We start from the raw sequence: 144,179 nt of genomic DNA on the forward strand, positions 1-144,179 counted from the left end.
CCTTCGGCAGCCGACGTGGCGGAGTGTCTGGTGCCAGGCCTATACTCTGTTGTATCCTTGAGAACCGGGTTTAGGCTGGGCACCATGTGTGTGACCCTACAGGGATCCCATATGTCTAGTTCCACGGTTGCTCCTAAACGAAGCCCTTGTCTTTCCCTCTGGGAGAACCCACCTCTCATCGGGTTGGAGTCACCCCAATTCTTTAATATGTAGTACAGCCCTACAGGGTTAGTCCATATGTACTTCTCCACCTAACTCCTGCGGGGAAGGAGGTGGCTCCGCAGCCTTCCTTTCCAGTGAAAGGGTACACTTTCCCAGTGTTATCCAATAGTCTCACTGAATGGGTTTTTTGGAGTACAGCAGTGATCGACACTCTCTGTGTTAGCCCTGTCCCACCATCCATAGGCAAGGGGGTATAGGAGGCTTGCACAGAGCACTGGAAGAGGGCAGCCCCTGTGGCGCTTTGGTAGGGATTCCTATTCGTCGGTCTGTCCGACGTACGTCGAACATGACCAACTGAATGGGAACGTCTCGGTTACAAAGGTAACCCTCATTCCCTGAAGGAGGGAACGGAGACATACGTCCCGTCGCCACAGTCGCTGGACCCTGATGATGCTGCCGCCTAATCTGCTCGGCTCCTTTGTGAAAACCTGAAGATGCAACGCACCTGCTGCTCATTATATACCCGCGCTGTGAGGCGAGCAGCTGCTGCATATGATTGCATGCCAATGTGCATTGGCTCGTTTTAGTTACACTCAAAGCAGATTGGCACCTCTAGCGAGATTCTTATTCGTCGGTCTGTCGGACATACGTCTCCGTTGCCTCCTTCAGGGAGGGACGTTCCGTCCCTCCTTTGTAACCGAGACGTTTCTGGTTTTGGAAATGTTCTGGTTCCCAGAACATCCTAACTTTCTCTGTTGGTTAGCCAGGAAAGTTTTCTGTACGTAAATAGAACGCTCCCCTAATCTTCCCAGAACATTCTCAGAACATTCCTGGAACATTTCCCTAACCTCTTTTTTACTCTGATGTCATTTACCCTGCTGTACGTCAGTTATCATCCAGCACTCCCGTGTCCCATGTGGTATAGGCGGCATGAAAGACAGATGAATGGACATCAATACTAATTATGAACTGTTGTTTAATCAATAGAAATAATCCGAGCACATAAACCTTAGTATGGAGGATTAAATAAGATCGAATTTATGCATTTCTATGATTTCCTAACTATCACTGACACTGTACCACAACCAGATTTTACATTTCTAAAGCGACAAATAATGACTTCAACACACATGGGTTTTTTTAAAATCTCCAGTTGTCACTGATGATTGGCATTTGGACCTTTCTGGATTACAATTCGCCATCAAAATGATAAGTTTAATTATTTCAGCTGCTGTGAGAAAAGGCTATAAATGATCCGCTACCAGCAGCATCCTCACATGCCATATAATCTAGCTGCTAATGATTATATGCTAACTAGCATATAATCATCCTTCCTTTCTGTTTACAGACGTGATGTAATGACGCAAAGACGAACTGCTGCATGCTCGAATTTCCCGCAGAAATCCACCAGTATACATTTATTATAACATTATTACAAGCTTACCGTTGTGAATCGAGCTAAGGTAAGGAGATAGTTTTGAACACTGGCTGGTTATGCACTTGCTCCATTAACTGACCATTGTTTAATTGATTTAAATTTAAAACCAAAGGAAGACACTCACTGATCGAAAGGGTATTTGAAATTTAATTCTGACCTATTGAATCACGAAGACTATGGAATATATATATAAAGAAGATTATAAATGATATTGGTAAGAAATGTATGTCTAGTGGCAGTAAATGAGAATTTTTAAAATACAAACTCAGAATGCTCAATAACTTACGTGATTAATCTTAAGAAAAAGAGACAAGAAGGAAGTTCAGGAGATCAATAAATGCTGTTGTAAATCTATCTTAACAGATGAAGATAAGGATAAACTTATTAATTTACATTCTTTATTGGATGAACTTTATTTAAGAAAGGCAAAGGGTGCATATGTGAGGTCAAGGGCAAAATGGATGGAAGAGGGGGAGAAAAATAGTTCATAATTTTGTAATCTTGAAAAAAGACATCGAGAGAAATGTTGTAGGCAGTTTATTAATAAATCAGAAAGAATGTTATGATAATAATACTAATGAGGTGTTTCAGTTTTATTCAAATTTATATGCATCATCTCATTCCAGTGATAATGCTAATAATTTCTTTAAAAAAGTGAAGTCCTATTCCTACAATTGAGAACTCATTCAAAGAATTATGTGATTCGGACTTGATAATCCAAGAATTAGATCTAGCTTTAAAAAGAATGAAAACGGGTAAATTTCCTGGACCAAATGGTCTGACAACAGACTTCTATAAGTTCTTTTGGGAAGATTTAAAACATTTACTTTTAGAAGCACTACAGGATTGTATTATAAATAAAGATTTATTGCCTACAATGAAGCAGGGTCTTATTATGTTGATCCCAAAGCCTGGAAAGGATAAAAGAATTTTAGAAAATCTATGGCCTATTACACTTCTCAATATTGATTATAAAATATTTACTGGGGCGATAGCTGCTAGACTAAAGGTAGGATTCCACAAATAATTAGTGAGACTCAATCTGGGTTCCTTAAGGGCAGATCAGTACATAACAATATTCGTTTGGTGCTTGACATCTTAGAATATAATAATTTAATTAAAGACGATGGATTTATTTTATTTCTGGACTTTTTTAAAGTCCAGAAATATGGTCGAACACCCTTTTCTTTTCCAGGCTCTTTATCATTTTGGTTTTGGACCTAAATTTATTATATTATCAAAATGCTGTATAATGACAAATAGTTCGGTAGCTCTTCCTAAAGGAACTTGCCTAAGATTTCAAGTGAACATAAGACAGGGTTGTGGTAGTTCACCTCTGTTGTTTATTATGGTTGCAGAATTGTTAGCCATTCTTTTAAAGAATGAAAATATTTCTGGTATTAACTTTATGGATCACCAAATTATTATTAGTCAATTTGCTGATGATACAACTCTTTTTCTAAAAAAACCAAATGCAGATCCCCCTAGCACTTAACTTGGTAAAATGTTTTGCCAATGCATCAGGATTACAGTTAATTACATCAAAATGTGAACTGATGGCTATTCATGACTTCCCCTTGCTCTCATTGTATAATATTCCAATTAAAAAGGTGGTGAAGTATTTAGGAATTATAATTTCAAGAGATGAAGATAGATTAGAATTGTTAAATATTGATAGAAATATTGAAAAATGTAGATCCATTCTGAACTTTTGGTTACAGAGAGACATCACAATATTCGGGAGAATATTATTAACAAAAATAGAGAGTCTTTCAAAATTAATTTACCCAGGGTCTTCATTGCCGATTTCTACGAGGAAAATAAAAGCAATTAATAAATTGAATTTTGATTTCATCTGGAGAAAGAAATATCACTATATTCGGAAAAATTATATAATAAAGGAATACGAAGATGGTCGGTTAAAGACTATTGATTTTGATATCATGAATGGGGTTCTTAAACTTAAATGGCTCCAATGTTTTATAAACAATTGGTTTGCAATTCCATCCAGTCTCTTTAAAGGGTCATGAAACCCCCCTGTTTTAGCCTGGTCGTTCACACCTCTGAGCTGCAAAAACTTTGTTAAAATCGGTGTGTAAAGCTCTGGAAAAGTGGGAGTGTAGAGGGGGGGAAGAGGGGAGAGAACAACCAATGAAGCACAGACCTACAACACACTCATTATACAGAATAATGAATATTAATATATGAGCACGGAGAAAAGGACAACAAACTCCCAAGCACAAGGGAGAAATGCGAAAGAATATTTAATAGGGCTAATAATAGGCTACTTTGATTACGTTTACGAGCACTACAGTCTCAAAATCAGTCTTTTGTCTATTAGAATAATCGTGTCATCACATTCAGATAGGCTACACCACTGTATCAGTGTCCAGTTTGCACATATAATTTATTTGAAGAAGACTTGATGAAATGTGTGCATACACCGTGCTGGTTCATGTTTGGTGCAGGAGAATATGTGTAATATGTCTATAAAAACTTTAAACACATATACTTTATACTGTATATGAGCTAGGATCCACATGGTTAGTGTTGTTAAACAACGCGAAGCTCCGCGCTGAAACCGATCGTATGCGCGCTCCGCCTGCATATCATAACAATTGTATTTTTCATGTGTTCGTATTCAAACTCTAGTTCTGACCGCATCGCGGGCAAAATACAAACACTCATGTGTTTGTTGTGCTGGGGGAAACGTACACAACCTCGCGTGGCCGAACGCAGAGGTGAATGAACAGCACTTTTGTGACATTTGAATTCTCCGCTGTAATGCGATCTCATGCGAACGTATTTTCCATTTGTGCTGGTAGATTACAGCAAAACAAACCACATGCACCCAAACTTCTGCTCTGGTCGCAGGAAAATGCATTTTTGTGTTGTAGCACTGAGGAAACAAACACCAATGATATGTCTCTGAATGACAAGAGACCGAGGCGAGAGAAGTGATACTTCCTCATGCATAACACCGCAATTATAATCTTATGCATACTACAGCACAGTGATTGGATTGAATGAGCTTTAAGTCATGAATAAACACAGAATGGAGCCAACTGGAGCCAACCAACACTCCGGATCTTGCCGGTATTACACGATGACGTCAGATTTTGTGATGTTGTTTCGACTTTGCTTTTCAAACCGGAAGATAGAAATCGCTCTGAAAAATGCAAAAGTAACTAATTTTAACTTTTAAATAAAATTGAGTAATTTAGTGTTTTCAATGATGTGCAGCCTATACATATCTGTTCACAGCTCAAAAATGTGTTCTGGGGTTTCATGACCCTTTAAAAAATGTGGAGGTATAAAAAATTTTTTACAGTGCGACTTTGAGCTTTCTAAAATTCCACTGAAACTATCTGTTTTTCATAAACAAGTCCTCTTGTATTGGAAGATGTTGTCCAAACACAATTTCAGTCCACACAATGTATCCTTATGGAATAACGGTTGTATATTGTCCCAGTAAAAATCTTTGTTTATGGAGGAGTGGTGGCAAAAAGGTATTTGGTCAGTGCTGCACATGATGGACACAAATGGCTGTTTTTGGAATTATAATGATTTCTGTATCAAATTTAATTTTATTGTGAAAAAAAAAAAGATTATACAAAAGTCATCAAAAGTATTCCTTTACCAATGGTTATTATGTTAAAAGGGTTTTTAACATATTCTACGCTTATTCCCAGAATAGTTGATCTTAATTTAGACCATATAAAATTTGTTGATAAGATGTGTACTAATAAGATTATAAGAAACTGTCTTTTGCAGAAAAGCTATCTTGGTCGTATAAGAAGAGATTACACTTTTCAACATCTAATTAAGAAATTGGTAAAGGAATACAGAAGTAAATATCTTGCTTTTCCCCTTTTACCCAAATATAAAGAAATACACTTTAAAATTATGTATGATATTTATCCAGCCAAAGAATTTCTAAGATTAAGGTTTAATGTGGAATAAAATACTTGTCAAATTTGTATTAACGATATTGAAACTGTGGAACATTTATTTTTTCAATGTAATTTGGTTAACCCATTTTGGAATGAGGTCCTTAATTGGATAAAGCATAACATATCCTCTCTTCCATCTACTAATTGGGACATGATAAAATTTGGTATACATTTGAAGGACAAAAATGCAGACTTTGTTATTAACTGTCTTTCTTATAGTGTAATTTTTTTTATTCACAAATGCAAAATTTTGAAAACTGCACCCCAGTTTAATATATTTATAAAAGAGCTAACCCTATATACTGATGCCTTAAAAATTATGAGAACATTTAAAGCCAGAAAATTACTTGATTTGTTTAATCAATATGACCTTATTACCAATTTGAATTAATCCCCTACAGTGTTTTTGTAGTCAATTTAATTTTCTTTTATGTTTGTTTTGTTGTGACATTATGTATTACAATTTGTTATTTCTCAGTCTGTGAAGCTATATAATTTCAATTATGTTGGCCTGTTATGTTATTGTTCATATGCAAAATAAAAAATAAATAAATAAATTAACCCAAACTGACTGGGTTTCTAGAGAACAAAGGTTTTGTGGGGGGAAAAAAAAAAAAAAAAAAAAAAAAGCGGAAGACTTAAACACAAAGTGTGTAAAATAAATAATAAAATAAATAATAAAAGTACATTAAAGCTGAAATTCATTTTTTTTTTTTTTTTTTTTTTTTTTAAACAAAGCAGCTGATATTGCCATAGAAAATAGTGGACTGCCGACTCGCTTTCATTACAAAATGGCGGAAACGCAGGACCGCTGCTGAGTGCGGGTGTTACAATGGAACATTCTATTAAGTGTCACTTCTTGTTAGTGTATATTCTTTGACCGTGTTGAATCGTGCTGGTAGAATCCGTGAAGTGACGTTACCCCTCAGGATTGGTCACTTTGTAACACCTAACTTTTTGATGCTACATGAAGTTGAGGGACCACACAGACTGCTACATTTCAATGACCCATGTGTATTCAATGCATATTGTGAGCCACACATCAGCATCAACAAGTCTATTCCAGAACCACAATCTAGGAAACACCATCAGTTCATAGATACAGCAATAAGTGGTATCCGGCCACAGATAGATCAGTCTTCAAAGTAGAATGTATGAGTCAAAAGTCCTTAAGTGAAGTGATAAAGAATCCATATCAGCAAACAATTCATCAGTCGTTGGCCATAGCCAATGAGATGGTTAGCAGATGGTTGTTGGATGAACGAAGACAATTAGTCCTTTTGGTCTAGGTCCTGTTTGAAATTGTGCTGATCCTCCCACACAAGAAACCCTCTGCATATAAAACAAACAATAAACAAACGTGTCTGATGCTAAGCCCCAACAAAATCATATTTACAAACCCTACATACATACATACATACATACATACATAGTCAAGATGCTTACTTACATTTGAGAATAGGAACAAGTTGTTCCTCATCAGAGCACCAACAAAGGACAGCAAACAGAGGTGAAGAAGACATCCCATGTGCTTAGCACACTACTTCCTGCCCAATACTTCTTCTCTTTCCCCTTTTAGGCAGTTAGCCAACTCAGACTACAGATCGCCCCCTACTGATCGGGTTAGCTATAACATAGGAAAGCTACTGGGAACTAATGTGACAGAAAAACTGTTACAACTTGTCTCTTGCCTGGCTACCAGTTTCTCTGTAGCTGGCTAAGCGCTCTATTTGCAGAGCGATGTAAACAAATAATAATAAAATTAAAATATCTGATCATCCTCCATAACGTGCTCGTTATTTACATCTCATGTCATCAGTAAACCATTGTGTTACCAAGACAATGACTGGCACTTTTGTATTATATTCCAAAGAGTGGCTGTTATCAGCCCCACAGTGGAAAATGAGACTGTAGATGGCCCAGATCTGCACGGAATGGAACGTTTACGCAATAAAAACCGTTCGGCCCAATGGTTGGAAAAGTGGCTAATGCTGCGGGGATAGTTTGTAGTGTGTGTGTACTCCTGTCGCATGTAATGAGAGGACATGACAACAGTGCAGCGCACTTATGCTGATCTCACCCGCTGCTCACTGCCTACGTACTGTGTATCATATAGTTATTTTAATTTTGTTTCTTTGTCTTTCAAGTACAGTAGGTTTATTTAACATGTATACATTTATTTAACATCTTTTGTTGACTAACATTAATGACACAGACTGGTATTTTAGGCTACTGTCACTTTAAGAATGAACGCCTGGATCTAATATACTGACTCATAATAAAGTCCCTTTCAATGATCTATGTGAGGAACCGGGAAGCCAAAGACAAGGAACACCAGCCATTTACTAGAAAAATTTTTTTTTTTTTTTTTATTTGAACCCAAAAAAAGAAAATCAACTTTATAAACTCATAATCTTTTACAACACAACAAAATAAAAAAATAAATAAAAACAAAACAAAAAAAATAAACTCAAACTATTCAGACAACAAAAGCAACAAACTAAAGCTGACTTGACCTAATGAACAAAGGAAATAAAGGAAAGGATGGGCCCATTACAAATTAAGAGGGAAACAAACGAAACTTTACACTTAACATAAAACATCAAATAAATCAAATAGAATCATACAAAGAAATATATCAAATCAAAATAAAGAAAAACAAAATGCAAATCAAATACAGCAAATGTACAACTACATAAATCAATTAATAAAAGACAACAGCGTTTCCTTCTCCCCCGGGCAACTTCAGCGAATGGGAAATCCGGGCGGAACCAATAGCGCTTAAATGCCCTGTTCTGGCCGGACTCCAATTTTCGTGACACCAGGATGCGGCCGCAGCAGACCATGTTGAAAGATCGCCACACGTCAACGGTAAACTTAAACTCAAAATATAGAAACAAATATAAATAACAGATACAATGCAACTAAATTGTGTGCACTCCAAATCAGCAACAATGTATATAAAAATATGTTATAAATGTAATTATATGCAAACCAAATAAAGAATGAATGAATATTGTTTGTTTTGTGTAGTTATTAAAAGCAATTATACTGAAACCAAAATGTGAATAACAAATAAGATAAACAAAAATTAACCTTAAATGTACAAACAGGTCTTCCATGTAAACGTGTACAAGAATGCTTCCCTGTAACTGTGTGTGCGCGTGTGTGCGACAATACATTCACATTACTGCTCTCGTGCGGCCACGCCTCGGGCTGTCACAATCTATATCTATAGTCTTTGTACATATCTGGTTTTTACCATGCTGTTTACGTTCACTTAAGCCATAACCAACTGTATTTATGTGAGATACTTCACATGATGGGAATTTTGACAACCGCGTCTGTATTTGACCATTCAGGCGCAAAGAGATCTGAATTCGGGATTGCATGCTGTCTGAGAGAGCGCTTTTTGCACAACTTACTGTATAATACCTTGATAAAGTCCTTTGACAGATCCTAGTTAAATGTACACGCAGGCTTCTTTGACATCTTTGTGTCTGACTTGATCTCCTCCGTGCTTTCTAATATTCTGCCATTACTAACTGCAAGCTAAAGGGATAGTTCACCCAAAAGTGAAAATTCTATCATCATTTACTCACCCTCAAGTTGTTCAAAATCTGTATAATTTTCTTTGTTCTGTTAAACACAAAGGAAGATATTTTGAAGAATGTGTTAAACTGAACAGTTTTGGGGCACCATTGACTTTCATAGTAGTTTTTTTTTTCTACCATTGAAGTAAATGGTGACCCAAAGTGGCCTGGATACAAACTTTCTTCAAAATATCTTCCTTTGTGTTCAACAGAACAAAGAAATTTATACAGGTTTTCAAAAACTTGAGGGTGAGTAATTGATGATAGAATTTTCATTTTTGGGTGAACTATCCCTTTAACGATAACGAATTGTTATTGGATAGTAATTGTTCTCCAAAATATACTATGACGAGATTGGCTACCATTGTTTAGGCTATTCTCGCGTGACAGAAGACTGATACTCGCTTTTATGATCACCTAGCAATAAAGACAGTTTAGAACAGAAGAAATACGGGGCAAAACATGTTTTTTGTTTTCATAATAAGTCTAAAAATAGAGCTGAAATACGGGACTGTCCCAGGAAAAACGCGATGTCTGGACACCCTACGTTTAACAGATGATTTTGGATGAGTCGACTCTGATAGTCCTGATCCAATCACAGCTTCATTTCATAATCCAAATAATATTTGAGCATTTAGGTCCACATGGTAAGAGTGAAACTACTTCAGATCTTTTTCTCTTTGTCCTGCAGCTGTGAATCAGTGAAGAACAATGGCATCTGTTAAAGACCTGCTCAAGAACTCACTGAAAGATCTGGGAGACGCTGAACTAAAGGAGTTTCAGTGGCAATTAGAAAAAGATCATGAGTGTATAACAAAGTCTGAAATGGAGAATGCAGATAGGTTAGACACAGTGGATAAGATGGTAGCACGTTTTGGACCAGAAGAAGCTGTGAAGATCACAGTGGAGATCCTGAGGAAGATGAACCAGAATAATCTGGCTGAGCAGCTAGAGAACAAACACAAGCAAGGTAAAATTAAAATGAAATTGTTAAATGTGGTGTTTTTTTGTTGTTTTTTTTTTAAAAGTGAAACTAATGAATTTATTTTTTAATAAATATATTTTAATTATAAAAAAGGCCCAGTTGTACTATTTTTCTCTAACTGATGTCTCACAGAGTGAATGTTTACAGAATAAGTGAATAACTGCTGGCTTTCAGCCTAATCTTTCCTCTCTGTTTTACTGATGTGTTTGTGTGGTTTAATGCCACAGTATTTTCATTCTGATCTCTCTCACACAGCTCAGGCTGAGGGCAGTATTGAGGATCCTGCACTTGCTGGACCCAGTTCAAAACGGATGAAGGGTAGATAATTATCACTCTACAGAGAAACCCCAAACTCAGCCACTTTATCCTGGGTTATAGAATAACTCATAAATGAACAACTGCTGGCTTTCAGCTCAATCGTTCCTCTCTGTTTTACTGATGTGTTTGTGTGGTTTAATGCCACAGTATTTTCATTCTGATCTCTTTCTCTCTCACACAGCTCAGGCTGAGGGCAGTATTGAGGATCCTGCACTTGTTGGAGTCAGTTCAGTACCGACGGAGGGTAAATAATGATCACTGTCTGTACAGAGAAACCCCAGATTTGAGTTTATTCTCACAGATGTGGCTGTTAAGAATGCATGTTTCACCTGTTATCACACAATTCATCACGGGTGATTGCAGTGATTCTTGTAGGCACGGCTCTTAGATTTTAAGTAAGTGTGTTGTGCTTCACACAAGATCCACCAGGTGGTGCATTGCACAGGGTTTTCAGCCTTTTTGGACACTGTCCCTACGTTTATCTAATTCCTTATACACCTTATAAGCAGCCCACTATGAACACAATTAATAAAAGCATTTTCCTAGAAAATAAAACAGTTATGAAGAAAACGCTTAATGCATTAAGACACTGATATAAATGACCAATAAAGATATGACCAAGCAGGTCAGGCTGAATATGAAGGCAATGCGCTTTCACCGTTCAGCATTTTCCACTTATAGAAAACCGTTATAAACGCTTAACATAAAAATACTGTCCTTCCACTTTGTTTACGTTGCCGTTGTCTTAGCAGATGCTGTTGATGATAAGAAAATGTGCGAGAAAATAGTTTCTCCCTGGTTGTTGTTTTAGTAGGATTAAGCCACGTAAAGCGTTAATGTCCAGCGACGCGGCTGTAACGCATTGCTTCAAATGAGAATTGAGAAATATTTCATGTCAAACCTCCACTGAGGCAAAGGGCATGGGAATTTTGTCTTCATGAAAATCACATATTGGGGTATAATTTTGTCATCATAACATAAGTTGATATATTTTCAATTTGAACAGCAATTTCTCAATATAAAACTAGCCTATATAAAACACCTAACAGAGCCAGACGAAAAAGTCACAGTAATTTAGATGTTGTTTTGGCCTTTATTCATATAAAACAGAGCAAAAAGCAAAATGACGGGATTGAGACCACAAGCGGGAACTCGATAATAATAGAGCGCTAAACAAGAGGCTATAAGGTTTAGAAATGTAATGTTTAGGTTAAAATATAAATGTAAAAATAATAATAATAGTAATGTAACGAATGAAAATGAATCGATGTCATTTAGACAGGCTCTTGAAGCGAGTCATTTATTGACGCCAGAGGAAAAGGCACTAGAGGGCGTTTTAGCGTCTGTGTGTATGACGCAAAACACTGGAAATTAAATTTAGCATTTTTACATATTAAAAAACAAGTTGTATATCATTTATATTATTTTTAACAAAATAATAATCTTGCATAAGGAAAATTAGCTTGTATCTGCTAATTCTATTCATCAGTGTTAAAATAAAAAACAAAGAAACCGCATTTTCCATATTTCATTTCTGGTTTAAAAAAGGAAAAACGAATGGATGCAAAAGTACACAGACCCATTTATCACATATTCGACCCTCATCATGAGCATAAATAAACAAATCTCGAGTCGTTTTTTCATATTTATGTTTTTGATTCAATCACACTTTGTTCTAATCTGCCAAATGGAAAAACGATAAAACCAAAATGGATAAACAGCTTGAATATTCGATCTCTACATGGGCAGGAATAAAACGCCCCTTTCCGCTGATTGGTCAACCAAAGATCAAGCCGCCCCATCAGTTCTTACCTCCAGAATCAGCTCCGCGCAACAGAATATATAGTAGCTTATATCTATTCGATACATTTGTGCGAAACTACAAATTATTACAGAGTTTATTGCAACTACATTTAATCTCGTTCTCATCAAACAGCCAGACTAATAAATGGCTCGACACAACCCGTGCCAGAGCAGAGCCTAGACAGAGCTTTCTTCTGTGTACACATTCATTTGCGTGCCGTGAAATACTAATTTATCGTATTAAATATGAATTTACGTGGCATCTGCTCTCACAACTACTCCTAGCCTATGTATTTGGCACACCGCTGTTTTATTTAGCTGACCAACTCTAAAAATCTCTGCTGGAGCTGCGCGACGCACTGGACAGCACAGAGAGAATTTATTTACAGTGAAGATCAAGCAATTGTTCATCAGTTACAGTTGTATGGATTCTTAACTCGGACATTTCATCTAGGTCTATATCTCATCAAACAACCAGATTAATGAATGGCTCGACACAAACTCTACAGGGCATAGCTTTCTTCTGCCTATATTTGTGTGTGGTGGAATTAGTTTATCATATTAAATATTAATTTATTTACATTGCATCTGTAAATTTTATTTTATTTCATTAACACCGAGTATGTCCCTCAAAACAATGTATTATTTTTTCTGCCAGCTAAATTTCTAAAGCAAACTCACAGATCATTGTGCGACTCACAACATAAGGCGCACAGAGTAGCCTATAGTAGTTCATATGTGAATGAATCCGAGTCTTTGAACAAATTGGCTGGTGAATCACTCAACCGTACAGCCTTTTTATTACTGAATGAATCAGCGTTTTGAGTGAATCGATTGAATAAAATGACTCATTCATTAACACAGTGACTTACTGCCACCTAGTGGCGATATTTCATATTCATTTCATCTTGTAATTTATTTCATATTTCTGTATTTAAAGCATTTTGTATAAAACTAATGTCATAAAATTAATGTCATTGCATTATGTATTTGCTCTGCTGTGTGAATGTATTTACGGACCTCTCTGAGCAGCATTAAATTGTGTAAAAACATCTAAAAGCAACTTCAGATGCTGCTGTGCACCTCTGCAGCGCAAGATGCCTTTGGTTGAAACAAAATAGTGTCAAACTCTAATTGTATTGACTAAATTTAAGATTTTAAATTAAAAGATGGCATAGACCTATATTTAATAAGATATGGTTATTTTAAAAGGTAGCCTTATTTGACTAATTAATTTATGACAGTAATAGATATATAAAAATATAAGTATATAAATATATAAATATAAATATAAAAATATATTAATCTCTGACTTTATTGTTCAAAGTGTTATTTCATAGTCTACCCTTAAACACGTAAATGAACGGCAAGAACGCATTAAAAGTTTGTTTCTGTTCTGTTTTTAGTTAAAAGGTGTCATTTAAGCGTCCCCTATGTTAATTAATGATTTTTACAACGAAAGCGATTCAATCAAAAACTTTAGCTCGATAAACTTTATCTTAGAGCTGCTTTAAAGCCAAAACAAGCTCTATTAATTTTCCTATTATCACTGTGAAGCTGCTTTGAAACAATCTGTATTGTAAAAAGTGGTATATGAATGAAGATGACTTGACTTGACCCTTGAATCGATTCTGCTTTAGTACAATAGCTTATGCATTCTCTCTGCGCTGTCCAGTGCGGCACACAGATTGAGAGTTGGTCAGCTGAATAAGTAGGCTAATAAGTGTGCCAAATAGTTTGGCAAGTTGTGAGAGCAGATGCCACGTAAATTATTATAATTTAATACGATAAATTAGTATTTCACGGCACGCAAATGTATGTGTATAGAAGAAAGCTCTGTCTAGGCTCTGCTCTGGCACGGGTTGTGTCAAGCCATTTATTAGTCTGGCTGTTTGAGAACGAGTTTAAATGTAGTTGCAATAAACTCTGTAATAATCCGTACAAATGTATCGGATAGATTTAGGCTACCATATTCTGTTGCGCGGAGCTGAGTTCTGGAGCTAAGAACTGATGGCGTGGCTTGATCTTTGGTTGACCAATCAGCGGAAAGGGGCGTTTTATTCCCGCCCATGTAGAGATCGAATATTCAAGCTGTTTATCCATTTTGGTTTTATTGTTTTTCCATTTGGCGGATTAGAACAAAGTGTGATTAAAACAAAAATAAAAATATGAAAAAACGACTCGATTTGTTTATTTATGCTCATGAGGAGGGTCGAATATGTGATAAATGAATGCTTTCTTCGTTTTTCCGTTTAGAAGACAAAAAGGAGAAAACAAATTATCCGAAGGTACACAGACCCTGCTGTAAGTATAGCCACTGTAACTATAACTATATACCGATTAGCTGGGAGAATAGTCAAATTGCCCCCTCTAGTGGATGACTAAAGATTTGCTAGTAAAATCTAATTTTTACAGCTGTTTCACTTGAGAATTTCACTTTTGAACTAACAGGTGCTCGCGCCCCCCTTAACAGGTGAAAACCCCTGCTGTAGCTCAACAGACAGTAAATACTGTAGGCCAGATCAGATGCTCTTGGCTACTTCATCTTTCAATGGGCCTAGATTGGTTCCCAATCTTTTAGTGTCGTACTCCCATAGGCATTTATCTTTGTGTACTCCCTCTCTAACACTCGGACTGCAGTCACACCTTTTCCATCAAGGGACAATATTTGCTCCCTTAAATTGATTCACAGGTGCATTTTTTTACCTTCATAAAGGTGAAGTATTTCTAACCATATTAAATGTATGTCATGTTTTATGTCATATTCTTAAAATTCCATTAATATTATTATTAATATAATAAATGAAGCAAATTATGGTAAAAACAAAGTGATACTTTGAAATATTAAACTAAAACTGCCAGTAGATGGCAGCAAGTCACTGTCTTAATGAGTGAGTCATTGAGTCACTCATTCTTTCAGTAATGAAGCAAGTGTATTTATGGATGGGTCAGTGAATCATTGACTCATTGAAACATTGATATTAATGATTCAAAACACCACGTTAGTGATCTTTCAGGTTCATTATAAAACTGTGGCGGGACAGATTAAACTATTCTGATCAGATCATGCTGACGTGAAAGCTTTGTCATGTTTATTTATTCTTTTAATGCAATATGTTTTATTTACTTACGCTAATATTTTATAACAGAGGATTTGAATCTGAAAAAATTCTTGGAAACTCACAAAACCAACATGAAGGAGGAAGCAGAGCGTGTTTTTGAGGGCAAGAAAGAAAATGAAGCATATCTTAAGGATGTTTACACAGAACTGTTCATCACAGAGGGAGATATGAAAGATGTCAATCAGGAACATGAGATTATGAAGATTGATGATGCTCTAAAGACCCAGAAATCACAAGACAGACCAAAAAACAAGAACAAAAAAACACAGGACAAACCAATCAAATGCAATGATATATTTACATTATTAGGGGAAAATAATGAGAAAAAGATAGTGCTGACTAAGGGAGTCGCTGGCATCGGAAAAACTGTCTCTGTGCACAAGTTCATCCTGGACTGGGCAGAAGGAAAAGCCAATGATTTTATTAACTGTGTGTTCCTGCTTCCATTCCGAGAGATTAACTTTATGGCAAATGAAGATTTCAGTCTCCATGAGCTTCTGCTGGAATTTTATCCTGAACTGAAAGACCTGGAGAAATCAAAGTTATATAAGGAATGCAAGCTAGCCTTTATATTTGATGGACTTGATGAGAGTCGCCTGCCTTTGAATTTTAAAAGTAGACCATTGAACTCGGCTGAGAAAAAATCTTCTGTAGACGTGCTGTTCACAAGTCTGGTCAAAGGGAAGCTGCTTCCATCAGCTCTCATTTGGGTGACCTCACGACCAGCAGCAGCCAATCAGATCCCTCCTCAGTATGTGGGTTTGTACACAGAGGTGCAAGGATTCACTGACCAACAGAAGGAAGAGTACTTCAGAAAGAGAATCACAGATGAGACTCAGGCCTCCAGAATCATCTCACACATTAAGACGTCTCGTAGTCTCTACATCATGTGTCACATTCCTGTGTTCTGCTGGATTACCGCCACAGTACTTCAAGATATTCTCAAGAACAACACTGAGAACATCAGCACAACACTCACTGAGATGTACAGTCACTTCCTGCTGATACAGATGAACATGAAGAACCAGAAATATGATGAACAAGAAGAAAGAGAATACTCAAAGAACTTGCAGTCAAATAGAGAAATGATTTTGAAGTTAGCCAAGCTAGCGTTTGAACAGTTGAAGGAGGAAAACATTGTGTTCTATGAGGAAGATCTGGAAGCATGTGGTATTGATGTGAGTAAAGACACTGAGTTCACAGGAATGATCGCTGAGATCTTTAAGAAGGAATATGGACTTCATGAAAAAAAGGTCTTCTGCTTTGTGCATCTGAGTGTTCAAGAGTTTCTCGCTGCAGTGCATGTGTTCCTCTGTTACCTGAACAAGAACATGCAGGAGCTTCAGTTTTTCTTTGAGAAGCCTAAAGAAAACATCACATTGCAGGAGCTACTAGAGAAGGCTGTTGATAAAGCCATGAAGAGTGAGAGAGGACATCTGGACCTGTTCCTGCGGTTTCTGATGGGAATTTCACTGGAATCCAGTCAACCTGCTCAAAGGCCTGATCAAACACACTGAAGACACCACAGAGAGCATCACACAAACAACTGAATACATTAAACGAAAACTATCCTGGAACACCTCAGATGAAGCTTCAGTCAACCTATTCTACTGCTTACTTGAGCTCAAGGATCATTCATTATATGAGGAAATCCAGAGATACCTCAGTTCAGATGAACATCCAGGAAGAGAACTCTCATCTTCAATGTGCACAGTGCTGACCTACATACTGCTGATGTCAGAGAAGGTGCTGGATGAGTTCAACCCAAAGAGGTTCACGTCATCTTCAAACTACAGGAGACTCGTTCCAGCTGTGAGATGCTGCAGAAAAGCCCTGTGAGTAATTTCACTGATCGCTTCTTGTTCAAATATGTGGATGAATAGCTGTTTCATAACTAAGACTAGAATGTGGGTCAATATCACTGTAGGGTGCCTTTTGGTGTCATGTACATAAGTAACTCATTTGCCATGATAACTTAACATAAAAATGACTATCAAAGGGTGTGTTATATAAGGCACATTTTTATATTCATAACAAATGCATGATTTGACTCTTTAGATACATTTTCTAGATTTTTTTAAAGTTTTGTATTTAGTTTTGTGTTTAGAGGATGCGTGTTATTTTGCTATGTCCCATCCACTGCTCATTAAAATTTGAAAGAGTAAAATATAGTCAAATTATAAAATTTAAAAATTTTGTTTTCCTATTAATATTTTTTTTAAATAAGAGATTACTCAATTTGAGTGTATTGATCATTGGTAATAAAAACAATATTTATCTAGTTCTGGCTTGAAACTCTGACGATACAGGCTGATGAGTCTTTAATTGGTAGCGTCTCATTTGGTAGCGATCACATCATAATCTACACAGCACAGTTGATTGGTTGCTGTTGCATCAGCGGCCAGCAGCCATATCACCTTGTAGCCCAAGACTGGTTGCCCACTGAAGCTAAGCAGGGCTGAGCCTGGTTAGTACCTGGATGGGAGACCACCTGGAAAAACTAGGTTGCTGCTGGAAGAGGTGTTAATGAGGCCAGCAGCCGGCATCAGCCGGCACCCAAGCGCCTGCGTTGGTGGTATAGTGGTGAGCATAGCTGCCTTCCAAGCAGTTCGTTTCCCGGCCAACGCACCCAGCAGGGGGTGCTCAACCTGTGGTCTGTGTGGGTCCTATGCTGATGGGGACACTATACTGTAAAAAAAGCACCGTCCTTTGGATGAGACGTTAAACCGAGGTCCTGACTCTCTGTGGTCATTAAAGATCCCAGGGTGTACTTCGAAAAGAGTAGGGGTTTACCCCGGCATCCTGAACAAATTTGCTCATTGGCCTCTGTCCATCATGGCCTCCTAATCATCCCCATATATTGACTGGCTTCATCACTCTGTCTCCTCTCCACCAATAAGCTGGTGTGTGGTGGGCGTTCTGGCACAATATGGCTGCCGTCGCATCATCTAGGTGGATGCTGCACATTGGTGGTGGTTGAGGAGATTCCCCCTTCCATGTAAAGCGCTTTGAGTGCCCAGAAAAGCACTATATAAATGTAACAAATAATTATTATAATTATGAGTTTGCTGCTCAAACCTTCAAATATTTGGCATTGTTTGCTGTTAGCAGTTTGCAGCGCACTTTCAGAACCTTCCTCCTTCCCCAGCTCCACCTGTATAGATCTGTTACAGGGGTTAAATCATGTATGTTACATGTGCAACAGCAGCATTAGCAACATCTCTTAACTGCTCACAGCAATGTCTGTGAATGTATTGGAAGTAGCACATATCATACTTGCTCTTGTCTTTTTACACTGTGATTAACTATTCATAGAGATTAAACCAGATAAACACCATATGTTGTCAGTCTAATTTTAAGGCCTTAGCTATGATAAATTGCGAAGATCTTGAGTGTTCGCTGAAGGGCGTGCCCGTGCAGCCTGAGAAACTCTGATGTTTGCCATGAAAGAGAAAGCTAGAGTAACTCGGCCATACAATATCCGATCTGCCCCAAACTTCACATGTGATAAGAGTGCTGGCCTAAAGACATCTGTACGCCAATATTCAGTTAGTCATAGCGCCACCTGCTGGCAACAGGAAATGTCATGCTTTACACTGTAATTCACTCCCAGAAACAAATTTCAATATGCTACGAAGTACCAAACATACTAGAAACACATATCATGCAACACATATCATGAAAAAAGCATGCTCTGGAATTTGATATACTCCTCTGTAGCGCCACTTTTTGACAAAAGTGGGGGGGTTAGTTTTAACTGCGGTAACCAAACTCAGTACACATATTGTTCTCATTAAGCCGGACAACTTTCTTATTTACAGTCATTAGCTCAGACCAACAGAAAGTTAGATATTTTGGTTTGAATGGGGATTTTTCACACACTCTGTCTCTCTCTCTCTCTCTCTCTCTCTCTCTCTCTTTCTCTCTTTCCAACACTTAGCTAAGTGCTAAAGCATGCTATTAATTCAATGGAAGAGGAAGTTGCTGTAACTCAGGCCAATGTCCAATTTACCCCAAATTTCACACATTTGATAAGAGTCCTGCCCTGAACACATCTACAGTTGCTGGTCATATAATTAGAATATCATGAAAAAGTTGATTTATTTCTTAATTCCATTCAAAAAGTGAAACTTGTATATTATATTCATTCATTACACACAGATATATTTCAAATGTTTATTTCTTTTAATTTTGATGATTATAACTGACAACTAAGGAAAATCCCAAATATCTCAGAAAATTAGAATATTGTGAAAAGGTTCAATATTGAAGACACCTGGTGCTACACTCTAATCAGCTAATTAACTCAAAACACCTGCAGAGGCCCTTAAATGGTCTCTCAGTCTAGTTCTGTAGGCTACACAATCATGGGGAAGACTGCTGACTTGACAGTTGTCCAAAAGACGACCATTGACACCTTGCACACGGAGGGCAAGACACAAAAGGTCATTGCAAAAGAGGCTGGCTGTTCACAGAGCTCTGTGTCCAAGCACATTAATAGAGAGGCGAAGGGAAGGAAAAGATGTGGTAGAAAAAAAAGTGTACAAGCAATAGGGATAACCGCACTCTGGAGAGGATTGTGAAACAAAACCCATTCAAAAATGTGGGGGAGATTCACAAAGAGTGGACTGCAGCTAGAGTCAGTGCTTCAAGAACCACTACGCACAGACGTATGCAAGACATGGGTTTCAGCTGTCGCATTCCTTGTGTCAAGCCACTCTTGAACAACAGACTGCGTCAGAAGCGTCTCGCCTGGGCTAAAGACAAAAAGGACTGGACTGCTGCTGAGTGGTCCAAAGTTATGTTCTCTGATGAAAGTAAATTTTGCATTTCCTTTGGAAATCAGGGTCCCAGAGTCTGGAGGAAGAAAGGAGAGGCACACAATCCACGTTGCTTGAGGTCCAGTGTAAAGTTTCCACAGTCAGTGATGGTTTGGGGTGCCATGTCATCTGCTGGTGTTGGTCCACTGTGTTTTCTGAGGTCCAAGGTCAACGCAGCCATATACCAGGAAGTTTTAGAGCACTTCATGCTTCCTGCTGCTGACCAACTTTATGGAGATGCAGATTTCATTTTCCAACCGGACTTGGCACCTGCACACAGTGCCAAAGCTACCAGTACCTGGTTTAAGGACCATGGTATCCCTGTTCTTAATTGGCCAGCAAACTCGCCTGACCTTAACCCCATAGAAAATCTATGGGGTATTGTGAAGAGGAAGATGCGATATACCAGACCCAACAATGCAGAAGAGCTGAAGGCCACTATCAGAGCAACCTGGGCTCTTATGCAGCTGAGCAGTGCCACAGACTGATCGACTCCATGCCACGCCGCATTGCTGCAGTTATTCAGGCAAAAGGAGCCCCAACTAAGTATTGAGTGCTGTACATGCTCATACTTTTCATGTTCATACTTTTCAGTTGGCCAAGATTTCTAAAAATCCTTTCTTTGTATTGGTCTTAAGTAATATTCTAATTTTCTGAGATACTGAATTTGGGATTTTCCTTAGTTGTCAGTTATAATCATCAAAATTAAAAGAAATAAACATTTGAAATATATCAGTCTGTGTGTAATGAATGAATATAATATACAAGTTTCACTTTTTGAATGGAATTAGTGAAATAAATCAACTTTTTGATGATATTCTAATTATATGACCAGCACCTGTACATGACGATATTCAGTTATAGTTATAGCGCCACCTACTGGCAACAAGAAGTGACGTTTTTAAAGGGATCCCCTGGTGTTAAGACTTGTATGGCTTAATGTAACATAAATGATGTCTCTTACTGAAATATGTAGTAGAAAACCCATGAAAGATTTACGTTATTTAAAAAATCCATAACATATTTGGACAATGGGCGGCGCCATTTTGTTTGCGTTCTATGTCGATGACGTCAAATGGTTGCACTCTGTCAGCTTCTTATTACTTGGCTATTTTTACCGCAACACTACTCGGAATATAATATATGATGCCACATTGTGCAGCTTTTGGTTGTAATTTTCAGTCGATGAGCCACAAGAGAAGCGATGTAAGTCTTTACTGCTTACTGACGAGGGCAGCCTATAACACATCTGGATTGAGACAGACTGCCTCAAAGCTCGCGTGTGCTGTGATGCACGAGATATCTGTGATCGCATAAACAGTAGTATCTTCGCAGCATGTTTTAACTGCGTTATACATTCAGGTGACATATCAGACAATCAGCACTGGTAAGATCATTCATTCTCATTACCTTTAATGAAGATGATTGTGTTTTGAGCGCCTGCGACTTAGTTTCAGTTTGATTTGCGGCAGTTTGCACGTTGTACTGCTGAATAGAAAATCAGCTGCTTATCTGCGGCAATACGTGCTGCAGTAGCGCTGTCATATCTGGCTATACATTATTTAATCTATAACATGCTCTCACACGTTTATTTTGTAGTATTTTTTATTTTTGGGAGGAGTTAAATTTACATATGTGGTTTCAACAACCAGATGCATTTAGACCTGTTCAGTTTTGACTGGAATGCGTCCCAGACCACCTCCTGAAGTGGTTTGAGTGATCGGATTTATATCCGTCTCGAGTGCCACATTCTTCACAACTTCCCAGTCTTTTCTCTTCTTATCGCTAGTAAAGCAGTTAAGACTTAGGCCTACATCGCTTCTCTTGTGGCTCATCGACTGAAAATTACAACCAAAAGCTGCACAATGTGGCATCATATATTATATTCCGAGTTGTGTTGCGGTAAAAATAGCCATAGAATAATGTAAGTAGCTGACAGAGTGCAACCATTTGACGTCATCGACTTAGAATGCAAACAAAATGGCGCCGCCCATTGATGCTGCACATTGGTGGTGGATGAGGAGATTCCCCCTTCCATGTAAAGCGCTTTGAGTGCCCAGAAAAGCGCTATATAAATGTAACAAATAATTATTATAATTATGAGTTTGCTGCTCAAACCTTCAAATATTTGGCATTGTTTGCTGTTAGCAGTTTGCAGCGCACTTTCAGAACCTTCCTCCTTCCCCAGCTCCACCTGTATAGATCTGTTACAGGGGTTAAATCATGTATGTTACATGTGCAACAGCACATGTAACATTTTTGCGGTAAAAATAGCCATAGAATAATGTAAGTAGCTGACAGAGTGCAACCATTTGACGTCATCGACTTAGAATGCAAACAAAATGGCGCCGCCCATTGTCCAAATATGTTATGGAATTTTTTTAAATATTGTAGCGTCTGTACAAGAATCAGTCTTAGCCAACGAACTTTGGAATTTTCAGAATGCTTTTAGCCTGCTGAACTGTTTGTAAATCTCACATCAGCCCCGGCCGGTCTGAGAAAGACGAGCACTTTGGCACTTTCATGGACCCTCTGAGGTTAAACAGAGAAGCCTATTTCCTAGCTCTTGGGACATCAAAGGGCCCCTCATGTGGACTAAGTGCCAGATCACATTCCAACACACACCACACACATACAGACACACAAACATGCATTGAAGACTGTATGTGTAAGATATAATATATAAATGTAACCTCCGTTGTATTGTCAAATTGCATATAGTTATTCCCACTGTATAAGCTTAGCTAGGATTGTAGTGGTACTAGTGTCATTTCTAACAATTACATTTGACTGTAAACTGTAACTTCTTTTATATGCTTTTCTTATGGCAAGTTTGGTCTCATTTTAAAGCTCTTTCCATGTCTCATTCACTGAGGTATGTCACATAACTGCAAAATGCACTGTTCTATTTTTAATGGTACTGTGAAGAAAATACACTCCTATCTGATACCTCATAAATTATGCAAATCCAGCCAGGAGACAAGACAAAGAAAACTTTGCCCCCCAAACATTGCACCCTGACTATTGGTTGTTTTCAAAGAAGGAGGTGTGTCAGCTTGGTTTTCCATAAAAGCACCAACACACAACTTTTCCTTTGTCTCCCGATTGTCTCACGATTGCCCCTGAACTGCCTCAGGCGACAGCGCTCTCATCACGCGCTCAGCTTCTTCTGGGACGACCATTTCCTTGGACTCTCTCTCTCTTCTCTCTTCTTGGTTATTTTACTCGTCAGTTAAACCTCGTTTGAAAACCCCGCCGGAGGAAACCCTCTCGGAAAGGACCAATCGATCCAAGCCACGCGCACTGAAACTCTACTGCACACTGACTTGAACCTATATGCAAGTACCAATTTCTTTGAAATTCGTTTAAACTGATTTCTGTGCTGGCTCTCAAAGGGTTAACTGTTGTAATTTGCCAATCTTTGATTACCTCTCTTCTCTCTTTGCCTGTCTTTACTTCCGCTCTTGTATATATGTGTATATTCTGTATATATATATTTAGATGCATAACCTCTGTATTAGTAGTTTTCATATATTAAACACATTATTCATGCTCGATTGTGGTTTTTTTTTTTTTTTTTTTTTTTTTTTTGCTCATTCAACAAAACCCAGGTCACTTTAACGTTTCGATCCAGTATCCTTGCTTTACGCATTGATGCTAGAATAGGAAATCTTTCTCGTGGCCAGAGAAAAACCTTCCTTTTTATAATAGTCTATGAGGAGCTAACGGTTTGCTGGACAAACGAATAGTTTCTCTAAATAATTATTAAACCAGAACTAATCCTATATGTAATTGATTATAATTCATTGTAATTAATTCACAATATATGTATAATTCCCTCTTGGGTCGGTATATGTATTATAATTAATCATAAAGCTTTATGATTTATTATATTCATATATTTCACCCATAAATTAATTAAATACCTGTACAATTTCGCTACAATATAGTAAATCTTTCATGGGTTTTCTACTACATATTTCAGTAAGAGACATCATTTACGTTATATTAAGCCATACAAGTCTTGACACCAGGGGATCCCTTTAACAATGTGATGCACTACTAGCAACATACTAAAATATGCAATTGAGTACTATACATGCTAGAAACATTCTAAATCATGCTAGCAACCCCTAGCTGACTGTTAAAGCATGCTATTATCATCATTAAACAGGAAGTTGTTGTAACTCAAGCATACAGTGTCTGATCTGCCCCAAGCTTCACATGTGTGATAAGAGTCCTGGCCTAAAGACATCTATATGCCAATATCCAGCCACCTGCTGGCAACAGGAAATGGCATGCTTTACATTGTAATTCACTCCCTGAAACACATTTTAATATGCCAAGAAGTACTAAACATACTAGAAACACATTAAATCATGCAACACTTGGCTGAGTGCTAATGTATGCGATTAATGCCACGAAACAGGAAGTTGTTGTAACTCAGGCATATGATGTCTGATCTGCATCCCAGTTCTTGCATGGCCAGCATACTCACCGGATATGTCACCCATTGAGCATGTTTTTTGATTTCTCAGTAAAGAAATTCATAAAGTCATCGCTACTAAATTGTAATGAAATGTTTTGTTCTGGTGATGTCTGTTTATGTTAATCTAGCCACTGTACTAAACAAGAACCTTAGATTGTTTTGGTTATTTTCTATGAGTTTGCAGAGATTTCATCAGTCAAATCCTCTGCACACCATGCTCCGAGGATCATATTATTCCCAGTTCTTGTTAGAGATTCACCGCTTGCAATTTTCTTGGCCGATTCCGATTTTTTTTTGTTAGTGTGATCTGCCGATACCGATTTTTGCAGATTCCAATTTTCTTTCTAAGAACTATAATTGACAACATATACAAACAAAAATCTGCTTTTCTTCAACACAAAGTTTTATTTTCATAAAAAAAAAACAAGTAAAAAGTCAGTAATAAAATATAAAAAGCTCAAATAAATGCAATAGAATAAAGAGAGCTATGAAACTAAGTTTTTCAGGTTAACTGGGTTTTTATTCAGGTAAAAAATACTACAGAAATTAAAGTAGGCCTAATCAAATATAAAATAACATTGGTTACCTTAACTTCTGTAGTCTTTATTGTAAATATTAATACAGATCAATTCTTACCATTAAAGTTCTAAAATGTATTCAGTCAAGAGCAGAAAGTGATTTTCTTTGTCTTTTGTTCTTTGATTAACATGACAGACAGCAGCAGGAATATTGGACTGCTGTCCCTTTAAGAGTTTATGAACGGTGTTTAACGGACCCAATACTGTTACGCACACAACATGGGTTCACTTTCTTAGCTATTTAACTGCGTTTATCTGAGTACCCACCAAGATTGCCTGTGCCGCTGGTTTTGACATACTTTTGTATGTATTTGACAGTTTAAGCGCAGTAAGCCACTAATTTTGGTACTTGTGACTCTGACTTCTGTCTCTGTTCGTGGCTTGTCCGCTCCACCTATATAGATCAGCGGTGCGCGCGCTTTTGGTGTGAGCGCGAAACCTGCGGGAATGACTAAAATTATGCGCAATACGTAAGCACTATTTAACAGGAGCGAATGAGATGAGTGAGAGGAGGCGCCCGCGCTTGTGTGTGTCACTTCACCGTGACAGAGAAGAGAGCGAGAACGCGCAGCTGACGTTATTGCCTGTGCCGCTGGTAACAAAACGGATCGGCTCAGAATCGGTAAGAAGGGAGACTGATCATGAGGAAAATCGGCCAATTCCGATCCCTGGCCAATCGATCGGTGCATCTCTAGTTCTTGTCTCATTCAGTGTGTTGATAACTTAAGAAACACTGTGATTGGACCTTTGAGTCAAGTGAGTTCATGTACAATCTGCTCCAGAGTTCAGCACAAATGCAAAGACTCACACCCATGTCATCCAAGATGTCCATGTCTTTCTTTTTTTCAGTCGAAAAGAAAAGGTTTTTGATGAAAACATTCCAGGATTATTCTCCTTATATACCCCTTTTCCACCAAGGCAGTTTGAGTGCTGGTTTTGAGTCAGAGCCTAGTTTTAAATCAGTTCTTTGTCTTTCGACAACCAAAGCACCAGCTCCGAACCAGGAAAAGTGGTTCGTAAGTAGCACCAAAACATTGCTGGGCTAGAAGTAAGAACCGCTTGCGTCAGGGGCTAGGTTACGATGACCAACAAGAAACTTGTGACCACCATTTTTTAAATAGCAGCTACAAGCAGCTTGATTGTAATCTCCGTCTATATACAAATTACGGCGAGCCCTGTTTGAATGCCAATGTAGGTTCGCAAAGCCATGAGCATCAATAGTAACAAAGCGTCTGCCATTGTTGATGGATTGCTTGTTTGAGATGCATCAGATCAGCGCGGACCATTTCGGCGAGTGACATCGGAGTGCTGCGGGTCCGCGGGAGCATTTGTAGAGCATGACTCCTTGTGCTTTTGGATCGTTCTCGCAGTGCTTTGATGTCATGTGCCAATCGCTCTGCGAGAAGCCGATGCATCTCAAACAAGCTTGGTATGTTTGTGTTTGGCGCTGCAGCGCTAGCTTTACTGTGAAATATGAGACATATACAGTAACGAAAACCTGGCTCTGTGCTGGCTCTCTAGCCCATGGAAAGACAAACCCGTTCTTAGAAGGCTCGTCAGTTGAACCAACTCCGAACTGGCACTAGCACTAGCTCTGAACTAACACCCGATTCGTGCTAGTGGAAAGGGGGTAATAGTGGACTTCAATGGCCTCCAGACGGTTTCTTCAGGCGAAAAGAAATTAAGGTTTTTGAAGAAAATGACCAATTGTTTAGCTAGATAAGACCCTTATTACTCGTCTGGTATTGTTTAAAGCCCTTTAAAGCTGCACTGAAACTAATTTTGACCTTCAACTGTTTGGAAGCCATTGAAGTCCACTATAAGGAGAATAATCCTGGAATGTTTTCATCAAAAACCTTAATTTCTTTTTGCCTGAAGAAAGAAGGACATAGACATCTTGGATGACATGGGGGTGAGTAAAGTATCAGGAAATTTTTATTTGAAAGTGGACTAATCCTTTAACCCTCAAGAGAAACATTACATTTTAACCCTTTCAAGCGTAAGTTTAAAATATTCTAACTGACCCCACAGAGTTAGTTTTTTTTTAATGCGACCATTATTTTAAAACGTTTGCATTTATTGTTTCCATGGCGACGCGTCATGCACGTCACGTACGCTGAACACAGCCACAATAACACTGTATGACAGATAGATCACTATTATTTTGTTTTTAATTTTTTATTTGAAATATTCACAAACTTGTTTACCATGTCATCAACTATCAGATATTCCTATTCTCAAATATGTGAAAGTGAGTGTGTTTTGTCATTTTAAAACCTTTATAAATGATCTTTATCTTGATCTATAACGCGAGATGGGCGCTGCCATCTTAGTTTGCCCCACAGTTCGCGGAGTCCTGTTAGTCGGATTTACAGCAGGTGAATTCATCAGTTTCTCCCAAAATACATGCAAGTATGTCTGAAACCTTAAAAAAAAAACATTGTGGCTGAAAACACTGCATAGTTGTGATATATGACAAGAGCTGAATGCATCCATCTTGCAGCCAAAGCGTGAAAGCACAGTTTGAATCTGGCAGTTATGTGATGTCGCTGAACGTTCTAAATCCCATATGTGGGACCGTACGCCCAGGGGGACAGAAATAAAAATCCCATATGTGGGACCATACCGCTCAAAGGGTTAATGGCTAAAGTGTCATTACACTGAAATTAGCACAAACTTGCAGTTCAGATTATAAACCCTCCCTGATAAACACATTGATATCACTGTTATGCTCTCTACACAGGCTATGTGGGTGTAATCTCACTGGTCAGTCCTGTGAAAGTTTGTCTTCGGCTCTACAGTCATCAAACTCTGTCCTGAGAGAGCTGGACCTGAGTAACAATGACCTGCAGGATTCTGGAGTGAAGCTTCTTTCTGATGGACTGAAGAGTCCAAACTGCCAGCTGCAGATACTGAGGTATTTAAAAACATATGAGATCATTTACAGTCACCCACTCATAGTGTTTGTAGATGATCTGACTGTTGATGTGTGTATTCTGCTCTCTTTCAGCCTCACTCTATGTAATCTCACTGTTTTGTCTTGTGAGAGTTTGTCATCAGTTTTACAATCCTCAAACTCTGTCCTGAGAGAACTGGACCTGAGTAACAATGACCTGCAGGATTCTGGAGTGAAGCTTCTTTCTGATGGACTGAAAAGAAACTGTAAGCTGAAGATTCTAAGGTAAATGGTTTTCCTTAAAGGGGTGGTTAATTGGGATTTAACTTTAGTTAGTGTGTAATGTTGTTGCTTGAAAATAAACAGTATCTGCAAAGTTACAGCTCTGAAAGTTCAATACAAACGAAGATATTGAACGTATATATATAAACGTATATATAAGTACGTTTTATTGTTTTTACGTGTCTTTTAAATGTATTTTGTTGCTATTTTTTGGTTGCATCAAGGACGTAAACAAAGACCAACGTGTTTTTGCTTCGCTAGCCAGATAGCTAAATTCTATTGCATACTTCTCCTACAAGCGCCAACAAACAGCTGTTCATGCTATATTAAACGATACCTTTACAAAAACGCTACTACTCAGTCATGTATTCAGATACAGTAAAGCTTTAATCAGGATAAAACTGTATATTGAAAGCTAACATAAACAGCAGTAACATTTACAAGTGACAGCATATCTAAACACTTTGACACAAATACAAACGAAATACTTATTATTCATAAACGTCCTTTAAAAACTGTGCTTGCAGAGGTTCTGCTTGACCCATCATATCATTACTGCTATCTGGTTCTGATTCAGGCTCAATTTGATACGGCCATATAGACGCCATTATTTACATTTCCACCTAAGCACATGTAACAACTAATGGTTAGAGGCATGGCTTTTCCGGATGCTTCAGCGAATCACAATACACTGAGCCAGCTAACCAATCTGAGCGTATTTCGAAGAGAGTGGTATGATAGAAGCAGGAAGTCAATCCGACTGTTCAAATGACAATGGAAACAGCAGTGTAGAATAAAGGGAAAATATATGAAAAATGCAGTGTTTTTTAAAAACAAAGCATTAAGACATGTTAAACTGTGCCCTATAAACACAATCAAGCCTAGAAAAAAAACAGTGAACCACTCCTTTAAAATAATTAACAAAATGCTACCACAATACAGTTATTCTCAATTGATTTGACACATTTGTCTAAACTCAGGTCACTGTTCTCCAAACAGTTAACACAGTGATCTGAACACTTTGTAATGACTGAAATGTGAAGGCCACATATGGATTCCCTATACTCTGAATTTGTCCTCTGCATTTTAACCCATCTAAGTTAGTGCACATACATTTACATTTACTCATTTGGCAGACGCTTTTATCCAAAGCGACTTACAAGTGAGGAATACAACAAGCGAGTCGTCATGACAAGTCAGACAGGCACAAAAAGTGCTCACAATACAAGTCTTAGGTAATGCTCAGAGTATCATAAGCTACAGTAGAGAGGGATTAGAGGAAGTGAAAGGATAGGTATACATTTTTTAATTTTTTTTTTTTTTAGTATGAGGTTAAGTGCTCACGAAAGAGATGAGTTTTCAGCTGTCTTTTGAATATTGCCAGGGATTCTGCATTCCGGATAAAGGCAGGAAGATCGTTCCACCAGCAAGGAACAGTGAACGAGAATGTCCTGGAGAGCGATTTCGTGCCTCTCTGTGATGGTACCACAAGCCTTCGCTCCTTTAATGAGCGTAGGCTTCTGGTAGGAGTGTAGACTCGTAAGAGTGAGTGGAAGTAGGAGGGTGCAGAGCCTGTGGCAGATCTGTAAGCAAGCGTCAACATTTGATGCGAGCAGCAATTGGTAGCCAGTGAAGAGAGATGAAGAGAGGTGTGACATGGGCTCTTTTGGACTCGTTGAAGACGAGACGTGCTGCAGCATTCTGAATCATTTGTAGAGGCCTGATTGTGCATGATGGCAGTCCAGCCAGAAGAGCATTGCAGTAATCAAGCCTAGAAATGACCAGGGCCTGGACCAGAAGTTGTGTTGCATGTTCTGTTAGAAAGGGCCTGATTTTCCTGATGTTGTATAGTGCAAATCTGCATGACCGAGTGGTCTTTGCAATGTGGTCTTTGAAGGTCAGTTGGTAATCAAGGCTTACTCCAAGATTTCTGGCCGAATTTGATGGGGTAATAGAAGATGTGCCTAGCTGGATGCTGAAATCATGATTTAGAGTCGGATTGGCAGGGAAGACGAGAAGCTCAGTCTTTGCCAGGTTGAGCTGTAGATGATGTTCCTTCATCCATGCCGAGATGTCCGCCAGACAGCTTGAGATTTGTGCAGCTACTGTGGGATCATCTGATTGGAATGGAAGGAAGAGTTGTGTGTCATCAGCATAGCAATGGTACGAGAAACCGTGTGCCTGAATGATGGGACCAAGTGATGTAGTGTAAATGGAGAAGAGGAGGGGTCCAAGCACTGAACCCTGAGGAACCCCTGTGGTCAGTTGATGAGCTTTGGATACCTCCCCTTTCCAGGCAACCCTGAAAGACCTTCCTGTGAGATAGGATTCAAACCAGAGAAGTGGAGTACCTGTGATGCCAAGTGATGAGAGGGTGGACAGAAGGATCTGATGATTCACCGTGTCAAAGGCAGCAGATAGATCGAGCAGAATGAGAACTGATGATTTGGAATTAGCCTTTGCAATCCGCAAGGATTCAGTAACCGACAGTAGTGCAGTCTCAGTCGAGTGGCCACTCTTGAAACCAGATTGATTGACGTCCAATTGGTTGCTCTGTGAGAGGAAAGATGACAGCTGGTTGAAAACAACTCGTTCAATTGTTTTTGCTATGAATGGTAGGAGAGAAACAGGTCTGTAGCTGTCTATGTGCTTAATGTGTTTTTTTTTAAGCAGTGGGGTTACCCAAGCCTGCTTGAATGTGTTAGGGAAAGTGCCAGTGTGGAGAGATGTGTTGATAATGTGTGTAAGTGCTGGTAAAAGTGTAGGAGCGATGGCTTGTAGAAGGTGTGAGGGGATGGGATCTAGAGGGCAGGTGGTGGGATGGCTGGAGAGGAGAAGTTTGGATACTTCTGTCTCAGTGAGAGGAGAGAATGAAGAAAGGTGGTGTGCGGCTGTGTGTGTGATTGGTCTGAGTTCCTGTCTGTGTGGAGCGGAGAACTGACTGCTGATGGTAGATGTTTTGTCAGTGAAAAAATTAGCAAAATTATCAGCAGTTAGTGATGAGGTGGGTGGTGGTGGAGGGAGACAGAGGAGAGAGTTGAATGTTTTGAAAAGTGTGCGTGTGTTTGAAGCGCTGTTGATTTTGTTGTGGAAATAGGTAGATTTAGCAGCATGAATTCCAGCAGAAAAGGATGAGAGCAGAGATTGATAGCAGCCTAGGTCATATTGGTCTTTTTGTATTTTGACTGTCTGTCAGCAGCTAGAGTTCTTACTAGAACCAGGAAGTATGACCATATTAGCCCAGTTCTGTCAACACTGCATTGGCTCCCTATTAAACAATGTATAGATTTTAAAATCTTGCTACTTACTTACAAAGAACTAAACGGTTTAGCTCCCCAGTACCTGAGCGAACTCTTAATGCATTATAGTCCTTCATGTCTATTGCGATCTCAGAATTCTGAAAGTTGATAATACCTAGAATATCAAAATCAGCTGCAGGCAGCAGATCCTTTTCCTATTTAACACCTAAACTTTGGAACAGTCTTCCTATCACTGTTCGGGAAGCAGACACACTCTGTCAGTTTAAGTCTAGACTATAAACACAGATGTTTAAACTTGCATACACATAAACCATTATCTACTTCTATAATTCAAATCATGTAAATTGTTAGGCTGCATAGATTAGGTCAGCCAGAACCAGGAACACTTCCCATAACACCTGATGTACTTGCTACATCATTAGAAGAATGGCGTCTACGCTAATATTAGTCTCTCTCTGTTTATCCTGAGGTTTTCTGTAGGCTGCCAGATCCAGGCCGTATCCAGATGAGATGAAGGACCTGCATTTAGACATGATGATAACGCAGTCCTGACGTTTCAACTAAACTATCCCCTGCAAAGGCCCCTTTCCCTTCCTTTCCCTATGTATAGATAAAACGCTAGCAAAATTATTCCAGTTCGCATAGATCCGCGGACACAACTAATTTTTCTGTATTATGCGGACCAGTAAATTAATTTGGCAAATAACACTTTAAAAAAAAAAAAAAAAAAAAAGCTTCTGCTCACATACACATTTAAACACGCAAACCTATAGACTAAACATGTAAATGAACAGCAAGAATGCATTAAAGGTATTCGGATCTCAGTAGGAAAGGTGTCGTTTAAGCGGCCTCTAAAGTAATAATTAACAATATTTTCTACACAAGTGATTCAATCAAAAACCAACTTTAACTCGATAAGAATTTCCCTATTGTCACTGTGAAGCTGCTTTGAAACAATATGTATTGTGAAAAACACTATAAAAATGAAGATAACTTGACAAGCCATTGACTTTCGCTATGTCAAAGGTTTCAGAGCCATGGTCTGCCCGCCAGCAGCGGCACCTTGCTTACATTTCCAAATTTACTACTGATATTCAACATGTTGCAGGTAAATCCAATGCAGTAGCAGATTGCCTTTCGCGAGCAAGCACCAATGTGGTACATTTGGGGGTGAATTACTCCAGTATGGCCACGGACCAGTGTCCAGTCCTTGAAGACAGGAGTCACGGGCCTTAAATTGGTTGATGTCATGTTTGATGAGGCCAGCATTTCGCTTCTTTGTGATGTTTCGTTAGGTTGTCCTCGTCCCATTGTACCCAGGAACTGGAGACGACACGTTTTTGATGTCATCCACGGTTTGTCACATCCGGGTACAAAAGCTTCCCAAAAGTTGATGGCTTTTAAATGTATCTGGCGTGGCCTCAAGAAAGATGTGGGAGCGTGTTCCGTTTTTTTATGCATCCCCTGTCAAAGAGTGAAAGTGCAGCGTCATATTAAGGCACCGTTAATGCGTTTTGAGGCACCGGAACGTCGCTTCGATCATGTGAACATTGACCTTGTTGGTCCTCTTCTTTTGTCGCGGGGGTACGCTCACCTGCTCACAATGGTGGATCGGACTACTAGATGGCCAGAGGTTGTGCCCTTGGTGTCAACATCTAGTGGGGACATTGCGTGTGCTTTTATTGGCACCTGGATCGCCAGATTTAGCACCCCTTTGGACATCTCCTCAGACCGTGGTTCCCAGTTCATGTCTGAGCTTTGGGCTGCAGTTGCACATAATCTGGGCATTAAGCTTCAGCACACTACAGTTTATCACCCACAAGCGAACGGTCTGTGTGAACATTTTCATCGATCCATGAAGTCTGCACTGAGGGCTTCCCTGAAGGATGACAACTGGTATGACCGGCTCCCATGGGCGTTGCTGGGACTTCGAACGGCACCTAAGGAGGATTTACTAGCTTGTTCCGTAACTTGTTTATGGGCAAACACTTAGGGTGCCTGGTGACTTTGTTCCTGATATCGACAACCCGTGGTCTAGCCCATGAAACAGTCTTACCCTGTAAAGCTGTGTCTCCACTTTCATCCCGGTGCCCACCTCTCAGCACGGACTTCACAAGGCTTGGGTTCCCAGTGATCTGTCTTCTGCAAAATTTGTGTTCGTTCAACATGATGCACACAGAGGGCCATTGAAACCTCCATATGATGGACCGTTCCGGGTTCTGAAGTCCATGGATAAGACATTTGTTATTGATGTAGGTGGGAGGTCGGAATGTGTCTCAATTGATCATCGTAATCCAGCTCACAAAGACCAGAATCGGCCAACTGAGGTGGCTGTGGCACCCCGACGTGGACGACCTGCTTCTGTCAACCTGTCTGGCAAGTTTGTTGCTCAAGGTTTTCCTGGCAATAGCCCGCTGCAGGTGACCCATACAAGAGCGGGACGCAGCATTTGCATTAGTTGCAGGCTGTGTGTTTTCCCCTTTAAGGGATTGACGTTTCCCTCGGAGGGTGTTCGGATTAATAAAGCATTAGCCAGTTCACAACTTTTCATGCAACATTGATATCGTCTCTGTTCATTTAATCAGACGAACACCCACAACCTTGAGTTGACAGTTTGAACATTGTTGTTTGCTTTAATTTATTTTCAAGATCTGAGGTGAATTAGGCTATCCATAGGGTATATGTCGAACGTCACATGACCAAACCGGAAAACTGGTCTCATTGCATCCTCATCCTTGCAACCTGTCAGAGAAAGTGTTAACAGCAGTATGAACTGACGGCATATCTATGGACTTTTAAGGTAAACAGCAAAACTACCTAGTTCACATTGTTTTAGGTGTTTTATTCTATTAAATATCTATAAAAAAATGTTAGTGCAAAGAAGAAAAATTAAAGAAACTTTTAAATATCAATCTGCATATGCAGGAGACATTAGTTATGCTCATCTTTGCTTGCTCCTTTTAACCCTTTGATGTGTACGGTCACACCAGTGTGATCAGTCTTGGCTGGTCCCTGGAGCGTACGATCACACCGTTGTGATTAGAACCTTCAGCACATCACGTGATCAACTGCCAAATTCAAATGTGCTTGTGCGATTTGGCTGGCGCCAAGCCCGAGTTTTCATATCATTCCTGTTCAGTGCTTTTCATATCACAAATATGCAGAGTTTTCGACCACATACGATTGTATATTTAAGCTTTATCTTAAATAAAGGCCTGTTTGTGTAAAAAAAAAAAAAAAAAAAAAAATCCATATTTAAACAAGTTATGAAGTGAAATGTCGAGCTTCCGCCAGACCACCTTCCGTATTCAACATACACAGAAAGTGTAAAGCTTGATATGGATATTTTTTTACACAAACGCATTGCTTCGCTTCAGAAGGCCTTTATTAACCCTCCGGAGCCATGTGGAGCACATATTTATGATGGATGGATGAGGATGGAAGCATTTTGCCATTATAAAGCCCAGATGCGTCAGGATATTTATTAATATTTCTTCAATTATGTTCATCAGGAACAAGAAAGTCATATACACCTAGGATGGCTTGAGGGCGAGTAAAGCTTGGGGTAATTTTCATTTGAAAGTGAACTAATCCTTTAAATTAAAAGTTATTATGCCTAATAAATTGATAGCTTTCAGCTATACTGTAATGTTGAATGTCTATAATTAATTTAAAAAAATAAATTTTTACAGAGACATTATTAGTATTAGTATCAGTGATACTGGCCTTCATTCATAAAAAGATGCCATTAAACAAATATTTAAAATATACTGTCTTTAAGTTTATTCTACATTAATTTGGAGAGTAACTGTGAGATAATTACAATATAAAAATATTAAAAACTTCAGTGTTTTTAATCATGATTAATTACTGAAAAATGGTAGATTAAAGGATTAGTCCACTTTTAAATAAACTTTTCCTGATAATTTACTCACCCCCATGTCATCCAAGATGTTCATGTCTTTCTTTCGTCAGTCGAAAAGAAATTAAGGTTTTTGAGGAAAACATTCCAGGATTCTTCTGCATATAGTGGATTTCAACGGCTACCAACAGGTTGAAGGTCCAAATTGCAGTTTCAGTGCAGCTTCAAAGGGCTTTAAACGATACCAGACGAGGAATAAGAGTCTTATCTACAAAATATCGCCTTGAACGTACTTAAGTGTTTTGAAGAATGCGGAAACGTTAAGTACGTTCAAAAATGATATTTTGTGTTTATAAAGCATAAACGGTTGTATGTTTTTTTTTTTTTTTTTTTTTTTTAAATGACCGATCATTTTGCTAGATAAGACTCGCCTGCGTGCGCCACATAGCTATAAAAAAATAACCATATTTTTTAAAACTCCTGCTTAGGCTACGTCCACACGAAGCTTACACTATCTGATTTTTTTTTTTTTTTTTTTTCTTCGTCTCAAGAAATATCTGCGTACACACGAAACCACTGAAATGACTCAAAACGATGTAGTATACATGCCAGATCAGTATGTGACGCTGTAATTCTGCAATAGAGATACACTAAAAACAAAGAATAAGACTTGGAGCATGCACAAAAACCTTGCGCGTTGTATACAAACTTTAGTAAAGCTTCGAAATAAAGCTTTATTTTAATAAAGCTTTAGGCTCGGTAGCTTCTGCAGCACGAACACAAGCATGTAGTATGCTATTATTGTTGTTGTTGCTGTTTTGTGCTGTTAGCGGTGTCTGACTAGGGTCGACACGTGGGGTGATAACATCACCGTTTCACAAAATATACGGATTGGCTGTACACATGAAAATGCAAAGGGCGTCATTTTCAGATTTATCCACTCTGGGACCCGGTTTCAAAAAATAGCGGTTTCACCTTCTGAAAACGCCGGATACGTCTGGACGAAACGCCTATACGATTCAAAAATTTTGTTATTTGTTATTAACTAACATCAGCTATATTACATCTAATGGGAATTAGGAAATTATATACTGATAATATACAACAATGCCAAGGTCTCTGGAAAGAGGTTTGGTTAAGTGATATTTATGTTACACTTGGTTGAGTCCGATGACGGTGACGTTTTCCACTGGTTGTGCTGGGTGACAATGCAGTGGGGAGAGGAGCCAGAATATGTTTCAACAGTCTTGAACATGAAGCTCTGTGGGATGCTGATCTCCTGGAGCACCAAAGGGTCCTAAAATCTGGAACACGCAGATGAGGCCCTGGCGTAGGTGCAGAAGGTCCTTAACAATCTGGAACACGCAGACGAAGGTACCTTGGAAGCAAGGTTTGCCCTCCTGAGCTTAACCTTGTTGCAAATATCGTTATTGTCTCACTGGATGGAAACTCTGAACGTAGTGGTTGTTAATGTCTCTTTCCTCACAGGCTGGAGGCTCAGAATGTGTTTGTCTCTGTTGCTGCCTCACAAGCTGTAGACTCAGATCGTGGGACCTGTTGTTGTCTCTCTGGATGGACCAGAGGCTCAGAACGGTGTTGTATCTGTTAGTGTCTCAGCTTCGCAAGCCGGGACTCAGAACGGCATATCTGTTAATGTCTCACTCCTTACAGAGTTGAGACCCAGAACGGTATATCTGTTATGTCTTTCTCTTTTGAAGGGCAGACTCAGAACGGTGTATCTGTTAATGTCTATCCCTGTGCAGAACAGACTCAGAACAAGGAATGTCTGTTGAAAGGGTACCTTTATCCCTTAAGGGCAAGGGCAGAAACTGCATGTGGACCAATGAGAAGTCCTGTCCTTCACAGGCTTGGTACAAGAGGTTTTCTTCTTGCCCTCTAAGAGGTGTCTGGATGTTGTCCTTACATCTTTATCTGATGGCGTTGGACAGTTTGTTTGTGTTAGTCCACCAAGATCCAATAAAAATGTAGCAAACCTTTGCCCGCTGTTATGGACAGAGAGGGGCCTGGCCATAAACTGGGCCCTGGAATGTGCTGTTCACTACATTTGTCCTCGGGGTTCCCCCCACACATCAGGATTTCTGATAGTAAATATTCAGTGAATATTTGTTGAATATTTAGGATTTGCGATCGGGGTGCCTCCGACGTTCTTCCAAGCAGACTCAGCCACTCTTAACACACCTCACACCACAGGAAAATCTGATAAGATACTATGTAGAACCATCAAGATAATCAGGACATTACCTAGGATTATCAGAAGGGGAGAAATCGGCCCAAAATCAGCCCGATTATCTTGTGGTGTGTACCCAGCATAAGCCGATCACGAGTTACTCCACGTGAAAGAACCATTTTAAAAATGGCCATCAGGGGGCGCCAATGGATAAACAAAAAGGCTGCCTCAGTTTCAAATGCTGTAACTTTTGATTTCTTTGTGGGATCACAGATTTAATCCAGATACAGCTCACATATAGAGGAACATCACCAAAAAAAAGAGCTGTCCTCCTACCTTAGTTCCTCTCTGAGTTATTGCATGTCAAATATGAAATGTATGTAAAATTTCCCTTGAGCAAACTTTTATTTTTTTGTCTTTATCAGCAGTTTCTCAGCATGAGAGTGTCCAAATGTAATTTATTTATTTTTTTATGTAAAGGTTTTTTTTCTTTTTTTTTTTTTTTTTTTTTCCCAAACGATACCAACCTTTTGACTCTCTTTGTTAGAGATTTGAAGTTGTAGCGTCTGCACAGGATCAAGATCATCAAAACAATTTTGAATTCGAACTTCTCCTGTATATCTCACGTTAGGCTCCGGCCTGGCTGAAGTTTATGGCTCATCCGACAGCTTGGCTGTGAGGTGTGAGACATCTCAGATATCCATAAAACTCTCCCTCCTTGCCTTCACAAAGATCTTTGTCAACTTGGGTCGAATTACCCTAAAACAGGCCTGAATTCCAAAACCCTAATACACATCACACACACACATACAGACACACACACGCGCATGGAGACTGTATTTACATTTAGCCTCAAAATATGACTATGCCAAAGTGTACCCTTTTGTTATATCCAGTGTGTATGCATGTATCCATATTATAGAAGCTTAGTTACGACTGTAGTTGTGTTAGTTTTACTCTAAAAGCTATATTCAAGTATAAAACTGTATCTCTCTCTTAATGTCTTTTCCACCTATCATGTTTAGTTTTGTTTGAAAACTTTCTGAATGTTCTAATTAACAAGGTATGTTACGTTACTGTAAAATGCATTTTTTATTTACTATTATATATACTATCTATCTATCTATTTTCTATTTACTATTCATATATACTATGCAAATTAGGTCGTAAATGGAGACGAAGAAAAAGTTTGCCCACCAAAATTGCACCCTCACCATTGGCTGGTGCATCCAAGGAGGCGTTTTGGCTTGTTTGTCTTTAAAAGACAATGACACACATCTCTCAATGTTGAGTCTTCTTCATCCATCGCCGTCACCTGAAGTCTTCACTAGGGTTGGGAATCGTAAGAAATTTTCAGGTTCCGGTTCCATTAAAATAATTAAACTACTAATAAAAAATAGTAGTAAGGGAAAAATGCACAATACTTGACTCAAAAAGTCCTTTTTGTGTTTATTATTCTTGTAAAATGATTTCAACAGACTGCTAATCTCATATTCGCTAACACTTTACAATAAGTTTCATTAGTTAACATTAGTTAACTACATTAGTTAACATGAACTAATAATGAACTGCACTTATACAGCATTTATTAATATTTGTTAATCAGGGTTCCCACGTGCCTTGAAAGTACTTGGATTTCAGACACATGAATTCAAGGTCTGGAAAGTACTTGAAAACAAATATTGGTCCTTGAAAGTGCTTGAACTAAATTTGAAATAAATTTTGTGAAAATTATAACATGCCCCTATTAGTCCTAGTATATTTGTTTTGGAATATTATTTTACAATCAGTTTCCGAGTGTTTTCCATTGCGGTACTTCCCATTGTTTGTTATTAGGCAGGGTTTCGACATTTGAGCTGTGACACTTGCTGTGTCCGAAATGAACATTCTTATTGGTGTGTGCGATTTTGATCGTGGACGATTAAAAGGTCTCCACGATCTGCTTTTTAAGAAATATTGCTGTGTCGTGCTATAGTGCTTTCTGTCAGTTACAGTCCTGGTGCCTCTGTCTCAACATACTGTGTAGTAAAAAGCGACATACATTCACATCACATGTTAAAACAGCGGTAGAGTTATACTCACGGAACACTGCAGTTATTCACAATCACAAAAGTTTATTATTTGCATGAGTTTTAAAGCCCTGCTGGTTAAACATTTTATCTGCGTGCTGGTCTGACACGTGCTTTTCTGAGCAATACGCCCGAAGCGCGCACACTCAAAAAGCCTGTCTCAAACTGCATTTGCTGGACAAAGATATCATTTGCATCTTATTCTGCTAATACTGTCAATACACACAAGGTTTACACCATCGGTTAAGTGTAAAGTTAAAGTAAACGGTTGAGAGAAAATCGAATGTGTATCGTCTAGGTTACTATTGTAACCCCCGTTCCCTGAAGGAGGGAACGGAGACGTTACGTCGATACTGACGTAATAGGGTCTCGCTTGGGAGCCCAATCACCTCCAAGGGATACAAAACAAGCCAATGGAAATTGGCCAGTGAGATTTACATGCCGGACCACGCCCCCGGCATCCGGGTATAAACAGACCCGGCATACTCACCTGCATTCATATTTTTGCTGAGGAGCCGAGATAGACATCTGGCCGCTCAGCGGTGACTCAGAGCTATGGCAGGGGGACGTAACATCTCCGTTCCCTCCTTCAGGGAACGGGGGTTACAATAGTAACCTAGACGTTCCCATTCAGTCAGTCACGTTTGACGTTACGTCGATACTGACGTAATGGGGTCCAGTGGAAAGCGCCATAGCGACTGAACCACGTTACGAGTGTTAGGGAGGCAGATGCTGGCAAGCCGTAGCGTGCCCAATGCAAGTGCGGCCCCTACTCGTAACCCTCCAGCGCCCAGAGTAAGCCCAGGAATGTCTTCCATACCAGTGGGATGGAGAGGACAGGGCGATACCATGGAGAAGGTCGAAGCTGCTGTTCCTTACCCCCGGGGAAGAGTGCTTCGGAACTCAATTCCCACATTTTCTCAGCCATGACCAAAACGCCAGGAAAGCGTTCCCCGAGGAGGGGAGAGCTACGGAGACCACACCCTGCCCAAAGGGAGGTAATGTGTGGAAAACACATATGGACTGGCCTGAGGACAGTAACGCATATGGAAGATCTCTGACGTAGGTCCTACCTTCCGGGAGGAACACACTAGCAGTCAGAGACAGGGCAGAGCGAAGCCGCCCAGGGAAAGACACGGGTTTACCGTCAGGGAAACCGTACCGTGGACAAACACATATGGGATTACCTGCGGGGAATCACAGCATATGGGCATCGAAATGTATTCGGTGTCGCCCAGCCTGCAGCTCTACCAATGTCTGCAACAGAGGCGCCGTGCGCCAACGCCCAGGAAGAAGCAACACCCCGAGTGGAGTGAGCTCGCAACCCGAGGGGGCACGGCTCGCCTTGGGACTGGTACGCCAAGGCAATGGCATCCACTATCCAGTGGGCCAACCTCTGTTTGGAGACAGCCTTTCCCTTCTGCTGACCTCCAAAACAGACTCAGAGCCCCTGAAGCTCTTTGTGCGGTGCACGTAAACGCGCAAGGCACGAACGGGACACAGCAGCGCAAGGGCTGGGTCTGCCTCCTCCAAGGGCTGGGTAAGGGCTGGGTCTGCAGCGCTTGTAAGTTCACCACCTGGTCCCGGAAGGGAGTGGTGGGAACTTTGGGCACATATCCAGGCCGGGGTCTCAGGACAATGTGAGAGAAGTCCGGCCCGAATTCCAGGCACGAATCGCTGACTGAAAATGCCTGCAGGTCCCCAACCCTCTTGAAGGAGGCGAGCGCGGTCAGGAGCACTGTCTTCAAAGACAGATGTTTTAGCTCAGCTGACTCAAGGGGCTCGAAGAGAGCCCTCCGCAGGCCCGTGAGGGCGACAGAGAGATCCCAAGAGGGGACGATGCGAGGCCTAGGGGGATTTAACCTCCTGGCGCCTCTGAGGAACCTGATGACCAGGTCGTGCTTTCCTAGTGACTTGCCATCGAGCACATCGTGATGTGCTGCGACGGCGGCCACATAGACCTTCACGGTGGAGGGGGACAGCCTCCGCTCCAAACCCTCTTGAAGGAAGGAAAGCACGGCACTGATCGGGCATTTCCGGGGGTCTTCCCGGTGGGAAGAACACCACTCAACGAACAGACTCCACTTCATGGCGTAAGCGCGCCTCGTAGAGGGGGCTCTAGCCGAAGTGATGGTGTCAACTACCGCGGACGGTAGGCCACTTAAGTCTGCCGCGTCCCATTCAGGAACCACACGTGGAGGTTCCACAGGTCGGGACGTGGGTGCCATATGGTGCCCTGCCCCTGAGAAAGGAGGTCCTTCCTCAAGGGGATGCGCCAGGGATGGGCTGTTGCGAGGAGCATGAGTTCTGGGAACCAGGTCCGGTTGGGCCAGTACGGCGCAACTAGCAAGACCTGCTCCTCGTCCTCCCTGATCTTGCACAGTGTCTGTGCGAGAAGGCTCACTGGGGGGAAACACATACTTGCGTAGACCCCGGGGCCAGCTGTGTGCCAGTGCATCCGTGCCGAGGGTCCCCTCGGTCAGGGAATAAAACAACTGGCAGTGGGCGGATTCCTGAGAGGCAAACAGGTCCACCTGTGCCTCCCCGAATCGGCTCCAGACCAGCTGGACCACCTGGGGGTGGAGTCTCCATTCCCCCGGGAGCGTGAGCTGTCGTGAGAGCGCGTCGGCCACACGATTGAGCTCGCCCGGGATGTAGGAGGTGCGCAGCGACCTGAGTCGGCGCTGACTCCACAGGAGGAGATGGCGGGCGAGTTGCGACATGCGAGGGGAGCGTAGACCACCCTGGTAGTTGATGTACGCTACTGTCGATGTATTGTCCGTCCGGACCAGCACATACTTGCCCTGCAGCAGCGGTCGAAACCGGCGCAGAGCAAGGAGTACTGCTAGCAACTCGAGGCAGTTGATGTGCCAGTGGCGTTGGGGTCCTGTTCAGGAACCCGAAGCCGACTGACCATTGCATATGGCACCCCAGCCGGTGGTGGAGGCATCTGTTGTAACAACCAGATGCCTGGACACTTGTACTAGGGGCACCCTGGCCCGTAGAAAAGCAAGGTCTGACCACGGGCTGAATGTGCGGTGACAACTCGGTGTGATGACCACAGAGAGTGAGCCACGGTGCCACGCCCACCTCGGGACTCAGTCATGAAGCCAGTGCTGAAGCGGTCTCATATGAAGCAATCCGAGCGGCGTGACCGCGGCTGCGGATGCCATATGCCCCAGGAGCCTCTGAAATTGTTTCAGTGGGACCGCTGTTTTCCGCGAGAACGAATTGAGGCAGTTCAGCACCGACTGTGCATGCTCGTTGGTGAGACGTGCTGTCATGTTGACCGAGTCCAGCTCCACACCGAGAAAAGAGATGCTCTGCACGGGGCAAAGCTTGCTCTTTTCCCGGTTGACCCGAAGCCCCAACTGGCTGAGGTGACTGAGCACCAGGTCCCTGTGTTCGCACAACTGCTCTCGCGACTGGGCCAGAATGAGCCAGTCCTCGAGGTAGTTGAGAATGCGAACGCCCACTTCCCTGAGCGGGGCAAGGGCCCCCTCTGCGACTTTGGTAAAGACTTTCTTCGAAGACTTGGCGGCCTGGGCGGGTGGCGTGGCCTTCCTGCGGGAGGCTCGGGGAGGATGGGATGGCTCCGATCTCCTGGAAGCCTGAGCCGCAGGAGGACGCCCTCGGCGAGGAGCAGGCGGAGGCACGGCCCGTGGCGGATTGGTGGCAACATCACGCCGGGGCAGGATGTGTTTTATGGCCTCCGTCTGCTTTTGCACTGCCGAGAACTGCTGTGCAAAGTCCTCGACAGTGTCGCCGAAGAGGCCGGCCTGGGAGATGGGGGCGTCGAGAAAGCGGACTTTGTCGGCGTCCTTCATCTCGGCCAGGTCCAGCCAAAGATGCCGTTCCTGGACCACCAGGGTGGACATCGTCTGACCCAGGGCCCGCGCCGTGACCTTTGTCGCCCTGAGGGCGAGGTCGGTCACCGTACGCAGTTCTTGCAAGAGCCCTGGCTCAGAACTACCCTCGTGCAGCTCCTTGAGAGCTTTCGCCTGATGGACCTGCAAGATGGCCATGGCGTTCAGGGCAGAGGCCGCCTGTCCAGCGGCAGAGTAAGCCTTGGCAGCAAGAGCGGCCGTGGTCTTACTCGCCTTGGACGGGAGACGCGGACGGTTCCGCCAGGTGGCCGCGGACTGCGGGCACAAGTGCACCGCAATCGCACGTTCCACCTGCGGAATATCCACGTACCCCTTGGCGGCCCCACCGTCGAGGGTAGTGAGAGTGGAGGAGGCAGAAGTACGGTTTCTGGCAGTGTGAGGTGCCATCCACGTCTTCTGGAGCTCCTCATGCACCTCCGGGAAGAAGGGCGCTGGGGCGGGCCGTGGCTGGGAGCCACGGCCCGAACCCAGAAACCAATCATCCAGCCGCGAGCGCTCGGGACACGGTGGAGGGTTCCACATGAGACCGATGCCCGCGGCGGCCCGGGCAAGCATGGCAGTCAACTCAGAGTCCGCTTCCGACTGAGCAGCCGTCCCTGAGAGCGGAAGCTCGGAGTCGTTGTCATTCTCTGAGTCATCTAGCCCACTCCCCGATGCAGCAATCGACATCTGGTCCTCCTCCGGAGCACCGAAAGTGACGCGGGGGACCCCCGTGGAGGGCCCTGTGGCAGCAGCTGACAACTCGACGGCACATGGCGTTGCAGAGGAGGGGGAGGTTCGTGGGGGCGGACCCAACGAATAGGCTCTCACTGTAACCCTCAGATATCCCAAAGTACTAACCAGACCGGCGGCCTTACCAGCCGCGGGTGCTTGGGTAGTAACAGAGTGGACTCATGCCTCCGTGTTAAAGGAGAGTCGCGATCTCAATGCCAACATGGACATGCCCTTGCAATGAGGGCACGTGCCATCCACGAGCGCTGACTTAGCGTGCTGTTTACCCAGACACGTGAGACAGTGATCGTGGCCGTCAGAGGAGGTCAGGAAACGACCGCATCCAGAAACACACGGACAAAAAGACATCTTGAAAAAGACGCTGATTGCCCGTGCTTGCTCTTTTAGTATACTCACCCGCCAAAGCACACAGGGATGAGTGCAGCACCGTCCTGTGGGCAGCGCGCCGTCACACCCACCGCTGAGCGTGCCTTCCCACCAGCTGGAGAGACTCGAGCAGCCACCGGAACCAAAAACAACAAAAGCAATTAAAATTGCTGTTGAAGGAACTGGTCCTAAGCAATTAAAATTGCTGTTTTTGTACTCTTTTTCAAGAATATTCATTCAGAGGAGAAAGGAAGATCCAAACCGATCGGCTCCGAAGCAAAAGTATGAATGCAAGTGAGTATGCCGGGGGCGTGGTCCGGCATGTAAATCTCACTGGCCAATTTCCATTGGCTTGTTTTGTATCCCTTGGAGATGATTGGGCTCCCAAGCGAGACCCCATTACGTCAGTATCGACGTAACGTCAAACGTGACTGACTGAATGGGAACAATATATTATATGTGCGCACGAGCCTTAAAGGGACATACAACAAATGCTGCGACTTGTCCTTATAGGGATAGTTCAACCAAAAATGAAAATTCTGTCTTTATTTACTCACTCTAAAGTTGTTCCAAACCTGTATTAATTTCTGTCTTGTGCTGAATACAAAATAACATATTTTGAAGAACGTGGGTAACCAAACATTTGCTAGTACCCACTGACATCCGTAGTATTTTCTTTCCTACTATGGAACTCACTGGGGACCAGCAACTGTTTGGTTACCCACATTCTTCAAAAAAAATGTGTATGTTCAACAGAAGAAATTTATTCGGGTTTTAAACAACTTCTACGGTGAGTAAATAATGACAGAATTTCCTTTTTTTTTTTTTTTCCTTCTTTTTTTCCCCCCTTAATTTCTTTAATACAGTGGCTTTAACAAGAAACTCATAAATTAGTATTTGTATCTTCATCCACTTTATCTGAAAGTCTGTCATTCTTTTTTCTTTTACAGTGGGTACGGAAAGTATTCAGACCCCCTTAAATTTTTCACTCTTTGTTATATTGCAGCCATTTGCTAAAATCATTTAAGTTCTTTTTTTTTTTCTCATTAATGTACACACAGCACCCCATATTGACAGAAAAACACAGAATTGTTGACATTTTTGCAGATTTATTAAAAAAAGAAAAACTGAAATATCACATGGTCCTATGTATTCAGACCCTTTGCTGTGACACTCATATATTTAACTCAGGTGCTGTCCATTTCTTCTGATCATCCTTGAGATGGTTCTACACCTTCATTTGAGTCCAGCTGTGTTTGATTATACTGATTGGACTTGATTAGGAAAGCCACACACCTGTCTATATAAGACCTTACAGCTCACAGTGCATGTCAGAGCAAATGAGAATCATGAGGTCAAAGGAACTGCCTGAAGAGCTCAGAGACAGAATTGTGGCAAGGCACAGATCTGGCCAAGGTTACAAAAAAAATTCTGCTGCACTTAAGGTTCCTAAGAGCACAGTGGCCTCCATAATCCTTAAATGGAAGACGTTTGGGACGACCAGAACCCTTCCTAGAGCTGGCCGTCCGGCCAAACGGAGCTATCGGGGGAGAAGAGCCTTGGTGAGAGAGGTAAAGAAGAACACAAAGATCACTGTGGCTGAGCTCCAGAGATGCAGTCGGGAGATGGGAGAAAGTTGTAAAAAGTCAACCATCACTGCAGCCTTCCACCAGTCGGGGCTTTATGGCAAAGTGGCCCGACGGAAGCCTCTCCTCAGTGCAAGACACATGAAAGCCCGCATGGAGGACTCCAAGATGGTGAGAAATAAGATTCTCTGGTCTGATGAGACCAAGATAGAACTTTTTGGCCTTAATTCTGAGCGGTATGTGTGGAGAAAACCAGGCACTGCTCATCACCTGTCCAATACAGTCCCAACAGTGAAGCATGGTGGTGGCAGCATCATGCTGTGGGGGTGTTTTTCAGCTGCAGGGACAGGACGACTGATTGCAATCAAGGGAAAGATGAATGCGGCCAAGTACAGGGATATCCTGGACGAAAACCTTCTCCAGAGTGCTCAGGACCTCAGACTGGGCCGAAGGTTTACCTTCCAACAAGACAATGACCTTAAGCACACAGCTAAAATAATGAAGGGAGTGGCTTCACAACAACTCCGTGACTGTTCTTGAATGGCCCAGCCAGAGCCCTGACTTAAACCCAATTGAGCATCTCTGGAGAGACCTAAAAATGGCTGTCCACCAACATTTACCATCCAACCTGACAGAACTGGAGAGGATCTGCAAGGAGGAATGGCAGAGGATCCCCAAATTCAGGTGTGAAAAACTTGTTGCATCTTTCCCAAAAAGACTCATGGCTGTATTAGATCAAAAGGGTGCTTCTACTAAATACTGAGCAAAGGGTCTGAATACTTAGGACCATGTGATATTTCAGTTTTTCTTTTTTAATAAATCTGCAAAAATGTCAACAATTCTGTGTTTTTCTGTCAATATGGGGTGCTGTGTGTACATTAATGAGGAAAAAAAATGAACAAATGATTTTAGCAAATGGCTGCAATATAACAAAGAGTGAAAAATTTAAGGGGGTCTGAATACTTTCCGTACCCACTGTATATTTTGTTACCTTGTAAGGCTACTTTTTTAATATATAGGGAAATTAGTTTGACAGTACTGCTCAGTCGCTGGCAAAATAGTAAAACCAACATGAAAAAGATTTGTGATCAAATCATGAATCCTGATATTTTTGCCATATCACCCACCCATACTTATTAATAAGAATATCATGCATACTATGTAGAGTTAGTTTTCCCCCCAAAATAATTACTATGGTAGTCAATGGGGGGCGAGATCTGTTTGGTTTCTGACATTCTTCCAAATATCTTATTTTGTGTTCAGCAGAACAATGAAATTCAAACAGGTTTGGAACAACTTGAGGGTGAATAAGTGATGACAGAAGTAGTAAATATACTGCTACATGTGTCAAAAAAAAATGATTGATTGTGACCTTTGACCTTTGACATATGACCTTTGCCCCTCCCCCACGGGACCACCCAAATATTACCCCATCCCCCCATAGTTGACCGCTATATGAACTCCATGACCTTGGGGTTATGGAATTTAAATGGTGGTTGACCTTTGACATGGGTTATGAATATGTCCATTGATTCTCTGCATTTTGAAATATCTGTGGTATTGACCTGTGGGTCATTTGTAGGGTGGAACAAATGGATGATTTTTGAACTTTGACACCATATTTGAAGTCCTGATGGTGATTTATGAACTCTCGGGGTCACGCATGAGCAGATGTGTGACGGCATCCGCATTCCGGCACATGCTCTAATCTTCCTGTGTAAGCAACAAAAATAAGATTTTTGGATCAAAATGACAAAATAAACATGGTATATTTTATAAAATAGAATACACAAACGCGCGCGCGCACTCACACTCACACTCACACACACACACACACACACACACACACACACACACACACACACGTTTCAAAAAGTGAAAAACATTCACATCTCCAAAAGATTGTAACATGCTGAATAATAAAAAACGGTTACTAAATTTAATGACTGATTATTATAGTTAAATAAAAATATAAAAACATGGAAAAAGTTTTCCTCCAGCAATGATATCTGAATGGGTTAACAATTACTTTTAGTTTGAAATATAAATTTTAAAAATGTGTTCATATAAGTAAAAGAATATTTATTTTAACAATGTCAATGCAAAAAGGGAATTTGGACATGTTCAGACATGTTCCATGTAAAACATGCATAAGACATGGTTGTTTTTATACTGGATATTCTCTCCCCTAAACACATGTATCGTAGTAAACGTTTTCATTTTTATATTTTCAAAAATATCATTTAGTATAATTTAAAAAGGTGTTTTGCAAATGGGGGATACGTTTTGGTAGTTACATAAAAAAAAATATATATATATATATAAAAACATTTTGCTTTTAGTTTATACTGAAATCTAAAAATCTCTCACTGACTCTCTCTCTCTCTCTCTCTCTCTCTCTCTCTCTCTCTCTCTCTCTCTCACACACACACACACACACACACACACACACACACACACACACACACACACACACACACACTCATTTCAAAAAAGAAAAACATTCTGTTCTTTGAATGAAGATGGTAATAAATAAAAGTATAACAATGTTAATAATAACAAACAGTTACTAAGCCAAAATTATTCACCAGTTATCACTGTAAAGCTGCTTTGACACAATCTGCATTGTAAAAAGCGCTATATAAATAAAGGTGACTTGACTTGACTAAATTTACTGAAACCAATTATTATAGTTTTAGTTAAATGAAAATATAAAATTTCTTACTTGTTGATGTCCTTAACATGAAATGGCTTACAAACTATCTCATTGTCTCTCCAAGTGACTTGCAACAATGCATGATAGTCACAGAGACAGAAGGGGAGAACGCAGGTCAGCTAGGGTGGAAGAAACAATATTTTGTTCAAGCTAACCTTTATTTTCAAAGCATAAATGTAAAAGTTTAAATTACATCTTTTAAAATTAAACATTCGTTCAAAATAAATCAAATCTTTGACATTTTATTTATCAGTGTATGTGTAAAAATGTATGGGTCTCACAAGCCATCTCTCACATTGTGTAACATTTTCAATAATTCAATATGAAAATCACCAAGCATTTTCAGAGAGAAACAATGATTTCATTCAGAACCTGTGATGCCTCAGGTTAGTTCTATAAAAGGAACTTATCTCTATTTTAAATTGAAATGATTCTATATATAAATAATATAAAATGTTACTAAAAAATTATTTAAACAATTTAAATATAGGCTAAATTAATATATAAATTAAAAATAAAGATATTAAAAAAAAACCCTTACATTTTCAGAGAGCCAAAGTAGGTCCTTTTGCAAATGATAATAAATAAGTAAAAATGAAACAAAGTATTAATAAAATAAAATCATTCAGAAAAAGTCGCACATCCCCGTTAAAACGAGAACACTTAACTTTGCTATTATTTAGCTTAAGTTGCATCTTTAACAAAATCACTATGCATTTTCAGAGAGGGATCCTAAACAATCATTAATGATGGCCTCAGGATATAGGCTGATGAGGTGATTTACAGATCAGTCACTTCTCTGTGCTGAGGCTGTCTGTTGCCACTTACTGACCCCCAACAATTTTGCATGGGTGTTAAACACCCTACAAGTAGTCATTTATTTCAACTGTGTTAATTTCAAAACAGCATTTTTCAATAGAGTGAATCTACACATCCGAGGTCTTTCAGAGACATGACTTCAGGATCAGTGGGTCTCTTGAGAATATTTAATTGTGCTTAAAAAGATCAGGCCAAATCCCCTACATGATAATGTCCACATCAGACTCTGTATTTGAAAATATCTTTGCTGTTAAATATGTTTAAAAAAAACCTCACATGTAAACTTACATTTTTTTTAAGGTGACGCATGTCTCATAGATCTATACGATTTACTTTTCTTATTTCTATAGTTTCAATTCCTAATAAATGTAAAGTAAACCAAAAGAATAATGCTGACAAATTTTTAACAAATAGATTACCTTATTCCAAACAGTTCCTCACACAATGAAACCATTAAGGATAGCCAAAGGCTCATGACAATGGGTGAAAACACATTACTATGTAAGATAGTTTTACCAAAAATCAAATACTGTATTACATTTAAAAAAAAAAAAAAAGATAATAATGTTTTAAAGTTTAAATAAAAAGTTAAAAGCCAGCGTATCTTCATACCATGTCTTCTAACACAATTTTTGCTTTATAAAATTCGCGGTTGTTATTTCTAGGCTCATGCTACCATTATCAGCCTGTTAAATATGAAGTTAATACATGATGAAACAAGAGAATCATGTTACCAAATTCTTTTGACACAATGTTTTTAAGAAATATGTTTTTGTTTGCTTGTTTTTAAATACAACTAAACCAGATAACACAATGTTTTTCTTTTGTGAGAGTATTAGACAAAAGTTATTTTCCCCAGTGGTGTTGGAACAGGACTTATTTAAAAGTTTTGGTCATTTTCAACATGTATTATACAATATTTGTACGTTAGTATCAAGGGTCCACACCATGAGTGAAGGTTTTAGTAATGCTTTAGATCAGAATCCAGATTTTATCAACCAACATGACATTAAATAGTTGTACCAGTGTACAAGTGTGTCTCAACTGTTTATAACAATTTTTTAGATTATTATTTTTTACTCAAATAAACAGATACTGAATATAGCTTACTGACATTGCTTTTTCCCCTACAGATAAAAGCCAAACATTTTCTATGTAGAAATTATGTGAACACACAACTCAATGAGAATATTTGATACAGTTTTTTATACAATTTATTTTCAGAAATTCAAAGGGCGCAGTTACAAAGAAAATAAATTGATAGTTCTTGTAGTGTAATTATCCATCTCTTCGATGTGGGATTGCGTGAAGCATCGACACGAATAGTAAGTCTGGTTGTTTGTGCTTGAAACGATTACAAATGAGACACATCTAACCATTGCGCTGAAAGCTATGATTTCATTCAGTTTGAGGTGGGTAAACAAAGTTACACACTGTAGTAAAGCTATAGATACATCTCAAACATGATCTTTGTACAAATTTGTACAAATTAAGTGAACACGATAAATTCGCACATCTAAATTCAAGAGGCCTAGTAACTAAGAAAGCAGCGACATTATGTAAGAAAAGTGTTATACTGCATGCAGAAGTCCACTCTTGATCTATTGTGATGGGCATTTGTACCCCCTTCACTGGTCTTAGTCATATTATAAAGACTATCAAGATCACTGGTAGCATTTTATTTGTCGGTCTGTATATGTTTTTAGCCGAATTCTCCTCTCAGGTTGCTGTCAGTGTAAGTTTTTGCAAATCATCACATGTGTGATGAACACATGAATATGACTGAACTTTTGACAAAACCAATTCTTTTTAACAATTCATTTCTTTCAACATCCCAGCATGACGTTAAAGAATATGTGTACATATTATAGTACGCAGTTTTGTTAGAGTCTATGCCACACTGTTGTAATGCAAGCTCATTTGAGAACTATAACATTGCATATTGCATACCCTTGTAAAGAAGAAATTCAAACAAACATTATACAGGTATTATACGTACACAATTTACCATGTGTGTACGACATATAAGATACATTTAGCTACAATGTAAACATAATACAGAAAACCTCTCTTCTGATCTATTGCAAAAGATTGTAAATGCCATTTTTTTCCACTATCAGTCTATCACCCTGTTTACAATTTTTGTTAATTTATCATTTGTTAATTTTGTTAAAATACAGTTTTAGATGAAGACTGCTCTCTGAGTTTGGTCAAACATACAGCTACTCACAGGAATTAATGAAAACATGATACTCCTACTACATGAGAGATGTAGTACTGATGTTCTTTTTGATGTTCTAAAACTGATGTCGTCTTTCTGGTCTGTCTGCGGTCACAAGACACATAATGCGCTTTAAACAAGTCGTGCCGTTTTTCTGGTACATTCTGTTACCTACTATTACACTTAGTTACAGCGTGTTACAGTTGTGAAAAAATATTGTCTCTGTACTCTAAACAAGACTTCAATAAAAAGTGAAAGTGAAAGGTTAAGTGAAAGGTTAGTTGATTCAGGCCATTTTATTTTGTCCGCTCCAAAACTATGTATTTAAGGCGGGTGCCTTTTAGGTTTGATCCGGGAAACAGGCACAGCTACTGTACGTTAATGTGTTGTCACGTTTGTCTCAATAATTGATTCTTCTTTTAGGAAACCATTATGGTAAGTAGTTTTTATCCCTGATCCGCATACGATCAAAATTGTTTAACATCTCTTAATTTTTAATATATGTTCCTGCTTAAATATTAATTGTTTTCATTTACAAAGAGGGCAGACAAAATATCTTATATATATATATATATATATATATATATTTATAAATAACTATGATAGTGTTACAGGTCCTAGGTACAGTCGGGTGTCTGTAAGAGAGAGCAAGAGATGATTAGGTTGTCACTCAAGACGTCCTCTGTCGTTAATAAAAAGTTTCAGCGTCATTAAGGCAAGCTCTGTAACTGTATTCGTAAATACATTGAAATAACTGTAACCATACAAATATCGGCTATGAATAACTAAAACAAAGCCTAACAACATACACACATGACTCTAACTCTTTCACAAACCAGACTGACCCCAGGTAAGGATACCTCAAATACCCAACTCGCAATAGTTAGATATCTTGACTTTATCCGCATGTTTAGGGGCGCTACCGTTCTTGTCCTCATACATTTTATGTTTCTTTGATTATATTCACATTTTTTTTTTAAACAGTGTTTTAACATCTCCATTCTTCTTTCGTCTGTAATTGTAATTTTGAGCGTATTTGTTTCCATTACCGATTTACCCATTCCATCTTGTCCGAAAATCAATGTCTTCTACACATTTAGGTGTATTGTGACGTTGAAATTGCACTCTCGCTGTTCTCTGCATCTCTTTGTTCGTAGCATTTAATTAATTTAATAAATGGGAGGTTTAACCATACTCTTACTCATTTTATGTACTGTATTATATTTTACGGTATAGAATGCGGAGCAAAGATCTTTGAAACATTGTAGCTTGTAAAACATTTAAATGACTTCAAACGCCATATATAGACGTTTTACCCTGCAGGGGTTAGAGGCTTTGTATTACTGTTTTTAATGAGCTCAGACATGGTCGTAAATAACAACAAGTGATTCAAACTTTTATTTCAAAGTTGTTGAATATACATTGAAGAAATGCATACATAAGTAAAACAGCAATCATGAAATTACAGGTGGTCTAACCATAAAATAAAATCTCTGCAGGCTATCATGTTTCGGTCTAGGACGTGACTGACCAGCGTTTCGACAATTTCACCGATGGTATTATCATCAGCATTGTTTGAACGCAGTGAGACACAAACATCCGTTACAAATGTACACATACATATGATGTCAGTAATTTCTAACTGTTTGGTACATTCAGACATCACATCCAGAACTTTTCTTATCATTACACAGATTGGTTCTTTGGTGTAAACACACATGCTCGTTACATCAGAATACCATGAATTTGTCAGGCCTCTTACGACATCCATTTCCTTTTTGAGATTTGTTACACGTTTGGTTTCCCCCATACAATCATCATCATCATCATCATCATCATCGTCATCCTGATTGCACGTGTCTTCGATGATCCTGTACATCAGGTCAAGCATCTGTCCTCTGAAATAATCTTTAAACATACAGTCTAATGTGGCTTTTAGACGACACTCATTGCCCGTGGCGTACTCGCACACCAGCGGCTTTTGTACGGCATCGTCAGAACTCAAAGGGGGGTCGCTCTCCATCAGTTTTTGTGTAGCCATAACCCTTAGAACTCAACTTTGTGCACGGTATAAACTTTGTCTTTGATATAAACTTTCTTGAATCTCCTGTGAGTGAGTCCTTAGATCTGATCCTTTGTCCGCAAAGTGTGAGTCGAAGAAGTGTCAGGCTCAGACAATCAGGAAAGTTGATTTTGGCGGGCCATATAACAACCGGACAATGTTCCTTCGAGTTTTAATCAATGAGATGTTGTAGTAGCACTGCGGTCCACACTGATGCTGATGTCGTATTGTAGAGATAGATGCCTTGGTTAGGAAACCCAGGATGCTTGCGATAACTGAGCTCTCTTGCAGAGTTTTTATCTGGACAGCCGATTGGGGTCCGCCCTCACCCTTCCTGCAGGCGGTAGCCATCAGGAAGTCATAAATAACGATATAAAATTAACGACACAATGTGCAACAGAAATAGCAAAATGTAAAAGTCCTGCATATATCACCAGAGAGAAGTTTACTCATTCATTTCACTCAATCCAGATATTTTGATTAAAAAACAAACAAAAAAACAAAAACAAGCACTTATGAATTGTTCACAATAAGATCCATAACATGTAGATAGGATGGAATTTCTTTTTGTGCAGACATTTCACTTTTACTAAAGAGTTAAGATTAAGATATTAAAATATTAAAATACTTTAATTTAATTTGTAATGAAAGAGTTTAATGACAATATCTGATTGTGGTTACACTTAAAATAGTTACAAAATAGATGGATGAGATGATAAAATCATATACCATTGATCACACCCAGCATGTATGTAAAAAGTTACCTGAGAGATAGAGAGAAAGTGAAAGAGAAAGAGAGGGCCAGAGAGTGCCCAAGAAAAGAGGCAGAGAATAAAAGAGAGCAACAGTTACAATCTTCTTTTATCCCTTCCTTGACCATGTTGTAACAAATTAAACTTTTCTTTTTTCTAAGTCTCATTGTTACCATGGGGTTCTATTAGGTTAGTATTGGTCTGTATACCTTAATGTTCTCCATTTAATAAAGCAAGACTCTCATTGATCAAAGCATGTATTAACAAACATCATTCAGAACACATACAACCCTCATAACTCAAAGAATGAAATGAATTAAGTCCATGAGTCAAAAGGTGCCTTGAATGAGACCTATAAAGTCCCATAGAACCAAATACCAGAGTTCAGAACAAAAAAACGTCCAAAAAAGCAGTCCAAAAAAACAAGATAATCCCAGCAAAATGTGTAGGAGAGGAAAAGCCAAAAAAACCCCAACAGTCTCACCCACATTAACTTCTCAGGGATTCCTGGATTCCTAAGGCAAACCACTGAAGAGGAAAAAATAATCCTCCAATAATCCCAGAAGGAGAATAGTTGATAGTCCACTGATAAAAGGCCTCAAAAATCACCAGGCAATCCTTCAGTCAGTGTGCCAGATCAAACTTAGTCCATTGCCCTCGCACAGGTGAGAGCCTGCCATTTTCCAGCACCTTTGTTGGCCTGTCTTTCAAGCATGCCACCCCATGAGCTACAACTTCCCTCAAAATGGCTGCCCCAAGCTTCCTTACCCAGAGGCCTTTTACAATAAGAGTCCTTCCTTCCCCCAACACATTACCATTCCCCCACAGAAAATAGTTTACATACACATAGTTTACCAAAAATATAAACAAATAAATAATTATCAAAACATTAATTGAAAAATGGTTTCTCTTTTATAGAAGTGTCACAATGTGACTGAAACCCAAATGTGAGACATTCAAACTGACCAGTCAGAAGATTAAAACTTCCCCCACTGTTCTAAAGGTGTGACAATTCGTAGACCCTCTATGTATATACATTTTGGCCTATAGGGCTTGATCACTATCAACACATTTGTGCCTTCTAAATGGCCCTTGTAGCAGGAGAGAAGGGGTTCAAAGAGTAAAGCAAATGTCTTTGTTCACTTTAAAATATCTTTGGATATTTTCAGCCTTACAAGTGTGTGTGAGATTCTGCACGTGGCTTATAATTTTGTTTTAGTAACAAAGTTAGAAATGTTTTTAAATGTTATTATTATAGACCTTATGTGTTAGAGAAACAGGCACGCCGCCATCTTTATAAAATTGTCTTTGAACTTTCGTTTTTGCGGTAGCTCTGTATATTTCTATGGCAGCGCTGTCAAAGAATAATTAGATGGTGAAGTGGATTTACTTGTTGTAGAGTTAATGAAAGTTATCATGAGCATTGTTGTGTTTAAAGCCAGATGACTTAACAAATGTCAGTAGACTGAGAAGACTTTAAAACGAGCATTTCATTCATAAATACGTAAGATCGCTGTCGAAATACAAACCGGAAGTCAAAAGACAACGAGCACAGTGCTAAAAAGGGGCGGAACTACATAGTCTATTTTTTTTAACTACTTTGTAAACATAAGATTTCAGGAGCAGTATTGCCCCACTATTGTCACCTTATTTACTTTCCATTTAAATGCAAGATATGATGTCCAGTGTTTTTGGGGAATATTTTTTTTTTTTCTGATAATGCTAACACGAAATGATTTTTTATGAAATGACAGTGAGATCAATTAAATACAACCTCAGGTGTCCAGTGATAATATAGAAATACTTTGTTCTTGTTCTGAAGTATATTTCTGTTTTACTTGAGTATAAATGTTTCTGCTGACTTTTGTGACTGAAACTACAGAAAATAAGTTACCACCCAAATGACTGTGTTTGTGTAACTAATGTGCCAAACTAATGTAGACTGTTGCTATGTGTGTTTGTAGGTTGTCTGGCTGTATGGTGACACAGGAAGGCTTTCGTTGTGTGTCTTCAGCTTTGAGTTCAAACCCCTCCCACCTGAGAGAGCTGGATCTGAGCTACAATCACCCAGGAGACTCAGGAGTGAATCTGCTCTCTGATACACTCAACCATCCAAACTGCAGACTGGACAAACTCAAGTATGTTAAGCAGGAAGAGTGAATAACTTCTACTATGTTGCGGAGCACTTCCACAACTTTTCTGAAATCTAATTATCATAAAAATAAATTAGAAGTGCATAGCTGTAAAGGAGCACAGTAAAATCCACAGTCAAGTCAAGTCACCTTTATTTATATAGCGCTTTTTACAATGTAGATTGTGTCAAAGCAGCTTTACATTGATAACTGGTACATTATTTTGCTGCACAGCAGCTCTTAAAAGAATAGTGTCAATGCAGGCAGATCAAAGCACTGTTGAATATCAAATGTCAAGTCAAATGTCAAGTGTCCCCAACTAAGCAAGCCAAAGGCGACAGCGGCAAGGAACCCAAACTCCATCAGGTGACATCAGGTGGCAGACAAGTGGCAAATAGGTGTTTAAATGGAGAAAAAAACCTTGGGAGAAACCAGGCTTAGTCGGGGGGCCAGTTCTCCTCTGGCCAACAGTGCTTTGTTACGATTCAGGTAGCTATCATAATTCCGACAGGGTCGCAACATTCAAAGTATTTATTCCAGTTCCATCCAATTGAGGATCGTATTCATTACGGCGGTATGGACGGTTGTTGAGGAACTGTGTCGTGGCTGTCGTGTCGATGAGGCCCTCACAGTGGATGATCTAGTTGACTCAATCTCTGCTGATACTTCAGGGCTGCATTGTGGTCGTGTCAAGGCGCAGGTCCTTGGTCTCACCTGGATACGGCCCGGATCCGGTTGACTACGGTGAACCTCGGGATAACCAGAAAGACTAATATTAGCGTAGATGCCATTCTTCTTCTGATGTAACGAGTACATCAGGCGTTATAGGAAGTGTTCCCGGTTCCAGCTGACCTAATTTATGCAGCCTAATAATCCTTTAATAGATTTGAAAATATAAAATGGTAATGTGTTATGTGTATGCCAGGTTAAAGAAAAGCGTTTTTAGTCTAGATTTAAACTGACAGAGTGTGTCTGCTTCCCGAACAATGCTAGGAAGATTGTTCCAGAGTTTAGGTGCCAAATAGGAGAAGAATCTACCGCCTGCGGTTGATTTTGATATTCTAGGTATTATCAGCTGGCCTGAATTCTGAGATCGCAATAGACGTGAAGGACTATAATGAATTAGGAGCTCGCTCAGGTACTGGGGAGCTAAACCATTTAGTGCTTTGTAAGTAATTAGCAAGATTTTAAAATCTATATGATGTTTAACAGGAAGCCAATGCAGTGTTGACAGAACTGGGCTAATATGGTCATACTTCCTAGTTCTAGTAAGAACTCTAGCTGCTGCATTTTGTACGAGCTGTAGTTTATTTATCAGGCGAGCAGAACAACCACCCAGTAGAGCGTTACAGTAATCTAGCCTTGAGGTCATGAACGCATGAACTAACTGTTATGCATTTTTCATTGAGAGCATATGTCGTAGTTTAGATATATTTTTAAGATGGAAGAATGCGGTTTTACAGATGCTAGTAACGTGGCCTTCAAATGAAAGATTGGTATCAAAGAGCACACCCAGGTTCCTAAGTGACGACGAAGACTTGACAGAGCAGCCATCAAGTGTTAGACAGTATTCTAGGTTATTACGTGAAGACGTTTTTGGTCCAAAAATTAGAATCTGTTTTTTCTGAATTTAGTAGTAGGAAATTACTGGTCATCCAATTTTTTATATCAGCTATGCATTCTGTTAATTTTGTGAATTGGTAAGTTTCGTCAGGGCGCGAAGAAATATAGAGCTGAGTATCATCAGCGTAACAGTGAAAACTAACGCCATGCTTCCTAATGATATCTCCCAAGGGTAGCATGTACAGAGTGAACAGCAACGGTCCTAGTACTGAGCCTTGCGGTACTCCATATTGAATTTGTGATCGATATGACATCTCTTCGTTTACTACTACAAACTGATAACGGTCAGGTAAGTATGATTTGAACCATGACAACACAATTCCACTAATGCCAACATAATTTTCGAGTCTATTTAAAAGAATATTGTGATCAATAGTGTCAAATGCAGCACTAAGATCCAGTAACACTAATAGAGAGATACAACCACGATCTGATGATAAGAGCAAATCATTAGTAACTCTGAGAGCAGTCTCAGTACTATGGTACGGTCTAAATCCTGACTGGAAATCCTCACAGATACTATTTCTTTCTAAAAAGGAACATAGTTGTGATGATACTACCTTTTCTAGTATTTTTGACAGATCGTTGAGATCGGCCTGTAATTGACTAATTCTCTAAAATCAAGTTGTGGTTTTTTAATAAGAGGTTTAATAATAGCCAGCTTCAGTGGTAAATTATCACTTGCTCTGTGCTATATGAATCCAATCTACAGAGAGTAAAAAAGTAACACTAAAACAGTGTTGAAGCTAATAAGATAATTAAAATATGAAGTGAAAATTGAGCATTAGTGATGAACTCCTGTTGTTCAATATATGTTCAATGTAGATTCAATGTTTCTCATGGCATCGAACCAATGTTTGTCTCTGACCAACATCGATCCTACATCTTTTTGCTCATCAAAGGCTATGTTCTGAATTTAGAAAAATCTGATTGTTTTGCATATTCGATTGAAATCCAATCATACTTTGCCAGTGTGAACAGCAAAAGATCACATGAAATGTGATTTTTGCAAATCCGTTTCAAGATACATTTATATGTGGTTTGAAATACTTCAATCCTTCAATTCAGATTCCACTCAAATGCACAAATAATCGGATTTGGTGGAAGTGTTTTGCTTTTCTGTGCTTTACTCTGGGCTTAAAATAAAAAGATGACACTATAAAACAGTAGTACTATAATTAAATTCATATATGGTGAGATTACTATATTTTTATGTCAATCTGTGTTGATTTTGACCACGAACAATGCGCTGTCACTTTAATTCAGCGCCTGTAGCACAGAAAAAAAATAGACTCTGCTCTTGGAACACATTGATAGACCACGTCCATGTGCAGTGTGAACAGTCTAACCTGTTAACATGGACACCGGAAAAAATACACACTGCATACACACTTGTAGACGGAGTATGTGTGAACCTGGCATACATACAAACACCTCAGGTTACACATGTAACCTTAGTTCCCTGAGAAGGGGAACGAGACGCTGTGTCCTCTAGAGGGCACTATGGGGAAATGCCTCCGGCATGACTGGCATCTGAAACACGAGAACTAAACACGACAATGAACTTGACATTGTAAAGTGGCAGCCTATGACGTTAACGCAGATGCAACTGAGGGTATAAAAAGGCACTTGCAGTGTCTCGTTCCCCTTCTCAGGGAACCATGGTTACCTGCATAACCTGAGACGTTCCCTTTCGAATGGGAACTCCTTCTGTGTCCTCTAGAGGACGATATGAGGAACGGTATACCCACGCCGCCATGCCGAAGGGATGTGTGCCTTAATGGCTGGGCTAAGTCAAAGACTCAAAGGAATCCTCAACCCTACACCAGCAACGTCATAGACCAGAGCTTCTTAAGGACAGAGGCCTCAACATGATGCCTCGAAGAGGCAACTATTCAAGCTCTGCAGAGTGGAGGCCTAATACAACACTCTCAAAATGAGAGGTGACCTAGCAACCCCCCACACTAAGGTCAGTAGCCAAGGAGGCTCTAGAGAACCTAACAACCTAGCATACTACCCCACCGTCTAGCCGAGCTCTTGGAGCAGAGGCCTCAATATGAAGGCCTAACAATGCCTCACACTCAGGACACTTCGTAAGGAGGCTCACAGAGGGCCTACAACTCAAAGATGTTGTCTGGAGCTCTGGTGAGGCCTCTATAAAGATAACTCTCTAAAGCAAGAGGAGGCCTGATGCCTCAGCATGACGACTCTCTAAAACGAGAGAAGGCCTAACTACACCCCACGCATAGGATACCGTGCAAAGAGGCTTATAGAGAGCCTACAACCTGTAGGCAATCACTGATCACAAGATCACAGTGCTCTTTAACTGAAAAACTCTATAATGATGATGCTGAGCTAGAAGACATCTGAAGAACCTCAAGCTTGTGCCAGGCTCCAGCCTAGACCTTCCATTCACCAAAGATCCTATGAATCCAACTGGTTCTCTTTAATCAAGTCAACATCAGCAAAGATCAACGGGAGCCTCCACAAATTGCATCAGGACACTTTAATTCAAATTGGCGAGACATGCGAGTTTCAAACTTAGTGTCATTATTTGATACATTAAGTATCCTTACCCCTTTTAAAGAAGGGCATGTTAGAACTGAACTGATGGTTTGCTCAAGGCTGTTGATCTGCTGAATTTCAAACAATGCTGTAACTTATTGCTTTCCTGTATTCTGCTTTGGCTCTCTCTTTCCCTTGGTAAACTGTATGCATGTATGTGTGTGAATGTTAGAGTAATTAAGTGTTTAGTCTAGTTAATAAAGTATTGTTTATGTCACATGTAAAGTTGTCCGTGTTTCATGCTCATCCATACTGGAGTCCCTTGTAAGGAAACGGACCAAAATTAGCTCAAATGAAATAATTAATTTATAGGGAATTATAAAGAGTCATTTAGTTTACGACCGAGCAACTGAATCGTCCAGTCTGCTCGGATCGTTTTAAGCTCTGGTAACTGATATGAATATCCACTATCGTGAAAACACTGATTAGAGCCTGGTAACTTTAAGATCGACAGTTTAAGACATTAAATTTTACAAGCACATAATATAAGACACTTTCTTTTTTTAAATCTACAAGAGACTTTATTTATTCTAACACAAACTAATCTAACACAAACACACACACATTCATATGCGTTGCAGTAAGAAAGGAAATGAGAGAGGAGTTTTAAAAGAGAGAGAGTGATATGATGAACAGGATTCCGAGCAAAATATGCACTTCAAAAGACCTGAACGAACCATAAATCATTAATTCAATGCACCAGTTCAGTTTTAGAATCTGGAGGTACTTGCTTGAGTCGACATTAAATGTGAATTTTCTCGTCGGTGTGGAGAGAAGGGTTTTCCTAGTCGATGATTTGTTGCAGGGTCTTTTCAGGTCCGGATGGTGGTTAGGTAAAACCAAATCACATTTGAGCGTGCTGGCAAAATGAAAGGAAGTCTTTTTGTCATGGCTGGAGTTAAAGTTGAAGCGGCAAAAGTCGTTGGTTGAACTTTGCGGCAAAACTTAGAACACAAGACTCTCAACGAAAAAGAAAATTAAGTAAAAAAAAAAGAAAAGGGAGTGAAAGTTGGATGGCTTGAATGAGCTGCTTGTCTGTCTTTTGTCAGCTTGGTCTTGTCTTTGTTTCTTCTTCTTGTTACTCCATGGTTACTCGTTACGTTACTTCTTACTTACTAGTTCTTTGTCTTGTGACACAACTATTTAAACTTAGGTGTTTGTCCCACCTCTGTGAGGAGTTCTGGCCAATCAGATATCATCTTGATTCAAAAGGTGGCTTTTCTCCGCCCCCAATCATAAAATAAGCGTTATCTCCAGTCTCTGAAATTGCCGGCTTCGGCAGAGAGTACCCTTTAGACAATTTCTATTAAATGGAATATGATACATTTTACACAGATTTCATTCAAGCCATGATTTAGAGGAGAGGAAGAGAATTAAAAACATATCCGACACGAAATACTTTCATTCAACCATTCAATAGTTACACAGTTACATGAGTTGTGGGTGTTCTAAAACATAACTGGTCACATGTAGCATGTGTAGACATGATATAAAATTTATGCAATTAAAAGATGATTGATAAGTCCGTTTCAAATTGTTTGGAACAATTCGATGTAGTTTTAGTCGTAGAACAGTCTTTGTTGGTTTTTCTGTAAAGTTAGGTCACTCAGAGAAACAAAATCTGCATTGTCTCTGTCTCTTTTGATCTAGAGATCAAAGACTCTATTTCTTCTTGGTGACCATTTGGTTTGTCACAAATAGCTTAAGTTTTGTCACCTCTCCTTCTGTCAGGAAGCATGGTGCCATAAAAGTACCTAGCAGGGGTTTTCTGTAGACGGACTGGAGCCGAAAATTAGTTTCTCTGAGTTTGGGTTTCTGGAATTATGTTTTGAAAGAATCATCTGAATGATTCATTTGTCTGGTTCGTCCATGGTTCCTACACCCTAATCATGCAGATTTTGACTACATGCTCTGAGTAGTACTGTACAATAAGAATGTTATTTCCCATAACCTGGAAATGAACATTGCTTAGAATTAATAAACAATTAACACTGAGTGTTCATTGGCCAAACAGGTTAATTGATTGTAATATTAATTTATTACATTGCTAATTTTATTAACTGATCCAAATTGCCTTAAATAGGCAAAAAAAAACACTAATTAATAGCTAAGTAACAGGATCAACAGTTTAAGACATTAAATCTTCGAGTACATAATACAAGACACTTTCTTTTAAAATCTACAAGAGACTTTTTTTATTCTAACACAAACTAATCTAACACAAACACGCACACACACACACAAACATTCATACATGTTGCAGAAAGTAAGGAAATGAGAGAGAAAGCAAGAGGAGGCCTAACTACGGCCCACACATAGGGTACCATGCAAAGAGGCTCACAAAGAGGCTCACAGAGAGCCTACAACCTGCCATATTGTATCTAAGCGGAGCTCTGGCGAGCGGAGGCCTCTAGAAAGATACCCAGCAAATACGAACGTTCCCATATGGTTCCCGTTTGGTTATTTTTTTGGGGGAAACAAATATGAACTTTCTGGGAACGTTCTCTATTGGTTCTTTTTTTGCAACCTAAAGAGAATGTTCCCTGCAGGTTATTTTTTGGTTTTATTTTTACAACCTAAAGAGAACCTTCCCAGAATGTCCACTGCAGGTTGTTTTTATTTTAAGATTAGATTTTTTTTTAACCAAACTAATTAAAGGGTTAGTTCATCTAAAAATAAATGTTGTTCTACACCCGTAAGACCTTCGTTCATCTTCGGAACACAAATTAAGATGTATTTGATGAAATCCGATGGCTCAGTGAGGCCTGCATAGACAGCAATGACACCGAACTTCTCAAGATCCAGAAAGGTACTACTTTTTGTGCATCAAAAAAAACAAAATAACGACTTTAACAATTTCTAGTGATGGTTTGGTTATGACACCATCTTCTTTAAGAGCTGCTGTGCAGCTAAAATTATATACCAGTTATCACTATAAAGCTGCTTTGACACAATCTGCATTGTTAAAAGCGCTATATAAATAAAGGTGACTTGACTTGACGGCTGATTTCAAAATTTTCGAATCTTCAAATCTTTTGTTTCGATTCAGTGATTCAGATTGCATGTCAAACTGCCAAACTGCTGAAATCCTAGCCGTTTCTCAATATGCGTTCTTGTCTGTACTTGTGTTCTTGTGAAACGTCATCAGTCGCTGTCCAAGTACTGTTCCAATTCAAAGTTCACATCTAGCCAAGTACAGTTAAAATCCCCGGATCCCCGGTGTTCTTGATCCGCCCCTTTTATCGAGGATGCATCAAGAATGACTTGTGCAGACTTGAGACAGCCAGGTATCCCAGAATGCATCTCGCACTAACCAGCAAGCATCAATAGTAAAGGAGAAAACCTGCATAATTTAACCCTTGTGTGGTCTTCGTTTGGGAAGTACACTCAGGGTCTTTGGAGTCTCCACAATTTATATAAAATTTAAAAATTTAATTTAATTTAATTTAAAAATGTAATTAAAATTTAAATAAATTTTTTTTTTTTTTAAATAGGTTTTTATACAAAAACAGCTTTTTATGTTAAATTCACTTTATAAAAGACCCACATTTCTAAATTTCATTTATGGGGATAACATGGATAATTTGACATGGTTTAGTGAAAGATTTTTGCCCATATTTTGGAAAATGCAGTTTTAAAAGTAAAAAAACTATCACTTTTACCAGTAAATGGCTGCAGAGCTCCACTATTTGCTGTGTGCTATTTGGGTAACTGAAAGACATCTTTTCACAATTATTTCTCAGTTGGATTCATATCAAAATATTATGAAATCACAATTATAACAATAAAAGCTAATTTTTGTTAAAGTTTAGTATTTTTTTGTAATAAAGTTTTTTTTTTTACAACACTTTAGCAACCACCCAGAACACCCTAGAAACCACCTAGCAACACCTTAGCAACCAACCCAAGTACCTTAGCAACACCCTAGCAACCACCCAGAACACCTTAGCAATTGCCTAGAAACACCCTAGCAACAGAGTGCCGAGTTTTGCCACTGCAAGCACTAGGATCAAAAACACAGATAGGCAAGGCAGAACACGGAAAGACATCTAGTAGGAAATAAGCCAACAACAGGGAAAAACACAGAGCCAACAACAAGGAAAAACACGGGATGCAAACGAAAGCCAAAACAATACTCAGCAACGTGTGTCTGAGGGAGTGCAGCTTATAAAGGGTTTCTGATGGGAAACAGGTGTGAATGTGATCAGTCAAATGTAGTCCAGAGTGAAGTGACTGCGTGTGTGCAATGAAAAAGCCTTAATGGTGAAACGGATACCTCTGGTGGGGAGTGTAAGGCAGCAGCAGTGGGTGGAAAAGTGACAGTATGGTATTTAAAAATCACTTAGTTCTAATTTACTTATTTTACTCACTAAAATAACAGGATAAGACAAATATAAACTCAAATTCTATAATTTATTTTTATTTTTTTGAACAGCTCCCACAAATCATAAATGGCTCTGGGCTGGGGGGCAGTGCCCTACCTGGCACACCACAAACTGTTAAACAGACCCGGGACTCAAAGTAATAGATTGGGACCCGACCCGGACCCGGCTGACCATTTAAAATATAGACCCGAACCCTTACAGGTCCCAGGTCGGGTCCGGGTTCCTCAGGTCCTCTTTGTAGACCTCTAGTTTAAGCACTTTCTCAAACATTCCCGTTAAAAAAATCACAATGTGATTGTGTTAGTGTGTGTATAGTGAGTGAATGTGTTAGTGTGTGTGTTTGCTTATTGATTAAATGTGTATTTACTGACACTGTATGTTTTTTTTGTTTGTTTGTTTGTTTGTTTGTTTGTTTTTTTAGTGTGGATCATGGAGGAAAGATCAGGATAACAGCAAGACTGCAAAAATGTACGTCTAGACACACACACACGCAGTTACAAACTCATTGTTCCGAAACTTGAATGAAGATCCATGTGCAGCATGTATTTAGGACAATCCATAAGAATAGTCAAAAACAGGCAAATGGTCAAATACACACAGAATTCCAAACTAGGCAGAATCCAAGGACACAGGCAGAGAACATGAAACACGGAACAAGAATACAGGTACTCAGAAATGCAGCAGTAACACCATCAAGTCTACGCTACAAAAGCAAAGGAGAACACAACTTAAATAGGCAAAGATATACAAGATAATGAATCACAGGTGGAAATAATCAGGCATGATGAGTCCAGGAAGAGAGTTATGGGAAATGTAGTTCACGTGTGAATGGCAATGAACAAGAGGGTAGTGCCTTCTGGTGGACAACCAGGGCACTCCAGCTGGTGATTGTGACACACATATACAGTATATATATATGAAGACTTCAGATGCAAAAGCCTCTAAGTGCCATCTGAAATTTTCTTCTAAAATGAGCATTTTTATTAAGCTCGTATTTTTAGGTTCAGTAATTTCACTTTAATGGCAATTAATAGGTAATTTTCATTGCCTTTAAAGTGAAATAACTGAACGTAAACATACGACATACGAGCTTGATAAAAATGCTCATTTTAGAAGAAAATTTCAGATGGCACTTAGATATATATATATATATATACGTTAACGCATGTGATTCATTTTTTCAGTTTATCGTGTTAAAAGTATTTAATGCAATTAACATAGCATCCATTTTTTCCCATCATCCTTAAGCAATTGTTACATTATATGGTCACGTTCTTATTCATGCAAATTTAACTTTAATTTTCACTGTAATAACTACAGTGTCTTTTTGAATTCATTATGGACCAAAGTGCATTCATATTATTAACATCTTTACTGAGGCTGTATCATCTTATTTTCCATCCCATCACACAGGGAATACAAACACTGAACTCTGTATGCAAACATGCGTTGTGGCAAAATCAAAACTGATTTTTAATGCATAAGAGACAAACTCGTTAAAAATGTCTTTCAAAGCTTTTATTTCTTAAAGGTTGAAAGCCCTGTTCTCTTCCCATATTTAAGCACGTGACTTACTCTGTCTCCTTCCACCTGTCACCTGCGTATAATTCCACTGTAGTTAAATTTTGGCTACCTTTTATACTACTTATTCATTTCTTTGTTTTGCAAATCATATGAATGAATTAATAGGCTACAGTGTTCTCACATTTTAACTAATAGACTACAAAAGTAATGATTTAATAAAAAGTGATCTTAATTCATGCACAATATTTTTCTGCAGGTTATGCACAGAGCTGTGTTGACCAAGGCTTCGTTACTAATTCTAAAATGTCACTTTAGAACTAGTAACAAAGGAACGTCGAGTCCCTCCATTGAAACTCATTGTATGAGTTTCATAATATGTACATAATTAAAGAGAAAAAGAGATAAAAATATACAAAATAATGCATTAAAATTAACGCATTTAACACACTTGCCCTGCCCCCAGACCTACATAGGTCATCTGACATTTCATAGAGTTGACTGATGATTTTGATGCAGGACAACAACTCACTGCATGATATAGAATGCAATTAGAATGTTCATAAAATTCAAGATATGAAAGGAGAAAGGCAATTGATTTGAACCCTTTGAAGCGTACGAGTCATCAACACCGGTAAGATCAGAACATTCACTGCTAAATTCAAACATGCTTTTGTGCTTTAGCTGCGGAGGCAGCACCCATCGCACGTTATAGGTCAATTAGAGTGACCATATGTCCCATTTTTCCCAGACACGTCCTGGCCAAGATTTCTAAATTGCCTAAAATGGCTTGAGCCCTTGCCTCTTTAATCGTGAAATGGCCCCTTTACGGTCATATTGATGTGCCACGGAAGGCGATTTCTACGCAGAGGTCTGTGCACGCCACTGTTCCTATTGACAGTCATCATGCAATGCATTAATTTGTGTTCTGAAGATGAATGAAGGGTGTGGGACAACATGAGGGTGAGAAATTAATGACAGAATTTTCATTTTTCAGTGAACTAACCCTTTAAGATACATGGCATATAAATAAATTCAGTGTTGTCATATTTTGAATACCTCAACTGAATTTAGGTAATTTTTTTGTTCTTATTTTATTACTGACTGTTTACTTTAAATTTAATTCAGTTTGAAATCAAGCATTGTTGTGCTGCATGTGAGCTACTGCAACAAAGTTACCCTATTGTAAAGACAAATACACAGAGTGAGCAAATGTTTAAGTGAGATTATTGTAATATTGATCAATGTTTAAATATGTAAACAAAAGCCTAAATTAAAATCTGTTCATCGTATAAAGCGGACGTGTCTGTTCAGAAGACTTGAATTAAACCGCTCCATTCAAATTGATTACTGTCACAAGTCTTACGAGAAAATAATGATTGCCTTGACAAAATGGATGGACAAAAAAGTTAGATATTAAAATATCTACGGTATACAGTATGTGGTGGTTTTCCCCATGGTATTTAAAATGATACTGAATATTGATAATTTTCAAGGTATTGTACTGAAGTTAGAAATTCCAGTATTGTGACCACTAATTCATGCACTTCATGAATAAGGTGAAAGTGCTCTGTTGAGAGTAGCTATTTTCTACTTAGATGTATGATTTGATTAAATATATTTTGATAATTTATTAAATATTGCTGGCTAAAAATAATTAGTAATTTGTAATTTGAGTAGTTTTTGAGAAGATTAATTTGTACTTTTACTCGAGTACTTTTTTGACATCAGTACTTTTACTTGTAATAGAGTATTATTTCAGCAATGTAACATTACCTTGTACTTGAGTACAAATTTTCAGTACTCTTTCCACCACTGGAAGGTGGTCATAATGTTATGCCTGATCAGCGTATTGATGCTTCTACAGTGGCTAGGTTCTTTTAAAAGGATAAAAGAAAATAAAAGCCCTGGACCAGATAACATTAGTGGCAAGGTGCTGAAAGCATGCAGTTAATAGCTAAGTGGCATATTTAACATTTCTCTTAAAATGCAAATTGTCCCACAAATTTGGAAACATGCCACAGAAAAATGTAGGACCCCAAAAGGTTTTAAATGATTTCAGACCAGTAGCCCTCACCTCACTGGTGATGAAAACATTTGAGAAAATTGTGAGAGTGGAAAGCATGTATTGAAGCATGTAGACGATAAGTTAGTTCCCTTTCAGTTTGTGTATAGGGCGGGGAGGGGTGTTGAAGATGCCGTAACTACTCTTGTGCATTTAGTAGCTCAACATTTGAAGACTCCAAAAACAAGGGCACGGCTGGCTTTTACTGACTTCTCATGTGCATTCAACACAGTTTGGCCACATGTGTTAGCTGAAACAATCACCCTTTAAGAATAAACTTTTCCTCAAATCATTAGTTTTGATAGCTCACCTCAGCAAAATCAAAGACGCCTCCCATTACAACATAGAGTGCGTACTGTAAAATGAATAGCAAGTTACATCAAAACAGACATAAACAATAGTAATGAACTTTAATTAAATGGTTTTGTTTGATTGTATCAATATCTTCAGTTTGTTGGATATTGATTTTGCTCACAAACTAAAAAATAAATTAACAATGAAAGACAGCAATCTGACAAAGCTATCAAGGAAAATAAACACTTATTGTTAAACAATTCTTCGCATTTAAACAACAACAATTTAAACAAAAATGGACTAAAAATAAAAATGAAATAATAACAAAGACAAACTGGGGTGGAACAACCCCAAACAAATTCTTGGCTCATTTATCATTGTTTAAACAATTTTATCTTTGAACTATAAAAGATAATTTGGTAATAATTAGGTAGATTTAAATAGTTTAAGCATCAATGAAAAATTAGCCATAAAAACAAAATGTATGCAAAAAGATGTATGGCACAAAACAGAACTACCATAATCCTGAACTTCTTTTGAACTCTTAATATTTTTTCTGAAAAAACCTGTAGGGATCAATGTAACAACAATCGCTGAAGTCAGTGCCGTACAGTGAATCAAGCAAATACATCTCTCTGCTTTTCGGTTTCATGATCTGTAAAACTGGTTCTATTAAATGATTCTTGGAAGATACAACTGTTAGTTATGTCAACATATCTCAGTGTTACTTGCATTAAGGAGAACTGATCATTTAAACACAATAGACTTACACATATCATCCAATGGTTTGATGCCCAGGAAGGCAGTAAGATTGTCACATTCTGCTATATGGTCCTAATACAGACAACAAACATTTTTAAATGCCACCCAAAATGACCCTAGTTAACTTCTATTAAATATTTCAGTCATACTTACAGGTAAGTTAGCTGAAGGGTCTGCACACAACGGTGGCAACCATGTCACTGTCACATACGAGCTAAAACAATGGACCTTTATGTTCTGTTAGATACCATTTAAAATTACAGTTAATAAAGGATCACTTATGCACACTTTCTCACTCCAAAAAAAAAAAAAAAAAAGGTTCTGCACAGAAGACAGGAAAAATATTACCTTTCAGTCAGCAATATCTCTGACCATTGAAAGGCTGATATTCAAAATCTGTAATAATTTGAGAGAAACCAAATTTAATAATCACTCATCACAAAACAAAAGCATGATATTGCATGTGATAATACTCACAGTCCCTTCAACACCATTTGGATGTCCCAAGGTAATAAAATCTGATCTGTCCAGAATTGTTGCTCCTACTTGAGCCAAAAATTGTTGATTCCTTTTCATTTAAAGCATTTTTTTATCTAGAAAAATGCAAAATAATTCAACATACCATCTTCATTTGGTCACTGCTTTGTGGATGCATCCAGCATGCCCTGTTTGGCTGCACAATCTGTAGGGCTGTCATGTCAATCACTGAACCTTGGCTGGGGTCTGAAAAGAGACAAAATATTATGATCCAACTGTATTTATTAAGTGAAGAGAGATTTTGCAGTGCAGTGTTTATCATGACATTACTTACAGTGTACTTGGTCTATTTGTGTAATATCACAGGTGAGTCTCTCACTATCATTTAGGGACTGTGGAGGTGTACCTTCACATACAGTACAAGAAAAAGTGATTTTTACAATACATGAAAAAATTAATGGTCATTGTAAGATATAACAAAAAAACTTAGAAGTACTATCTGACCATAACCATTGAAGGTGAACTGATCACTTGGTGATACAACTATTCTTAGGCTGTGTTATAATGGTGGATGTTGTGCAGCATGTTCAGGAAGTAATTGTTTTTGCAGTCTGTCCACATAGTATTATGTACTGAAGTATAAGATGAAAATGAGAATCGCTGTGAGCATTATACAAGTCATGTCAGCTAAACAAGTTTATACCGCTTCGGATACATAACACTACGCATGACTATACATGAAACAACAAAACATTAAATAAAGATTAATTACCTACCGACATACAATCACTGTTGTTAATTAATCCACCATTTTTCGGTAGATTCTTCTCGGAAGACCAAAGAACGTGCGAACGTTCGCCGCCTCTCTACTGCGCATGCGTCTGTGACGTCGCCAAAACACACCTTCGCGCATGCGCGTAACAACGTCCAGTACGTGTTGGATCTGATCCAGCTACGTCATCGTGCTACAGGCTGCAGCGAGGACAGTCTCCCAAGAGGCGACACTTTGATACTTTTTGGGTAACAGCCACTAGATGGCGCTCCGGTAGCGCAGCCGCCATTATGAGGTGAAAATACTAACTGGACCATAGAATCCTTCACATCTTACGCACCCAAAATCGGTGCATTTCACTGCCAAATCAGAAGTGCAATAGAACAGTTTTTTTTAAATTAAGTCACCAGTAAATTGTATGGCTCCTACAGTAAATGTTGTATTGTCTTATATATGTTTTATTTTACCAGTTGTGGAATCCAACCATTCATCCATCTGAGGTAACGTAGTTAGCCTACTTTATTGAGTATTTCCATTTTATGCAACTTTACACATTTATTAATAGTAAATTAATAATTAATATATTTAAGATCATCATGTTTGCAGCGAACAATATATTTCAGACCTAGTGGAATAATAGTAATAGTATCTAGGTCTGAATTGAAATAGGCTATATTGTACGTTTTAATGGATTACGCTACAAACATAACGATCTTATAATACATGATGCATTGCTGTGTCCGTTATCACATAATTCCCACTTTTGGACACTTTTGCTTTAACAGACATTAGACAACACTGCAAAATCAAGCTGTTATATTCATATATTTATTGTCCAACATTCCCAATTTTTCTGATGCATGTCCTTAATTTAATTTCATATGTTGGTAATAATTCAGTGTTTATAAGCCTTTTAAAGAATTTTAACCCAAACTGACTGGGTTTCTAGAGAGCAAAGGTTTTGTGAAAAAAGTGGAAGATTTAAACACAAAGTGTGTAAAATAAACTGTTAAAAGAATTTGATGATCACTAGTGATAGTATTTTATTCTGTGTTTGTCACACCACGGTCTGTCCAGCAGAGGGAAACGGAGAGCACAAGACCTTCCACAACTTCCTCCTGACTTCCTGTTCATTATTAGCTCAATGATATCACCTGTGCCTGGCTTGTTAGTGTGTGTTTGTGGGCATATATAAGACCTGCATTTGTTTGTATCTTTGCTCAGTCTTGAAGTTTTGTTGTTCTGACAGATCTTTTGGCCTTTGTTTGGATACTGTGAGAGACTTTTTACTCAGACCTTTGACCTGCTTACTTGGAAACTTTGCTTTATGTTTTTGGACATTTTTGCCTTGTGGATCTGTACCTTCTTCAGCCCTGCTTTTGGTGCTTAATTTTTGTGTTTATTCAAGAAGGACACTAAGTAAAGACTGTTTGTTTTTCTCCAATCCTGCCTCGTGTGATTCTCTGCAATTTGGGTCTACACTGTTCCGTGGTGTAGTGGTTAGAGCATTGGGCTACCAGCAACACATTCTGGGTTCTAGTCCCGGTTGTGACAGTGTTCTCTTCATTCAGTTTGGATTTCAGCTTTAATGTACATTTTTTAACAAAGCAGCTGATATTGCCATAGAAACGAGTGGACTGCCGACTCGCTTTCACCCCAAAATGGCAGAAACACAGGGCTGCTGCTGGGCGCCGGTGTTGTAATGGAACGTTCTATTGAGTGTCGCTTCTTGTTAGTGTATATTCTTTGATCACAGCAGCTGCTCTTGGTAACAGGACTGAGAGTCGATCACCGAACTGATGGAGCGCTTTAAGATTCACAACTACAGATGAGATTCTGTGAGAGAGGAGAAGAATCATAAATCAAGTCAAGATTTGTGAAAAATCCTTAATTAACTCGTCAGAACTGAACTTAAGACTGAAGATAGAAAGTTTCTGTAATAGATCCAGACGATTACAAAGCATGCTAGGAACTAAAAATCCACTGCCCAGTTTCAGTTCATTCAACACAAATGAAGTAAACTTCAGTTTGACATTTAAGTGGATTTACTCAATTAAATCAGGACAGAATGTGCAGTAATTGTGTGGTTTTAACTACATTTAACAAGTAGCAGAAATTATGTTTACAGTGTTGATTAAAAGATGGACAGATTGATAAATCCTGATTGTGATGTTTTATCTCCATCAGATTTCCATCGGCCCACTCCAGATCTGAACACAGTGAGTGAACGCCTCCGTCTGTCTGAGTACAACACAGTGATTAACACTTACCCAGAGGAGCAGTCGTATCCTGATCATCCAGACAGATTTGATGGAGATAATCCTCAGGTGTTGTGTAGTGAGAGTGTGAGTGATCGACGCTATTACTGGGAGATTGAGTGGCGTGGACATGATGTGTCTATATCAGTGTCATATAAGAGCATCAGGAGGAAGAGAGAGAATGAAGAGGGTGAAGAAGAGTGTGAAGAGGGTGAAGAAGAGTGTGAAGAGTGTGAGTTTGGATCTAATGATCAGTCCTGGAGTTTGGACTGCTCTCCCTACAGTTACTCATTCAGTCACAATAACATACAGACTGATCTCCCTGTAAAGCCCATTATCTGTAGAGTAGGAGAGTATGTGGAAGAAGAAGAGGATGATGATTATGATGGTTATAAATGCTTAGGCAGAGGAATTAGAGTGTATGAGGAGGAGGAGGATTACTTTAGAACAGGAGTGTATGTGGATCACAGTGCAGGAACTCTGTCCTTCTACAGCATCTCTGGACCCAAAAAAATTACCCTCATCCACACAGTCCAGACCACATTCACTCAACCGCTCTATCCTGGGTTTAGGGTTGGTGATGAATCATCACTGGAACTGCTTTATTGTACCAGTGAATATTATTTCAGTAAACATGATGATGATTCAGAACAGACTGATTAGAGACTCTACCCATAATGCTTTGAGCTTATGATGAATCAGTGACAGTGAGATGTTATAGAGTCTCTTCATTACATTAATAAATGTGTGTGTTTTTGTGACATATCAGGACACAAATGTGTATAATGACATGGGTATGACATAGGTATTACAAGAAGAGGTGACTTATGAGGACAATACCCCATGTCCCCATTTTTCAAAAGGCTTATTAATCATACAGAATGAGTTTTTGTGAGAAAGTAAAAGTGTGCACAGTTTCCTGTGATGGGTAGGTTTAGGTTTAGGGGTAGTGTAGGGGGATAGAAAATACGGTTTGTACAGTATAAAAACCATTACGCCTATGGAATGTCCCCACAATTCACAAAAACAGAGAAGATAACTTGTCAATAAATATCCCTGTACACCACACACAGCAGACACTTTATATTTCACTGTGTTTTGAACATGACAGTGTATTTATAATTTTAATAAAACATGTTTGTTGTAAATGTCATTTTATAAAAATTTGTAGATTGAATGTGACTATTGTAAAGGCTGGTATCACTGGGATCACATGATCAAAGTTTCATTTTTCTGGATCCCAAACGAGTGTGATAATGTGTTTAATTGAAAGTGTTTTTACTAATTATGTCATGACTTCTCATTTGTGAATAAAATTTCAACACAGAATCAGTTGCTCTTTTTTATTTCAAATGAAACTTATCTCATGATTGACTTTTATCTTTGATATTTACAATAAATATGCTAATTAATACATGGTGTATTATTTTAGCCTTAGAAATTAACTCTTAGAAATGATTTACCAACTGCGCAAGTCATTAAGAAATTACAGAACAATCACAATAGTAGCCGCATTTCCATTACAGATTTGCGCAAAACGTTTGCAAAAAAAATTAATTAACTGATGTTATGCAACTAAAACTCTCGCGATAAGAATAATGTTTGTGGAGACAGATGGCAGGAAAGAGCACCATGTATATTTTATTTATTTTATAAAAACACAATGTTTTGTTTTTATTGTGAGTGTACACAAATAAAAGTTGACATTTCACAGTTTCTGTCAATGTCTAACACTTGTAAGTATGAACAAAAATGATGGAGTATTTTAAGTCTGTTTTGCTGCAATGTGAAAAAAATCCAGACTCCAAAATTATGTCTTGCAGAACCCTTTAAAACTCAACATTTTTATCTCAGATATGTTCTCCGTTCAATCACGGAAAGGTTAAACTTTTGACCTGTTAGTGTACTGTTTTGGGTGTTGGTCTAGGGCCTTGAAATTATACATAGGTGACCAAAATTGTTCTGGCCACCTACCTGTGACCCCCACCTAGGCTTAAAAATTTATCGGGTCCAGACCCCTTGGGGTTCTCCCAGGTGGCGTTCAGTCTTCATAGTTACACATTTGTGAGTTTTTTTCTGTGTGGGGCTGGACAGACCTTAGTGATGTCCAGTTTGTGAACAAACTGGACATCTGAAACAAACTGTTTCATTAGGATAACTGATGCTGTGCTGATGATACTATGAGCACGGGTGAACTGAGGACATGAATGAGGGGGAATTTGGCAAAATGTAAATTTATTTAATAACAAATAAAACGTACTGGAAAATGCAAATGCAACTAGTTTTATTAAACAACATTTTAACTTGAACATGCAACTGTTCAGTCACATGTAAATTGATATTACTATTTACTATTGTGTATCACGTTATATTTTAATCTTTATGAGCTGGATGGTTTCTGTAAAAAGTTGATGAAGACTAGTCTATTTACTTTATATCTTTAAGACATGTAAAACATTGTGTTTTCACACCATTTGAGCACCGTTGTGTGCTTTTGCAGAAGTAAATGTAAGAAACTTATCCATGAAGATAAAAATGACGATTATTATTATTATTATTTAACTGAAGTTATGATTACAAATTACTTTATTTTCATCTGCCAGGAGATAGAAATTACGTCATTACATGAGGAAATAAAGAACCGGTGATCCAGTATTTTTAACCGGTTCATTGAAACGAACTGTCCGAAAGAACCGGTTTGCGAAAAAGAACCAGACTTCCCATCACTACTGTGTGAGCTTCTGTATTATGTATGCCTCAGTGTATTGGAATGCTTGTGGGTGGGGAGCACAAGCTCATTTTCATTTAAAGCAACCCACTCACAAAAACGGCTTGTTTTTGCTCACACCCAAATCGGGGGAAATTTGTCAAGCTATAATAAATGATCTGTGGGTATTTTGAGCTGAAACTTCACAGACACATTCTGAGGACACCAGAGACTTATATTACATCTTGTCAAAATGGGCATAATAGATCAGTTTTGTCCCCCATAGAAACCCGTTATAAGAAAAGTGCATGATGCATTAAGATGAACCCTAAATTAAAAGACCAAATTAAAGCAATAAGCCCTGTGAAGCCGTGGTTTACAGTGAATTTATAACAGCTAAGGGGCGTTGTTAGGCACGATGCGGAGCGGAGCTGTTATAAATTCACTGTAAACCACGGCTTCACAGGGCTTATTGCTTTTATAAAACGGTTACCACACAATACAAATATTAAAGACAAAAAATTTGTATCAATGCAACTTTCATGAAATAAAATCATTAAAAGCCTTCTTTCTCCTGGAAAAAATAGTCCCTGACCGTGAACAGCAACAGAAGTTACATTTATTACGCCATTAGATGGTGGCAAAGATTGTCTTTATGAGCGAGTCACTCAGTCGCAAAGACTTTTATATTGAAACTTGTTGTGAACACGGAACAAGACGCAAATGACAAATGCTTTGACTAGTGCTGTCATTGTCAGCAAGGCACGGAAAACCCATTAACTGTTAAAAGGACAAGATCGCAGCGGACATTCAAAGTGATTTTTATTATGAACATAAGACTGACCTGAAGGAAATAAGGTAATAAACATGGTCACTCTATATCTCTCTCACAATAACCTTCTACATGGTAAAATTCAATGAAAAAAAAATGTTTATGTTGCTAAGAGCGATTGCTAAGGGTGTTGTGCAGTACTACACAGCCGTGCGGTCATAGCCGTGTTTTATCGTGAATAAAACACAGCTATTGACCAATCTGGAACTAATCTTCTGCCGTCAGTCTACTATACAGACAATAGTGACATTAATCTAGCATTATTGTTTCCTTCCCTTTAAGTTGAGCCAGATAGTCTTTACTATGAGGATGACATAACAAGACAAACACTTTTTCCAGATCAATCTGGACAGTTTCAGACCACCCTGATGAGAGACAGAGGATCATTTGCTGTGTCAGGGACAAGCAAAGAAAAACAAGTTTTTGCAGGCCATTCAACACCATTATCCTGTCATCCAAAAGGGAGCACTGCCTTTACACACACATCTAATACATTTCAAAACCCTCTCTCAAGGGCCAAATCATCAAGCAAACAGATTTATGTAGCAGACGTTGAGGACTGCGGGAAAATATCTCCATACAGTATGTATAGAGCTCCGGACGTCATGTTTACCACAATACTGGCAGGCAGGGACAGCCAGGAGTGAATATGAAATGAATGATGCCAGCATGAGTTTCAAGGCAACAGAGTTCACTGCGCACTTTAATTCAAAAGAAAAAGACCTATACATAGCAAAACTTAAAGGGTTAGTTCACCCAAAAATTTAAATTCTGTCATTAATTACTCACCCTCATGTCGTTCCACACCTGTAAGACCTTCGTTCATCTTCAGAACACAAATTAAGATATTTTTGATAAAATCCGATGGCTCAGTGAGGTCTGCATAGCCAGCAATGAACTTTTTCAACGCCCAGAAAGCTACTAAAAACATTTAAAACAGTTCATGTGAATTCAGTGGTTCAACCTTAATATTATAAAGCAACTATAATACTTTTTGTGCGCCAAAAATAACAAAATAACGACTTTATTCAACAATATCTAGTGGTGGGCGATTTCAAAACACTGCTTCATGAAGCTTCGGTGCTTTACAAATCTTTTGTTTTGAATCAGTTGTTCGAAGTGTAAATCAAACTGCCAAATTCACATGAACTATTGAAGTTTCAAAACACTTATGACATAACAAAGCCTCGTTTACCGAAATCTGAACCACTGATTCGGACAGCTTAATTGGGAAACTTGCACATACAAGAGTTTTTGCAGGAAAGTTGTATTTGACAAGTGTGAAATTGAAGTGGCCTTGCCTGGGTTGAAGGAAATGATTAACTTCAAGATTGATGTGGGTGAGGTCAATATTATTGAAGGCAGTATCACCTCTGTTGAGGTGGCGGTGTCATGCCGCTGTTCAAGATGCCAGGCTTGGTGTGAAGCTCAGACATGAGCCAAATAGTGCAATTTTATGTGGCACTTATGCATTATGTGGGCCTTGCATGCAATTTTAGTATGGCTGAGTTTTGTTAAAATCTAATGGCCTTTATGTGCCTTTTCATATGGTATTTTCGTACAAGGTTATATATTCATCTCGAGGAAGTAACCTGCAACATGCTCTTTAAATAGGTATATGCTGTTGTTGGCCGTGTTATACATGTGAGCCGCCTTACAGATACCGTTGAATATCGAGGTTCATTAATGGAGACACAGTCTCGTCACATTGAAGATTGTACTGGAAGTATTAAAGTGCAACAATGGGACAGCTTAATTGGGAAACTTATGTTTGGGAACACATACTGTTTTCGCTGCTAAGTGTATTACTGCCCTCCACAAGTCAAAGTTTAACTAACTGTTATATACTTGTTCTAGCATATTGTATAAGACAATTTAGTTCAAACTTTGACCTGTGGAGGGCAGTAATACACTTAGCAGTGTCTACACTGCCAGAATTCTAATAGAGAAGAAGAAGAAGAAGAAGAAGAGTTCTAGTTCAAGATGAGCATTTATGGTTAAAATGTATAAAATTTTAATTTTTTTTTAGAAAGTGAGTGATGGTTTCTCTAGATAAGACCCTTATTTCTCGTCTGGGATTGCATAGAACGTTTTGAAGCTGCAATGAAACTGTATTTTTGACCTTCAACCATTTGGAGGCCACTGAAGTCCACTATAAGGAGAAAAATCCTGGAATGTTTTCATCAAAAACCTTCATTTCTTTTTGACTGAAGAAAGAAAGACATGAACATCTTGGATGACATGGGGGTGAGTAAATTATCAGGAAATTTTAATTTGAAAGTGAACTAATCCTTTAAGTGTGATTGTTGGTACATTTTACCAGTATTTACCAATAAAAAAAAATATGCAATATGAAAATTATTTTCAAATGAAAGCATTTTCTTTCTAAAATACAAGATTTGGTCTTCAAAAAGCCTTTTTCCAAAAGGAACATCTTGAAAAACGGGGTCGTCTCATAATCAGAGCAATACGGTACGATCAAAACAATCAGATGGAGCTGAACACCTACAAAGTTATTAGTCTTTGTATTTCATCACCATCTAGACAAAAGAGGAAAACTATTTTTTTCTAGAAGAATAATTTTCTACTGTAATGTAAACATGGATAACAAACTGCAGTGAATTACAAACAGTTAAGAGAGTCATTCTTGTTTTGTAAAGAAATTTAACTAAAGAAATGATTGTATAATGCTATCTGTTGTTAGTGTTTTTAGGTCTGTGTTTTATGAGTGTCAAAGTGTGTTTGTTGGTTGACAACCTTTGCTGGTGTTCTGGAAGGAGTTGATTATTTGAGACATGAATGAGTGTTTTGGTAGTTTTAGTGCATTTTGAATGAGAATTTAACTGCTGTGAAGCTGAAAGTTGGTAAGGAGAACTGTGTGCAGAGTTTTGAAAAAGAGACCCAAGTATTGATAAACGTCTCCAAGCAATTGTAAAAAACTAATGAGTCATTCAACGGATTTGTTCAAACAGCTTATTCATTCAGGAACAAAGCAAGTGACCGTCTTTATCAAATATGTCATTGAATCATTATTAATAAGTTAACATTGTTAACTTATGCTAACAATGTTAACTTAGTTAACTGTTGTATAGAATAAATATCACGTTTGCAATCAAGCTGATTTTTGGGAGAAGGCACTCTTGCTCCTGTGATATTGTAATAGACTTTAACTCATGAGGGCAAAAATGCCCATCTTGAATTTTGGGGGCTGGAAACATCACGCAGTGAAAGCATGAGTGATGAACTCCATGTCAGCTCGCACAACCTTAATTAATTAATTAAACATATGATCAGAATAGTAATAATAAGTATGCACACACTGTATAATATGCAGTCAAAGGTTGATTTTTATGCGTTATGTGGCTTACTAATATAAACATGCAATTAGCTGACTATTTGCTTTAATGAGCAACTAAAATCTTTAGTCGAGGACAGCGCTAATATTAACTGAGTCTTTTGTGCTTTCGTAGAACCTGTTTCCATAGCACAATGAATGTTTTGATGACCACATTTTTTTTTTTCATTGCTTCCAGAATGGCCTCAAGAGGATTACCATTCACCAGAGCAGAGCCAATCAGAGTGCAATGTGTGGGGTTACACACCACCTGCCAAACTTTCAAGGCAGTTGATGGGATAATCACACCGGACAAAACACAGACCACTACTTTGGCAGCCTTGTGGGATGTACACCTCCCCACAATCTGACCAATCTCTCTTCAAAGATCTGACATATATTATCAAAAATTACACAATACATAAAACATATGGAAAAGACTCCATAATTGCAGCGCACAAGTCAAGTATTTTTAAAACTTCGCCCCTCCCATTGAGCAAACAAGAACAGAGGTTAGTATTGGAGGTCCTGCTTCCACCTTCAAAAGAAAAAAGTGGTGAAGAACCTGACCTGTTTTCATCAGGAGGATATGTCACCATAAGAAGGTACATTAATAACATCTGAGTACACAATTTGTGTTATACATTTTTTTTTTTTTTTTTTTTACAGCTTAAAGTAATAAGGATGACATCATCAGAGATGGGAGAAATCCCAGTGCTTGACTTGGACCTGAAATGTGGGTCCACAGAACTCAACGTCACACTGTGGCGTGCTGAAGCCTGGTACCGATGGGCATTGAGGACGAAGTCATAATGACTGATCTGAGACCAAACATCATCAAGCTGAATTCATCCGCTTACACTATGATCTTAGTATAATAACCCTCCATGGTTCACACCGTTGTCCTTTCTTAGACATTCCACCCCCTTACAAATGCTGTTTGAACATGATCCATGTTTCCTCAGTTGAAAGAGTTAAACCTGGGTCATTCTAAACCCCAGGTAAACCGAATCCTTGGTATATTGCTTAACATTTCACACTGATCTAGGGGTGTGTGATAAAGATATCTTGATATTTTCTGGGATTTTAGCAATAACAGTATTTATATTTTGCTGAGTGTGGCAAGGACGACTGACTTCAAATTTTTTGATATTGTTCATATTCTGTATTGTGGTCAGTTATATAGGCATTTTCCCTTTATAAAGCCATTTCTTAACCTAAGTAAATGTATGAATCATCTTTTGTGTCAAATGCTTAAATTTAATCAATAGAGGTGATAAAATCATTATCTAAGAATTAATCTACAGTTGTGGTCAGAATTATATATATATATATATATATATAATATCAGTGGCGTGCAGTGGTGTTCTGAAATGAGGAGGCAATTTTTTTTTTTATTTATGAATCAATGTAAATTCATGTGCATTACTCTTAACGTTGACACATCTTCCTTGTTAAATGAACATTACATTACATCAAAAAAGAAAAAAGAAACCAAATACAATTCTATTTTGTAATTTTACATGAACAATGTATTGTAATAAATGTTCTATTTATCAAAACCAAGTCAATCTCATCAAGTTAGTGTTTTAAGCATTTCTACATTCATTCCAAAATAATAACTAAAGGCAATAATAATTTAAACATATTTTATTTGTGTATTGATGTTTTTCTTTTTAATAGTAAACTTAGGCTATTTTGGATCATCAGTCATGCTCCGTAAACACCGTCTGTCACAGACACAAATTGTATCTTTAATTTCACCAAGCTGATTGCACTAAAAACCCCCGCAGTCATCGTGTTTTCAGTCCATTTCAAGTTTGATTTTGACGTGACAAAGCAGTGATGGCTAACTGGGTGATCTGTTTACTTACTTTTCAGTTAGTCTTTCCATTGACGCCATCATTTGTTCAGTCAAACTGTCAACAAGAGGCGGCATTTATCGCACAAACCAATCATAACAATTACATCCAATCATAGCGCGACGGAGGCATTGCCTCCTCTCACGTGACTTTCCCCCATTCATTCTCAATTACCCCCCACAAAACCCACCGCACGCCGGGGGTCTGATGATTTTCTATGGTTTTCTATGAGAGCAAAGGGAGGCATGACTCCTGCTGTAACTCTACCTGCAGGTGTCGCTGTTGGGCAGTGTTCCTTAAGAAATATGAGTGACTTGCACTCTTTTTAATGTCATAATTTGTAATATTTGTGTTGTTTTATATGTAATATGGATTATTTTCTCATCCTATTTTTTTGAGGAGGCACTGCCTCCCTTGCCTCCTCGGAGGAAACTCCCATAATTCTTAGTTACTGTCACAGAGGTAGCTCAGCATAGTTGTTTAAAAAATTACAGCTAACGTTAAGCGTGCAGCGCTATGCTTAGCACACAACCAAACATTTCCACGCTCACTATTGACAAACCAATCAACAGAAGTCTGGTCAACAATAATGAGCTATGACGCGGTTCGGCGGCAACCAATCGGAATGTAGAGGTCCTCCGCTTGAGAGGATTCCAGGCAGTTGTATAAACACCGATTTGACCAATAACAAAGGCTACACTTTAACCAGTGTCATGACTTCAGTCTGATTTGCCATGTTTTGTTGTCTTGTCTCTGTGTCTGCGTGCGCTGTTGTCTTTAAGCTCATCAGTTTTGTTTTGACAGCTCTCCATGTGCTCTGCTGTCAGTGTGGCATTTTCCCCTCCCACTCGTTATCCTTATCTTCAATTGTGTTCTGTCTCACCTGTCGCCACTTATCCCTCATCAGCTTTCCCCTATTTTAGATCCTCTTGTGCTCAGTCTTTTGTCAGACCGTTGTTGTATGTTTGAGCTAACGCTTCGCTCGTGACCTTCTCTTCTTGTTTGCCTAGTCTTGCCGTGTTGTGTCTATTAGGCTCCAATTGCTGTTCTGTTTTGTTTCTTTCATTTTGAACAGTTCTTTCTCATTCTGCCAGACTTTTTTGTTCTCCTCCCTGCCCTGGCTATCTTTGTGTCGGTTGAGACTTGGATGCATCACTTCAGCCCCTCTCTGCATTCTCAACGCTTTCACCTGGGAACTTGGTGAGACTTCAACGCTGCGTCACGGACTGTGCTCTAGGCAGAGTGACTTCCACGATGCGTCACAAGCGACGCTAGGACCTTGTTTTGGATGTTCTCTCTCTTGTGTTCCTGTTGTTTTTTCCCCCCTGTGCTCAATGAGAGCAAAATAAAATTTTTCTGTTACCTGCATTGAATCTGTGTTTTTCCCTGACAACCAGGACAGTTATTGTAATGTAGGCTGCACACAAATTCATGTATAATGTTAATTAAAGACCAATTAAGGCTAGTAAACATCTCCTATTAACTGCATGTTGAAATTAGATTAGGACTTAACATTTAAATTAACACAAAAGCATATTATATATATATATATATATAATTAATATATTAATTATACACATAATTAAAATTATAATTATTTTCAATAATATGTGTCGTATTGTGACTTAATATGCCTCTTTATCTGTTAGAGGTTTTTGTACATTTTCAGATGTTATTGTATATTCATAAATCAGTTTTTATTTATTTTATGGTTTAGGCTACCATGAAAATTAATTATTTTCTCTCTTTTTTTAGTGTCAATTGTCATCTGATTGTTGTAAGTACATCTAGCAGTCACCCTGCATGTCTGATTTGCCATGTTCTTAAAAAACTGATTAGTCAATAATCATTGAAAAATCGATACATTTCAGTTTGATCAGACAAATATCTGACTCAAATTCAGTGATCCTATTCTTTTTCTTACCTTTCTTCCCCTTTTCTTCCCTTGTTTTTGTGTCAATAGCTATTACATACACCCAAAGGCTTTTCTAAGAGCCACAGCACTGTGTGTCTTTGGCTTTGTAAGTATTTATTATTATTATTTTGTTGATATTTGCATTTAGGTTCATTAAAGCCATGTAGATCATGCAGCAAATTAGTCATTAGTAATGTCTTAATAAAGACAAAGGGGATAGATTTTTTTTTTTTTTTTTAACAGTCTAGCATCATCTCATCTGATTTTCTGATTTAAAAGTAATTTATTTTGTAGGCGGTGAGTGAACTTTTATTTATGTATTAATTACACAACATATAATGTGACTAGTGTAATATGCCTCACAGCTTTTTTGTGATTGTTTTTGTGATTATTCTTTTTTTTCTTTTGTGATTGATCTTTTGTCATCTAGATTCATCAAGATCAACTAAACTGTTCATCTGTGCCATGTAAGTAATTGAATCTTACATTGTGCTATAGAGTAGATGTGTAAATATATGGTTTCTTTTAGGATACTGGAATCAGATGGGCTGGGCTGTTTAAACAATACTTTTACTGAATGTATTAATGTAGGTTAATGTTTCTATCAATTTATACATATAATACACCATTAACATTTCAAATTCTATAAATTAACATTGGTTTAAATGTATTACGACTGAATGTAAATTAACAATTATTTATAATTGTTAATAATATGACCTACATTAATAAATGCTGCAAACAAATGTTGTTCATTGTTAAATGTTTACAAATGTTAACGATCCATATTATATATATATATATATATATATATAAATAAAAACATTTGGACACACAAAAGCAAAATAATACAAAATATATTCAACCATGGCATGTAGTTAACAGAAAATAAAGCCTATCCAATCTTTTAAGCAAAGTGTTTTACAAAAAAAAAAAAGTTTATTAACTTTCAAATGAATAAACAATTGATATATTCTTCAAATTGGTCTGCTTGACAAACTTTGCAACATATCCATATTTATGTGAGGTTGTTCTGCTGCGAAACCTGTATGAAATTGAACAGCAGAAGGTCTGGACTCCATAGCAGCTTTCATTGGCCAAGGACCGCCCAAAGAGGCCATCTGACCGCTATGTAAAGCAACCAATCACACTGTTTGTTTTGGTCAGCGGAGCAAGAAAATGTAAAACTGATGTTCCTATAATAACAAACTGGGGTGCAAACATGGTTCATATATGTGCAAGCTTACAAGTTTCACATCTTTTAAAGACTTGTGCCATGAACTTCACATATGAAATCAAGCGTTTAGTTGATCCTGATAAGCGATCATTGTCACAGATGTAAACACGATGTTTCTCTTCTTCTATTGAGGGAATTGGGCATTACAACAGCTTTGTTTCAAGGTGGTCCATTAAATAACACAAGACACACAGCTCCCTGAAATCCTGCAGAATTCAAAACCCCTGAAGTGTTTCCAGTTTTGTGTGCCTTATACATCAGGGGCCGTATTCACAAAACATCTTAAGGCTAAAAGTAGCTCCTAAATCTGCGATTTAGGAGAAACTCTTAAAAATAATGGGCGTGTCAGTCCTAATTTTAGGAGTCCTAAATTTTTGCTCTAAGAGTATTTCACAAAGCATTTTAGCGCTAAAACTAGCTCCTAAATCTGTGAAACGTTAGGAGTAGTCAAGAGGACTTCTAAATCACTAAGACCAAATCACAAACAGTCCTAATCCACCCAAAGACACTGAACACCATTGAGGCAATAGTGATAATATTTTGTCACTTGAATTCTGCATTCTCTTGAGATGCAGACATCCAAGAGGCGGACAATTAATTATACTAGTTTAATTAGTGACATAGCCTACATGTTAAAACCTTTATTTGAATATGGCAACATTTTTATTTAAAAAAAAATATATATATATTTATTTGAATAGGGCAACATTTGTATTTTAAAAGGTTGAAGATGGATGAAGAGTTTTGTTGTCAATGTTTGCTACTGTTAAGCCCTTCCTGCCAGTTTCAAAGAAGCTGTCACAATTTCAAATGGTTTTACTTACACATTCATCTAAGGCTTGATCTTCCAATCCAGCATCTTTCACACATTTTTAATGTGTCACGTAGAACTCTTTCCTTTGCCGACACCATCGATGTGCTGTATGCACGCCTTTCTCCCTTGTTGTACTGGCCTGAGAGACACTGTTTACAAGCCACAATGCCACATCAATTTTTGGAAGCTTTTGGAAAGCGTGTTGCGATTATTGTCGACTGTTTTGAAATACGTACAGAGAGGCCGTCAAATTTAATGGCGTGCGCACAATCCTTTTCCCACTACAAAGGTACACACACAATGAAATACTTGATAGGAATTACACCCCAGGGCCTAATTTCATTCATTTCAAAGGGATTGGGGGGGACAAGCTTCTGACAAGCACATAACCGAGAATTGTGGACTTCTTAACAAACTGTTGTATGGAGATTTAGTGTTAGCGGACCGAGGCTTTGATATTAAAGACAGTGTGGGAATGATGTGCGCGGAAGTTAAAATTCCTGCATTCGCTAAAAGCAGATGTCAACTCGATGCTAAGGATGTGGAAGACACACGTGCTATAGCACACCTTAGGATACACGGAGAAAGGGTAATAGGTAGCTTGTGCAATAAGTACACACTATTATATAACACAATACCAATTAGCTTGTTGCTTCCCTGTAAGGATGAAGAATTTACCCTTCTTGATAAGATTGTTAATGTTTGCTGTATTCTAGTTAACATGTGTCCAAGTGTTGTTGTTAGGCCAGATGAAACAGAAAAATGTGCATGCTGAATGGTAAAAAGACTCCAGGAGAAATGTTTGTTTCTATTTGGTGTGTGTGAATGTGTGGTACCCTCCTGAGATTGAACATGTTTGTATTTGGTGTGGGGGTGTGTGCACCTTCCTTAGAATGAACATAGTATGCTATTTGTACATTAAATACTTCAGATGACAATTTGATAATTAAAAACTTACATTTTAATTTAAAAAAATCTCCTGCAAAGTGCAATGTTTAGTTTCTTGTGCTTCTTGTGTTGAACTACTTTGAAACACTGAACTTCAAGTAACAAACTTCAAGTAACAAACTAATACTCTTTGAGTCAAGTATAACACTTTAAAACACTTAAAAAAAAAAAAAAAAAACTCTTAACTGAGCAGGTGTAAGTGCAATTCTTTCATAAACAACAGCCACTTCTTTACTACTGCTCTTTTTCATTTGGAACATGAGGCTGCATGTCCTTTGAGTAATATTTTGCCACAAGTTCTGGGACGCACACTTTCTTGAAAAATTCTTGTGCTTTTTTCAGACGAGGTTGCCAGAAATCCTGGTCTGGAAAGACACGCACCACAGTGAAATCATTTTCAGTCCAAACAACAAGATCACAGTGATTTGATTGGGTGACATAAATCTGTGTCTGGATCTGTGTGTAGAAGCGATGGTCTCTTCTCAACTGAAGGTTGTTTGAGGACAACTGGAGACAAAAGTCTTTGTCCTTCATGGCCAATGCCTGTTGGATGCTGCAGGACCGATACTTGTAAGGACATTTCACCTCCAGGCAGCCCTTTCCACAGCATTCACACATAGTCAGGCCATCCGGTGATGCTCCGATTTCAGGGAAGCTGCTGTTAATTATGAAGCCACACGGTTTGATTTTGAAGTTTTTGTGAGATGCAGCTGTGGATTCAGTGTAGGCCTTTCTAGCATCCCCCTCATGACTGATACCCCATCTGGTTTGGACAGTTGATATTGTGTGCTGTGCAAGTGGGTAACACACCTGCTTCAAAACTGTGTGGGATGGCCTCTCCAGAGAGGTGGCATATACAGCATGCATTTTTGACGCTGTAATTCTTCCACTTCTGTAATCATACCATGCAGACGTCAGATGTTGTTGCCTGGTGTACTCTTCTACAGCTGCTGCCTGCTTGTCCGTCACACATACAGCATTCATGTTCTTCTCACAGGCCAGCAGGACAGCAGACAGGTCACTGGCATCTATGCTTTCATCATACAGGGACTTTGCCAGGCATGGAGGTAAAGCAGAGGATGGTGCAGCAGCTGTGTGTTGTGTGTATTGTGCATAGTACTTCTCCATCCCTGACAAACCAACAGCCTTGCTATGGTGCAGTAACGGATCAAGTAGTGGTGATAAATCTTCAAGATTACCTGGAGGAGTTTTCAGTTTCTGTGCCCGACTCCTTATGGCTGGTGCTGTGGACTGTGTATTTATTCGCTGGTCTAATGTCTTCCTTTGTGCAACTGAGGAAGTGTAGTCGATCCTATATCCCACTTCTGGGTGAATCTTGCTCAAGTTACTGGGCAAAACCCAGTATGCTGGCACATCAGTGACCGTCTTTGTGCCGCGAATTCGAACTGTTGCCTCCAACTTAAACAAGAGAGCACCAACATGAGTACAGGTCTCAGCTACCCCTGCCATGCAGGTACAATGGGCACACTCCACCTTCCCAGCACTGCTCACAATGACCCAGGGCTTTAGAGGAGGCTCATTCAATCTCTGTGAGTGCATAACCTGTGTACATACAGAACAACAGTAAATGAAAAGAACAGGTGTGTGTGTGTGTATGTATATATATATATATATATATATATATATATATATATATATATATATATACACACACATTATCCTCCTGACTACCAGGATAAAATGGATGAATTTAGTATTTTGTCAGGTCATTACATTGTTTAGAGCATAAGAAAAATTTTGAAAAATTATATTTTATTCATATGTTATGTCATATCCTCTGCAGAGGACATCGGGACTTTAAAAAGTCCTGTTTTTAAAAAAATAAAAAGACATGAATAGACATGAAAAGGCAAAAACAGTGGGATTTTTGTTTTAATCACAAATCAGTTTTCATTTTTTTTTATACCAAACTTTATGTAAAGATGATTCTCAACAATGTTATGAAAGATATTTTTAAAAAACATTTTTCTTAATGCAAAATGTGTGTAAAATGGCCATAAACAAGTTTTTCCATTATATGCAATGTATTTATAAACTGTATCTTATTTGCTTATTAATGTGTTTTTGGGGCAACATAGAATGAACAAATAAGTGCAATAATGAGAGTAATAATTAGCAAGATTTTCATAATAATATCTAATATTTAATAGGAATTTTGATATATAATGTTTTCTCTATTCATTTGTTGTGTCTCCCAAAATGAGTAATAAACATTATTTAAGTCCTGGTGTCCTCTACATTGGACTTGACATGTATGAAATCGACGCCCTGTTTCATAACAGAAGGTCATATTTTGATCTGAAACCCCACAACATTTTCCTGAGATGCTGATTTAAGTACAAAATATTTCCATAGGGGTGTTACACTTGATCACTAAATTAATGTCATCCATTTTTAAAGACCAAGGAGAGGGAGTGGTCATGGTGAAACATCCAATCATTTGTTATCTCTGAAAAGCCCTGAACAAGCTCTGTACAGGACATCCAGACTTAAAACTGTAATGTCTCAGAGAAATCGCTAAAACATAATGTTCATAAAACACCATTGCTGGTAGTCAGGAGGATATTATATAAATCTGATTAAATATTGTGTAAAGATGCGTGTTTCACTAATCACAGGTAGGTAAGTAAGATGATACACACCTTTGTACGAATGACGGTGTTTTCACAACTCAGTGGTTTGTAGGCTTTCAAGTCATGGACCCAGCCATTTGTAAATTGAACGTGGGCTTCCATAGATTTAAAATTACGAAACTGAGCCTCGGTATAAGCACTCACACCACAGACTAAATATACAAAAATATCTGGAAATGTCAGAGGAGGTAAATCGTCGGGGTCTCGACTACATTCTCTTGCAGGCACCTCATACGGATCCAGATTTCCGAACAATGCCATCTTTTCCAGGTACCGTTTTACTGCGTCCGGTAGAAGTTTGTCTCTGTATAGTACATTTCGTTCTTTTAATTGACTTTTCAACATAGTTTTACAGATATTTTATCGCCCGATGTGGCCTCACAATATGGCGGCGCCCTCTTGTTTACGTCCCAGAATGCACTGCGCAGTGACGTCGGTTGCCAAGCCAAACATTCCATAGTAATTGTAAAGGACTTGGGTAAAGTTAGTTTTATATTCGCACATTCAGACTTCCGCGTTTAAGAACGTTCTAATAATGTGCAATAAAGTTAATGTTTGCAAATTCTGAACATTGACATGATATTTACAACCAACGATTGTAACCCTACAACATTTTTCACAATCCATCAAAATGGGCAAGTATTATTTTAATGGCATACTTACTTGCGAACGTCCACTGAATGTCCAATGTAGTGTACAAAGTTATTGTAGCCTATGCGGAAGTCCGAATGTGCGAATATAAAACCAAATTTACCCAAGTTTGTAAAGGGACGGTAAGGTTAATGAGTTCATACTCAACGTTCAATACAAATATGTCTTTCGCTTAATATGTATTATTAACAATTCTGCCAACACAGCTTTACAAAAACCGCGCTAAATGCGCCAGCTAGCGGGCCTATAGACGACATTTAGTTAACAGGTCAGCCGTGTATTTGAATTGGGGTACGAAACATGGAAACAACATAATAAAAAATACAACAACAAATTCTTGGACAACTAACACAAAACAATCTTAAGCAAGGTTATGGAAAAAGTTACTATTACAGAAGTATTTTAATTATTTTCACTCACCTGAGGCAGAAAGCCGCATTATCTAACATGATGGAGCGACAGTTGAAAAAGAACGCCACTGCGCACAGTGCGCAGAAGATCACAGCATGCCGAAATCCAGTATTTCTTATTTTATATTGGCAACATTATAAACTACATAAATACAGTAGATATCGATATAAGCAAAAAAAAAAAATAATAATAATAAATTAAAAAAAAAAAAAAAAAACATTTTATTTATATGTACTGCTTAAATGTGTTTAACACAATTGTGTTACGAATTGTTTAACACATATTTTGTGTAAATTTTTAACACATCATTTTTTAAGAGTGTTTTGATAGTTTTTGTTTTATAAAATTATTCATCTTAGAACATTGAATGGAGCCCTGCTCATGATGCGGAAAAAAAGTATTGCGGCCATTAATTATGAGTTTCAACAACTTATTTCATTCCCTTGTTTTACAAGTTTTGGCCATGTTGTAATAATGTAATTTTTTTCTTTAAAACATTCAGTTTTATGATTGTGTCTTGACAGTTTTGTCAGGATGTCAAATACTGTACCAAAATACTCATGGTATTCCTGTAAAACACGTGACAAAGAAAACGAAACTAAAGTAAAAGTTAAACAACCACAGAAACTGCAGATATCACTTTACATCCTGATAGGGGGATTATTGTGCAATAAGTGTTTGATTAAACTATGAAAAGTTCATGTAGGTCTATAAACAAAACATGCTGGCACAAATCCTTATGTTCGCAAAAAAAAAAAAAAAAAAAGAAAGAAAAAAGGAATGCATGTATTTTTTATTGTTACTTTTAGCTAGTTTTAGGGTTTTTCAGTAGTATATCATTAAATTTCTGTCTGTTCCTCATAAAAAGCTGCATAAACAATTATAACTATATATACTATACTATATATACTATTTTGATGTATTTTTGTCCTTTGAGCTTGACCATCCTTATGAACTACTGTTATGAAGGGGATCTGAATTAAGAGGGTAAACAATGCAATTTAATAAAATGAAGTCAATTCAGCCAGACCTCTCTCTATTCAACTGAAGAGCAGAACAGATTTTCAGAACAGATTTCTGAAAGCATGCACAGTATGAAGATGTGTTGTTCCTCACCAACTTTGATTGGGAGGGACTTAGTTCCTTCATAAATAGACCAGCAATTCAGTCAAAGACTCTTATTCAACCAGACACTCCTAGAAAGCCCTTGGTACTGTGTGTAAGAATATTCATATTTCTTATTTGTTTATTTATTGCTTTTATGTCCAAATATTACAACATATGGTAATAATAATAAAATCATATATTCTTAATTTTTTTTTTTTTTGTCAGCAGATAACTATTGAGATCTTCTGTGAGGTTCAATCCAGCAGCCGTTAAAGATTCCAGGTGAGCTGAATTTACATTAACACTTTCTACAGAATAGTAAAATTACTTAACTTACTTTAATTAATCATTAAAATAAAAATCATTTAGTGGACACTGATAATTTTTTTTTATTTAATAATTATGCTTAAATGAGACAACTGGCATTTTCAGCTACATTTTACTGAAGCATGAAATGAGAACACTTTAAATGTTGAACTGGTGCATTTTATTCATAAGTTATATAACAGCATTAAATCAGAAAACACTAAGGCTACGGTTTACAGTTCATGAAGATTACCTCTAAATTGGGAGAGCACATTTTATGGAATTTGTGATGCCCTTAAATTTAAAATTCTTTTTTCCTCTTTTTATGTAAATTATTATTGTGGTTCAATTTATATTTACAAAATATTAAAATGTGAAATGTGTCAAGAACACCTAACTTCAAAACGGTAAGCAAAACATGAAGTGTATAAAAAAACAAAGTCATACATTTTGCCTGCGATTTTATTTTTAAGTTTCAAAGTCATTATTCAGTTTCAATCTATATTTTCATTAGTTTCTTGAAAAGTTATATTTTTTATTGGTACAAAAGTAATACCATAGTTTAAATATAATTTCTATAGGTAAAATTGGTTTTATATTCGCACATTCGGACTTCCGCATAGACTACAATAACTTTGTACACTACATTGGACATTCAGTGGACGTTCGCAAGTAAGTATGCCATTAAAATAATACTTGCCCATTTTGATCGGTTGTGAAAAATGTTGTAGGGTTACAATCGTTGGTTGTAAATATCATGTCGCTGTTCAGAATTTGCAAACATTAACTTTATTGCACATTATTAGAACGTTCTTAAACGCGGAAGTCCGAATGTGCGAATATAAAACCAACTTTACCCAAGTAAAAGAGGAAACGATGACATTTTAAATCGCCCGTGTGAAATCACGGAAAGAGAAGTGAGTATTTCAGGAGAAAACAATAGATAGTGCATTCAGTGAATTTATTCATGGGATAGGACTATCGAAAACAAATTGGGAGGGCTGACCACAAATGCGCAGCCTATAGATATGTTGTATTTTTCCATGCTGTTACAGCAGAATTCAAAGGGGAAAAAATCAAATAAAAAACAGGAGGAAAAGAATGCGGCGACTGAAAGGAAATTTGGTTTTATATTCACACATTCGGACTTCCGCATAGGCTACAATAACTTTGTACACTACATTGGACATTCAGTGGACGTTCGCAAGTAAGTATGCCATTAAAATAATACTTGCCCATTTTGATCGTTTGTGAAAAATGTTGTAGGGTTACAATCGTTGGTTGTAAATATCATGTCGCTGTTTAGAATTTGCAAACATTAACTTTATTGCACATTATTAGAACGTTCTTAAACGCGGAAGTCCGAATGTGCGAATATAAAACCAACTTTACCCAAGTGCGGATTGCGATGTCCGTGGGTCGGGCAGGCCAAGTAATAAAAAATATATTCCAGTTCATTGCGGGTGGGTCACTGGTGGATGTGAAATAAATACTAATGTGTTTATTTGAAAAAAGACACGGAACTCTCATTTCATGGCAAAACACAACAAACATGCGTCACTCTTACTTTCATTTTAACAACGTTTATCTCTTCAGGGAAAACCGATCAAGGAAAATATGCACGCACCTCCTAGTGGTCATTATATGAAACACAAAGGAACCTACGCTACATAAAATATTGCTTTATAATTTAAAAATATACAAAAGCTTAACAGAAATTATTCTAATAAGATTGTTTTCCAACATAATGATGGAAAAAATAATGTTTTTCAAGTTTAACTGCTGAATAGATGCAGTTGCAGGGTCCACTTTTTTAAGCAGCAGTGGAGGCAAAATCGGTCCAAGAGAAATTTTGGCCTCATTGGATTAATTTTTTGTATTACTTGTTTTGCCTTCTAAAACACTGATGTAAATGTAATGTACGCTGAGAAAACAAATGGAGGGTCGAGTCCCTTCAGGGTCAAGTCAATGTACAGACTTTTTCTTCATTCAATTTGTACACTGAACATGGGTTAGCACTCTCTGGCCCGGTTTCACAGACAGGGTTTAGCCTAAGCCAGGATTAGGCCTTTGTTAAATAATGATATTTAAGTAACTTTTATAAATGTACACTAGAAAAATAACATTTCTGTTGTCCATCTTGACACAAAACAATGGCACTGACATATTATAAGATCTGTCAGTACAAGTTTCTTTCAGTTGAAACGGCTCAAACATGCATTTTAGTCTAGGACTAGCTTAAGCCTTGTCTGTGAAACCGGGGGTTAATTTTTAAACTTTATCTTTAAAATGAACAAAATTTCAAATAAAAATCAATTATCTTGAAATACCTGAAATATGTGCTTGTAAAATGTGTTGTCTTCATCCAGTTGAAAATGCAGTACCCTTGGGTGTGGGCACATGACCAGGATTTTACCACCTCCATCACATTTTGAGCCAGGAAAAACCCTGGCTGTAGCTCCTCTGCATGAGCGATCTCTCTTCTGGATTGGAAATCACAAAAATGCATCATAGACAATTGTCCTATTATTATTGCATATACAAACAGCTGGCCACTCTGGTGAGATAGAAATTGCAAGATAATGTCTATATAGCATGGGCGTTTCCTCCGAGGAGGCAAGGGAGGCAGTGCCTCCTCAAAAAAATAGGATGAGAAAATAATCCATATTACATATAAAACAACACAAATATTACAAATTATGACATTAAAGGGTTAGTTCACCCAAAAATTAAAATTCTGTCATTTATTACTCACGCTCATGTTGTACCACACCTGTAAGACCTTTGTTAATCTTCGGAAAGCAAATTGAGATATTTTTGTTTAAATCCGATGGCTCAGTTAGGCCTGCATAGGGAGCAATGACATTTCCTCTCTCAAGATCCATAAAGATACTAAAAACATATTTAAATCAGTTCATGTGAGTACAGTGGTTCAATATTAATATTATAAAGCGACGAGAATATTTTTGGTGTGCCAAAAAAAAACAAAATAACGAATTATTTAGTGATGGCCGATTTCAAAACACTGCTTCAGGAAGCTTCAGAGCATAATGAATCAGCGTGTCGAATCCGCAATTCGGAGCGCCAAAGTCACGTGATTTCAGCAGTTTGGCGGTTTGACACACGATCCGAATCATGATTCGACACGCTGATTCATTTAAAAAGAGCGCAAGTCACTCATATTTCTTAAGGAACACTGCCCAACAGCGACACCCGCAGGTAAAGTTACAGCAGGAGTCATGCCTCCCTTTGCTCTCATAGGAAACAATAGAAAATCATCAGACCCCCGGCGTGCGGTGGGTTTAGTGGGGGGTAATTGAGAATGAATGGGGGAAAGTCACATGAGAGGAGGCAATGTCTCCAGCGCGCTATGATTGGATGTAATTGGTTATGATTGGATATGATTGGTTTGTGCGATAAATCCCGCCTCTTGTTGACGCGCGTCAGTTTGAATGAACAAATGATGGCGTCAATGGGAAGACTAATTGAAAAGTAAGTAAACAGATCGCCCAGTTAGATATCACTGCTTTATGTCACGTCAAAATCAAATTTGAAATGGACTGATAGCATGATGACTGTGGTTTTTTAGTGCAATCAGCTTGTTGAAATTAAAAATATATCTTCGTGTCTGTGACAGACAGTGTTTACGGAGCATGACTGATGATCCAAAATAGCCTAAGTTGACAATTAAAAAGAAAAACATCAATACACAAATAAAATATATTGTTTAAATTATTATTGCCTTTAGTTATTATTTTGGAATGAATGTAGAAATGCTTAAAACACTAACTTGATGAGATTGACTTAGTTTTGATAAACAGAACATTTATTACAATACATTGTTAATGTAAAATTACAAAATAGAATTGTATTTGGTTTCTTTGTTGATGTAAAATAATGTTCATTTAACAAGGAAGATGTGTCAACGTTAAGAGTAATGCACATGAATTTACATTGATTCATAAATAAATAAAAAATGTGCCTCCTCATTTCAGAACACCACTGCATGCCACTGATATATAGCAATAATAAATGTTGGTGTTTTCTTAATTTCTCCAGAGCTTATCGATACACCGTAGGGGTGTGAAACGTCACTGGTTTCATAATTTGATTCGATTATGATAACGATTATCACATCTTCGGTTGTATTCCACGAAGCATTGCATCCTCAATATTACTGCACGTGGCTGCATTTTTGTCATTGAATACAAGCAGTAAGAAATATGAACTCCCTTTTTATTTTATCTGCCCCAAGAAAGTACACTTCCTGAATGTAGCAAAATATAAAAAAAAACTGAACAAGTCTGAACACAGCATATGACAGGAGCATTTGAAACTAATAAATGCTAGTAAATACTAAAATAAACTGTGAAGTTGTGTGCTTAAGTTACAATAATGCTCACACTCACACACACACACGTTAGTTTGCTCGCATACACGCACACACACCCACGCATACACACTTGCACCCACACACACACTCGCACACACATGCTCGCACACAGTAAATGTTAAATGGGTGCATTTTATTACTGCTTTTGTGTTTCGCCTCCCTCTGCCATTTTACGCTATAAGCATGTATGCTTATAGTATATGTATCTACTCTAGAAGCATGTATGTGACAAATGACATCAGAGAAACATCAGTAGGCTATAATCGATTATGGTCTATTACTGCATCGATGCAGAATCGTCCACATCCTCATCGTGATGCATCGTAGAAACGATTAATTTCAACACCCCTAATACACCAGTCTTTCATAATTTAGCCCCGGGGCACATTTAATACCAGGTTTTAGTACCCATCCCAAATTCTTTCTCTAGTGTTTAGTACAGGCCATGGGTGAAATGGGTGACTTGTCAGTTTTCCAAAAAGGACAAATCATGGGAGCCTATTTAGCAGGAGCGTCTGTAACCTTAACAGACCAACTGTTTGGTGTTTTAAGAATGACATTCTTTACAATTATGACTATGTATGTACACAAAGCATGGGCGAAAACTGAAAGTGAATGATAGGGACCGTCGTTGAGCACTAAGAAAGATTGTGTTCAAACAGCACAGAACTGCAGCAAAGCATCAGAAAACCTCAATATTCATCCTGAAGACCCTGTTTCCACAAAAACAGACCACAGAAAACTGCATAAAGCCAACATCCATGAAAGAGCTGTAACTGCTAAAACTTTAGATACAGATTCCATCCTTCAACATCTGAAGCAACTGGCAGATTTTCTGCAGATTCAGAAATTCAAAAGTTGTATGAATCTGTTCTAAGAAGGTAGTTGTGTTAAAGGGAAATGGTAGTAAAACACTTTAATAATGAAATATTGCCTCTTTCCCAGGTGTTTACATTATTTTGCTCATCCCCTGTATATGGGTCAACGACGTATAAGGATTTTCAACAGGCCAATTCAAAAAATACTATTGCAATTGTTCAAACATTAAGAATGTTGTGTACACATAAATTCATATTAAAATTTTAAATTATGATTAGTGTTTTTATCTAGATGAACTGGCCATAGCCTTAAAAATGTCATGTGGTTTGACCGTGATTTATCTTAAAGGGGGGGTATCGCATTCTGCCAATCTTATGTTAATCTTGAGTACCTATAGAGTAGTAGTGCATCCGTCATATCTCCAAAATGTCTTTAGTTTTATCAGATTTATAAAAGATACATACGCTATACCGAGTCTTTCCAAATAAAGCCGAGATCCTGGAGGCGTGTCCTGTAAGTGGAGCTAAAGAGTGACAAGCTGTCACGAGCACGCGCAGCTTTTGTGTAGAGATCATCTACAAGCTATCAATGGTCAGCTAAACAACTGTATTCAAACACACAATACACCATCGCATTATCCATCGATAACTTTTGAATCAATATAATAAATATACCGTATGAATGATGAATAATATATTTATTAATTCACTATGTTCGTGTTGTTTACATTATATTACAATTAGGCGCCTATTGCAAACAAAACAGACATTTGAAGCAGTTTTACTCACCACCTGCGGTTCCGACTCATGACCGGGATCTTTCAGTTTCAAATAATCTGTAAATCCAGCGCTGAACTGGGCCTTGTTTATGAAACCGTAAGCGCTGATCCTGAGGGCTCGAGCAGCCACGGAAAAACACGAGATATACTCCATACTCCTTTCATTTTAACCAATTTTAACGCCTGCCTGTACTGTGAGTTTGCTGTTTGCTAATAAACCGCTTATGGATCCCAATCAACCTGAGTCTGCGTCACACTATTATTGGTCGCACCACATGATGTGTGGTCGCTCCAAATGACATGAAGACCTTAAATATAATTAAAAATCTATTTAAAGAGATCAATAAACAATCAATTTTATACAAAAAAAAATAGATTTAAAACAGATTTTATTAAAATTTCACAGAATTTTCATGAACACAATTGTATAAAAAAATTTTATATTAAAAAAATTACATTGCAAACATAAGTGCTCCATTTCATTTAAGTTGACTTAATTCATCTTTAATTCTTTAATTCATCAAGGACACATTAGGCCTAAATTGAAAAAAAAAAAAAACCCTTCTTGCTGCAGGGTCAGAATTAACATGCTGCCTATGGCCAGTGGTTTTTACTTTGCTTGGCAGTGGCATCTGGTAAAATAGATTGAAATAGTTATAAATAAATAAACAATAAATGACTAATAAATGCATAATTACCAAACTGAAATTACATGCTCTATTTTTTTTTGTTGTTGTTGTTGTTTTTTTTGCATTTTTCTCATATTGTACAATATTAGTATTTACTAGCATTTACCAAATGTGGTAACTACATACCAGCCATTATTTTTTCCCAAATTTAAGACAGAGTTATAAACCTTCTTGCTGCTTCCATGGGTCCTTCGCAAATTGGTATATGATGCAACTTTCTGTCTTTGAATGGATTTCAACATGAAAGTCCCAAAGTGGTCATTTTGATGGTCGCACCACATGATATTTCATAAAATGGACATCATCGGACAAAGTTTGTTTGTGGAAAATATAAATACAAATGCTTTGCAATTTTGTACAGGATTACAAAACATGTTGGAAATCATGCCAAATAGTGCAGAAAATGAATTTGAATACATTTTGAGTAATTTCAAAGACATTTCCAAAACAGAAGTTATGGCCGGACGGTCGCACCACATGATATTTTGATACTTTAAATAACAGAAAATTACAAATAACTAATGTTTTTTTGAAAAGTTACAGTGAGTACATGCATGGGAGAGGTACTACATATATACGGTATCTTTTTATGCATTTAAACCAAATTTTAACTGAAAAAAATGTAATTGGACAGAAAATTTAGGCGTCACCAAAAACAGGCAATTTGGTTATTGTTTTACCAATAGTGCAAACATAGGCATTTCCACACACTACGGCTCCAGGAATCATGATTGCAGTATTTCACTGCAATCATGGTCATCAATGCCATAAAGACTGAACTGTTACAAGGATCTTTTAATATTTCCACATACAGCTGTCTTAAAAACGGTTGAAATCCTGTGTGACAAGTTAATGAGTCCAGCCTTTTTATCCACCTTATTTTTCAACGTGGAAGTAAGATTTTTCTGTGAATGTGTGAGACTTCTGATTCATTAGACTCCATAAGGACATAACAATAAGAATATCAAAGTGCAGTAAACAGTAAAACTGTTTGAATTACAAACCACTGTGTTTATAATTAAGACAGTACATTAAAGCAGGGGTTTTCAACCTTTTTGGCCACCAGTCCATTTTGTGTTGAGTTGTTTTTGCTCAAATTCAGTTGTGCCAAACCTGCTGTAACTATAGCCAACGATTAGCTGGGAGAATAGTCAAATTGCCCCCTCTAGTGGATGACTCAAAATTTGCTAGTAAAACGTCTCAGGTTACGTATGTAACCATGGTTCCCTGAGAACAGGGAACGAGACTCTGCGTTTGCAAACGCTATGGGGAATGTCACGTGACTCGGTGTCTGAAAGCCAACTATCCAATAACTCCAATGCCTATTGGCCGGCGACAGCCTATGACGTCATACGGCGCGACCCGGAAGTATAAAAGGCGCGCCTGGGGAAGCAGTCATTATCCGTCGTCTTGAGGGACTGTTCAGCAGGCAGCCCGAAGCATGGCAAGGAAACGCAGAGTCTCGTTCCCTGTTCTCAGGGAACCATGGTTACATACGTAACCTGAGACGTTCCCTTTCGAAAGGGAACTTCTACTCTGCGTTTGCAAACGCTATGGGGAACGATATACCCACGCCGCCATGCTTGAGGAGAGTGCCTGCCAGGAAATATGGCTGAGACAAAGGCTCCAGAGCAGTTAGAGAACTGCTTGGCAACTCCCTTTCGGGTCACACCAGGCTGTCAGTGACAGCATTCCCTTTGGCCAACAGCCCAAGCTGACTTCAAGAAGGCCTTTCTTAGAGGTCCTACAGAAGCTGCTAAGGCATCTGGAACCAGCTTTTCCGAAGATAAAGCGATCCCTTTAAGGGAATGTGGCCAAAGAACTGAAGGGAACCTCGGCCAGTCACTAGAGGGGAACGAAGTCACCCCCAATGCCACCAGGGTGGCCGACCTGGTCTGTCACGAGACAAACTTAGTCTTGGCCAATCCTGTCTGAATACAGAGCCTCTAAAAACGCATTCTTCATAGAAGATAGTAAGTAAGAGTGACTGCAAAGAGGCAGAAACAAACTCAAACCCACGCGTAGAGACGGGCATCCTGGAGAGCGGAACTCCGCTAAGTACTATGAACCCTCGTATTGAGAGGAGTACAATCCACTCATCCTAGGATCTACTCAATGCTTAATTAACGCACTGAGGAGGCTGTGCGCTAGAGAACCCTGATCCAGGGGAGCACAAACCAGCCTGAGGCTGAATCTTAGAAGGAGGCCTAATTAAGGCCTACCACTATGATCAGCTTAGGGAGCTAAGCACTATTACAAACGTAACCCTAAAAGGGAAGTACGAAGCTCACCTAATAGGTAGACCATGCAATGGGCACATACTCATGGAGGCCGGGGAGGGGCCTACAGCATGATAGTAGTTATGTGGAAACAGAAGTCTTATACAGAAAGTGGCCTGGTTTTAAGGGCCACCCTGAACACCTGTCTTGTTTTTCTGGGGTAGACAGACGACTTCAATGGCAGCATAAGAGGCTGCAAAGTGCCCGCATGACAATCCACCTAACACAACCCAACGAGCAGTGCACTCAGTAAAAGCACCTTTTACTCTTTAAAGCAAGAGGAGTGCAGCGTATGCCAACACGTATTAAGGAAGGCCCGGAGGGGCCTATGACCTTAACAGACACGTGGCATCAGCTCGTGGCAGTGTTTAGGCCCCAAGGACGATAAACAACCAGATAAAAAGGAGGTTGGATTTATCACTTAGGCCTCTGGCCAACAAAAGTGTATACAGATAATTCTCAAAGAGAAATACACCCAAACATACTCCAGTGTGTTCAAGAAAGGCGGCCCATAGGCCTTGCAACCTCTAATATACACGGCGTAAGTCTCGTGGCCGTTTCCAGGAGCACAAAAGATACACCCTAGGCGCTAGGTGGCTCTTAGCTCAACTAGTTTAGAATCCGACTCAGGGAGGCAGATGTAGGTTAAACCAACCTTCCGTAAGGTTTCACTACCATAATCAACCTGAGGGGCTAGCCACTGGGAATACTCGGTAAAAACACCTTGTTACTCTCACAGCGAGAGGAGTACATGACTGAACTCCACATCTTACACCGGAGGCCGCAGTAGGCCTGCCTTAGTAAACACGTGGCATCAGCAAGTGGCTACCATAACCATACCACCCAAAGGCCATGTATTAGAAGTTTCCAAGATGATTGATACATAAAAAACGTTGCCGAACATCGTGAACAGGCCTGTTAGGGCCTATCCGTCAGCGATGAGGCGTGGCCGATGGTGGCATGGTTTCCCAGGCATCCTGCCAACAAGTCGACTAGAAAAGGAGGCCTTAAGGGGCCTCCATTCTAGCATCAAGTGGCGATCAGCCTGCTCACAGATTAAAAAACACAAACTGTGCCATTATGTAAACTAAAGAAGGAGGCCTGAAGGGGCCTGCCAAATCAATAACACATGGCTTAAGCTCGTGAATATAAGGGAACCAAGCTACAGGGAACCAGCTCTAACCCAAATAGCTATGGGAAGCTAACTGCGACCTGCGCTAGGCTATACATTACAACAGGCAATGTACCCTAAATATTTGTGGCTAAAGGGAACCAAACAAAACCATGGTCATAAACATGGTCTAAGGAGGCTAATACAAGCCTACTACCTCAAACAGACATGTGGCAGGGCCTGTGGCAGCGTAAATCTGTGAGAATATGTGAGCATATTATGATAAGTTAAACAGCATTGTAAAACAACTGCTAACTAGAAGGAGGCCGAATATCATAAGGCCTACAATCTGAGTTATATGCAATATGGCTGTTAACAAGATCACCAAAAAGGGAGCTACTAGATACCAACTTTCCTCAAAAAAGTGGCTCTAACTACCCTGAGTATGCAATCCAACGGGTGATGCACTCAGTGACACAAATAACTCTTAACTGGGGAATATAAGTCACCATGTACTCAAATAGAGGCCACTTTACAACAAAAGGGCCTGCTATTATGAGAGCAGGTGCCAACCTGTGGCAGCATAAATAAGCTCACATACAAATGTAGGGCAAAAGTCTAGAACTCAAAGTAACAAACTTTGATATACATGCTGTCTTAGAAAGGAAAAAATAGTCTCTGTACAGATTCTCAGATCTGATCTAAGCCCTAGAGGACAGGAGCTAAAAACTAGCAACGTCAACTCAAACTTGATAATACAAACATCAAGTGGCTCAGAAGAAAATCATTTCCTTTAGCATGAAAGCTCTAGAAAGTGGGGCCTAGCACACCCCTGCATAACTTATCTATGCAAAGATAAGGGCCTACCACCTGAGAAACAGCATCAGGGGGTCAAAAACAGTCTACAACCTAGCTGTTAAATTCACAATTGCACCTACACAAGCAAGGGGATAATTGAGCATACGGCCTAAACAACTCCCTCGGGAGGAAGCCAGAACTAGGAACTACACACCCTGAAAGGATAGTAAATACATATGGGGTTACTTCATATACCATACATCACCTAGCTCTAGCCTGGCCGCTAAGCTATAGGCCTATACACTACAACAGGCCCATAACAAAGCCTGATCTTCACTTCCAAATCTCATGATGAGAGAAATAAAGCGAAGCTCAAAGCTAAAGTGTCAGGCGGCCGGTTAGGGCCGCCGTAGACATATAAACTGAAGTAATGAGTGCCAACTCAAACTATACTGAAAAATAGCCGAGAGGCTACTCATATATAGACAAACTAAGCGGCAGCCATTTTGTGGCCTGCTCAGTCAGTCTCAACACTCCAGTTTTGCCCAAAAACCCCTAAATAGTTCACATTTTACTGTTACATGTTCAGGAAATGATACAGAAACAACACAAGGTCAAACATTTAAATAATTAAATCAGACCTTGTCTTACCTTCCTGTGGCTCGAAGACCAAAGACTCCTCCTTCACTTACTTGAAATGGGAAGGATGAAATCCATGGTTCTAGAAGCCCAAAGAACCCTTTCACTATCAAGCCAGAAGGCGGGCCTTCAGAAAAATTTCATCATGGGCCCAGCCGTCAGCCTGACTGTTCAAAGGTGTCGTCCTGAACATGCACAGTGATTAAAAACGCCCGGGAGGCCGAGGAAGAGGGGCGAAGGCAGATGTACAATTACCTTCGCCAAGAGAGGGGATCGATCAGCGGCGTTGCTGGCGCCGGTGATCAATCACCTCCCTTAAGTCCATCTTCCTCTTCCTCATATCCCGCCGCTTCTGCGACTTGCTCCGAGGTGGAGGAGGCGCACGAGCGGCGACACTAGACTTCTGGCCCTGCCTCTGAGCCTCGGCTCGAGACGGGCCAAGGCCTCCCGGCTGTCTGGGCCCAGGATCGGACCTGAGCGGTATGCAATTTTTGTATGCTGCCGAGCGCGCCTTCGCCTCCCTGAACTTTCCGACAACTGTTTCAACGGAGCCGGCGAAAAGTTCAGTTGGCGAAACCGGGGCATCGAGGAGAGAGCCCTTCTCTTTCTCCCCGATGTCCGCCATGTTCAGCCACAGGTGCCTCTCCGTGGCCACCATGGCCGCCATCGATCTCGCTTGGTGGCCCGGAGAGCGAGATCTGTAGTGCGGCGCAGCTCGGCCACCGCATCAGGGGACAAACCCTGCCCCTGATCCAGGTCCTTCAGCAGGTCAGCCTGGTAGGCCTGCAACACCACCAAAGTGTGCAAAGCTGCGCCAGCCTGACCTGCAGCAGCATATGCTCTGCCGTTCAGACGAGATGTCAGTTTAAGGGGTCTGGACGGCAGAACCGGAGCTTTCAGTGTCGGTGCCCTGCCTGTGACAAGATAGTTGGCAAACGTCTCGTCAATGGGCGGCAACGACACATACCCATGCTGGCCTAATCCCTCCACATCAGCGAAATTCCCCCGCTGATGTGGATGAATTCTGGCCGAGTATGGGTTCTTCCATGCCTTTTTGATCTCCACGTGAAGATCTGGAAGGAATGGAAGGCTCACTGGAGTTACGGGGTTGTGGTCAGAAAGAAACCGTTCGTCTAACCTGCCGCGAACGGGCTCTTTCCTTGCGCGCTCCCACGGCAGCTGCAGCCTGCCGGCAGCGCGCTCCACAACCTCCAATAACTCGGCATATGCTGGGCAAGGGGGCTTGGAGAAAGAAGAAGTCGCAACTTCTTCCTCCTCCATTGCCATCTCTTGCTCACGGGGGCTAGCAGCCAGAAGATCACTCGCTCCTGGATCCGATGATGTCAGAGATAAGACATCATCGTCATCCAGGAGCTCATCCAGGAGCTCATCCCCGCCAGCCGCCGCCAGAGTTTGAGAGACTGTGACACCTCTCTCAAACTTGGCAGCGAGCTCCACCTGCTAGCCCCATGAGTGCAGCCGCCGCTCTGCCTCGGCACGAGCAGGGCCGGACCCACCAGGCGCAGATGTTGACGCCTCTTCCCTTGAGAAGAGGGCCAGGCGGGAACGGAGCGTTCTCATGGGAAAACGCTCACAACTCTCACAGACAGCACCCTCAAGCACTGTCCGTGCGTGTTCTTCTCCCAGACAGTGTACACACAAAGTGTGTGAATCCTCCGGAGTCAAAAATCTCGGGCATTGATCCGCACACTTCCTAAAACGTTTCTGTTTGCCCTCAGACATAACCAGAGATGTACTCACAAGTATAGCAGGTTTAAACACGACAGTGGCAAGACACAAACAGTCCCGAAAGACGATGGATAATGACTGCTTCCCCAGGCGCGCCTTTTATACTTCCGGGTCGCGCCGTATGACGTCATAGGCTGTCGCCGGCCAATAGGCATTGGAGTTATTGGATAGTTGGCTTTCAGACACCGAGTCACGTGACGTTCCCCATAGCGTTTGCAAAAGCAGAGTAGAAGTTCCCTGTTCTCAGGGAACCTCCTTTTTACAACTGTTTCACTTGAGAATTTCACTTTCACTTTTGAACTAACAGGTGCTCGCGCCCCCTTAGGTTGAAAACACCTGCATTAAAGTAATATGCTTAGAAATACTAGTTTGCAATATCAAGCAGGATAATGAGTGTTTGTATCCAAAAATAGCTGGTAGTGAATAACACCAGAAGCCAGACACATTAAATTTACAAATGGTGGTGCCCGCTCTTACATGAAAAATAAGGTGGATACAGAAATATGATCACTATAAACTACATACCATGGCTTTAGCACCATCACTGGACTTTACACTTTCAAATTGCTGTAAAATGTGCTACAAGTTAAACAATTTACAAAAATGTATCCACAGGCACTCTTTTTTTCATGAGACTGGGCTGTTTTATAAACCTGCATCTACAACAGAGTCAAAATATCACTTATAACACCTCTTTCATAAAAGTACAGCATATTTCACATTTCCAGTGAGTCGGGGTTGCATGGATTAATTGTTGTGTTCTCTCCGTCACACACACAAATGATCTGCTGCGTGGAGACGCGCGTCTGATGCTGTGATGGGCAAACTTGAGACTATGATGAGAAAAACCAATATGCGTGAGGATTCTGTCCTTTTTAGGGTCTCATCTTCCTGTTTTTGGTTCGTTTACTTGTCTTTGGTCCGTGTTGTGTTCATGTATCATTCGAACCGCACCAGAGTTCGTTTGGAAGCGGACCAAGACCCATCTTTTCAGCGGTCTCGGTCCGCTTGTTTGGTGCGCACCAGGGTTGGGATGGCAGCGTTCACACATGTTCAAATGAACCGCACTAACAGAGCAATCGCACCAGGGTTCGTTTTAATCAAACCAAACATGACAAGTGTGAACGCACCCCTAGAGTTAAAGAGCATCTGCTTTACTTACTATTTGATGTAATATTCAGTTTTAATATGTAATTTGAAGCAATGCATGTTTGTGAAATTTTGCTGTATTTTAGTGCTTAATGGTGTGCCGTGGGATGGTTACTTATCAAAAATAAAAAGGCAATAAAAAGGTTGGGAAACACTGCCATAATTGTGTATGGTTCATTGTACAACCATGAAAAACATTGTTTAAACCTATGTCAATAAAGATTTGTAAAGTTCATTTTGATTTTACAAAATTATCTTTAAAGTATGGCATCCTGAAAAGCTGTCTCTTTTTTTTTTTTTTTTTTTTTTGCTGAGCTGTGTCAGCTGTCATTGGTTTGATGATGTTTACATGTCAGCCTGCAACTGCTTATTCATTACATCACTATGTGGGGGCATTTTACAGTATAAATAAATTCAATAACACTTTATTTTACAGTGTCATTGTTACATATGTTACATATAGTTAATATAGTAATAACTTTAAATTATGCATAATTACATGCAACTAACCATAAACCAAACCAAACCTAATCCTAACCCTATAGTAAATACATTTAGTTACTTAATATTACTCAGTACTTAAATGTATAATTACAGTGTAACACAGACACCTTAAAATAAAGTGTAACTGTAAATTCCTTATATTGTATGCTACATTGTAAGTACATTTCCTAAAACGTTTCCTACTCTTTGTGTGGACAGGATTTTTTTAAGCAGTAGGTGAAATCTGTTTTCAGAAATAACCATATACTGTGTGGAGCACAAAAGGTGCAAAGCAGTTTACTGATGATTATAAATTATAATGTATTAATGTAAAAAGTGTATCATATCTTGCAGATTCATCTTCTACAATGTCAAACATTAACAGAGAGAAGATCAGCTCAGTGTCTGACCAAACTGAAGCACAACATGTCAACAGGTTAGTGTCATAATACACTTCTTCCTTTTTTTTTTTTTCTTGGTTATTTTGTTTATTTTGATCATTCATACAAGTACAATCATATAGTGCTCAGTGCAATCACAAAGTGTTTTTACAATATACAGATGTGTACAATTACCGAGTGTATTTTAGATATGAATTGTACTACAGAATTGTTCAATTGTCCCCCCACTGACACGCATCAGAAGTGGTGAAAATTTACGTCTGTTATGGGTTTCAGAATTAGCTCTGGCAAAATGGCTCGATAGCGCCACCTACAAAATTTCAATGAAGTGCCCCTCGTGCTATGTTCCACGTACGGGTATGAAATTCGGTAGACACATGTAACAGCCCAAAACCTACAAAAAAGTCTCTTGGAACAAGAAGTGAGATATTTTGAATTTTCTCTGCAAAATTTGTGCAATTTTTGGCATTTCCACACGTTGTACTTTAACGAACTCCTCCTAGAGCTTTAATCAGATCAACATCATATTTGGTCAGTCTAATCTAAAGGCCTTTGCAACGTTAAAATTGCAAAGATCTAGACTGTCCATGGTGGCCTGACAAAGTCTGATGTTTCGTCATGAAAGAGAAAGCTGTTGTAACTCAAGCATACAGTGTCCGATCTGCCCCAAACTCCGCATGTGTGATGAGAGTCCTGGCCTGAAGACATCTATATGTCAATATTCAGTTAGTCATAGCACCACCTGCTGGCAACAGGAAGTGGCATGTTTTACACTGTAATTCACTACCAGAAATATATTTCAATATGCCACAAAGTACCAAACATGCTAGAAACACATTAAATCATGCAACACTTGGCTAAGTGCTAATGTTTGCGATTAACGCCACGAAACAGGAAGTTGTTGTAACTCAGGCATACGATGGTCAATCTGCTCCAAACTTTACATGTTTGATAATACACCTGGCCTTAAGACATCTACATGGCAAGAAGTCGTGTGTCACAGCATCCCATAACGTCTGGTTAGGACACAGTGTAACAGGTTGTTGCTAAATTCATTTTTTCTTTTGCAGATCATGTCATGATGCCACCCTCATTTATCCAGGTCCTCCCGCACTTTACCGTCTGAACACAGAAAGAAAATATTTTGATAAGATGAATAGAAAGGTCAGACAGTGGATGTATGGAAGAAGAAACCGAAGCAAGCAGAATAAAGTCATTCTGATGGTGGGAGAAACCGGTGCTGGGAAAACCACCATGATCAACACCGTGATCAACTACTTACTAGGAGTGAAGTTTGAGGATCAAGAGTTTTATCAGATCACAGAAGAAGAAGCAAACCTTAAAGATCAAACACAATCTCAGACATCTGAGATCACTGTTTATGAGGTGTTTGTTGAAGAAAACCCAACATCTCTGACCATCATTGACACTCCAGGATACGCACACACTGAAGGATATGAGAAGGACAGAGAGATTTCTGAGTATCTGAGCAGATTATTTTCAGATGAGGATGGGATTCATTATATTGATGCGGTGTGTTTTGTGATGAAGGCGTCTCAGAATCGTCTCTCTGGAAAAGAGCTTTACATCTTTCACTCAGTTCTGTCTCTGTTTGGTAGAGATATAGAGAAAAACATAGTGTTTCTACTCACACAGTCAAGTGGAGGACCTCCGACAGATGCTCTTAATGCCATTAACACAGCAGAAATACCCTGCAGAAGAGATGAAGAAAATGAACCTGTTCATTTCTTATTTGACAACCAGCAGAAACAGAAAAGAATCAAAAAGTATGAGCAAAACTTCAGAACATCATGGGAAATGGGAGATGAAAGCATGAAGGAGCTCTTCAAACTCCTGGAAGAAAAGAACAGAAAAAGTGTTAAGATGACATTAGATGTTCTGAAAGAGCGAAAACAACTTGAGGCCTGTGTCGAAAATCTGATGGACCGAATCTTTGAGAAGGAGTTAAAAACTGAAGAACTGATTCAGATCCAGAAGGCCCTCAATCAAAACAGAGACAAGATTGAAAAAGGGGAAAACTTTCAGTTTACAGTCAAGAAATTTGTCAAAGAAAAAGTCCCTATTGTAAATGAATGGTGGTGGAACAGCAAGGCAACCTGCTGCTCCATCTGTGAGGAAAACTGTCATGAATGGAGCTGCTGGTGGGTTGAACCCAATGAACTCCAGAAGTGTGAAGTTATGAAAAACAACCACTGCACTGTATGTACAAGGAAGTGTCATTATAGCAAACACGTCAAAGAGAGCAAAAAATATGTGATGAACACAAAGCCAGTCATTATGACATATTATGAGCTTAAACAGCTGCGCTTTGTTGAAAAGCTTCAAAACAGTTCTGACCAAAAAAAATGTAAAGAGTCTGAGAATAAAACAGATATAGAAGAAAATCTGATCAGTGATCTGGAGAAGAGTAAAAAAGAAAAGTCCATCCTGCTGGATGAAGCTTATATGATCATCATGAATCTGTGTAAGATCGCATTAAAATCAGACAGCGCTTTCACTCTTCAATATCTGGATTTTTTGATTCCCAGACTGAAGGAGGAGGGGAAAAAAGAATGGATAAAGAACCTGGAGGATCTGAGGAAACTTGGAGAACAGCAGAAAAACAAGTGGGCCATTCAGCATCTGTTGGATTTTAGCAGGCAAAAATGGAACCAATTGTCAATCACATCCAGCAAAGATAGTTAGGCGCTCAAGAAATTAACCAGTTACAGAACATCATGCAAGCAATTAAAACAAGCAAAATTATGATATAATACAACAATATGAAAAATATCTTTAACAACCCATAGAAAACACTAGAGCTAGTACTTGCCATTGCATTGAACATCCCGTTGTCATACATTGTGTTGCATCTTAAAATGTTAGCATTTTTAAAAAAAGTTTTTTAGGATACAGCTATAAGGTATAGCAGAGAGACCCCTGGTTTCGCAGACAAGGCTTAAGCTAGTCCTAGATTAAAATGCATGTTTGAGATGTTTTAACTGAAAGTAACTTGCACTGACAGATCTTAAAATATGTCACTGCCATTGTTTTGTCTCAAGATGCACACCAGCAATGTTTTTTTTTTCTAGTGTACATTTATAAAAGTTACTTAAATATCCTATTTGAACTAAGGCCTAATCCTGGCTTATCCTAAGCCCTGTCTGTGAAACTGGGCCAGAGAGTTTTAATGTTTTTTTTTTGTTTTTGTTTTTGTTTTTTTTACTTTTTACTTATTGTCTTACATATACAAGCTTCAGGATCTCAAACAAGACATAAAATAAAATGTACAAATAAACATGTATTTTATGTTTAAATTCATAGTCATCTCCTTTTTCTACTCTTTTTGAATAGATTTATGAATTTGGCCCTACTATTTTCAGTAAATCCGTATCTCAGGGCAACTCTTTCAGTTGTTAAGTGGCAAAATAAAATGTTATATATTTTGTTTGCCAAGGAAGAGGCTCATAGTGTGTGTGTGTGTGTGTGTGTGTATATATATATATATCAGGCATGTGATCGGCTAGAGATAAAAAAACAGGAAAATCTGGCCACGCCCCCAGCACTTCTTATTTAAAAATATATTTTTTTAACACATTAAAAGATCTTATATTGTAATATTACATACTACTGTCCTGTAAAAATAAAAAGCAGCATTTAATAATAATATAATATAATACAATATAATAGTTATTATTAAAGTACCTGCCAAAAGTTTGGAAACAATTATTTATGATTTTGAAATAAATGTCTTCTGCTCATTCTGCTTATTTGATCAAAAATACAGTAAAAAACAGCAATATTGTGAAATACTACACCTATTACACATTTAAAAAAAAGTTTTCTGTTTTAATGTTATAAAGTAATTTATTCCTGTGATCAAAGCTGAATTTTCAGCATCATTACTCCAGTCTTCAGTGTCACATGATCTTTCAGGGGCCCGTTTCAGAAAGGAGGTTAAGTGAAAACTCTGAGTATGTTAACCCTGAAATGAGGGGAAACTCTGGGTTTTCCGTTTCAGAATGGGAGGTATGTCAAACCCAAGAAAGCAGGGTAAGTCAAGCCCGTTTCTAAAAGAAACGGGCGCCCTCTAGAAGCTTGTGTTCTGCAAGTGAACGGCATCTTGTGGTGCCATCCCAAAGGGGCACAAGATCACTCTCACTGTCCTTCTCCTGGTCTGTTCCTGGTTGGTGGAATGACCTGCCACGCTCTGTCCGAGCAGCTGAGTCTTTAGCCATTTTCAAAAAACTGCTAAAGATATATCTTTTTCGTCAACACTTGACCCAGCAATATTAGCACTCTTTATTTTACTTTTTTTTCCCGATTTTCTATTCTCTTTCTCCATCTATTTGCGTACATATTTAAAAAAAAAAAAAAAAAAAAACCCTTGCTACGAGCACTTTACTGATGAAACTGACTTGACACGGCACTTATGTTGTACTCATGTTGATTTGATTGCTTCTACTAATCTCATTTGTAAGTCGCTTTGGAGAAAAGCGTCTGCTAAAATGAAAAAAAAGAGAGGTAACTTATAGTTACCATGGTAACTTACTCTGTGACCCTAACCTGGTCGGGTGCAAGTTTTCTTCGGTAAACCCAGAGTTTCCTTCGGTCTCCTCCCCCTTTTTAAAGCGCAAGTGATGTTTAAATACTTCATTCATTCATTTGTTCATGCTGCAAAAATGCTTTTCTTACTGAGTATTTTTTGTCCTATTTCAAGTACAAATATCTAAAAATTCTTAGATCAAGATGGATTTTCTATATAAGAAAATGATATAAGATATTTAGTCTTGTCTCCTGGGGGATCTAAATTAAGTGCATTTTACTTAAGTAAAATTATCTGCCAGTGTGGTAATAAAAATAATCTTAATGCAAACGGAAAACAAGATTATTTGGAGTGTCTATTACTAAGTGCAAATTTATAGTATCCCTGCCCACCAATGTCGCACAAGGTTAAAATCAATACGAGTGCTTCATGGTTTTAGTGGTGTGGGCAGTAACGTGTTGGGCGTGGAGAACTAACTTGTGACACGATTGACCGGGTTCGAGTCCACCTTCTGCTGAGCTCGCTCTTCTCCCTTTTCCCACCACATATCACATCAGAAAGGCATTTATTTTCAATAAAAATGAAGAAAATGTTTTTAAAGTGGAAGTAAATTGCCTAACGAGTGTTTAATAATGATAAAATAATTTGCACTCTGTTTTTATTGCATCCTGTTAATTTACAACAATACTGAGGTGCAAATAGTATGTATCTGTCAGTATAAAATATGAATAGTATCTAATTACTATTTACACATATTGCAAAGAACTGCTACTTTTAGCCTGCATGATAAATAGAACATAAATTGCAAAATAAAAAAAATAAAAAAATTTAAATTATTTTTGCATGTGGAATACCATGAAAATGGATATTAGTTCAATAACTTACCATTCTGCCAGTTTTCACCTTTGATATTATAACAGTGATAAGAATTAAACTTGCATTGACTCAGAAGTATGCAGACATAATTTTGTCACGTGCTGTTGCCATGGTGAATCGTAATATCGGAGCTCTATTGCTCGTGGCTTTTCATAGTCGTGGTGCACGTGCTTAACTCAGAGTCGGCCTACTCAGAGTCGATTGAACTAACTCAGTTCAGCTGTTCTGAAAATGAAAACTCAAGAGTTTCCCATTTCAGGGTAAGTCAACTCAGAGTTCAAGTTTTAAGTCAGAGTTGGTTGAACCTCCTTATAGAAACGGGCCCCAGAAATCATTCTAATATGATGATTTACAAGAAACATTTATGATTATTATCTGTTTAAAACAGCTGTGCTGCTTCATATTTTTGTGGAAATTGTGATATATATATTTTTTTTTTCAGGATTATTTGGTAAATAGAAAGTTCAATGAAGAGCATTTATTTGCATTTATCAAATATATTAAATTTATTAAAGCATTTATTAAATAGAAATATTTTGTAACATTTTAAATGTCTTCACTCTTTTCATCACTTTAATGTATGAATTAAAATATTAATTTTTCTCTTTTTTTATTATATTTTTATTTTCTCTCTTACCACATTCATTGATAATGATTCCTGAGCAACAAATCAGCATTTCTGAAGGATCATGTGACACTGAAACTTCTCTTTATTAACAACAACAGAATTATAAATGATACTAATGTACGGTGTACATTTTAGGACTTCCTCACACCTCAGTCATACAACGTAAAGGCTTCATGCCTCAGACTAAAAGGCTTCAGTCACTGGACAAAACGGCATCGCGCCTCAGACTGAAAGGCTTCAGGTCTCAGGAAAAACAATGTCAGGTGTCAGGTCTCATACAAATAGGCATCGAACGAAACGGACTCAGATAAAAAGGCATCAGACGAAACGGCCTCAGACTAAAAGGCATCATACATAAAGACATCAGACGAAACGGACTGAGAAAGAAGCAAGTTGCCCCGCCTCAATGTGACGTCACTGCATGCAGTTTTCTATTAAATGTTACACTAAGTTGTATAAAACATATCCCACTGAGATTATTTTGTAAATTTGTAATATTCACTAGTTTTATTTGCATGTATAAAAAGTTAGCAAAATAACATATTGCAAATATTTTGTCAATATTGTCAACACATACGAAAATTAACCATGGTTAAAAGTGTGTAACAATTTTTTTTTTTTTTTTTGTCGGATTGATAGGCTGCTATTTGTATAACAATAATTTTACTACAAATACCATAAACTATAGTGTAGCAAAACCATGGTTAATTTGTGGTTACCATGGTTAACTACAATAACCATTTTGTTTTATTTGTAGTAAAACCATGGTTCATTTTTATAAGAGAGGTAAAAAATCTTTCAAGCTATTTGACCGCGTTGTTAGAAGCACAGCTGCTTTGTGTACAGAGGTTACCAGGGAAACGGCTTTATTTCTTCTGTTCCAGCGCCACCTACTGTCAGAGAGTCGATTAGGCAAGGCAATTTTATTTAGCACATTTCATACACAATGATAATTCAAAGTGCTTTACATAAAAAGGAAACAAATACATAAGAATAAAAATGGAATGCATAAAAAATAACAATAAAAACAGAATACCACTATCTGGATGGAAGAGTCACATTTTACATTTTCATTCAGCCCGTTGCTGTTTTTCTGCAGACCAATGTGAAAATCGGCATGTTCTTTTCTGTTCTTATAATTAGCCTACAACAGACAGATTCTACATAATTAACATGCACGCACACACATCTTACATCAATTTGGGAATAGTAACAGTAAAGAAAAAGACAACTGAAGGACGGCATTATGATGGGATAAAAGCCAATAGAAAGTTAGGCTATACAAAAAAAAAAAAAAAAACCTGATGCCTTTTCGTCTGATGCCTTTTGGTCTGAGGCTGTTTCGTTCGATGCCTAATTGTAGAGACCTGACACCTGACGTTGTTTTTCCTGAGACCTGAAGACTTTCAGTCTGAGGCGCGACGCTTTTTTGTTGTATTACTGAGGAAGTCCTAAAATGTACACCGTACTAATGACGTATGTTGTGTTCCCAAATGCAAATTAAAGCATCACAAACGCAGTAGCATTTACAGTGAAACGAAACTAAAAACACAGTTACTGGTACAGCAAACATGCAGCGCGTCAGATATTTATATAATTACATCACAACCGATTTTCATGATAGTAAGTTACTAAGTAATCTCAAATAGCCGGCGAGTAACACGTTTCAGCGCTGATTCTACTCACATTTGGCGCTTTGAACAATTTGTCGCATCTAAAAGGACATAGAAAACGCGTCGGCACCACTTTCTCCTTTCCAAAGTGCTCGGGAGCTTGCGCTCCGGTGGCGTATGCCGTTACTAAGCAACCATGAGTTGAGCTCTCCATGACAATGCGATAGTTTCAGCAAAGTATATATGAATTTCCAGCACCGAAAATCACTTGCAGTAGCTCTGCTACTAGATTTATTAAAAAATGTGTATCCGTGTACAGCTCTGATCAGATATGTAACGATTTAACGAATTAGCTCAAATTATGGGTGAAATATATATATAATTAAACGCGTTATGATTAATCATAATATAAAGCGACCCAAAAAGGGAGTTATGTATAGATAATCAGTTATAACCAATTATGAATATATATATATATATATATATATATATATGGGTGATTCTTAGACTATGGGCAGACTTTTTACTACCTTTCTATTATGATTTTTCCATACTTTTCAACCTCCTTATAGGTGCCAAAATCATTATTCATATTGGTGTCATTTCCACCACAACACTGTAATGTCCCTTTAAAAAGTTTAGGTGTAAAAGATTGTTTAGGTGGTTTCTATGGAAATGTTCACTGACATCAGAGCACATGTTGGACATGGAGGAAATTTTAAATTTTCATCAACAACAAATGAAGGGAAAAAAAAGGTAAATATTGCTAGATCAGTTAATATATTTATTCAACGTCATTTCCAAACATGCTGCACCTTCAAGGGTGTTTTTAAAAAGCTAAAAATTTTAAGTTAAATAAGAGTATTTTGCATACATGAAATGCTAAGTATTAATTCAAAGCTAATCAGTGAAGCTATCTTCCATTTTTTCACAAAAAACTACAGAAATGTCATTTCCACCACAGTCATTTCCACCACACTTCCCTTCTGTGGTGGAAATGACATTTATGGTTACAAAGTACAATTGATATGGATTGCGAGAGTAGATTTGTGTAATACTTTTTATATAATACACTATATTGCCAAAAGTATTGGGATACCCCTCCAAATAATTGAATTCAGGTGTTCCAATCACTTCCATGGCCACAGGTGTATAAAATCAAGCACTAGGCATGCAGACTGCTTCTACAAACATTTGTGAAAGAATGGGTCGCTCTCAGGAGCTCAGTGAATTCAAGCGTGGTACCGTGATATGTTGCCACCTGTGCAATAAGTCCATTCGTGAAATTTCCTCAATACTAAATATTCCACGGTCAACTGTTAGTGGTATCAAAACAAAGTGGAAGCAATTGGGAACAACAGCAATTCAGCCACAAAGTGGTAGGCCACGTAAAATCACAGAGCGGGGTCAGCACATGCTGAGGCGCGCAGTGCGCAGAAGTCACCAACTTTCTGCAGAGTCAATAGCTACAGACCTCCAAACTTTGTGTGGCCTTCAGATTAGCTCAAGAACAGTGTGTAGAGAGCTTCATGGAATGGGTTTCCATGGCCGAGCAGCTGCATCCAAGCCTTACATCACCAAGTGCAATGCAAAGCGTCGGATGCAGTGGTGTAAAGCACGCCGCCACTGGACTCTAGAGCAGAGGAGACGTGTTCGCTGGAGTGATTAGAGTGGAGACTGTGAGCCAGGCCTTCTCGCCAACATCAGTGCCTGACCTCACAAATGCGCTTCTAGAAGAATGGTCAAAAATTCCCATAAACACACTCCTAAACCTTGTGGAGCACATTAAGGCAGGCGTCCCAAAACTTTTGGCAATATAGTGTATGTTACAATACTTTTTATATTTATAATTATATTATGATATTTTTTATTTCTAAATTATATTACTTTTATATTAATTGATTTCATTTTTTTCTATTTTTAAGATGCCACCTAAGACAACAAAAGAAAGGTCACAGGCCTATAGGGACAAAATAAAAGCTGACCCTATAAAATATGAAGAGAGACTTAAAAGAGACAGGGAGCGATACCTGAGGAAAAAAGAAAAAGGAGTAGTAAAAGCAATTGCAGATCTGTCAAACCCTCTCTCTCTCACACACATGCAAACATATATACACTCACACATTCAAGGTGCTCAAAATTTTCCACATTCCACATCTCTGTTTAAATGATAAAGTTTCAGGTGTTCTTTACAGTTACTCTTTACAGAAGATGAGTGTTAATTTAAGAGACCAATGAGAACATTTCAGTATCAAACTCTCACATTTATATAGCCTCATAATTATCTCACAATGTTGAAATTCTGATGCATTATTTATTGCTTATATTTTTGCCTTGCCATCAGTTGTCAGTTATTCACAGTATGCACTGTAACCGTTCATCTGTGAGACAAATCCGTTTTATACATCAAACTCAGCACTACACTAAAAACAGGTGTGGTTATGTTTAATGACTCTGTGAACTGAGTTTAATGAGTGTGATGAGTTTAAGAATTTTTCTAATAAATACCTCTACTGTTTCTCTACATTCACGTTAATTCATTGTCATTTCCACAACACCCTGTCATTTCCATCACCACCCTGTCATTTCCATCACCACACACATTTTTAAAAAATATTTAAAAAGTTCTCATCACACATTAAAAATGTATCCACAATTTATGAGAGCATGCTCTACTTAATATAAAAATTCAAGTTATTTATTTTCTAATAAGCTCTTACCCAAACCAATATTAAATTTCAGAGTGTGACAGGTGTACAGTTCAGCATTTGGTCCTTAATTTATCTCATTGACAAATGTATAATTATTGTACATTGTGGAAAAACTGGTAAAACTAGTTACAAAAATGATCTTAGAGTGATCCTTGAGTGGCATAAGTTATTCTATTTTTAAATAACAGCAGTATATTGAGATGTGGTGGAAATGACATTTGTTCATTGCAGGTCGGAAAAAAAGTAAAATATTAACAATTTCTTTTGTAATCTAAGTTTGTCCTCTTACAGACCTTAAAACTAGAGAAATTATTTAAATTTATGAGACTGTGTTACGTGACTTTCGAACAAGTTTTTTTATTCAACTTCACAAGGCTAAAAGTCCCCCTAGTTATAGAAACGCCCATATATATATATATATATATATGGTCTAGAATTAGTTCTAGTTTTAGAATTACTTTAGAAAAACTGATCTATTTTGTCCAGAAAAATTATCAGTTTGATTATTCTTATCAACTCTTAAAAGGGAGTTTTCTCCTGGCCACGAAGAAATCTCCGATCTAAGTACTTACAAAAGCATATAACAAGTGAAATCAAACATTGAAGGGACTTGGATTCATCAATGAGCAGCAACAGAGACAATAAAGTATAACTATAATGGATTTAATAGATATTAAACTACGAATATATGACTAACTATAACAAACTAAACATACATAAAATAAAACGAAAGTAAATTAAAAAAAATAGAGGTGATCAAAGAAATGGCAAATTACAGACAGTTAAAACCTTTGAAAGCCAGCGAGGAAAATTAAACTTACACATGGAAGCTTAAAACGCGTCGAAAGAAATGGTTCTGTACTTGCATATAGTCTTAGGTGCTGTGGTTACTTTCCCTTTCTGCAGGAGTTTCAGTGCGTGCGAGCTGGAGCGATTGGTCCTTTTCCGAGGAAGGGTTGGATTTTCAAACAAGGTTTTAACTTAAGAGTAAGATGGCTGGAAAATAAGAAAGAAAGAGTCCATCTCGTAGGTAATAAAGAGTGAAGACTTCGGGTGAGGGCGATGGATGAAGAAGACAGAAGAAGACAACCGGTGAAGAAGACAGATGAAGAAAAAACTATTCAAAGATGTGTGTTGTTGTCTTTTAAGGACAATCAAGCCAAAACGCCTCCTTGGATGCCCCAGCCAATGGCGAGTGTGCAATTTTAGCGGGCAAACTTTTTCTTTGTCTCCATTTACAACCTAATTTGCATAGCATATGGAGTGTCAGATCTGAGTACATTTTCTTCGAAGTACTATTAAAAATAGAAAAATGCCATTTACGGTAACGTAACATACATTGTTAATGTAAACATTCAGAGAGGTTTAAAACAAGACTAAACATGATAGGGTGAAAAAGACATTAAGAGAGAGAGATACAGTCTTATACTTGAATATAAACATTTAGAGTAAAACTAACACAACTACAGTCGTAACTAAGCTTATGTAATATGGATACATGCATATAGAATTACATAGATACACTTCTGGAGTATATTGAATACATTTCTGGAATTTAACTTATGGTTTAAAGTGAGTCCTTCTATGATTCTCTGTGTGTGTGTGTGTATTGGAGCGTCTGGGGTTCGGGCCTGGTTTAGGGTAATTCGATCTGAGTTGATAAAGATCTTTGTGAAGTCAAGGAGGGAGAGTTTTATGGATATCTGAGTTGTCGGGTGAGCCATAACCTTCAGCCAGGCCAGAGCCTAACGTGAGATTTACAGGAGAAGTTCGAAAGGCTAAATGCCTTTTTTTTTTTTTAAATCAAAGTTGGTTTGATGATCTTGATCCTCTCCAGACGCTACAGATGTTACTCCATCTTGGATGAGCTTTGTCCTGCAGATGGCGACACACGCTCGTGCAGTGCACTCAGGACCATTCTGTCCATGACGTTTTAGAAAATAGCCTTTTTGAAGTTTATTTAGTTAATTGTTTAAGGCCATTTCGCGATTTCAATTGTCATGCAGTAACCAGCATAACACTGAACACCCAACCCCCCAACCCGAATTTTTTTTATTACTGATCTGCATGATTCACGTAGGTCATTATTTTAGGCAGGAAAAAAATGGAATTCTGGACTTATCCGGAAAAATCAGGCTAGTCAAGTTCCTCCACACCAAACTCGCTCATCCATGTGTTTATGGACCTTGCTTTGTGCACTGGTGCGCAGTCATGTTGGAACAGGAAGGGGCCATCCCCAAACTGTTCCCACAAAGTTGGGAGCACGAAATTGTCCAAAATGTCTTGGTATGCTGAAGCATTAAGAGTTCCTTTCACTGGAACTAAGGGGCCAAGCCCAACCCCTGAAAAACAACCCCACACCATAATCCCCCCTCCACCAAACTTTGCACTTGGCACAGTGGATTTGGAGTGGGATTACAGATTGTTCACGTGAGACCTTGGCCACCCGGGCCAGCAGGCCTCCACACACATCGAGCCATGTGTACCTTTGTCGACCACGACAGAGACAAACACACACCGCAAGCTTACCATCATTTCTTCATTCAACGTCTCTCTTTTCATAGCTTCATTCCTGTTATACGACGGTTCAAATTTCCTATGTATGCATTTGTGTATGTCTGTGTGTGTTTAGTCTAGCTATATATTCATGATTTAGTTAAATAAAACTTGTGTGCACATTCTTGCGAGTTGATTCTGATCTGCTTATAAACCAATGTCACTGATAATGATTATGGGTAATTATCCTTTCTGAAGAGTTGATAGACAATCAATACTGAGTGTTCACTGGCCAAACAGATTGATTATAATATTAATTCAGCTACATCAAGTTAATTCGATTAACTGATTAAAATATTCATAATTAATTATAATGAGTTATGATTAATTATTCATATTCCCTTTTGAGCTAATTCGCTACTCCTTAAACCCATGTCCTGTAATTATTGATCCCCCAATACCTTATACTTTAAAAAACTAAAATGAATGTTGTTGTTAAAAAATTTATTAAAAATTTTTTGTAAAAAAAAAAAAAAAAAAAATTCAAAGGTTAGGTTAAAAATAAAAACGTTTTATTTAATTAGTTTAAACTTTTTTATTATTATTATTAAAAAGCATATTTGACATTTACGTTTTTGTTATTTATACATGCACTTCTGTGTTTACCATAAACTGACTTCTCTGCCATTTGGTAGAGTTCTATTCCAAAGAACTGTGGGGTCTGTAAAAAAAGGGATTATTTTCATTATTGTCCCAACTAAATAATAATAATAATAAAAAATAATTATTTTCCATTGTTTTTTTTTACCTTGATTAGGACCTTAAAGACAATTACTTTATTCACTTTGTATTCAAATACATTTTTGTGTGTACATTTTTTTGCATGTTTTGTTATGAAAGTGATAAATATAAAGCATATAATATATGCAAAAAACAAAAAACAAAAACAACATCTAATTTTAATCATTAACGCAGAGCAAAATCAAAGTCTTACTAATGGATTTCTGCATTTAACAAAGTGTAATTTTCCTTTATCAAAAAAGAAAAAAAGTCTTTCAATGACATCCTATATATTTCTATCTTTTAACAAAGTTAATATTAATCATTGTAGGAAAATGAAATGTTGAAATTCTTCAGTGGAATGTGATGGTGGTTGTCCTCTGTCAGGTGGATCCAGTTACAAGTTGTGTTAGCAGCAGTTCATAATTTTTTAAAATTTTATCAGGTTGAATTCAAAAGATTTGACATTCTTTCACTGCATTTTTCAACTGGCAAATTCCTTTCTGCATATCATCAATGAATTTCTCTACTTTCCCCTTAAACTGCATTTTATTTATTTGTTCATGCATGGTTTTTGCAGGTTTGTCCTTTTGCCTCTTGTTATCTTCGATGATCTCTTTGAAGATATCAGGCACAGAACGTCTAGGTTACTATTGTAACCCCCGTTCCCTGAAGGAGGGAACGGAGACGTTACGTCGATACTGACGTAATGGGGTCTCGCTTGGGAGCCCAATCACCTCCAACGTCTCTGTTCCCTCCTTCAGGGAACGGGGGTTACAATAGTAACCTAGACGTTCCCATTCAGTCAGTCACGTTTGACGTTACGTCGATACTGACGTAATGGGGTCCAAATGGAAAGCGCCACAGCAACTGAGCCACGTTACGAGTGTTAGGGAAGCAGATGCTGGCAAGCCGTGGCGTGCCCAAATGCAAGTGCTACCACAGAGTCGTAACCCTCCAGCGCCCGAAGTAAGCCCGAGAGGTCGTCCATAACAGTGGGATGGAGAGGACAGGGCATTACTCAGGGGATGGTTGAAACTGCTGTTCCTTACCCCCGGGAAAGAGTGCTTCGGGACTCGATTCCCACGTTTTCAGCCATGACCAAAACGCTAGGAAAGCGTTCCCCGTTAGGAGGGGAAAGCTACGGAGACCACACCCTGCCCAAAGGGAGGTGATGTGTGGAAGACACATATGGACTGACCCGAGGGACAGTAACGCATATGAAAGATCTCTGACGTGGGTCCTATCTTCCGGGAGGAACTCTAGCGCTCAGAGACAGGGCAGAGCAGAGCCGCCCAGGGAAAGACACGGGTTTACCGTCAGGGAAACCGTACCGTGGACAGACACATATGGGATTACCTGAGGGGAATCACATCATATGGGCATCTAGCCCAGTACAAGGGCTGACCAACCGGGCATGCACATGAGTACTGGACCTGGCGCCAGATGCCTCCGCCGCGTCTGGCTGCAGGAGGAACTCCACAGGGTTTACCATGTGGGGAACTGAACTGAGGAGCGGGAAAAGTGCTCGCATTCCCTCATCCGAGGGAAATGGCACAAGCAAGTGGACACCCGTGGCTATCTATGGGTAGACAGCACACAGGTGGACACCGGGTCCACCTGGAGATTATAAAATCTCGTGAATGTGTTTGGTGTCACCCAGCCTGCAGCTCTGCAGATGTCTGCTACAGAGGTGCCGTGCACCAACACCCAGGAGGAGGCAACACCTCGAGTGGAGTGAGCTCGCAACCCAAGGGGGCACGGCTCGCCAAGGCGATGGCATCCACTATCCAGTGGGCCAACCTCTGTTTGGAGACAGCCTTTCCCTTCTGCTGACCTCCAAAGCAAACAAAAAGCTGCTCAGAGCTTCTGAAGCTCTGCGTGCGGGCCACATAGACGTGCAGGGCACGAACGGGACACAGCAACGCTAGGGCTGGGTCTGCCTCCTCCAGGGGCAGCGCTTGCAAGTTCACCACCTGGTCCCGGAAGGGAATGGTGGGAACTTTAGGCACATATACAAGCTGGGGTCTCAGGATAATGTGAGAGTAGGCCGGCCCGAATTCTAGGCATTAGGGATTCGCTGACCGAAAATGCTTGCAGGTCCCCAACGCTCTTAAAGGAAGCGAGCACAGTCAGGAGCACTGTCTTCAACGACAGATGTTTCAGACTCAAGGGGCTCGAAGGGAGCTCTTTGTAGACCCGCCAGAGAAACAGAGAGGTCCCAAGAGGGTATGAGGTGAGGCCTAGAAGGGTTTAACCTCCTGGCACCTCTGAGGAACCTGACGATCAGGTCGTGTTTTCCTTGTGACCTACCATTGACCACATCGTGATGTGATGCAATGGCGGCCACATAGACCTTCAAGGTGCTCCAAACCATATTGAAGGAAGGAAAGCACAGAGCTGACCGGGCACTTTCGGGAGTATTCCCGGCGGGAAGAACACCACTCAGCCAACAGACTCCACTTCATGGCATAAGCGCGCCTCGTAGAGGGGGCTCTAGCCGAAGTGATAGTGTCAACTACTGTGGGCGGTAGGCCACTTAAGTCCTCCGCGTCCCGTCCAGAGACCACACGTGGAGGTTCCAGAGGTCGGGACGTGGGTGCCATATGGTGCCCTGTCCCTGAGAAAGGAGGTCCTTCCTCAGGGGGATCCACCAGGGAGGGGCTGTCGCGAGGAGCATCAGCTCTAGGAACCAGGTCCGGTTGGGCTAGTATGGCGCAACTAGCAAGACCTGCTCCTCGTCCTCCCTGACCTTGCACAGTGTCTGTGCGAGAAGGCTCACTGGGGGAAACGCTTCATTGCATAGGCCTCGGGGCCAGCTGTGTGCCAGTGCATCCGTGCCGAGGGTCCCATCGGTCAAGGAGTAAAACAACTGGCAGTGAGCGGATTCCTGGGAGGCAAACAGGTCTAACTGTGCGTCCCAGAATCGGCTCCAGATCAGCTGGACCACCTGGGGGTGGAGTCTCCATTCTCCCGGGAGCGTGAGCTGTCGTGAGAGCGCATCGGCTGCACGATTGAGCTCGCCCAGGATATAAATGGATGTATTTCAGCGTGAACATCTTGAATGGGAGCTTGTGAAGGGCCCGATTCACAACACGCAAATCCAAGATTGGCCGTAACCCCCCATCTTTCTTGGGTACTATGAAGTACGGGCTGTGAAACCCTGACTTCATCTCGGCTGGAGGAACAGGCGGTTTTGCGTCCAAGAGGACCGCAACCTCCGCCCGCAGGACAGGGGCTTTTAGGCCTGTCACCGAGGTGAACAGGACACCGCTGAACCTGGGGGGACGCCTGGCGAACTGAATCGCATAGCCGAGTCTGACTGTCTAAATGAGCCAACGAGACGGGTTGGGGAGGCATAGCCACGCCCCCAAGCACCGTACAAGTGGAACCATCCAGACAGCAGAAGTACCCACGGGGGGGCAGCATGGAGCGCTGTGGCCCAACTCGGGAGGCAGTGCGTCCCGAAGTAGAGGCTGTCAGTGGGGTGCACTCACGTGGCTCCAAGTGTCCCGTGAGGGACGGGGCAGGGTGGCGTGGGGAGGCTGTGCGTCCCCGGGCCGCCAAAGCCCTGCCCATGGCGAAAGAGGGTGTGGCCAAGAGTGAGGAACCGGTGCGTCGCACACTGTCAGCACAGACCCTGTATGGCCCAGAGATTTTGGAAATTGCTCTTTTATTGACGAAGTGGGTACCCTGGGGCCAGCAGTGGAACAGAAATAAAAGGAAACACAGGATTCTCCACCCGGCCCTCTCCCGGGGAAAGGAGCGGTGCCTTCGTCGTCTCCTGGGACAGAGCAGTCCCCTCCATCTCTGGGCCACCCGTCTCAGGACCACTTGGCAGATTTCTTTTTCGAGGGCTTAGTGGCCTGGGCGGGTTGCATTGCCTTTCTGCGGGTGGTTCGGGGAGGATGGGAAGGTTCCAATCTCCAGGGAGCCTGTGCAGCCGCAGGGGGACGCCTTTGGCGAAGAGCAGTTTGGGGGCCAGCCTGCGGCGGATTGGTGGCAACATCACGCTGGGGCAAGATGTGTTTAATGGTCTCCGGCTGCTTTTGCACTGCTGAGTGAAGCCCTCGACAGTGTCGCCGAAGAGGCCGGCCTGGGAAATGGGGGCGTCAAGAAAGCGAACTTTGTCGGCGTCCTTCATTTCGGCCAGGTCCAACCAGAGATGTCGTTCCTGGACCACCAGGGTGGACATTGTCTGACCCAGGGTCTGCGCTGTGACTTTCGTCGCCCGGAGGGCGAGGTCAGTCGCCGTGTGCAGTTCTTGCAGAAGCCCTGGCTCAGAACTACCCTCGTGCAGCTCCTTAAGAGCTTTCGCCTGATGGACCTGCAAGATGGCCATGGCGTGCAGGGCGGAGGCCGCCTGTCCAGCGGCAGAGTAAGCCTTAGCACCCAGAGCTGCTGTTGTCTTACTTGCCTTGGACGGAAGGCATGGACGATTCCACCAGGTGGCAGCAGACTGCGTGCACAAGTGCACCGCAATTGCACGCTCCACCTGTGGGATGTCCACGTAACCCTTGGCGGCCCCACCATCAAGGGTAGTGAGAGTGGAGGAGGCAGAAGATCAGTTTCTGGCAGTAAAAGGTGCCTTCCATGTCTTCTGAACCTCCTTATGCACCTCCGGGAAGAAAGGCACTGGGGCGGGACGTGGCTGAGAACCACACCCCGCACCCAGAAACCAATCATCCAACCGCAAGCGCTCGGGACAAGGTGAAGGGTTCCACTCGAGCCCGATGCCCGTGGCGGCCCGGGCAAGCATGGCCGTCAACTATGAATCTGATTCAGCCTGAACGACCACCCCGGAGGGCGGAAGTTCAGCGTCCTCCTCCTCAGAGTCCAAAAGCCCACTCCCCGATGCAGCGATTGACATCTGATCCTCATCCGCAGCGCTGAAAGTGACGCGGGGAACCTCCGTAGAGGGTCCCGTGGCAGCAGCCAGCAACTCAACGGCACATGGCGTGCTAGAGGAGTGGGAGGTTCGTGGGGGTGGGCCCGACAAAGAAGCTCCCACTGTGACTCTCAGATCTCCCAGAGTGCCTCCGTGTTAAAGAAGGAGAGTCGCGATCGCAACGTCAACATGGACATGCCCTCGTAGTGAGGGCATGTGCCATCCACGAGCGCTGACTCAGCATGCTGTTTACCCAGACAAGTGAGACAGTGATCGTGGCCGTCAGATGAGGTCAGGAAACGACCGCATCCAGAAACACACGGACGAAAAGACATCTTGAAAAAGACACTGATTGCCCGTGCTTTGCTCTTTTAGACTGCTCTTTAGCTGAAGCACACGGGGATGAGTGCCGCACCGTCCTGTGCCAGCGCGCTGTCACACACACACTGCTGAACGTGCCTTCCCACCAGCCAGAGAGAGATCCACGAGCTGCAGCCACCGGAACAAAAACAATAAAAGCAATGAAAATTGCTGTTGAGGAGACAACTCCAAGCAATTATTGCTGTTTTTGCTCTTAGAGAAATTCCACTCTTGAAGGTGACACAGAAGATCACACAGCCGATCGGCTCCGAAGCAAAAGTATGAATGGAAGTGAGTATGCCGGTCCTATTTATGCCCGGATGCCGGGGGGTGTGGCCCGGCATGTAAATCTCACTGGCCAATTCCCATTGGCTTGTTTTGTACCATTTGGAGGTGATTGGGCTCCCAAGCGAGACCCCATTACGTCAGTATCGACGTAACGTCGAACGTGACTGACTGAATAGGAACTAACCTTGCCGATCATTTCTGAAAGGTTTCCAGACAAATGCACAATTTTAGACATCTGGTCACCCACTTTAGTACTGTCATGTTCCTGAAAGAGGTGCCTTTTTTCAAAGCCATAGGCAAACTGTTCACTTAATGCCTGGGTTTTGTGCTTTGATAGCGAAGGTTCTCTCAGTATTTCCTCAGTACGTTGACAGGTTTTTTCCAGCATGTCAATAATAAGGCTCATTTTATCCTGAAATCCCTTACATTCCTCTTCAGTGGATCGTTTTAAGTTATTCTCCCCCTGTGTTTTCTTGTATCGCCCAAAAGCAGCACATAATGCAGCAACTACAGCCATAGCTGCCCCTGCTCCAGAAACAATGTCAGAAAACTTTTCATTATTTAAAAATAAAGCTGATCCAGCAAACACCAACCCAATTCCTCCAGATATTACTGCTCCTCTAAGGGCATAAATAGCAACTCTGTAACCATGTTTAAACTCATTGATGAGATTACTAATTTTCTCTTTATGCTTGTTGCATTCTGGGGAAATTTCCTTATCGAGTCTATTCAATTCCTCTTTTAGATGAATAACATCAGGTCTAAAAGAAAAGCAAAGCAGAAACATAAGGAATTTTTATACAGTATATTCTGTACGTCTTATAAAAACAAATATTTATATATTAGTACATTCATGGTAAATGTATATATATAAGTTGATATGTATCGATGAAATGGTTTCTTTAGTTTGATACTTTATGCTACATATACAGTATGACTACACAGGCTTTTATTATTATGATTTTTGAAACATTGCCTCATTATCAAAATTATGTTAAACACTCAGATATTTATTCTGGTCCTTTGTATCAAGTGTATGAAAATCATAAACATAATGTATTATGCTGCTGCGCTGACAGTGGCGTTTGGGTGAAGCCATTGTTGCTGTGATTAAATAACACAAGTGTTATTTATCATGTCAGAACTAGCTAGGACCACATTGCAAATTTAAGTGACTAGCAAGATCATGCAAACAGTCAAGCCAGTCATCTATTGCTGGATGCTGCTATATTGCTGGTTTAAGCTAATTTGGAGCAATCATAAAACAACACAAAACAAACAAAAAAAGTTTTTATTGACAAAATATCTTCCCTTCCACATAGATGTATGACAAGTGTTTACGAGAGAGCCACGACGCATGTGTTGTGTTGATGCTAGAGAAGACAATCTTACATTCATTAAACGCTCACTTATGCACCATTTTAGAAAAATAAACCAACACATTAAGCCAAATCAACTTAGAAAGAGGGAGTGAATGAAAACAAATGAGTGAATTCAGACACTGATGAACACCTGCTGTTAACAAGCAGAATCACTGAAGGAAAGAGAAACAACAAGAACAGAAAACAGAAGAGATGAGCAGAAACACAAGAACTAAAACTGGTTTCACACTCATTGTGAAAGGGCCTTAAGGTGGTGGCTGGAAGTCAGTTGATTTCATACATGTACAGAAGTTCTTGTTGAGAATTAACAGAGGTTTAGATGTTTTATTGGAGATAATAAAGTTTGATGTCACCATTAGGTAACACTATAGTTAAGGCTGCTGCTGTTGTGTGCAAGAATCCATATGACTCCAGATGTAGTTAAGGTTAGCTCTTCATTAGTTCATGATTAGTTCATGTCTTCACTAATCATGAGTTCATTTTGAAGAAACTATTAATTCAGGTGTTAGTACATGTTTGATAGTTAACGCCCACGGAGCAAAGTAAAATAGAAAACCATTATTTGGTTAGAGACTTAAGACTTCTTTTAAAAACATTAGTAATGCGTCCAATCTTTTGACTGGTACTGTAATTTAACATAGGCCTATACAAAATTTTCTTCACATGATGTGCAATAATACATGCATGAGATCACAAAAATCATGTTTTTTTTTGTCAAGAGTGGACATTAATCCTGTTATCAGCATGATCACAGAGGGTTTTTTCACACCTGACTGAAAGGGCTCATTATGCGGGTCATTATGCGGATCTTTTGTCTTCTCAGGTGTGAATCACAGCATTATTCATGAAGATTCACGTCTCCACGCATACTGTGTTTCTTCACAAAAAGTGTCTTACAAAATTTAGATTAATATATCGTTTTATATGAACGAGAAGGCAGGATAATTTTTACATAATTTTGAAGCAAAAACTCTAGTCTACAACCTCCAATACCCATAAGTCTTGTGAACACATATATAATATTAGTTTTGTGGCCTTATTTCAGTGACTTAAGTTTTTTGTTTTTTCAATAACCACGCATAAACGTTATTCCTTCAAAAAAAAAAAACATGTACATACATGTTCCTCACATATTGTGGTAGCCTAGTTTGTGCTGAATACAGTGTAATCTTTTCCATTAATATGTTTATGAACAACTGAAAAAAGCACAAATGTCAGGGCATGTCAAAACTTCTCCAGGGCCCCAAAACAGCCTCAGACTCCAGAGGGTTAATGTATTAATTAACATTTAGAGTTAAATTAAATCAGTCAGGCTTCAAAACAATAAATAAGAAGTACTCTGAATTTGAATTAAATGTTATTTAATACCGTCATGATTGTTTGTTTATGTTTAATCATAGCTATGGTACTTTTCTTCCCGGGACTACAGTATGTAGGGTTTGTTTCTGGTGGTGGGACACTCCTTAGTGGTGCACTATAGGTGCTCTTGGCACATTAGTTGTGTTCATACTGTAATGTTGCCATTTTAATCTAAGAAATATTGACTGCTTTGTAAACCGAATTGATAATTTAAGTCATGTTTACATGAGAAAGACCATCAGAGAAGTTTCAGAGGTGGCAGAAAGAAGTAGCCGGTGGATTTGGCTCAAGCAGAATAACCTGTGCTGGGCCCCAAGTAAATCAACAACATAAATCACTCAAGAACACCCACCTATCAACCTTTTAGACTGCTGCAGACTTCTATAACAGGGTGAATTTCGAGAGCATGGGACACAGGCTGAGGACTGATCATCCTGCAGCAGGCCACCCTTGTGGAGAGTGTATAGTGTTGAAAGGCCGAAACACCCAATGATGCAAGGGCACACTACTGATAATGCGTCCCATGCCCGAAATGATGCCCTAACCAAGATTTTACCTCCCATACAACTTGGAAAATCCCCACCAGTTGATTGTCTACCTTTCCTAGCAATAAGGTGCATCTCAAAATGTGCTCACCAACTATTGGCACAAGAGACAGCTTTTAACATCTTGTCCTGTTTTTTTTTTTGTTTTTTGTTTTTATTCAAAGGCATGTTTGCATGTTGTATTGGGATTTTTACAAGAGGTTTACAGTAATTAACTGCATTTTTAACCCTATTTTACATGTAAACGTGCCTTATGTGCATCTTTACAGGCATGTTTTGGCTTTCTTTTCTGTACATATATGTTTAATTATAAGTTTAATGTTTAATTTACATTATATGTTTAGTCCAATCTTTATAATGGCAGTGAACAGGGTTCACGAGGATGAGCTGAAGAAAGTGCTTCCATCCACATCCATCCATCATAAACATACTCCACATGGCTCCGGGCGGTTAATAAAGGCCTTCTGAAGCGAAGCAATGCGTTTGTGTAAAACAATATCCATATTTACCAAGTTATGAAGTACAATATCTAACGTCTGCCAGACCGCCTTCCATATTCAAACTATGGAAAAAACTAAACGGGTGTCGCGTCAGTTCCGTAAGTTGAATAGGGAAGGTGTAGTACATAGCGTAAATATTTTTTAACTGCCAGAGTTTTACACTTTCTTCGTAAGTAGAATACGGAAGGCGGTCTGGCAGAAGTTAGATATTTTACTTTGTAACTTGTTAAATATGGATTTTTTTTTTTACACAAACGCATCGCTTCACCTCAGAAGGCCTTTATTAACCCCCCGGAGCCATGTGGAATATGTTTATGATGGATGTGAAGACACTTTCTTTAGCTCATACTTTGGCATGACTTTACTTGAGAGGGCACATCATAAATAATTCACTGTGAACTACTGTTAATTACCAAATTCAGCTCATGATTTATCATAAATGTACTATTAAATACACATGCACTAGTTAGTTCAACTTGTTTTTAGCCCAGTTAAGTGATGTTGTGTGGTTTCAAGAAGCCAGAAAATGGAGGCACAGTATCATCACGGCCTGCATCTGGATAAAGAGTCAATTGTAATGATACCCAGCAAACTTTTTCCTGACCTTATTTCATTGGTAATTTTTTTGAGAACCGATTCCTCAGGAACTGTTGTGAGTCACAGTAGGTTGAGTTTGATGGCAAATATCACAAAACAGATTAAGACCCTTTAAGATAAATTATTATTGGGTTTATTTTTTTTCTATGTTTGATAAGGAGGATCAGTGAAAATAACGACAAACTAATCCTCTACTGTTACAACACAGAAGGGGGCAGCGACACAGGAATACAGGTAATGATGTTTATTGAACAACCAGAATGATGACAGAGTGCAGGTGAGTAAAGGCAGGTTAATACGTTGGCAGGAATGGATGTAGAACTGATACTTGTCTTTGTTTTGCAGGAATGGCAGACGGATGACAGACTTGGAGCTTGAGCAGACACAGATGAACTCACGAGAGACGAGGAGTCGAGGAAACACACAGGAGACAGGTAAGTATCTTCGGAGGAGTCCTTGAGGTAAGCAAACAGGTAAGACCATGTGCAAACGAGACCGGACAGTGACTGAGTGAGAGCGTGAGTCTTTAATGGTGCTGCTGATGAGGGTGCTGATGGGTTGCAGGTGTGCATGATTAATACTCCAGTGATGACGTGTGTTGTCTGTGTGAGGGTAGAGCTTGGCGTGTCTGTGACATCTACTTTTTAGTAAAGTTTATGACGAAGCTGCTGATGTCAATAGTTACTGAAAATGACAATAATGAATTGTTTAAATTTATTTAAAAGTCAAAATATTCCTTATTCCTTCTTATAGAGATTGATTTAGATTATTTAATGCATTAACATTAACAAGATCATATTTTTTTCCCCTTATCTCAAGAATCAGTGATAATATAAAGTACCTTGTTAAAACACAATTAACCCTCTGGGGTCTGAGGATTTTTGGGGCCCTGGAGAAGTTTTGACATGCCCTGACATTTGTGCTTTTTTCAGTTGTTCATAAACATATTAATGGAAAAGGTATCATTACACTGTATTCAGCATGAACTAGGCTACCATAATATGTGAGGAACATGTATGTACATGTTTGTATTTTTTAAGGAATAATGTTTATGCGTGGTTATTGAAAAAACAAAAAACTTTATGAAATAAGGCCACCAAATAAATACAAAATATGTGTTCACAAGACTTCTGGGTATTGGAGGTTGTAGTCTAGAGTTGTTGCTTCAAAATGATGTAAAAATTATCCTGCCTACTCGTTCATATAAAACAATATATTGATTTAAATTTTGTAAGACACTTTTTGTCAAGAAACACAGTATGCATGGAGGCGTGAATCTTCATGAATAATGCTGTGATTCACACCTGAGAAGACAAACATAATGACCTGCATAATGACCCGCATAATGAGCCCTTTCAGTCAGGTAGGCTATGTGAAAAAACCCTGTGATCATGCTGATAACAGGAATACGTTAATATAATGTCCACTCTTGACAAAAAAAACATGATTTTTGTGATCTCATGCATGCACGTATTATTGCACATCATGTGAAGAAAATTTTGTATAGGCCTATGTTAAATTACAGTACCAGTCAAAAGATTGGACGCATTACTATTATAATGTTTTTAAAAGAAGTCTCAAGTCTCAAACCAAATAATGGTTTTCTATTTTAATATACTTTAAAATAAAATGTATTTCTGTGATGCAAAGCGTCTGAACATTCACGTTACCTCTATGGCATTTCATATAGGCTATTATATTTGTTATATTATATAACCTAAATGTTAATGTGCAGTTGATCATTAAAAAGATGTAAGACTCAAGCTTCACATTTTGACCTGTTTTACTCTTATAGTGACCATAATTTGTTAATAGCCTATGCGTCAGGAGTTATGAATATGAAAAACGGAGTCGTTACCATTGACAAAACAACATCCATCAGGGCTTTTTGTCCGACACAGATGGGAACAAGAGGGTGAGTCAACAACAGGTAGTTTATTTGAACAGAGGCACGAACACAGGATATGCACTGGCAGGTAAGTAGCAGTAATGAGCACGTTGAATAGTCACTTAGCTGAGGAGTTAACAATGTTCTCTTTTGCAGGTCAGGATGGGACGACGGAGCACAGAACTGACGAAGGAGTGGAGACACAGAAAACATCAGGTAAGTAAACAGGTAAGGAGTCCAGGTATGTAGAAACAAACCCAGACACTGAGGTGCAGGGAGTGTGAGTCTATATAGTGCTGGTGTGATGATGTGCAGGTGTCGATGATCAGTATTCCGGTGATTGTGAACGAGTGGGCGGAGCGTGGAGATCCGGTGACGATGTGTTGTTGGTGGTTGTGGGAACTTACTCCGTGACACTTTTAGCTTAAAAGCATGCACATTTGGAGAAATATTGATGGATTCTCATATGTTTATGTCAATTGTCTATACAGAGGAGTAATATTTATTCAATATTTATTGTCATCACTATGAGTGCTGGATACTGTTTTCAATTCATACTTGCAGCCGGAGGGCGCTCTGTGCACATTTAGTCCACAAATGACTTGTTAGAAGAACAGGCATACAATGTGACTTTCCAGGAACTAACAGAGGCTTCCAGAGATCGCTAACCATGGCTATAACATGCAGATAGACACTTTTGAAGATAATAAATACATGATTGCGATGATGTATACATGTATTGCCTCAGAATTTGCGTCTGAATAGCGCTCGCTCCGTGGGAGTGGCCGAATTAGTGGATAATGAGCTGACTCACGGACGTCTGACATGTCTCTCTTTTCATTCAGATTACATAAACAGAGAATATTTGTTTTCGATTTGACTTAAACGATTTAAAACCTGACATTTCAACATTTCTTTAGACATAAGTCTCATTTTTTTGTGATTAGTATTCACTAAGTTACAGTTTATTTTCTGAGAACTATCAGATTGGACTTCGTTCAGAGGGAGACGAGAGATCACGCATCATGTTAGTTTTCTTTATTTTGCAAAAAGCACAACATTTTGTTTTTACTCTGACTGTACACAAATAAAAGAAGATATTTCACAGATTAAAATGGAGTATAACTCTTAATTGTATGTGCAAAATTGACGGAGTATTTTGAGTCTCTTTCATATTGATAAGAAAAAAAGCAAGATGGTATTGCTGGCGCAACCGCCAACTCGAGGGGGTTAAGGCGGCCAGAAAGAAAAAAAAACATTGGTCAAGAGCTCAACTAAAGCAAACACTGATCTCCATGACGGTAACTTTAAAGGTGCCCTAGAACGTCAATTTCACAAGATGTAATATAAGTCCCCAGAATGTGTCTGTGAAGTTTCAGCTCAAAATACCCCATAGATTTTTTATTATTTCATGTTTTAACTGCCTATTTTGGGGTGGGAGGAAAAATGCTCTGATCTGGTGTGTGTACACCTTTAAATGCTCGTGCTCCTCACCGCCAAGCTCGCGACTCCATTAAACATTGCATAAATACTACAGAAGTTGTTCACACAGCAAATATAACTCTCAAAATGGATCTTTACAAACTGTTCGTGATGCAGCATATCAGATCATGTAAGTATGGCATGTATTTTGTGGATGTTTGCTAAAAATCGATTCTGAATGAGTTTGATAGTGTGCTGCACGGCTAACATGGCTAAAGCTACACACTCTTGCGTTTATGAATTATACAGACTGCAAGCATTTTCGGGTTAAAAATGAAAATAACAACATGGCTCTGGTCTCTCTGAATACAGTAAGAAACAATGGTAACTTTAACCACATTTAACAGTACATTAGCAACATGCTAACGAAACATTTAGAAAGACAATTTACAAATATCACTAAATATATCATGATATCATGGATCATGAACAGTTATTATGGATCCATCTGCCATTTTCGCTACTGTCCTTGCTTGATGGCTTCAAAATACCTGCAGAACTTCTGATGATTCGAAACGACACACCCACAAAATGTATTTTAACAGTAATAAACTGAATTAAGTTTATGGCAAACAAACTGTAGAAAAACGGTGTGAAAGAATTTTTTCATTATTCTAATATGTAATATGTAACTGTAGTGGAATGATAGAAGGGTGTTGGTACGTGACAGGAGGGCCTCCACTCGAGGTTAGAATAAGATGAACAAGTCTAAGAATGTTGAGAATACCATCTTTGATCTAGAGAAGATAACATTCTGAAAGATGAGACTATAAAAGAAAAAGGATGCCCTCCTCTCACGGTCACACTCTGCAGGCAGCAACTCTGTGTCTGTATGACTGTTGGCCTTTCCTTGCAAGGAAATAAGCTTATTTAAAGACAATTGGCAGATTTGTCAATTCAGAATTGTGATTGTTTATTTGCCACAACATTGGCAATACTGTTGCCAGTAGTTTATCGTAAAATCAAGAAGAAAAAAAACAGTAATGTATTGTAAAACCTAAGAGCCAAATTTACTAAATGAAACAAGTTAATTTCACTCAGATACTGCAGTTCCTTGGACTTCGTAGAAAAAAATGTATGTGAACTCAATAAAATGAGAGTAAATGCTGAACTGAAGTGTTATTTTTTTCTTCTTTTTTTTTGTGCTAATTTTACTGCTTTATCACAAAAACAAAAGGTAAAATGTAAATTTTAAATTCTAAGCTTTCAAATGATACCAAATATGGGGGGATACCATATAGGAAAGCCTTTAAAATTGATGTGTAAACATTGTAACGTGAATTATGACGTAGTTTTGGTCTCTGATCCGGGTCCGTGGAGTTAAGGGTTTCTGTTGAGTTTTGTGGGTCACCATTGTGCTGAATTGTGCCTGTGTTTCACTCCAGGAGAAGACCAGGAAACACTGATGAATACGCTGCATGTTGCATTATTTAACAGGCGGTGACTGTGCAGTTGCTGATGCAATGAGAACGAAATTAATTAACTTTAGATTTAATTTAGTGCATAGCATTTTTACATGAATATACTGTAACATTAACAGAAAATTACTGGAAAGTTTTTTTTTTACCATTAATTTACAGGACAATGTTTAACAGTGTACAATTTCATTTTTCCTCTGCTGTAAACAGCTGTACTTTCGCATTAACATGTATGTGATGTTTCATTTTTAATTAGTTTTTCAGTTCACAAATCCCAGTTTGGGAAACACTGGCATAATGTGTTTCCCTTTCGTGGGAACTATCGACGCTGCGTATAACGCATTGGGAACCTTCTGCGTGATAGCGTCATTGAAGACTTGACACATCATAAGACGACACACATACATGAAAACAACTAAAGAAAGATAAAACACTTCAGATCTTTCTGTTTCCTCCTCTGAACTGTTGTGTTGAACAGCAGCTCTGGAATTTCTTTAACTTGTACAGAACAAGCAACTGTTTTCAGGACAAGACGTGAGAATGAGAAGAATGACAGTCAGACATGTCAACACATGCAATCACTCTGATCTGGTATGTTATTCAGAAAGTTTCATTCTCAGGAAATTGTACTGTAGGATTATACATGAACAAAGTCCATCAAATGAACACAACACCACATTCCAAAGATCACAGAGATCCTCCACCAAACCATTAGCTAGTCATAAAAACTAACCCATGGTGCCTAAATTTCTGAAGGAGCCCATGCCTGCTTAACCTCAAACTAGGGTTTGTAATGATTCCCGTCCCGTCGAGAATGATTGTTGATTAATAAAGAGGACCCTCTTTTGTTCCACAAAATTTAAGAACAAAAGGCTAAGTAACACCTTTGTGACCTTAATGCATAAATAGGTTGTCCAGACGTCCATCCTCGTTTCCTTTCCTTGCTTTCTTTCCTTGCGTCTCAGCTCCACCCCCTGTAGGATGTGAGTGAAGGATGCAGGTAAAGAAAACGAGGACGGAGGAATCGAAGGAAATGTTATTTGTATATTGGAATGTTCTTGATCACTTAAGCGTCACTTCAAATCATCATTGGCTGCACTTGAGGGATCTGCCTTCATGTTCATATATTTTGGTTATTTAAAAAATCCATAATATATATTAATAACGCAAGATGCCCTGTTGAAATATGCGAGATGTAAAGTTTATTTAAACTGCAAAAGTAAAGCATACATTTAAATTACTGTGACAGATATGAAGGGGGAGGAGAATACATGCATCAGGTTTCTCAATGAGAAAGAATTCCGCAAAGGATACACCTGTGTCCACCTATCCTCGCTCATAGCTCTTCGGAAGGCTTCCTCGCTTCTTGTTCCTTGTTGAACAATTCGAGAATTGAGATGTCCTTCCCGACGGGTGACCCGCCAAATTTTATGTAACCGGTGGAATAATATTTACGTGTTGGGTGCGGGTCTGACGCGTGGTAGGCACAAGTAGACTGCGGGTTAAAATAGCCAAGACTATTCCAACTCAATTCGGTGCATTTGACAGCTGCTTTCAAATGATCCCGTGCTTATTTGTGTTCACGCGCCGTCTGAAGACCGTTAAAGGCTTCTAATTACAGCAAGATTTGCAGCGCTGAGCACTGTAGCCAATCACGCTGCATCTGATTGAAAGCTAGTGATTATTAAAGGGAGCGCGCTTTGCTCACTTTATGTATTTAATATAGGCTATTTACAAATTGAATAAAAGATTTAGAATATTTTTTGCGCTGCAACAAAGAGGACCAGCGGCTAGAAGAGACAACCGTGTTTAAATGCAGAATGAATCTGATATGATATTTACTAGCTTTAAGCTTACAGTTAAATAGCCCTACTAAAACATTCTTTGTTCTATTATTGTTTAATGCAATGTTTAATTAGATGCAGCGACATGTAATGTGTAATGTTGGTTTTATTGCTTGTGTTAGGCTACATGAGAAAAATAGTTTTGTCTACCTGATGTAGGAGATTTAATGCAGGTGCGGGCCGGGTCGCAGTTTTTATGTCAAACGGGTCGGGTCGGGTGCGGGCTAAAATTAGTGTTTCTGTCGGATATCGGGTCGGGTGTGCTGTTAATAACTACAGGTGCGGGGCTGGTGCGGGTTTATCAAACAGGACCCGTGCAGGACTCTGGTGTGGAGTATCTCATGTAAATACAGTCGGTTATGGCTTAAGTGGGTGTATACAGGTGGGTGAGAACCGGATGTGTGTCCGTATATTACATCTATGGATTCGGTCTTAAAGGGACAGTAGCCTAATTAAATACTTGTCTGCCATTAATGTCACACAACAGAAGGAGGCAGACAGGTAAATTGAAACAACACAGAGTTTATTTATAACAGAGGCACGGAACTGGACGGGAATGCAGACTTGTGAGTATAACAGTTCAGAGATGTATAGATGACTTAGCTGAACTGTAATGATAATGTCTCTTTGCAGGAGTGACGGTGAAGACCGGGAACTGGGATGAAGCAGACAAGTGGCAGACGACAGATGATGGAAGAAAGATTACAGGAATCCACAAAATACACAGGTGAGTATCGTGAAGGAGACCAGACAAAGGAGTGCAGGTTGAGAGTTGCGGTGTTCGAAATCGCCCCCTATACCCTCATTCACTATTCCCTACCTTAGTCCACTAATATAGTCCACTTAAAGGAGTGAATGAAACGAGTGAGTGAATTCGGACACTGAGTGCACCGGAAGGGCTGCCAATTTCGCATAGTTTGTGCTGCTGTTTAATTATCTTTTGAAATGTAGCAAACTGGCAGCTCCAGTAGTAATGAATATTTATGTTGTAACTAGCATGTTCAAACCTTTTAAACAATTTAATGATTAATTAAAAAGGAATTTATACCTGTATGATAATGCTGGACCAGCGTGGTTTGGAAAATGAATGGATGATTGATTCAGCTGCGAGCACCATCCCCTGCGAGACGCGGGAATTCATTCAGCGCGCGACTCTCACAGTGCATTATGGGTATTCTCTAGCCGTTGAGTGTGCATCGGTTGCGGTGCATTGTGGGATTGAATGAGTGCACTCAACATCGTCCACTATCATTTCGGACACCACTACAAAATGGCTGTCCCCTCAAATAGTGCCCTATTTAAGGGTATAGGGGGCGATTTCGTACACAGCCAGTGTCTTTATGGTGTGTGCTGATGGGGAGGTGCAGGTGCGGTGAATCAGAATTCCAGGGAGGGTGAACGAGTGGGTGGAGCGTGCTGCTCTGGTGATGATAGGCTGATTGTGGTCTGAGATGGTTGCGACTCCGTGACAGTACAGTACCCCCCGGCCGGATGGTACGACGACAGGGCCTACCTTGACCCCTGGGAGCTGCGCAATCTGGGTGTCCAGTGTGAAATTGGGTGAGAAGAGCTGGATTAAGGATGTCATCACGGGCGACACAGGAGCGTTCCTCAGGGCCGTAGTCCTCCCAGTCAATGAGGTATTCAAGTCTCTGGCCACACCGCCGCGAGTCGAGGATGGCCCAGACCCTGTAGATAGCTTCCTCGACTGCAAGCTTGGGAGGAGGAGGAGGTATCTCATCTTCACCAGATTCTGTGAGGGAAGACAACAAAGGTTCAGAGTGAGGTTTGAGGAGTGACACATGGAATGATGGTGAAATGCGGTAGTGTGGTGGAAGATTGATCCTGTAGGTGACCTTGTTGATCTGCCTCTGCACGGTGAAAGGACCTATGTAACGGGGACTCAGCTTACGGCAGGGCAGGCGGATAGGCGGAGGAACCAGCTTCCCCTCTGGGAGTTTCCGGGGAGTGTTGGTAACTGTGGCGTTACCATCTCCTGATGTATCGGGAGATATCCTGAGCCATGGTGGGCCACCAGTAGCGATGACGTAAGTGCGAGAGGGTACGTTGACTACCTGGGTGTCCAGAGCCCGGAGATGTGTGAGCTGAGTCTACGAGGGGCAGACGATAGGCTGGTGGTACGTAGAGTAGCCCCTCAGGGTCTCCCGACAGAGTAGGATCGGAGTGTGTAGCTTGGGCGATTTCTTCATCGATGGATCATTGAATAGGACTGACGATCATGGCTGGAGGAAGGATGGCTTCTGGAGAACTAAGCTCAGGATCGGGTTGATAAGAGATGTGAAAGGGCATCTGTCCTACAGTTCTTATGACCAGTAAGATATGAGACCGTAAAGTCAATTCTGGTAAAGAACAAAGCCCATCGGGCTTGACGGGGATTCAGACGTTTAGCTTCATGCAGATATTCGAGGTTCCGACAATCCATGATTACCTCAAAGTGATGTTTTGCTCCCTCCAGCCAGTGTCTCCACTCTTCCAAAGCTAGCTTGATGGCTAGGAGCTCATGATTACCTATGTCGTAGTTCTGCTCCACCGGGGACAGCTTCTTGGAGTAGAAGGCACATGTATGGAGGCTTGGAGGATCACCCTGCCACTGTGAGAGAACCACTCCGACCCCGGTGGTAGAGGCATCTACCTCGATGATGAAGGGAAGATCTGGGTCAGGATGGACCAGGATCGGAGCGGCTTGGAAGGCTTCCTTGGGCTCGATCAGTGGTGAACTGGTGAGACTGCATCTCAAAATAGAGAGAGCATGGAGAATGAACCCTGTTTGCAATCCTCCACCTCACTGGTGAATGTCGCTGTTTGGGCCATGGGACTGGCAGAGGCCGCAGGCAAAGCACCGGGTGCAGATGGCAGGAGAGATTGGCGCACTGCTTGCACGAGGTAGGCGAAAGGATCGGTGGGGCGATCCCTGCCAGTTTCCATGGTGCTCTGCATGCGGCCTGGTCTTCTGTCACACAACAGAAGGAGGCAGACAGGTAAGTTGAAACATCACAGAGTTTATTTATAACAGAGGCACGGAACTGGACAGGAATGCAGACTGGTGAGTATAACAGTTCAGAGATGTATAGATGACTTAGCTGAATGGTAATGATAATGTCTCTTTGCAGGAGTGACAGTGAAGACCGGGAACTAGTGATGTGACATTTGAACCGAGGCTTCGGAGCTTGTGTCGAGCATAAATGAAGCCTTGATTCGAGGCTTGTGTTGGTAGTGTAGAAATCACGTGACCAATGACAAATGAAGCCTCACTTTCTGTCCAATCACGTGTGCGATTCACTTTGAGTGTCAGAATGTTCGAACCCCCAGATCTTACTTTACGAGTAGGTTTTCATTCAGACTTATTCAATTACATTTTTTGAATACGCAGTCATACAAGAAGTATGAAGAATACAAATTATTTCAGACAAAATAAAATATTTGGTATGTGCAATTCATATAGGATATGTGTACATTATTCTTCTATTACACCATATTGATATTCATACTGGCATTAAATGCCACAGTTTAATGGGTAAATGAATTTATCACATAGAGAAATTCAACACACACAACACACTCGCACTGTTAGGCTTTTATTTGAGCACGTAACATGAAGTTATCTATGAAATGTGTGGTGACTGCTGTCTCGCTTTGTCTGACGAAGCTTCTTTCACAGGGTTTTGTCTGTTTTATTTTTTACTAAACACCAAATGCCGCTGTTTTCGACACTCTCAGAGCTTTGAATCTTTTCCCGGAACAATGAGGGGAAAGCCTCAGTGCTTCATGAGGCTTCATTTGCCCATCACTACTGGGAACTGAGATGAAGCAGACGAGTGGCAGACGACAGATGATGGAAGACAGATGAGGGTAATCCACAATGGCAGGTAGGTACACAGGTAAGTATTGTGAAAAGATGTTAAATAAATGTATACATGGTAAATAAACCTACTCTATCTGAAAAACAAGTTTATTTAATATATATCTCTATTGTATTTGTCGTATTGTTTGTAATTTGTATGTGAATTTCATTTTTAGATAATAATTTTATACGGTGAAATAAAATTTCTCATATGGTCATGTTACCCACCCCTTGCTCACCTGTTCCTTATTTCACCATGAGAAATCTGGTCACCCTATGCATAAATCCTTATCAGAACCTTATCAGGAAACTGAGATTTGTGAAGACGGTCCCAAGGTCCAAATCAACACAGACCTATACAGTGACATCTTCCAGGACATCACCCATCCAGCTGCATATTCCAGAGACATTTTCTCTTAAACCAGCAGAAACTTGAATGAATTCACTCATGGTTTTTAATAAACAATGGTCTCAAAATTGCTGCCAATAAGCTGCATTAATCACCATTATTTGCCTTAGATATATCTTATGCAGGGCTCGACATTAACTCTTGTCAGCTTGTCTGGGACAAGTGGATTTTTAGAAGGGGCAAGTGAAAAATGTTTTTACTTGCCCGACCGGACAAGTAGCTGATTAAAACTGATTAAAATAATGTATAACGGTCCTAATGTATAATGTACTTGAGTGCAGCACACACAAATTCAGTTAAGATACTGCAGGATATATTCAAAATGTAGAGTTTTTATATTTATAACACATGATACAGTTATTCAACAATGACTTACTGGATACCATCACAATTGAGAATATGACACTGATTTCATACGTTCAGTAAACAAGTAGTTAATATTAAGTCACTTAAGTCGCATTTAAACCACATAAAATGCAAAGGGACACTTACATTAAAGGTGCCATAGATTGTAAAATTGAATTTACCTCGGCATAGTTGAATAATTAGAGTTCTGTACATGGAAATGACATACAGTGAGTCTCAAACACCATTGTTTCCTCCTTCTTATGTAAATCTTGTTTGTGCAAAAGACCACTGAAAAACAGGCGGATCTCAACATAACACCGACTAGGGCTTGACATTAACTATTTTGCTCACCAGCCACTGTGGCTAGTGGTTTTCCAAAGTACTAGCCACTCAGCATTTTCACTGGCCACAATTTTGCTGTAGGGAAATTACAAACCGATTCCAAAAAAGTTGGGACACTGTACAAATTGTGAATAAAAAAGGAATGCAATAATTTACAAATCTCATAAACTTATATTTTATTCACAATAGAATATAGATAACATATCAAATGTTGAAAGTGAGACATTTTGAAATGTCATGCCAAATATTGGCTCATTTTGGATTTCATGAGAGCTACACATTCCAAAAAAGTTGGGACAGGTAGCAATAAGAGGCCGGAAAAGTTAAATGTACATATAAGGAACAGCTGGAGGACCAATTTGCAACTTATTAGGTCAATTGGAAACATGATTGGGTATAAAAAGAGCCTCTCAGAGTGGCAGTGTCTCTCAGAAGTCAAGATGGGCAGAGGATCACCAATTCCCCCAATGCTGTGGCGAAAAATAGTGGAGCAATATCAGAAAGGAGTTTCTCAGAGAAAAATTGCAAAGAGTTTGAAGTTATCATCATCTACAGTGCATAATATCCCATACTGGATGCCCGTGATCTTCGGGCCCTTAGACGGCACTGCATCACAAACAGGAATGCTACTGTAATGGAAATCACAACATGGGCTCAGGAATACTTCCAGAAGCGCAGGCGTTTTCTCTGGGCCAAGGCTCATTTGACCCTCTGGGGTCTGAGGATTTTCGGGGCCCTGGAGAAGTTTTGACATGCCCTGATATTTGTGCTTTTTTCAGTTGTTCATAAATATATTAATGGAAAAGTGTCATTACACTGTATTCAGCACAAACTAGGCTACAATAATATGTGAGGAACATGTATGTACATGTTTGTGTTTTTGAAGGAATAACATTTATGTGTGGTTATTGAAAAAACAAAAAATTTAAGTCACTGAAATAAACCCCAAAAAAAATATATTAAATCTGTGTTCACAAGACTTCTGGGTATTGGAGGTTGTAGACTAGAGTTTTTGCTTCAAAATGATGTAAAAATTATCCTGCATACTCGTTCATATAAATTGGGCGGGTTTTGTGAGCTTTTGGGCTGGAAATAGTTCACTCAATCTGGCAACACTATCAACAGCACTAAAATGCTA

General features: G+C 39.3%; 2 protein-coding genes and 1 long non-coding RNA gene across 4 annotated transcripts; all 3 read left to right on the forward strand.

The window, feature by feature from the left end:
* Nucleotides 1-15,195: 15,195 nt before the first annotated feature.
* On the forward strand, nucleotides 15,196-75,142 carry LOC127507987 (NACHT, LRR and PYD domains-containing protein 12-like). Its single transcript, XM_051885407.1, is given in 7 exon segments — nucleotides 15,196-15,199; nucleotides 15,402-16,863; nucleotides 16,865-17,209; nucleotides 28,005-28,442; nucleotides 56,924-57,097; nucleotides 66,086-66,132; nucleotides 73,743-75,142. Coding segments are annotated over 7 exon segments (3,204 nt in total). The 3' UTR covers nucleotides 74,477-75,142.
* A 4,181-nt stretch (nucleotides 75,143-79,323) lies between these two features.
* Nucleotides 79,324-82,252, forward strand: LOC127508980 (uncharacterized). Of its 2 annotated transcripts, XR_007929061.1 has the most exons (3): nucleotides 79,324-79,599; nucleotides 80,886-81,198; nucleotides 81,356-82,252. It is a non-coding gene; the product is annotated as an uncharacterized LOC127508980 (long non-coding RNA). The 2 variants fall into 2 exon arrangements; XR_007929060.1 differs by having other exon boundaries at nucleotides 80,886-82,252.
* Nucleotides 82,253-92,491: 10,239 nt separating this feature from the next.
* On the forward strand, nucleotides 92,492-111,356 carry LOC127508792 (uncharacterized). The gene is made up of 3 exons (XM_051887167.1): nucleotides 92,492-92,567; nucleotides 107,833-107,914; nucleotides 108,950-111,356. The coding sequence occupies exons 2-3, from the start codon at nucleotides 107,847-107,849 to the stop codon at nucleotides 110,583-110,585; spliced, it is 1,704 nt and encodes a 567-aa protein (XP_051743127.1). The 5' UTR covers nucleotides 92,492-92,567; nucleotides 107,833-107,846; the 3' UTR covers nucleotides 110,586-111,356.
* The last annotated feature ends 32,823 nt before the right edge of the window (nucleotides 111,357-144,179 follow it).

Source organism: Ctenopharyngodon idella, chromosome 3 (assembly GCF_019924925.1).
Source record: "Ctenopharyngodon idella isolate HZGC_01 chromosome 3, HZGC01, whole genome shotgun sequence".
Lineage (NCBI taxonomy): Eukaryota > Metazoa > Chordata > Actinopteri > Cypriniformes > Xenocyprididae > Ctenopharyngodon > Ctenopharyngodon idella.

Bases quoted from the DNA above. Each gene is read 5' to 3' on its own strand.
- LOC127508792 (XM_051887167.1), top strand. From the start codon at position 107,847: ATGTCAAACATTAACAGAGAGAAGATCAGCTCAGTGTCTGACCAAACT. The intron at 107,915-108,949 runs GTTAGTGTCATA...TTTCTTTTGCAG, and splicing joins GAAGCACAACATGTCAACAG to ATCATGTCATGATGCCACCC.